The sequence below is a fragment of the Natator depressus genome, chromosome 3 (assembly GCF_965152275.1).
Source record: "Natator depressus isolate rNatDep1 chromosome 3, rNatDep2.hap1, whole genome shotgun sequence".
NCBI classification, from domain to species: domain Eukaryota; kingdom Metazoa; phylum Chordata; order Testudines; family Cheloniidae; genus Natator; species Natator depressus.
In genome coordinates, this window is record NC_134236.1 from 130,703,968 (window position 1) to 130,825,863 (window position 121,896).

General features: G+C 40.2%; 2 protein-coding genes across 3 annotated transcripts; both read left to right on the forward strand.

Annotated features, from left to right (window-relative positions):
- The first annotated feature begins 2,468 nt into the window (after positions 1-2,468).
- ABCB10 (ATP binding cassette subfamily B member 10) lies at positions 2,469-44,051 on the forward strand. Of its 2 annotated transcripts, none has more exons than XM_074948826.1 (13): positions 2,469-2,494; positions 13,539-13,739; positions 14,127-14,329; positions 17,174-17,308; positions 22,647-22,793; positions 23,906-24,041; positions 25,027-25,122; positions 30,901-31,110; positions 31,880-31,959; positions 34,122-34,302; positions 34,585-34,628; positions 37,449-37,483; positions 38,340-44,051. In XM_074948826.1, exons 2-13 carry the CDS (start codon positions 13,577-13,579, stop codon positions 38,593-38,595), a joined length of 1,686 nt encoding a protein of 561 aa, XP_074804927.1. In that variant the 5' UTR covers positions 2,469-2,494; positions 13,539-13,576; the 3' UTR covers positions 38,596-44,051. The 2 variants fall into 2 exon arrangements, with proteins under 2 accessions (XP_074804927.1, XP_074804926.1); XM_074948825.1 differs by lacking the exon at positions 2,469-2,494 and adding an exon at positions 2,839-3,346.
- Positions 44,052-54,094: 10,043 nt separating this feature from the next.
- NUP133 (nucleoporin 133) lies at positions 54,095-121,626 on the forward strand. Its single transcript, XM_074948827.1, has 26 exons — positions 54,095-54,405; positions 56,990-57,108; positions 58,744-58,847; positions 61,881-61,988; positions 66,586-66,717; positions 68,558-68,728; positions 70,853-71,008; positions 71,094-71,164; positions 71,780-71,927; positions 74,745-74,889; positions 78,462-78,619; positions 79,396-79,487; positions 82,814-82,977; positions 84,558-84,652; positions 84,747-84,971; positions 86,101-86,223; positions 91,950-92,049; positions 97,795-98,046; positions 99,374-99,507; positions 100,747-100,905; positions 105,675-105,810; positions 107,413-107,531; positions 109,086-109,166; positions 113,082-113,146; positions 117,254-117,342; positions 118,355-121,626. The coding sequence occupies exons 1-26, from the start codon at positions 54,233-54,235 to the stop codon at positions 118,489-118,491; spliced, it is 3,456 nt and encodes a 1,151-aa protein (XP_074804928.1). The 5' UTR covers positions 54,095-54,232; the 3' UTR covers positions 118,492-121,626.
- The last annotated feature ends 270 nt before the right edge of the window (positions 121,627-121,896 follow it).

The window sequence follows — 121,896 nt, forward strand, 5'->3', positions numbered from 1 at the left end:
AAAGTTTTAATCACATCCTAAATGTGGGTGACTTAAAAAACTGATGAGTAAGAATTGGAGATGATAAAAAAAAAATTTCATAGAAATATTTGAAATTTTTGAAGCTGCTTACATTTTGCAGGATTTGACAGTGTCCACTTTTCTAGTGTTTTCAAATTTCTCCATATTTTTTTACAAAAATGTGTATTGTATTTTTTCCAATTTTTAAAAATAATTTAACATTTTCCCAAGAACTGTATTTTCTTACTGAAAATTGGGTTTTTGATAAATGAAAAACTTCAAAAATTGTTTTGGTAAAAATTGCAGTAAAACAAAAGTCAGTATTCCTGGACAATGTTGATAATATTGGCAATTTTTAAATTAAAAAATATATTTTTAAAAAGCCATGTGGGGGGGAGAGGAACTTTTCAAGCACAAAATTTTGACCCCACTCTAGTGAGAATACAAATGCCCCATGGAAACATGCATACACAAATATCCTCCTTCCTCTGCAGGAGAGAGTAACACACAGAGCACAATTTATCTATCTCCATCCCCATAAAAGGAGAGACTGTAAAATATTGTTGCCGAATTAATTCCCAGTGAGGGAATCTGCTTCGACCCCTCAGGAAGCAATAAGAATTAGGCAGGTCTGGATAATGCCTTACCGTTTACATTATTCCAGTTAAAGATTTTTCATTACCTTCTCCCTGCTGCTAGCTAATGATTTTGGAAGCACACTTGGAAAACAGCTGCCAGAAACAGGGGAAGGGGGCTGGTTACGAGGCATTATTCAAGGAGAGGTACAAACCAGACTCTTGGTTCTGTTCATTTCAACACAACTGGGTCAGAAGCACCAACTTCTGTTCAGCTCCTGACCGGGGATAGTTTGCTCCTCATCTGATCAATTGGTTGCGTCTCTGTGGCAACCCTGGCCAGGGGGAGCATGAGAAATATCCCAGTGACACTTAACCAGAGAGTGATGTGAAATTAATCTCATATGTCTCTACTGCACATGTGCACAACTGAGTCTTCCTCTCTCAGGTAGGTTCTCCCATGTTCTGCCCTGGCATGAAAAGAAAACTGTCAGGTAGTTTAGACCCCAGACCTAGCTTGTGTGTTTCAAACAAACAAACAAAAGAGAACTTAGTACTAAAAGTATCTGTGTATTTGGTTTTAGATCTCATCAATAAAAAACAAGGAGTTGCCTACAAGAAGTGGGCTGAATCTTTCTTCCTCTCTCACACACTCACTCTACATAAGAACAACCTGTGGTAGTAGTAAAAATTTATACTATGGCAGCACCCAATGGCATCATTTGTGATTGAGGACCCATTGTGCTTGAAGCTGCACAAACACAGCGGGGAGACAATCCCTGGATAGTTTACTAAGAGAACCATAAAGATGTGCATATCTAAATTTAGGAACTGTCCCATGTAATTACCCCCCTCATATTTGTTACCCTCACTATGTGCCGTTCTAAAATTAGATTTTAAGCTCCTTGGGGCAGGGAATTTGTTTTCTACTTGTTCTATAAAGTGTCTAGAACACTTTTGGGTGCTGTGAAAATAATTACAATCCCAGGATTTTGTTTGGATGTAATGTTTTCCAGGTTGTTTTTGCAACCTAAAGATTTCAGCTGGGGGAACCTGAACCTGGCCTGACAAACACTCAGAACTATGTACTTAAACTCTCAGAAGTCATTTAGAGTTTTGAGTGTGTAAGGAATACAAGATCAGGAATGCAGATAGTAGTAAGCATTTGTGGTTGTCTGTTTCATTCTTTGGACCAGTGTAGAATAGTGATCTCCACACAGACCTCCCAATGTGCCAGAAAAGTTTGGTTCTCAAAACATTTTGTGGGCCACCAGAGGATGCAGTGGATCAGAGGTGGTTCTCAGGCCACTGTTTGAGAACTGCTGTTACACACTGCCATATGTTTTAAAGCAAATCTCATCACTGATTTTAGGGAATTTATTGGACTTAAACACTCACGCCAGTTGATGGCCTTTTAGTCTGATCCTGGAGCCTTTACTGGTACGAGTATGCAGGGCTGCTGGATGGAGGAACTAAAATATCTATGTTTGATTGCCCGCTCTGCCGCTGATTTGCTATGCAACCCTGGGAAAGATGATTCTTCTCACTGTGCCTCAGTTTTCCATCTTGAAAATGAGGATAATAATCCATAGCTACTTTTGGAATGTGATTTGAGGATGGCAAGTGCCATGTAAGTGTTAAGTGCTGTTTATTATTATTATTGAGTATGCATGTAGTCTGAGTGAGGTGCCAGGCAGATGGTGGCCCTTAAGTTGTCAGCTCTTCAGGCCACGGACCTCTCCTCATCGAGGATGAGATTACAAACTCTGCCCATGTGAACTGCCACAATGAGACGCGGCTCAAGTAGACTGGGCAGATAATCAAAACATGAGGGTGGGTTCCCCCGCCGCTGGGCTTCCCCTGGGGGGCCCGAATGTGCCCGTGGGCTCTGCTGGCTCCTCCCCGACCGGAGAAAAGAAGTAAGTGGCGGTCACCTGTATCTCCACCTTTGCCACGCCAAAATGAGTCGTGCCCCGCGGTGCATGCTGCTGATCTGTGACCCTCCCTCTCCTTTCTCGCCCAGGAAGGAAGCTGACTGGAAGGAGCCCGTGAAAGTGAGGCGGGGCTGAGAGGAGAACACGGGCCAGGACGGGGGGAAGGGGAGCAGAAACCCAAGCCCAGGACGGGGAGGGGTTTCCGCCGGGGGTGTATTTGTACCATACGACACGTTCCCGCCTCCCCCGCGCGGGGGGAGCGGCGGCCGCCGGGGTGAGCCGGCCAGGGGCAGCAGGGGGCGCTGGCCGGGGGCTGGGTTTGCTCCTAGCCTGGCGCTGCGGCGATGAGCAGGAAGCCGCAGCCCGACCCTTATCAGCGGGCGGCAGGCGGGGCTGGGCCCCGGGCCCTGCTCTCCGGCTCCATGGGTAGTGCGGGGCAGCGGCTGTAGGCGCCTCCTTCTCCTGCGCCGCGCGGCAGGGCCGGGAAACAGCAGCGGCAGCGGCGTGGCCTCCCCTGCCCCATGGCGGGCTACGCTCCCCGCCTGCCCCTGCTGCTGCGGAGGCTGCCGCCGCCCTGGGCTCGGGCCGCCCGGCTCCCCTCGAGCGGCGCTCGGCTCCTGCTGCTCTCGGCCGGCAGGTGCGGGGCCCCAGCCGAGCCCGGCCCCTTGCGCCTCCTCCGCGGCGGCGGCGGCGGCCCCCGCTTCGCGTCCTCCCGGGTGGCCGGGGCGGCGGCAGCTGGGGAACCCGAGAGGAGGAGCGGCCCCCCGGGAAGCGGGGGAGACTCCGAGTTGAAGAGGCTGCTGGCCCTGGCGCGGCCCGAGCGCTGGAGACTGACAGGTACCTGCCCCTGCCCCCGCCCCCCAGCCCAGTGAGTGTTACCTGCCCCACCAGCCTCAGCGCCCTGCCCTTACTGTCACCCAGCCCAAGCTCACTGTGACACCAGCACCCCTTGGCAAAGGGCCCCCCGATCTTCACAAACTGCTGTCACCGCAGACCTGACAAACTCACTGCACCCCACAGGTGTCTTACAGGGCACTTACCCACAAAGAGAAATGTGGAAGGGATCTATGCAAGGCTAGTAACTTGTCAAGAGTGAGAATCTTTGTGAGATGTGAGCACGGGTAATATTGAAGGAATGATGTATTTACCTTAAAAGTCTGTTTCATAGACTTAGAGTAGAAATTAGTCACTAGGGGATAATATGTCTCGGTGATGGCCCTTTTGGGCAAGGGGGATTTGTCACCCTGCCTAACCTGGCTGGTGATGCAATGGAAGGCTGAACTGAAGACTTTGAATGGGACACCATCAGAGGCAATGGCAAACAATCAAAATGCCTTAAAGGTAAAAAAGAAACATTACAACAGGGCTGGGGTTCACCCTGTTTGCAAGTAGAAACAAAAGGCTGTCCATTTACTGAGGAAACCCCTGGTGAAATAGGGCTGCTTTCATGAATGTTTGGATCCTGGTGTTTCGGAAACCAGCCAGCTACAAACAGACTGAATTTTGGCGGGGGGTGGGGGAGAACATACTTTATGAGATAAGAAAGATAACTCTTGATAAGTGTAGGTCCAGGTTCACGTTTTATGATTTTGTTTTATATTGTAATCATTTGTTTCCATCACTCTTGTTTCTAGTTAAATTCTCATTCTTAAATAAACTGTCTTCTGATTTATTATAAGTGCTTACAAAATGTTGTGTGGTTTAAAGGAGCAGTGGTTTAAGGTAAAACTAGTAAGCTGGGGTACACTGCACTTTTGGGTGCAGAGGATCTGTGATTTCTATGAGAAGGCAATGTCCGGCTGGATATCACAGGGGAACAATGCAAAGGGACTCTGGGATTGGAGTTCACCTATTAACCTGCAAGGCGAAGTTAGGGTTGACAAAGCCCAAAAGAGAGTGCTTGTGTGACTGAAAGGCTAGCTGTGTAATGAGCTGGCACCCAGACAAGGAAGACTCCCTCTCATTGCAGGTAGGGAATAACAAGATGACTCGGAGTCTTGGGTACCCCAAAACCCATCACACTCAGCATCATGCCCCAGGCTGTCTAATGCCCCAATTGCTATCATAGCTGTCTTTACTTGAGGACTCACTATTAATCTACAAACCACAAGCATGATATACGATAACAATTTATAATAATTTAATGTGCAATTATAGTATTGTATTTATTAATGGACATAAGAAAATTAATCCACCAATGCTTGCATCTGAACTAATTCTGCGTTGTAAAAAATGTTGCTGAAAAGTAGTTAGTGTATATGCTCCTTTTTTGTTATGAGAGCACACTAAAAGAGCATGTCGTGTTTAGCAAAACAGAGACTGAGAGGATATAACTTTCCTCTGTAAGTACATTGGGGTAAAACACCAGGAAAGGAGAGGAACTGTTTGAGGAACCCTTTAAGGTAAAGGACAAAGTTGGCAAAGGAACAAAAATAAATTGGGTATAAACAGGCAATGAATAAACTTTATGCTGGAAATTAGACGGTTTCTGACTAGTAGAAGAGTGAGGTTCTGGAACAGCCTTCTAATAGAAGTACTGGGAACTAACAACCTAATTACTGTTGACATGACAGATGACAAATTTATGAGCAGGATTATATGACCGCGTAGCCTGTGATAGCAGGGGGATTGGATTTGATAATCCATTTCTATAGCCTATGTTCTTTTTTGAGATACCAAAAGGATTAATCTAAATTAAAATTGAAAGCTGACATTTCAGTTAATTAAAATACTCATTTAAAATCACTAGAATGGCAAATGCAAAACTAGAACATCGCTTTTTAAAATTTTGCTGTTTGGAGGCCTTGAGGGAAGTGGATTTGCTTAACATTTAGGTTTTTTTGTTTTGGTTTGGTTTTTTACTTCTTCCCAACTGACACCTTTAATGCCAGATTTTGGCCTGAAGCAAATTTTTTTTACTGCCAAGTTATATGTAGTTGGCATCCTTTCGTCTGTGAGAGACAGTGGGAATTGCAGCCTGTGATGTAGATGGTTTGCAATGTCTCCTGTGCCTGAATAATCCAGTCCAAGATTTGCATGATCTTTGGCAGTTAATGCAAATGTATGTGTCTTAGTTGGGAGCTGCTTGCTTCCTACAGGCTCTTTACTTTTCAAGCTGTAGGAGCTAGCTTCTGTCATGGACTTTGATGCCCTGATGGAGACGATGGCGCCACTTGTTATAATCACTTGCAAAGGTTTCCCATTGATTAGGATCCATTCCAAATTCCTTCATATCTTGCTTGCAAGTGTCTTTAAAGCGAAGCTTGGGACGTCCTATTGATCTTGTTCCCTCTGATAGCTCCCCATATAATATGTCCTTAGGTATGCATCCATCTTCCAACCTACTCAGGGTGGCCCAGCCAGTGTAGTCGTCTTTGCTTGAGCAGGGCTGAAACACTTGGTAAATTTGCCCTTTAAAGAACCTCTGCATTGGTGACTTTATCTTGCCATTTGGTGTTGAATATGCGGCGTAAACAGCATAGGTGGAAACTGTTCAACCTTTTCTCCTGATGAGTATAAGTTGTCCATGTTTCCCCATACGTGAGAATACTGAGGACACAAGCTTGATATACGAGCATTTTGGTCTTAATGGTAAGTTTTGGGTTGTTCCATGCTCTTTTAGTTAGTCTGCTAAAGGTGGTGGCAGCCTTTCCAATGCAAACATTTAGTTCTTCATCCAGTGAGAGGTTGGTCGTCACTGTAGGAAAATCCAGAATATATAATGGTGTTTTAGTTAAATAAAACAATTTAAATGTCTGTCTGGTGATGTTCTCCTCCTACTACAGCATGGCAAGAAAATCCTCCAAATATTAATGATTAAGCTGTTGAATTGGAGATAGTTCACCTCCCAATGACTTCATAAATATCTGCTTCAATTATCTTTGGTAAATGAAATAACCAAACAATCATTCATTTTATGATATAACTGTAAAATAATTTGAAAAGTTTTCAAAATAAATCACTTAAAAATGTATAGTATTTACCTTCTAAAAATGAAACCTACATCTATCTCGGAGTTGTGAATAATATGTATTAAGGTTATAATAACCAACAAGAATGCACTTCTGTGTAGAAATCCATGATTAAATTGAGCCTTCCTGACTAGTGATTTAAATCATGGTTTAAAATCAAATCCACCCTGGTTGTTTTGTACAATGAAGTTACAGGGTTCTTAATTCTGTAATGTCTCCAGATATTAAGGAGGGTGGCTACTATAAAGAAGATAGCTTCAGGACTCCTGTGTTAAACTGATTGTATGAGACCAGCCAGTGGTGCCTCCGGCTGTCTAGGGTGGCACCTTGATCACAGAAGTTAAAAATAGAAAATATGAGATCAAGATCACAAGAATTAAAAATAGAAAAGATAAGAGATCAAGTCCAGCTCCTGGAGAGAGAGGATGTATTCATTATTAAACTGATATTATGCTTGATCTTACATTGCATTCTAGGCCACTAGCATTTGTCTTTTACTTTAGTTTCTTCTGCTTTTCCTCCTGGCCTTTTCCCATCTCATTTGTCTGCTCTGCTTTGTCCAGCCTTACAGTCTAATTACTTATAGTTCCATTCCTGACCTGCATGCAAAACTAGAGGTACCTTGTGCTTACTGTCCATTGGTAGAGTGTATCTCTTTCCAACAAATACTCAGTGCTTATTTGCTCAGAGTAAAAGACGAGTGTTTCCCCACCAGGCTCTTCTGCAAGTGAGTAATGTTTTGGAGTTGTGTGCTCATTCACCATAATCACTTCTTCATAAGTAGAGCCCTACCAAATTCATGGTCATGAAAAATGTATCACAGACCGTGAAATCTGGTCCGTCCCCGTCCCGCCCCCCCGGTGAAATCTGGTCTTTTGTGTGTTTTTATCCTATACTATACAGATTTCATGGGGGAAACCAGCATTTCTCAAATTGCGGGTCCTGACCCAAAAGTGAGTTGCAGGGGGGTCACAAGGTTATTTTAGGGGGATTGTGGTATTGCCACCCTTACTTCTGCGCTGCCTTCAGAGCTGGGCAGCCGGAGAGTGGTGGCTGTTAGCCTGGCGCCCAGCTCTGAAGACAGCACCCTGCTATCAGCAGTGCAGAAATAAGGGTGGCAATACCATACCATGTCACCCTTACTTCTGCACTGCTGCCTTCAGAGCTGGGTGGCCGGAGAGTGGTGGCTGCTGACTGAGAGCCCAACTCTGCAGGCAGCAGTACAGAAGTAAGGGTGGCAATACCATACAATGCCACCGTTACTTCTGCGCGGCTGCTGGTGTCTCTGCCTTCAGAGCTGGGCTCCTGGCCAGCAGCCACCGCTCTCCAGTTGTCCAGCTCTGAAGACAGTGCCGCTGCCAGCAGCAGTGCAGAAGTAAGGGTAGCAGTATGACAACCCCCCCACCCCCCACAATAACCTTGTGAATCCCCTCCCCCCCAACTCCTTTATGGGTCAGGACCCCTACAATTACAACACCGTGAAATTTCAGATTTAAATCTGAAATAATGAAATTTATGATTTTTAAAATCCTATGACTCTGAAATTGACCAAAATGGACTGTGAATTTGGTAGGACCCTATTCATAAGTGACCATAAAAATACTGCTATTATCACCTCCTGGTTCATGCTAATAATTATCTTATTTACTTTTCAGTTGTGGCAAATGACACTTTTTCATTCTTCTAAAAAGCTGCATAGAATTGGTGGTTGTTTTTATACCTTTGCATAGGAAATTTCAAACCCCATAAAAACATAATTCTTTGGGAAAAAAACACCTTAAAGTTAAGGAACAGTATTATTACAACTTTATTCATGTTAATTTTTCAGAGTTACACTCTGTATCATTGATCTTGTTCAGAAATTAATCTAATATACAGTTGTTCAGTAGTTTGTGATTTCTGGATAGGGTCACTTCCCTTCCCCTTTTGCACTGTATCTCCTGTGGTCAGGACCCGCCTCATTCCAGATCTCCCTGAAATTAATTTGAAAATGTTTGTCAGTGTGACTGCACCTTAACCTAAATTCACTGGTGGCATGATTTGTTATTTGAAAATCATGTTCTCTTTTAAAAAGAAAGGGAGTACTTGTGGTACCTTAGAGACGAACCAATTTATTTGAGCATGAGCTTGTGCACGTCTGCGGAAGCACTCTATGTAGAAGTCCAGTCAGCTGTGCACGGGCTGAAATTGTGGAAAAGCAGCATCACTTGCCCCATAACCTCAGCCGTGCAGAACACAATGCCATCCACAGCCTCAGAAACAACTCTGACATCATAATCAAAAAGGCTGACAAAGGAGGTACTGTTGTCATCATGAATAGGTCGGAATATGAACAAGAGGCTGCTCGGCAGCTCTCCAACACCACTTTCTACAAGCCATTACCCTATGATCCCACTGAGAGTTACCAAAAGCAACTACAGCATTTGCTCAAGAAACTTCCTGAAAAAGCAGAAGATCAAATCCGCACAGACACACCCCTGGAACCCCGACCTGGGATATTCTATCTACTACCCAAGATCCATAAACCTGGAAATCCTGGGCGCCCCATCATCTCAGGCATTGGCACCCTGACAGCAGGATTGTCTGGCTATGTAGACTCCCTCCTCAGGCCCTACGCTACCAGCACTCCCAGCTACCTTCGAGATACCACTGACTTCCTGAGGAAACTACAATCCATCGGTGATCTTCCTGATAACACCATCCTGGCCACAATGGATGTAGAAGCCCTCTACACCAACATTCCACACAAAGATGGACTACAAGCCGTCAAGAACACTATCCCCGATAATGTCACGGCTAACCTGGTGGCTGAACTTTGTGACTTTGTCCTTACCCATAACTATTTTACATTTGGGGACAATGTATACCTTCAGATCAGCGGCACTGCTATGGGTACCCGCATGGCCCCACAGTATGCCAACATTTTTATGGCTGATTTAGAACAATGCTTCCTCAGCTCTCGTCCCCTAACGCCCCTACTCTAGTTGCGCTATATTGATGACATCTTCATCATCTGGACCCATGGAAAAGAAGCCCTTGAGGAATTCCACCATGATTTCAACAATTTCCATCCCACCATCAACCTCAGCCTGGTCCAGTCCACACAAGAGATCCACTTCCTGGACACTACAGTGCTAATAAACAATGGTCACATAAACACCACCCTATACCGGAAACCTACTGACCGCTATTCCTACCTACATGCCTCCAGCTTTCACCCTGACCACACCACACGATCCATCGTCTACAGCCAAGCTCTGCGATACAACCGCATTTGCTCCAACCCCTCAGACAGAGACAAACACCTATAAGATCTCTATCAAGCATTCTTACAACTACAATACCCACCTGCGGAAGTGAAGAAACAGATTGATAGAGCCAGAAGAGTTCCCAGAAGTCACCTACTACAGGACAGGCCTTACAAAGAAAATAACAGAACGCCACTAGCCGTCACCTTCAGCCCCCAACTAAAACCCCTCCAACGCATTATTAAGGATCTACAACCTATCCTGAAGGATGACCCAACACTCTCACAAATCTTGGGAGACAGGCCAGTCCTTGCCTACAGACAACCCCCCAACCTGAAGCGAATACTCGCCAACAACCACATACCACACAACAGAACCACTAACCCAGGAACCTATCCTTGCAACAAAGCCCGTTGCCAACTGTGCCCACATATCTATTCAGGGGACACCATCACAGGGCCTAATAACATCAGCCACACTATCAGAGGCTCGTTCACCTGCACATCCACCAATGTGATATATGCCATCATGTGCCAGCAATGCCCCTCTGCCATGTACATTGGTCAAAGTGGACAGTCTCTACGTAAAAGAATAAATGGACACAAATCAGATGTCAAGAATTATAACATTCATAAACCAGTCGGAGAACACTTCAATCTCTCTGGTCACGCAATCAGAGACATGAAGGTCGCTATCTTACAACAAAAAAGCTTCAAATCCAGAGCCCAGCGAGAAACTGCTGAATTGGAATTCATTTGCAAATTGGATACTGTTAATTTAGGCTTAAATAGAGACTGGGAGTGGCTAAGTCATTATGCAAGGTAGCCTATTTCCCCTTGTTTTTTCCTACCCCCCCGCCCCCCAGACGTTCTGGTTAAACTTGGATTTATGCTGGAAGTGGCCCACCTTGATTGTCATGCACATTGTGGGGAGAGTGGTCAGTTTGGATGAGCTATTGCCAGCAGGAGAGTGAGTTTGTGTGTGTATGGGGGTGGGGGAGTGAGAAAACCTGTATTTGTGCTGGAAATGGCCCACCTTGATTTTCATGCAGGTTGTAAGGAGAATGGTCACTTTGGATAGGCTATTACCAGCAGGAGAGTGAGTTTGTGTCTGTGGTTTTTGGAGGGGGGTGAGGGGGTGAGAGAACCTGGATTTCTGCAGGAAATGGCCCACCTTGATTATCATACACATTGTGAAGAGAGTGGTCACTTTGGATGGGCTATTACCAGCAAGAGAGTGAGTTTGTCTGTGGGGGGGCGGAGGGTGAGAAAACCTGGATTTGTGCTGGAAATGGCCCAACTTGATGATCACTTTAGATAAGCTATTACCAGCAGGAGAGTGGGGTGGGAGGAGGTATTGTTTCATGGTGTCTGTGTATATAATGTCTTCTGCAATTTCCACAGTATGCATCCGATGAAGTGAGCTGTAGCTCACGAAAGCTTATGCTCAAATAAATTGGTTAGTCTCTAAGGTACCACAAGTACTCCTTTTCTTTTTGCAAATACAGACTAACACGGCTGCTACTCTGAAATCTGTTCTCTTTTAAAATACCTTTCTCCCCTATTGCTGTGTGTACAATCCAGCCAATCAGTTCCCGCTGTTTATATAATTACAGAGGTGAAACAGTGCACCTATATGGAAAGTGCTATCAAATAAGCCAAATTAGCTTAAAAACAACTCTTTTTTTAGTGTAATTTTTTTGCTACGGTGTTTTGTTGGTATTACTAACAAACATATAAAATTTTAAAAAGTAATTCAGTCAGCAGTGTGATTTAAGGTGGCAGTGATCCTTTAAAAAGAAAATTGTGGTAATGGAAAAGTGCATTCCCTAAGTCATTAATCTTGCTTGCAATTGGCTGCTTGTTTAAAAATTAATATACTCAGTTTCTCTAGGCAGATGCTTTTTTCACACCAATAGGTTTGAGTAAGTTGGGAAGATAGTGGATAACAATCAGATTTATGTGAATTGTGTGTTTTATTCAAGTACATATTTGCATTATACCCATTTGAAACATTTAATTGTTAAAATAAAATAGGGGTAAAGTAGTACTTCACGTGATACTGTACACTTGAAGGTTTCTTACTTCAGTTCCAACGTTGGTATTTGGAAACTCACTGCATTTTTATGTTCGAGATAGACTAGCCTATATCTTAATTAAGGGAACATAATTGAAATTTTTAAAAAACTATGTGTTTGAAATAAATTCTATACCTCTTACTACTAAAATGACTTACCATAAATGCCTAATTTACTCGTAACCCTTCATATATTTTGTTTGTATCATGCCATGTTCTGATCTCTCTGCCAGACTTTGGGGCAGGTGAATGTCTGGTAGTATAGACTGAACAACAGAATGGAGTCATCTGCATATTGTTGGCAGCTGAGCCCATAAAATTTCACTACTTCTAGCAGATGCTATTGTGTAGAACCCTGTAGTACGCCACGGGTAAAGGAACCAATGGCAGAATTGCTATCCTCTGGATATGTCCTATGAGGAAGAACTCAGTCCATTTCATAGTGTGTTTTTTGGACCCCTGCCACTTCTCTGAGACAGAATAACAGTATCTGTGATTGACTGTACTGACTGTTGTGGGGGAAGTCCAAGAGTAGGAGTATAAATCTTTTCCCTTTTTCCATGGAAAGAAAGAGAGCAGTCATCAATGCCAGTAATTCTGTTTCAGATTCTGGCCTCAAACCTGACTCTGTAGGATCGAGGCTATTGATGTTGGACAAATGTCTGAAGATGGCTCTTTGCTAGCTTCTCAACATATTTATGAAGGCAAAAGGGGATTAGTAATAACATGGATTACTTGGCCTTTCACCTTCAAGACAATGTTTAGATGTATTGTTTAACACATTGTATCTAGTATTTAAATAAATGGAATAGTTCAGTAATCAGTAGTATACTACACTGGTAATATTTACTTTGTTAGTTTAATTGGATTAAGTCTAAGCTGCATTATGCCGAAAAAGGTGTCAGCAGCCATTGGGCTTGCTAAAATAGGGTTGGCGTTAGTGAGAAATTTGTCCAGAACTGCCCTAGTGTAGAGAGGGCCTGAGGCAGAGAAGACCTCACCTCAAAGTGAGAAACATTCTCCTTCTCATAAACATTCCAGTTGTTCTTCCGTGTTGGGCAGACCTTTCAAGATCCAAAAAAGGAACCGTTGTGGTTTTTATGCTTCCCTGTACCCCACCATGGTTTCCCTTGCAAAATAAGATGCCATCCAATTGGAGGGGAAAGTTTGAACCCAGACGAATTCTCTCAGGTGCTCATGAGAAAGAAGGCAGGACGCAATCACCAGAGTATTATAAAAGGCAGCTGATGTAGTAATAGGGTGGCTGCAGATGCTGCTCTGACAAGATCATTTCTCCGCTCACTGAGTGTTCGAACAAGAATGCGTACACCTTTTTGTTCTACTACGTTCTGGGTTATGGATTCTGTTTGACTAAACAGCCAAGACTCAAAAGCTTTGTCTGCAAGAGGGAGCCTTATGTTATGCTGCCTGTTGAAAATACATCAGGAGTCTTCTGTATAAGACAAGATGCTTTTTTCCTGCCTTCCAAAGCATCTGTTTGTGAGAGACTTTTTTGAAATGGGCTCTGCCACACCTTCCTGTATACAATTTTGTTGAGGCTGGTTCATTTAATAAGCAGTGTACAACTGATTTTACAGCATTCCATTCAAGATTAAGAGCCAAAATAGAGCCCTGATAGTACAGTTCTGGAGAACTCAAGTATGAATAGAAAGTAAAGGACAGTTTATACGTTCTATTAAAGTTTACACAAACTGAGTGACTTTTTGTTTCCAGCTGCTGTTGGCTTTCTGACAGTTTCCAGTGTCATCACCATGTCTGCCCCTTTCTTCTTGGGGAAAGTTATCGATGTAATTTATACAAATCCCACTGGAGATGTCACCGACAGCCTGACCAGCCTCTGTGCCTTGCTGAGTGGAATTTTTGTGTGTGGTGCTGCTGCTAATGCTGTTCGTGTCTACCTCATGCAGACTGCAGGTAAAAACAAAATGGGGTCAGGAGACTATCTCCCTTTTTGCCATAGAAACAAAGTATTGTATAATGCTCTGAAGCAAGTCCCTGAAGCTAGCTGAGATCTTCTCTGACATAACTGTCAGTATACTTTATCACATGGAAGGGATAAAACATCTGCATCCTAAGAGAGTTGTTAATTCATTTTTATTTGATGTTAAGAGAGATCTTAAAACTCATTTTGTATAGATTCCAGTATTTTATAACATTGTTGCATGATTTCTGTGTTGCAGAACCTTGTATGAAGTCAGTAACTGGTGTGTGTGTGTGTGTGTGTGTGTGGGGTATTTCTGTATGTAAAGTTTTGGTATGTACTGCTTTGCTGGAAATAGTCATTCTTTTTGCTCCTTATAGGGCAAAGAATTGTGAAACGACTGAGAGCAACTATGTTCTCTTCTATTTTGAAGCAAGAAGTTGGTTTTTTTGACAAAACCAGCACAGGAGAACTGATTAACCGCTTGTCTTCAGACACAGCACTGTTGGGCCGTTCTGTGACTGAAAACCTTTCTGATGGACTAAGAGCAGGAGCTCAAGCATCAGTTGGGGTTGGAATGATGGTATGTCTGTCATATTCTGCCTCCCTCCCTGCTCACAGCAGGTTCAAGGCTGTACAACTTGCTATCCAGTAACTGCATGTGTGAAGGTTCTGTAGTCTGCTATAAAAGCTGTTATGCTTTGTAAAGGCAGATCTATTCCCCTGTTTTCTTAAAATCTACAATCCCCTTTACGCTTATAAAGTTCGTGGACGATACCAAGCTGGGAGGGGTTGCAAGTGCTTTGTGGGACAGGATTAAAATTCAAAATGATCTGGACAAACTGGAGAAATGGTCTGAAGTAAATAGGATGAAATTCAATAAGGACAAATGCAAAGTACTCCACTTAAGAAGGAACAATCATGGCTACATGCATGCATGCATACAAAATGGGAAATGACTGCCTAGGAAGGAGTAATGCGGAAAGGGATCTGGGAGTCATAGTGGACCACAAGCTAAATATGAGTGAGTCAACAGTGTAACGCTGTTGCAAAAAAAGCAAACATCATTCTGGGGTATATTAGCAGGAGTGCTGTAAGCAAGACATGAGACATAATTCTTTTGCTCTACTCCGCTCTGATTAGGCCTCAACTGGAGTATTGTGTCCAGTTCTGGGCGCCACATTTCAGGAAGGATGTGGACAAATTGGAGAAAGTCCAGAGAAGAGCAACAAAAACGATTAAAGGTCTAGAAAACATGACCTATGAGGGAAGATTGAAAAAATTGGGTTTGTTTAGTCTGGAGAAGAGAAGTCTGAGGGAGGACATGATAATGGTTTTCAAGTATGTAAAAGGTTGTTACAAGGGGGAGGAAGAAAAATTGGTCGTCTTAACCTCTGAGGCTAGGACAAGAAGCAATGGGCTTAAATTGCAGCAAGGATGGTTTAGGTTGGACATTACGAAAAACTTCCTGTCAGGGTGGTTAAGCACTGGAATAAATTGCTGAGGGAGGTTGTGGAATCTTCATCATTGGAGATTTTTAAGAGCAGTTTAGACAAACACCTGTCAGGAATAGTCTAGATAATTAGTCCTGTCACGAGTGCAGGGGACTGGACTAGATGACCTCTCGAGGTCCCTTCCAGTTCTATGATTCCGTATACTGCATTGTAATAAATGGTGCCTGCAGCCAGTTACGAGTGTGCTACAAAGTGGATAATCACTTCTGTATGACGAGCCATGATAAGAGAGATGGGGAAGAAACTCTCGTGTGTTCTGTCCTTTTCTTTTCTGAAGGATCGAAAGTGAATTGTGTGCCACATTTCTTATATGAATGGGGAAACCTGTCACCCAGAATATGGCTGTCAAGTGGTGTGCGCCTGCGCCCATTGAAATTGTAAATGGAAGTTTTGTCATTGACTTTAATAGGAGCAGGAGAGGGCACTAGGGGCCTGATCTAAAACTGGGTGAAGTCATGTGTATTGGGCCAAAGCCTCGATGAGCAATGGATAACAGACTGAGGAAATGGCTTGTGTAGGCAGAATATCAATCAAGGGTTTCAGTGTTACTGATGCACAGCAAGTAAAACACTTTCAAGTGTTGGGTCAGTTTCCTAATTTTTAGTACATAAAAAACTGACAGTTCTCTCTTCTCCCACTGTTGTTTATCTAGACTGAACTTTGTTACGCTACCTTATCTCAGAGAACTGGCAACTTGGTGGCAATCCTTTTAAATGACAAGCATGGTGGTTTTCTGGTGTCTGTTCAGGAAACAGACAGGAAAAAGTCACTTAATAAAAAGAAAGGCTTTCTAGTTTGGCAGTGCCAGCAAAAGTTGGCAAGAGTTTCTACTCTAAAGATTTAAAGCATTATTTAAGTCTTAAAATTTTATCTCTGATAAGATCTATGGCTTTCGGTCCTGTGTTAAAGTAAATGTTATGGGCCTGCCCTTATCCCACAATATAGATTGTCTAAGAATAATTTCTCATTGATTTCAATGAGGAGTTCTGCTTAAAAATTGCTGGCATGGTATAGTCCTATTAGGTTAACAGGGAAAAAAAAAATTACCTGGGGTGGAAAGGCTATTTTAAAAGTGCTTTACAGTCTATCATATTAGTAATACATCTGTAGGCTCATTTTTTAAATTTATCTGGAAAATTTCTGTCCAGAACACCAGAAGGAAAACAACCAAATGAAATAATATGCAATAATAAAATTAACACTTCTTTTAAAAAGCCTTTTTACAGTATTCGGCTACTTTTGCATAGATGCTTTGATGCTCCTTATTAATTGTTGGTGATGACCTTATAGGACAATTAACTAAATCCATTCTTCTGACACACAAGAAAAGTAAATAGGAATTACCTTTGCTGGTTCTGCTAGTTGGCCAGATGGTAAAGAATATTGGTGATTTCTTCCATTCCTCAACCCCACTAAAATACCATGCAATATATCTGTTCTCTACGTGCCCTTAAGCCAAACTTTCTCTTCAATGTTTCATTGTTGATGGTGATACTTTGCATTTCTATAACACCTTCTGTTAAAAGATATGAAACCTTTTACAAATATTAAAAAGTTAGGCCTTTTAACACACTGGAAAGGGAGCTAAATAACATTGTCATTTTACGGACAGGTTAAGTGGCTTGTCCAAGTCCATACAGCAAAGAAGTGGCAGAGTCAGAAATTGAATTCAGACCTCTTGACTTGCAGTCCCTTGTTCTAAGCAGTAGCTAACATTTCCCAAATGCAACAGAGGAATGAGCATTTTGTCTGTAAGAAATAGAAGACAAAGGAAAGAAATTGTGACTACACTAATTTTACAAAAGTCTGTTGAAAGCAACCACACTGCATTAAGTCTACGTACTAGTGTATTTTAGCAAGACTTCTTTATTTGTATGCCAAAATATTAACCCCTAGACACTTATTTCTTCTAGTTTTTTGTCTCTCCAAAACTTGCTGCATTTGTTCTGAGTGTTGTGCCCCCTCTGGCTATCATAGCTGTGATTTATGGAAGATATCTGCGAAAACTTACTAGAATGACCCAGGATTCCCTTGCAGAAGCAACACAGGTAATCTTGTTAAGAAACTTGGGAGATCATGTTAGATAAAATTTAAGCTAAATAAATATTGTAGAGTTGCTGAGGTACTGAGGATAAGAATATCTTTCATTGCCCTGATCCAGGCCTGTATCTCAGTACTAACATTCATTTTTTTAAAAAAAAGTTTTATTTACAATGTAGCATGGTATATCTAAGATCATACAAGATTTAGGAATTCTGCTGAGGAAAGGTTAAGGGAATTGGGTGCTTTCTCAGTATGAGGGGGAGAAATGTTGACCTATGAAATCTTATATGGTTTGGGATCGAGTTGTGTGAAGGACTGCCTCTCTCCCTGGGCCATAGTATTGCATTTGAAATTACTAGAGCTGCTCCAGCTGAGTTTCTTAGTATAAGAGGTAGCAGCCAGCAAGTCATTCTTTGAGAGTGGTCCTTGATGTTGGAATTGACCCCACGCTCCCCCTTGGATCCACCTCAGCCCAGATTTGTTAACCTTAAGGGCATGCTGCAAGGTTCATCTTTTCTCGTAAACAATCAGTGAGGGATTAAGACAGAAGTTGGAGGGACCTCATTATTAAATGGACATTTTGTGAAAGGGGTTTTATTATGTGTGCTGGGGCATATTTATATGTTGCAAAATAAAACTACTGAGAAGATGGTAGTGATCTCCTTTAATAGCAATGCTGGGGACAAGATCTAGCTGAAATATTCACAGCCTTCATCTGTGTAAGACCTGGAATGTCATGGTTATAGACTCCTTGGCAAATTGACCTGTGCAGAAGAAAGATTAGCCTTTTGTTCATCTCCCCCATCTAAAAGAAGCTGATTTCTTAGATATCAAGGTCAGAAGGGACCATTATGATCATCTAGTCTGACCTCCTGCACAGCGCAGGCCACAGAACCTCACCTACTCCTGCGATAAACCTCTCACCTATGCCTGAGCTATTGAAGTCCTCAAATCATGGTTTAAAGACTTCAAGGTGCAGAGAATCCTCCAGCAAGAGACCCGTGCCCCATGCTACAGAGGAAGGTGAAAAAACCCCAGGGCCTCTTCCAATCTGCCCTGGAGGAATATTCCCTCCTGACCCCAAATATGGCGATCAGCTGAACCCTGAGCATATAGGCAAGATTCACCAGCCAGGTACCCAGGAAAGAATTCTCTGTAGTAACTCAGATCCCACCCCATCTAACATCCCATCACAGGCCATTGGGCCTATTTACCATGAATATTTAAAGATCAATTAATTGCCAAAATCATGTTATCCCATCATGCCATCTCCTCCATAAACTTATTGAGTTTAATCTTGAAGCCAGATAGGTCTTTTGCCCCCACTGCTTCCCTTGGAAGGCTATTCCAGAACGTCACTCCTCTGATGGTTAGAAACCTTCGTCTAATTTCAAGTTTAAACTTCCCCATGGCCAGTTTATATCCATTTGTTCTTGTGTCCACATTGGTACTGAGCTTAAATAATTCATCTTCCTCTCTGGTATTTATCCCTCTGATTGATATATTTCAATGTAATACACACACACACACAAAGAGAGCAATCATATCTCCCCTCAACCTTCTTTTGGTTAGACTAAACAAGCCAAGCTCCTTGAGTCTCCTTTCATAAGACAGGTTTTCCATTCCTCGGATCATCCTAGTAGCCCTTCTCTGTACCTGTTCCAGTTTGAATTCATCCTTCCTAAACATGGGAGACCAGAACTGCACACAGTATTCCAGGTGAGGTCTCACCAGTGCCTTGTATAATGGTACTAACACCTCCTTATCTCTACTGGAAATACCTCGCCTGATGCATCCCAAGACCGCAGTAGCTTTTTTCACGGCCATATCACATTGGCGGCTCATAGTCATCCAGTGATCAACCAATACTCCAAGGTACGTCTCTTCCTCCATTACTTCTAATTAATGCGTCTCCAGCTTATAACAAAAATTCTTGTTATTAATCCCTAAATGCGTGACCTTACACTTCTCACTATTAAATTTCATCCTGTTACTATTACTCCAGTTTACAAGGTCATCCAGATCCTCCTGTAGGATATCCCTGTCCTTCTCTAAATTGGCAATACCTCCCAGCTTTGTATCATCCGCAGACTTTATTAGCGCACTCCCACTTTTCGTGCCGAGGTCAGTAATAAAAAGATTAAATAAGATTTGTCCCAAAATTGATCCCTGAGGAGCTCCACTGGTAACCTCCCTCCAGCCTGACAGTTCACCTTTCAGTATGACCCGCTGTAGTCTCCCTTTTAACCAATTCCTTATCCACCTTTCAATTTTCATATTGATCCCCATCTTTTCCAGTTTAACTAATAATTCCCCATGTGGCACCGTATCAAACACCTTACTGAAATCTAGGTAAATTAAATCCACTACATTTCCTTTGTCTAAAAAATCTGTTACTTTCTCTTTGAAAACAGGTTAGAAATTTCCTACTAATGAGTACTTTGCCTCCTATGCTTTGCAGAGGTTGAAGAGGAGGTAAAATTGTACAGTTTTCCAGTGCTTTTGTTCTTTTAGATATGCTGCTCCCAAATCCTGTCTTGCCTCTCATGCCGGAGCATTGTTCTGGCATAAGATCATATTGGTGCCCATTAATAAGCAGTCTGATTGCATTGGGTACTTCTAGAACTAACATTTTTGTTCATTTGGAAGTGAAATTTACCCACTTAATTGGAATTAAAACTAGTTGGGCTAAATTCATACGTAAAGCAACTCCATTGAAATGAATGGAGTTATGCAAGCAATGAATTCAGCCTTTTCTATTTAGTATCGTTTATATTCGAGTATTTGTTTTGTTTTTTCTTCAAGTCATAAGAACTGCCATACTGGGTCAGTCCATGGTCCATCTTGCCTAGTTTCCTGTCTCCAACAGTGACCCATATCACAGTTGCAGGGGGAGTGTACAGAACAGGATGATTATGGAGTGATCCATCCATGTTTTTTGCTTCCGGTAGTCAGAGGTTTAGGGTTACCCCAAGCATGGGGTTGCATTCCTGACCATCTTGGTTAATAGCCATTAATGGACCTATCTTCCACGAACTTAGCCATTTCTTTTTTGAATCCAGTTATACTTTTGGTCATCACAAAATTCCACGGCAATGAGTTCCACAGGTTGGTTGTGCATTGTATGGAAAAAGTGCTTTCTCTTGTTTGTATTAAATCTGCTGCCTGTTAATTTCATTGGGTGAGCCCTATTTTTTGTATTATGTGAAAGGGTAAATGTCACTTCTCTATTAATTTTTCTTTCCACACCATTCATGATTTATAGCCCTCTGTCATAACCCCCTTTGTCTTCTTTTCTAAGCTAAACAGTCCTAATCTTTTTAGTCTTTCCTTGTATGGAAGCTGTTCCATACCTGTGATCATCTTTGTTGCCCTTCTCTGAACCTTTTCCAGTTCCACTATATCCTTTTTCAGATGGGGCAACCAGAACTGGACATTGAGTGGAAGTTTTCAGAGAAATATCCATGGTGACTCAAGATCTTTCTTGGGTGGTAATAGCTAATTTAGACGCCATCATTTTGTGTGTACAGGTGGAATTATTTTTTCCTGTCCTCATTGCTTTGCACTTATCAATGTTGAATTTCATCTGCCATTTTTGATGCTCAGTCCCCCAGTTTTGTGAGATTCCTTTATAACTCCTTGCAGTCTACTTTGGACTTAATTATCTTGAGTAATTTTGTGTTGTCTGCAAACTTTTCCACTTAACTATTCACCCCTTCTTCATATCATTAATGAATATATTGAACAGCACAGATCCCAGTATGGCTCATTGGGGGACCCCATTGTTCACCTCTTCCCATTGTGAAAACTGACCATTTATTCCTATCCTGTGTTTCTTATCCTTTAATCAGTTACTGATCTATAAGAGAGGTTTCAGAGTAGCAGCCGTGTTAGTCTGTATTCGCAAAAAGAAAAAGGAGTACTTGTGGCACCTTAGAGACTAACCAATTTGTTTGAGCATAAGCTTTCGTGAGCTACAGCATCCGATGAAGTGAGCTGTAGCTCACGAAAGCTTATGCTCAAACAAATTGGTTAGTCTCTAAGGTGCCACAAGTACTCCTTTTTCTTTTTGATCTCTGAGAGGACGTTCTCTCTTATCCTATGGCTACTTAGTTTCCTTATGAGCCTATGGAGAGGGACTTTGTCAAAGGCTTTCTGAAAATCCACATTCATTATATCTACTGGATCACCCTTATCCACGTGCTTGTTGACAACCTCAAAGAATTCTTAATAGATTGGTGAGACATGACTTCCCTCTAGAAGAGCCATGTTGACTCTTCCCCAACAAACCGTGTTTATCCGTGTGTCTGGTTCTGTTCGTTAGTACAGTTTCTACCAATTTGCCTGGTACTGAAGGCTCATTGGCCTATAATTGCCAGGATCTCCTCTGGAGCCTTTTTGAAAAATTGACATTACAGTTGACACACCATTCTGGGACAGTACTTCAGATTTGTTGTCCAAAAAGAATAGTGCTGATGTGGGGTATTGCCCCCCATCCTCTACAGCAAAGACAAATGTAAAGAATTCATTTAGCTTTTCTGCCATGGTTGTCGTCCTGGAGTGCTCATTTAACATCTTTGTCACATAGTGGCTCCACTGCCTTTTTAGCAGGCTTTCTGCTTCTGATAAACTTCCAAAAACTAATAGTAAATTTTTGTTTTACCTTTAGAAAGTTGCTTCTCAAATTCTTTTTTGGTTTGCCTTATACTTTTACTTGCCAGAGTTTGTGCTCCTTATTTTCCTCATTAGGATTTGACTTCCAAATTTTAAAGGATGCCTTTTTACCCCTGATGGCCTCCCTTACGCTGTGGTTTAACCATGGTGGCATTCTTTTGGTCCTCCTGCTGTCTTTTTTTTTTTTTTTTTTTTTTTTAATTTGGGGGTATACATTTAGTCTGAGCCTCTATTAAATGGTGTTTTTAAGTAGTATCCATGCTGCTTGTAGACATTTTACCCTTGTGACAGGTCCTTTTAATTTCTGTCTGACATCCTCATTCATGTCACAATTACAAATAATGATAAATAATCCTTTTTAATGTTCACTCCTTTCTTGGGTGGTTTGTTTTCTCTAAATTAAGATGTTTAAACTCCTTTTTCTAACCACTTGGCACAATCCTCTCATACTAATACTCAAGCTAAGCCAGTTTTGACACTTTTTTTTCAAACTACCTTGATATAGTTACTGTTTCCAGCTTAATAGAATTAAAAAACAGAAGTGAGGGGAGGGCAACATTTTCAGTGGTATTGAGAGACTAGGATAGTTGTACTGCTTTTACTTTCAGGCATTCCAGAATGTGAGCCTACCATGAGTATCTGTTTTTGTTTTGTTTTGCTTTAATATAGTTAGCTGAAGAACGTATTGGAAACATAAGAACTGTTCGAGCTTTTGGGCAGGAGATGACCGAAATAGAGAAGTATACAAGCAAAGTTGATTACGTGCTGCAATTAGCTAAAAGAGAGGCATTAGCTCGGGCAGGCTTCTTTGGTGCAGTAAGTATATTATGGTAGTGAAGAATCCACAGAATATGATCAAGTCCTGGAAATCTGTGATTCTTTTAATACACACAAGGGTGCTTTCAAAGTCTTAGATATGCACACATACAAATCAATTTACTATAAAATGGATTCCCATAAAGATATGAGAAGAATTAGTTTTTCCAGTTTTCCTCTTCACATCATTTGTTGAAGCAGGGAACTGAATACCAAATTCTACTGCATTTGCAAAGTCATGAGGCTTACTTCACATTCTTGGTTTACACCTCCCTGCACCAGCAGAGACCACTGTCTCACAGGAGATTCACCTTTGGGTAGGTCAGGTGATGCATATGTTCCTACCCTCCTTCAGAGTTTTCCTTAGGGTACCAGAGTTCTAAATTGTGGTTATCTCCATAGGTGTCCTGCCAGAGAGAATTGTGCAGTGATGCCCTGAATTAACTCATTGCAGGGTTGTCCTAGCCATGGGCCAACTCCTAGGCTAGCACTGGTCATTGTGCCCCCCAGCAGAGATATAGGTGCTTGTGTCCTAACAAACTCCCTCTGGATAGACTTTCTCCTGCCATGGGCCCTGTGCCATGAGTTTTATCTGCAAAAGGTGGTGTTCCCCAGGATTGAATTGGCCCGTTGTTTTTATTATTTTCTTTACTGGAGGAGAGAGAGGAGGGAGCCTTATTTTGGGGTTCCCCAGGGTTAGGCCATTTTATATCTAATAATTGTTGAAGGTGGGGCACGATTTCTTCTAGAGCCCATCATAGCTGTTCCTAGGTGGGGGAAGAGATCCGTTGGGAATGATGCAGAGCTGTCCTTTCCAGTCTGGAGAGTGAAAGATTGATCTTCAAGTGTCTGCATTCTAAACCCCTGCACAGTTGCATTTTACGTAGCTAGGGGATCACAAGACTGATTATTCTCATTCTAAGAAACAAAGTTAGGAAACTAAACATGAGCAAAATTTAGTCCTGTAGAATCTTAAGATTACACTAAGGTCCACTTACTATGAGGAATTTTTTTTTTTTTAAAGCCTTAACTTAGAGCATTTGCAAAGATGAAATTGAATTTATAAGGGAAGATCCAGTTTTTCTTCACTGTTGTTTTTTTTTCTTTCCCAGACTGGGCTTTCTGGGAACATGATTGTCCTTTCTGTTCTGTACAAAGGAGGATTACTGATGGGTAGTGCCCACATGACTGTTGGTGAACTGTCTTCCTTCTTGATGTATGCATTCTGGGTTGGAGTTAGCATTGGAGGTATGGAATGTGAAGTACACAATGTAAAACGTAGGATAAAAGAATTTTTTTGAAGTAAGGGAAAACATTGGTTTTAAAAACAAAACAAAAACCTCAAGTGTTTTGTAATTTTTGATTGTTTTCAGTTGACCAATAGCTTACCAGTACAGAATGGTCTTTCTGAGAAGATTCATAAATATTTTTCCAGTATGAGTCAATCAGTATTAATGGCTTTTGACTTAAGACCAAATAGTTAATTTAAAACTTTCCAACGAGAATGCAATGGTTAAATTTTTCAAGGTGCATTTCTTCAGTGTCTGGTTTATAATGCTAACTTTTCTTGATGTTGTTCTTTGTGTAGCCTATGATGGTGTTTTGTAATTTAAACGAATATTAAGGTTTAATATGGAATAAAATGTCTTGATCTCTGTTCAGAGAAATTATTTTACAAAGGAAGGCATGTAGGAATTAGCTGTAATTCCACACGGATAATTGTCTAAAGCTGCACTGGATCTTTAAGTGCCAGCAGAAGACTATTGTAGGGGATTGCCTTCTAGTGCAAAGGCAGAAAAGGACATCTCTTCTCTTTCCTGCTTTGCTCCTCTTCCCCTGTCAGTGAAGATCAGAATCTGTAATCTGCTGACCCAGAGACTAACTGCTCCTTTTTAGGGAACAATCATCACTACTGCACACAGGCAAAAATGAAGATAAGGTATTTCAAATAGCTTGTCAACTACTTGGAAGCGTTGTTTTTAAAGTGAATCTGTTGCTTCTGATACACTATTGTACCTTGTTAGTTTGAAAACAGACATTGGCTCAGTGTTTCTGGAAGGGCAGTGAGGTCTACTTATACACTTTATTTTTCACTGGGCCCTTTTACTCAGTCTGTCTCCATGTTTTCCATGATACTCAGAATTTTGCTCATGGATGATAAAAACTGGGTTATTTTTTTCTAATATGTCTTCCATGTTCTTGGGTGATGCATAACCTTGTTGTTTGTTTTTAGGTTTGAGCTCTTTCTATTCTGAGCTTATGAAAGGATTAGGAGCTGGAGGACGTCTGTGGGAACTTATAGAAAGAAAGCCAGAGCTTCCATTTAATGGTGGGTTCCTGTTTCTTTACCATTTTGCATTAGTGTTGTCTCTGACTGGTTATCAGGCATTTGACAACAGGTTGGTATTACTTAAAACTAACACCAGCTTTAAAATTCTCATAAAGAAGCTAGATTCAATGGAAATCTTCCTTGGCTACTGTCAAGTTATCTGGAGCGGCTCAGCAAAAGTATCAACCTAATGGCAGACTTAAGAAGCAGGGCAGACACCTTGATTGGGTTGAGTTCTGTATTTACATTTCACCAACCAAGTATCTAATGTGAGCTCTGCACTATAACAGCCTTAACATGGAGTGTCTCAGTCTCCTTGGGTACTCCAAACTGTCTTGCCACCCAGGTAACCTTGCCGTTGTGATAGATCGTCCCTTACACCAAAAATCACAATAATAATCAGGTAACTCCCAGTCCTAAAGGACCTGTCACTTACCTCAGATCAGTTGCACTTTAGATCCTACACCAAAGACAATGCTTGTAGCCAACCCTATAATAAATTAACTAAAGATTTATTAACTATGAAAAAGAGTTGTTCACAAGGTTAAAGCAAGTAAACATACACACACAAATTAGTTATAGTCTTAGGCTCCAAAAGATAATAGAAGCTGCTGTAATATGCAAACTCTATAAATCCTCTAGGGTTAACCTAGGCCAAGCACTGGGGATCCCTTGCTTATGCTTAGAAATCTTGTCCTCTCCAAGTCCAAGAAGCACAGAGATGCAGTTTCTTCTTGTCAGGGATTTCTGTTCCCTTACCCCGGAGTTCCCATGCACGTCTCCTCTTCATGGGTATGGGGGGGAGCAATCAACAAAGTTTTATTTTGTCCTCTGATGTTCCAGAACATTTGTCTGGTACCTATGGGCCTTCTTTGGTTGGGCAGGAGATAACACCTCCTGTGGTAAACTAGTATTTCACACTTGGAAATGTTTTCCTCCTGACTGTGGAGGTTTACAGTTTCAGAGCATACACTTAAATATTACCTTGTAACATAGGATACAGATATAAATGAGATGACTGCATGCAGCAACTTACAAGCATTTCATAAAGTCTAAATACAGTTTCATAAACCTAATACCTATTTAAGAATACTAACGTGACAGGTGAGCCAAACTGGTTCCAGCTTATGGATTTGCCAGTGTTCAGTTGAGGCCTAGGGTCCTTAGCGTGAGCTGACATCTGGTCTACCAGCATCACAGCTACGTTCTTTGCAACAATATTTTATTGATTAAAGAGATTTTTTCATAGAAATTATAAACACAGAATTTGAATTCAACAGTTCTTCATTCAGGGTGCACTAATGAGTTGATTACCTGGCCTGGTTCTAATTCTTTAGACACAAAACGTGTTATTCATCAGCATATTACTCTAATGATGATATCTTTCATATTGGGCCATCTTTAGAGTATGAGGATGGAGGAAGAGAAGGGGGTTTTGCTCAGGATTGCACTACTTAATGTTCAGTATTTGTGCTAAAGAAGATAACACATTTCTGTCTTTAATTGCTGAATAGATAAGGGACTAGAAGGGTGAAGAAAGGTCTCAAAATGGAACAAATGCTTCTCTCTCAATGAAGCAAATCTCTAATTTATTACAGACAAATGTTCACGTTGATCAGATTAAGAATAGCTCATTAATCTATGATGTTATAAATATTACACAAATTTAATAACCAAGTGATGTGGATATACAGAAGTGTATAGATGAATATAGTTTTCACGTGTTTAGTTTACTATCTATGTTTTTCTTCTATAGGTGCTATATTTTTCTCTTTATAAATCTGAGTTGATACAGTTATTTAAAAAAAAACTCTCAGAAAAGGTAGATGTGCAAAATCCATCTATAAATCTGAGTGACATTTGTTCCTTGATGTTTTAATAAGGGTTTGTTGCCAGCAGCACCTGAAATGTATTGCTGCTTTCTTTAGTCATTATCACCAGTGTGAAGCCAGCAAGGGCCATTCAGTGGTTAAACCCATTGAAGAATTTTTGGATAAACACCACTGATCAATGTGTACTTAATTCTAATCTGCATTTAATTAGTTCAGTGAGGTTATCATAAAGACAGAAACTGTTGTTTGGACTTGATCAGTTAGATCCCACTGAACAAAAATCATGGATTCCTGTTGGCACCAGGTATGTAGATAACAAACATCATAAAGCAGTATTTTTATCTTGGAGTTCGAGTGACACGTAAGAAAAACACTCCAGTTTTGTTCTCGATATTTATATTGTCATCAGAAATTCTTGATTACAAATGCAGCTATCAGAGTGGGAGGGGAGAATATAGCAGCAGACCAAGTAGAAGTGTTTTGGAGTGAGCTCTGGCTACAAGGGTTAGGTTTTTCATCTTATTGTATGTTTTTAGTTTTGTATCAATTGTTCTGTTTCTGCTTCTTTGGCTAGAAGAGCTGAGAGTTCTAATCCTGGCTCTGATGCTAATTCACCATGTCGCCTTTTTAAAATATTTAACACTATTATAAATGCTGGAGGTGAAGCGGGGCTTGGGGTGGAAGCTGACAGCTCACGACCCCCAGGTCATAACCTCACAACCCCCTGAGGGGTCCTGACCCCAATTTGAGAACCCCTGATTTAACCTCTTTGCATCTGTTTCCAAATCTGTAAAATGGGGATGACTCTTATGTATTTGAAAGGAGTGTTATGAAAATTGGTCCGAATGATGTTTTTGAAGATGTAAACGCTCTTTTATAGAAGTGGAAATGAGTATTAAATCTGATGAGCTGGGGTTAAGATTTGGAGACGAAAATGTTTGTCTCACAAACAGTTTGTCCCAACAGTTAGCTAATGTAACCTCCTCCAGCAGTCTCAGACTTCAGCACATTACAAATGGGAGGTAACTTTTCCAAATTAAGATAGCTAGAGGTTTTTAATTTCCTTTCAGCATGAAACAAATTTGTAGAGAAGAATATGGGTCTCTGCCTCAGGGAGTAAATATGGAGGTGATTTCAGAACTAAGCATACAGTAAAAGCAAAACAGGTTTGTTGCCCAAACTCAAACAAAACGTCTGCTCACTCTTTTGCGTGGTTCTGACCTTCACTTACTCCAGTTTTTCTCCTGACAATATCTCAATATCCTAGTTACTGTTTTTCTATGTGTCTCCAGAATCCAAAGAGGAAAAATAAAATTCTGTGTAGAGCTTTGATATTTTTACAATAATATATGGGGAATTATCAAGTAAGGACTTGCTGCATCAGACTTCCTGTACTGTTGAAGCATTACAGTGCAGTTTATGGTAGGTATTCCAGAATAACTGGAATCAAAGAGAGAGTTTACTGATATAGTAACAATTGTACTAAATAACTTAGTGTTGTTAAATTGCTATTGAGCAAATGCATCTTTAAATGAACACTTAATGAATTTACACATTTATCACGCAACATATTAGTACCTCCATGGTTTAATGTCGGAAAAGCAGTTTGAATCCATATGCAGCAGCTACAGACAGAGCAACTACAGTTGAACTAAATGAAGATAAGAGACTGGGAAAGAGGAGGAAATTTGAGGGGAATGAAAAGTGAAACAAAGAAGCATTATAAATATAGTTAAACTTGCTACAGATGATCACTTATTGCTATACTCACCCATGGCTATTGTCTATCTACCTGCTTACCAGTTAAATAAAGTGAATACATTAATACCCTGATTGCACTAAATTATCCTTTGCATAGTATGATTATCTGTTATACCTAGGGCTCTACCAAACTCATGGTCCATTTAAGTCAATTTCACGGTCATAGGGCTCTACCAAATTCATGTCCATGAAAAATGTGTCACGGATCATGAAATTTGGTCTCCCTCCATGAAATCTGGTCTTTTATGTGCTTTTACCCTATGCTATACAGATTTCATGGGGAAGACCGGTGTTTCTCAAACTGGGAGTCCTGACCCAAAAGTGAGTTGCAAGGTTATTTTAGGGGGGTCGTGATATTGCCATCCTTACTTCAAATGCTGCCTTCAGAGCTGGCTGGCCAGAGAGTGGCGGCTGCTGACCGACGGCCCAGTTCTGAAGGCAGCAGCGCAGAAGTAGGGGTAGCAGTTGTATACCATGCCATCCTTACTTCTGCACTGCTGCTGGCGGTGGCTGTGCTGTCAGAGCTGGGCTCCCGGCCAGCAGCCGCCACCCTCCATCTGCCCAGCTTTGAAGGCAGCGTCACAACCAGCAGCAGCGCAGAAGTAAGGGTAGCAGTACCACAACCCCCTCTACAATAGCCTTGCGACCTCCACACAATTCCTTTTTGGGTCAGGACCCCTACAATTGCAACACCATGAAATTTAAATATCTGAAATAATGAAATTTATGATTTTTTAAATCCTATGACTGTGCAATCCTATGACTAGGGCCCTACCAAATTCACAATCCATATTGATCAATTTCATGGTCATAGGATTTTTAAAACGGCAAATTTCATTTTTTTAGATATTTAAATATGAAATTTCATGGTGTTGTAATTGTAGGGGGGGACCCAAAGAGGAGTTGTGGGGAGGTTGCAAGATTATTGTAGGGGGGTAGTGGTACTGCTACCCTTACTTCTGCGCTGCTGCTGGTTGCGACACTGCCTTCAAAGCTGGATGGCCAGAGAGCAGTGGCTGCTGGCCGGGAGCCCAGCTCTGAAAGCAGAGTGGCCGCCAGCAGCAGCGCATAAGTAACGATGTCATGGTCTACTACTGCCACCCCTACTTCTGCGTTGCTGCCTTCAGAGCTGGGTCAGCAGCTGCCGTTCTCTGGCTGCCCAGCTCTGAAGGCAGTGCAGAAGTAAAGGTGGAAATACCACGAACTCCCCCCCTCCCCCCTCCCCCCCCCCCCAAAAATAACCTTGCAACCCCCCTGCAACTCACTTCTGGGTCAGGACCCCCAGCTTGAAAAACACTGGTCTTCCCCAAGAAATTTGTATAATATAGGCACATAAAAAAACAGGTTTCACAGAGGGAGACTAGATTTCATGGTCTGTGATGCATTTTTCATGGACGTGAATTTGGTAGGGCCTAAATGTACTAAATTACTTTCACTGTACCTATTGCAGGCTCCCTCTTGATTTCCTATCCTCAGACAGTGAACTCACATAACATACAGGTTTTTGGGTTGTTTTTTTTTAAAGCTGGTATACTCTATACGTACTTTGTAGGATTTACTGGGGCCTGAACTGCTTGTGATCCTCTAAGTCCTAGATATTTACAAGTTTTATGCTGTTTCAAAAAAAGAAAAAAGTGATATTTTTTCTTTGACCATTCACTCACAATAACTTGTTCTGGTATTTCACAAACTGAAGAATTTCAGCTTTTGCCGAGCTGTTGCCAAAGGACACGATATTGATTGGTCTGTGTTGAATACTGTTCTGCCTTGGACTTCAATTAATTCCATCAGCCATTCTTTTTTATTTTAAAAATGGTCATTAGTGACTTGTTTGAATTCAATCTGGAAGCAGATTTGTTCCAGAGACAGACTGGCTGAGAAGCTGAGCCTTGAATAGCCAATGGAGATTAAACTACTCTTGTTGGTAAAGGTGCAATATTGTACGCTGGGAGGTTTAGTCTCCATGAGTTACATTTTAAAAATAGTGGGGGACCCGCTAAAGTTTTGCATAACAGATGCAGCTCTCAAGCACCTGGTAAATTGGTAATGTGATCTGTGGTTTGGCAAATTTTGGGTGCCTCTGTAGCAGCCAGCAGGTTTTATGGAAGGCTGAACTGCCATTGTGGAGGTTTTGATATATTTTTGTCATTCAGCTTCTTCTGTATTTTAATTCTTCATCATTCAGATGGAATTGTATTAAACAAAGACATGTTCAAAGGTGCTTTGGAATTCAAAGAGATCCACTTTGCATATCCAACACGTCCAGAAATTTCAGTTTTCCAAGACTTCAGCCTTTCCATTCCAGCTGGCTCTGTTATGGCACTGGTTGGCCCAAGTGGCTCAGGCAAATCAACCATTGTATCTCTTCTGTTGAGGCTGTATGATCCCATCTCAGGTATGTTTATATGTTACTGTAACTGCCATTAGAAATAATTAATATTCTGCATCTAACAAAGCACTTTTATGAACAACCAGTGGGGATGTAATGGAAGGGTTCTGAGTTGAGGTCCCAGCCTGAAAGCTATGCAGAAGCAACACTTTCCTCTTTAGGGGAGAGCATGCCTCACGTTGCTGGGTGCTTGATGCAGCAGTTCTGTAGAGCCCTGTCCTGTTCTGTGTAGGCACGGTCATTGCGACATGGGGCAGAAGTGATGTGATGATATTAAAAAGCAATCTGTGGAGTAACCTGAGCCAGTCATTGCCTCAGAGAGGGGGACGAATGGGCCCCAGCATTTTAAACAAGGAAAGCTCTGTGTGTGTGGCATGGCCCTGCTTCCTCCCCACCCACTGGGGAGAGGCTAGCACTGCCAACGGTATTAGCCTGCATCAGCCCGTGCACTTGGAAGTGCAAGGACAGCCACTGTACTTGGCCCCTGCACCACGGGAGACTTTGTGAACACTTTTCTCCTTCACCCCCTCCACATCTCTACTTTCTCGCACCTGGCAGACCGAGGCACGATTTTGCCTTGCATGTTTAAATGAGCACTGTAGAGTGCCTGAGAAAGGATAGGATAAATAATTGCTCCATAAAGTACACCACCTTTGTAGGACTGAGAGAGAGCACATCTCTTATGAACACCTGAAAACTGAGTCTTTTCCTCCAGTGCTTTCTGCCTTTTGTCAGTATCTTATATCCTGTATAACTTAATGTTTCTTAAATTAAGGTTCTATCACCGTTGATGGCATTGATGTCCGTCAACTGAATCCACTCTGGTACAGGACTAAAATTGGAACAGTGAGTCAGGTAAGGAAGAGGGGAATTTCTGTGTGAAGGAAGAAATGAGTAATCAGTTACTACTGTCTCTTTCTAATTTTGTACAGTTAAGGACTTGTTTACACGGACACTTAGTGTGCGGCAAACTGGGGTGAGACTCTACAGCACACTAACTTGTCATGCACTAACTAGTCATGTGGACCCTGCTACCTCATACTAAAATTTTGTACTGCATTGTAGATTCACACCCCGACTTGCCGTACACTACGGGCAACTCTACGCTTAAAACGCTGCAACGGCACAGCTCTAGCATTTTAATGAAGACACTCTATGCGAGTGGTGGGCAACCTGCGGCCCGCATGCGGCCCATCAGGGTAATCTGATTGCGGGCCGCGAAACGTTTTGCTGACGTTGACTGTCCACAGGCACGGCCCCCTGCAGCTCCCAGAACTGGTCAACATCAGCAAAACGTCTCGCAGCCTGCCATCAGATTACCCTGGTGGGCCACAGGTTGCCCACCACTGCTCTATGCTGACAGGAGAGAACTCTCCCGTCGGCATAGTTAATCCACCTCCCTGGGAGGCAGTAGCTATGTAGATGGAGAAACTCTCCCGCCGACATAGCACTGTCTACTCAAGAGGTTAGGATGGAATAACTGTGTCGTTCAGGTAGCCATACTGATAGGTCTGTAGTGTACACCAGTTCTTTAAGTCTCCCTGTGGACAAGCCCTTTGTTTTGTTTTTTCACGAAAAGGGAGAAACTCCCTCTTGCCCTTATAAGCATTAATTGGTCACTGTCATGTTATACTATATTCTAAAATGGTAAATTCCCAATTAGTCCCAAACTGCTTGTTCTGTGGTCTGCAAGTGTCTGATTGTGTAGGTTAGGTAAGTAGCTCCTGAAAGATAGTGATTGCTGGTAAAATACCTCTTGTGTAAAGCAGTGTTTCTCAACCTTTTTGATACCAAGGACCGACTTGCTGTCTTCCTAAACTGCGTTAGGGAGATCTCAGGGACCAACGCCGATCCATGGACTGGCCATTGAGAAACGCTGGTGTAGAGGACTGGAAAGTACATGGTTCACAACTTAACATAAGTTGCTTGATTTTTCTTGGGACTCTTATGAATAAATAGAGTCAAGAAAGGACCTCCAGAGGCTAACGTTGCAGATATGCATGACTGCTTAGCTCCATGAGTCCCATTAATATTAATCAAAGTTACACAATCCTGTGCTTACATGCTGCTTTGAAAACTTACTTTCTATTATCTAATCCTTTTGCTTCCTTGCTTACACAATTATTTCCATTATGCAGGCATGCTAATATGACACTGTTGGCGCTCACTTTTCTCTTGTCCCCCATGCTAAAGGTGCAGAAGTACACATTCAGTTGTCCCTTAAAGAGAAGCCACCAAACCAGTCTGAAAGTAGTACAGTCTTTTTACAGAAAGTCTTCATAACATGACTGGCTGGCTAGCTAACTGGGGTATTGCAGCCCAGTTATTTTTCTAATCCAAATGTACTTCACATTCCAAATCATCATCTGTATTGCAAGACAGTAGCACCGAATATCCTTCGTGTAGGAAGAATCTCTTTTCCTTGTAGGCATGTCAACATTTAGTTTTTCTTGATTTTAAAAATCTCACTTTGTCCAGTTTTGAGTTACCAATAATAAAAGTTACAATATGAAACCTTTCTGTTTCATACAGAGAGCAGTCTTATCTTGTCCTGAACACCTTCTCACTGTACATCATTTCTTACCTGCTATTTCCTCTGCCTGTGTTTACACTTTCTTGCTGTTTCTGTACACAGAACACACAACGTAGATAGCCTTAAGAAGAAGAGATGATTGTAGATGCAGCGAAGAATGATATACCTGGTATCCTAGAAACTTGGGTTTTCTGAATGAACAGATAGCCTTGAGCACCTTCTGGAATATTAGGAGTCAATGATCATGTAAAGTGTCATTTGAAAAGTTTTCAAATTTTATAATATGGACTTACCTTTGACCTCTGACCTCAATGTTAAAATAATTGTGGCATTATTCATTAACCCAAAAATATTAGAGTGTACGATAAATCTTAAAACTCTGTCATCTACTTGATCCTATAAAAGGGACTTATTTTACTTGAGATTTATTAAGAAAACTTGTACTATAGATATACCATATGAGCTATGTTTTTGCATTTATCAGGAACCAATTCTATTCTCCTGTTCTATTGCTGAAAATATTGCCTATGGAGCTGAGGACCCTTCTATGGTAACTGTTGAAGAAATCCAGAAAGTTGCTGAAATAGCTAATGCTGCCAATTTTATCAGAGACTTTCCAGAAGGATTCCACACTTCAGTTGGAGAAAAAGGCACTCTCCTTTCAGGTATACCTGACATATTTAAAAAAAAAAAAAGAGAGAGAGAGAGATTGACACAGTAGAACAAAAAAAAAAATGGCTTTATCCAGCTTGCTTTATCGATCAGTAGCTTTTGTTGGAGTACTGTTGTCCTAAGCACTTAATCCCTTCTTCCCCCAACATAAAATCCATTTCAGTAACTAGCAGAGATCAGTTCATGTCTAGTTACAGTCTGTTTAGATCTTTAGTTACAATCAGAACCTCTTCTATTTTACCTTTCAGTTTAATTTAGTAAAACTTTTTTCCTAGGTGGGCAGAAACAACGAATTGCAATTGCTCGAGCGCTGCTCAAGGTAAGCTTAAAAAACAGGTAGCTATTCTTTAATTATTTCAAGAAGGAAAAGGAGGGGATGAGTCTTTCATTGGGGGAGTGAATATCTTTTGAAATATTCAAAATTCTGTATATTGATGAGGAAGTTGGAAGAGGAAGAGAGAGATGGTTAAGGCAACTTATTTATTTCAAGTTTTACCGCCCTTTAATTGCTCTTATGCCTGATGCATTCTTTTTCCTGTGGTTAGACTCTGACTAGAGCCACTCTGTAAGGAAGACTGTAGGCCAAGATAGAATGGTTCACTTAATAAGCCTTGCTCAAGAGCCAGGGATGATTTCCACTTTGAATATGGTGTCAATGTCCTTGCACAACTTGGTTTCCAGCCAGATTCATGGTGCTGCTAATTATAGCTTGCAGGTTACTTTGGATAAAAAACTTGGTTTGTTGACTTTTCTGTAGAATACAAACCAATAGCTCTCCCATGTCTTTTGGGGGAACCCATTGATGTCATTAAGAATAGAAACTCCATGCCTTTTATGAAGGAGAGTGAGGTTTGGGGTGAGTTGACTGTCTTCAGAAGATAATTCTTTTTCGGTCAGCCTGTAAGTTCTGGTGATTGTCGACCAGAGGACGGGAGCCTTTATTTTAATGCCTAGAATCTATAAAGTACTTTTCATAGATTTCAACACCAGTGGACCCTCATTACCCCTAGTAATGCACACTAATAGATTCCATCTTAACATAGTCTGTTTGGTGTTCGCTTTGTTTTTAGCATTTTAGATGATCACAAATTGTGTTTTTTAGGGTAAGTCTGCACTGCAGTTAGACACCCATGGTTGGACTGTGCCAGCTGACTTGGGCTCCCGGGGCTCGGGGCTGCGCAGCAGTCTAGTTGTGATGTAGATGTTCCTATTTGGGCTGAAGCCTGAGCTCTGGGATCCTTACAAGGTTCTAGAGCCCAGACTCCAGCCAAGCCAGAACATCTACACTGCAGTTACACAGTCCCGCAGATCAAGTGCTGCACACATGCACAGGCCAGCTGTGGGTTTTTAATTGCAGTGTAGACATACTCTTAAAGACTTGTCGTTGCTTTAGGAAGTTGAGCTGCATCCAATCCTCTACAAGACGGAGGGTCAACCGCTGGCAGAGCAGGAGAGAGATGAAGGAAGAATGTGGTGTTAAAATGCAAATTGCATTGTTCCTTTTGTGTTTTTAACTAAATCTCTTCTGCTTCTTCAGTCTGGTTTTGGAATAATTCTTGGAAATATATGCCGAGGCAATTCCACAGTATAGTATGGTTCTTTACATTTCCAGTGTGTGTTCTTGGCCTCTAGTGGTATGTCTACACAGCAAAGAAAAAACATCATCTGGCTCAGGCTGTGGGAATGTTTCATTGCTGTGTAGACTTCTGGCCTCAGGCTGGAGCCTGGGCTCTAGGACCCTGTGAGGTGGCAGGGTCCCAGACCTCCAGCTCCAACCCAAGCATGGTAGCCTATGCAGCAATGAAAAAGTCCCGCAACCCAAGTGGGCCAGCCACTCTTTCCCCCCCCCCCCCCGCGCCCCCCAAATCACCTGTGTAGACATTCCCTCAGTGGCCTGGTGCATTCCAGCCACCTAGGAAGTTGCTGTCTCCCAGGTGCAAGATGAATATTATGCTCATGTGTAACAGGAGGGAGACTGCTTGTAAACAAATGATAGGTGAACCAGCATGAAAGACTCTCACAGTCGGGGAAACAGTGAAATTGACCCTTAACTGCTGCCAAATGCACAAAATAAACAAACTGAAAAGATGAGTTTTTTTTTCTATAATCTTTGTAATCATGATCTTAGGTGTTTAAAGTAACAGTAATAGGTGAAAAAAATAAGATGTGATTTTTATTTATATTCTGTCCTTTTACTGTTGTGACAAAGTTCCTCCTCTACCTTCATGGGCCCTGTGCTTATTGGCAGATTTTGCTCGCCTCAGAGATTCACAGTAGCCCTCAGTTTGGCCACTTTCGTGGCTCAAATCTGCCATTCACTCAGATAACCTCATCACTGGCCAGCATGGGGAAAAGGAAGGAGAACAATCCCCACGGTCTCTGCTGGTCCATCTAGTGGGTCGGGGGACAGGCCAGGGACCTTTCCCTCTGGTGGGACCCACAGTCTAAGTCAACTCCTCCTGTATCCAATAGGGAATTGGGGGGAACCCGGGCCCGCCCTCTACTCCGGGTTCCAGCCCAGGGCCCTGTGGATCACAGCTGTCTATAGTGTTTTGTGTAACACCTGTGTGACAGCTACAACTCCCTGGGCTACTTCCCCATGGTCTCCTCCCAACACCACCTGTATCCTCACCACAGGACCATCCTCCTGATGCCAGATAGCATTCGTACTCCTCAGTCCTCCAGCAGCATACCCTCTCACTCTCAGCTCCTTGCACACACCTCACTAACTGGAGTGAGAACCTTTTTAAACCAGGTGTCCTGATTAGCCTTAATTAATTCTAGCAGCTTCCGGGTTCACTACAGATGTCCTAATTAGCCTGCCTTAATTAGTTCTAGAAAGTTCCTCAGTGTTCTGGAATAGTCCCTGTTATTTTACCCAGGGAAAAGGGACCTGCTTAACCTGGAACTAAAGTATCTACCTTCGACCACTCTGTTGTAGCCATCTGGCCTGACCCTCTCACACTGTCTAGACTTATTACCTACTGAGTCTCATGTTATATTCAAGTCTTCTGATGAGGCAAATAATCTTGCTTGTAGTTTTAGTCCTGTCTGTGAATTTTTTATACATAAATAGAATGTGTATCCTTCAGGTCTTGTATAAATTTGATTTTAATTATAATTTTACTTTGTCCTTCAGAATCCTAAAATTCTTCTTTTAGATGAAGCAACAAGGTAAGGAATAAATTAAAGTGAAGCTAGCAAATATCCTATAATTAGAGCAGGAGACTTGGAGTCAGGAGATGTAGGTTCTGTTCCTGTCTGTGTGTGACCTTGGGCAAGTCGTTTAACTTTTTTTCCCCATCAATTAAATGGAAAAATACTTAACGATGCCCTGATGAAAGCCACTAGATTAAGTGCAACAGATGATACCTTATTCCTTATTAAATAAAATTTAACTCCTATGAAATATTTGTGATTTACATGAATACTAAAACAGTACACAATCTCAAAGGTTTTTGTATCTCTACTTTATGAAAATATTAATGTTTGCAAGTCCTGAGTGGATAGGTATAAGTACACTACATCCACTTGTTTCTGTAAGTTATTCAGTGTTAAATGTCAGGGGTGTATGTGTGTGTGATATGCAGTATGCATACTCAGGATGGATGCATACTGTCTGCACTAGACCTTTCCACTAAAAATTTCTCACCATTGCTACCACTGGCTCAGCTTCATTAATGGTAACAGATGTAGGAGCTCTAGTGTGAAATCCTTGCCCCACTGAAGTCAGTGGGAGCTTTACTGACTTCACTGGAGTCAGAATTTCACCCCTAGTGCAGAGAGGTCTCCAGGCAGCTGCCAGTATTGTAAGCACCAAGTCAACTCATTCTGCTCACAATGAGTCTACATGACTCGGTGCTTAAAATGCTGGCAGCTGCCAGCACTTTGTCTCCACTAGCAACTCCACCATTGTTACCCTGTTGGAAAGGCAATGATGGGAGAGCTTAGAGAAAGAAGCCTAGTGGAGACCAGGCTATTTTGATTTTAGAGAACAGTGACACTTATTTTTTCTTTTCTTCTGAATTAGTGCTTTGGATGCTGAAAATGAGTATCTAGTGCAAGAAGCTCTAGATCGGCTTATGGAAGGGAGGACGGTCCTAATTATTGCTCATCGTCTGTCTACTATTCAGAATGCTGATTCTGTTGCAGTTCTTGACCAAGGCAGAATTACTGAATGTGGAAAACACGAGGAACTTCTTGCAAATCCAAATGGACTTTTCAGGAAGCTAATGAAGAAACAAGCTTTTCTTCAGAATAGTAAAACTTTTGCATTAAATGTGTAAAATCCAGACAAAAGGAATTTTTAAAAGAAAATATATGAAAGGAAGTATAAGGAATAGAAACTTACAGAGGACAAAGAATATAACTTTGTTTCTCATTATGTAAAGTAAATGTTATATTTTTTTCCAAAGTGTACAAAGTATCATTTTGAAACTTAGATGTGTTAAACTTTTTATTCAGAGATTTTTAATAATTATTGTAACTTTTTAAATGTCCACAGCACTGAAATTGTTTTCAAAGTGTATAGATTCTTCTGCTTTGTTGTAACTTAATTGATTCAGTACGACATTTTCTCTACTTCATTGCTATACAGTGCATTAAACTCTATTCTCAAGCAAGTTCCTAATTTTAGGGAAATTAGAAATCCAGAACCTGGTAACTTCACCACCACCATCTCTTGCATATCAGGGACCTTTTGCTTTCTGGGCTTGTCACTGTACTTTGGCTTTAAAAGACTGAAGTTCAGAATTGTGTGACAGTAGTGGCATAGGAAAAACTCTTCTGTCTCCTTTTTCACATGCTGCTTTTTTCTCTTCCTTTTCAAAATAAAACTGGAAGTTGAGGGGTGTAATCACCATCTGCAGTAACTGTAGATAATTATTTATAAACAGAAGTTATTTTAAATTATTTGGAAGCTTGGATGGGGAGTAGTACTCTTGAGAGCTTCAGGTTTTACAGCTAGGGCAAAGGGAGCAGAATTGCTGCTAAACATTAGTTTGTACTAGAAAATTCTGAAATTTGCATGCATCTCCACATCTCTGTATTCTTCTGGTCTTTACTTTCATTACACTCTAAAGATGACCTTTAAAGGAACAAACAGTGGGCTTGTGCACTTTTTTGCCCCCACGTAAAGGGTATATAAATAATGCTCAAAGCTTTATTTACAACTTTTTTCTATTGTCTGTTAGAAATTCAAGTCTTATTTAGCTATGAAGACTCTGGGGAAACCAGAGTCACAATAAAAGACTGACATTTGAGCAACTGAGAGGGGAGGGAATGTTTAGTCAGTGTTTAACACTCCCCTAACTCCCATGACTACCTGAATGCTTGGGTGAAAAGATGCCCTGTTAAATATGCAAAACGCTTGCCCCTTCAATTAAGGAGAAATACACAAAAGTGTGAGAGCACCAGCAAAATCAAGCAGGACCAAATCTGATGTTCTTGATACTTAAGTTTAAAAAACAAAACAAAAAAACAAACAAACCCCCCCCCCCCCACTTCTAGTGCAGACCTTTTTTATTCATTGTGAAGAAATAAACAAAAGTCCAAAGCCAATTTTAAAAAAACATTCTTTTGCAACTCACCTTCAGAGCAGTCTATGCTGGCGTAAGCCTATGCATTGTTAAAACAATTGTAAGCAGCGGGTGAATTTCCTAGTACAGGGTAAGGCTTCAGTAAAATGTGTGTTTGAGAATGGTGTACTGCAGCTGCCTGCAGTTATACATTTCAGGAACAGCTTGGGGTAAATGAGGGAGAGAGCAGGTGGCGGGGGGAGGAGGGGAATGTACCAGACAATGAGCTTTTCAGCATCGACTGTTAAACATCCCTGTTTTAGGAGGAAAAGCTCTAAGTATTTTACTTTCTACCTTAGTTATGCCAATAATTAAGGTTGCCAGGTGTCCGGTTTTTGACCGGAACGCCCAGTCGAAAAGGGACCCTGGCAGCTCCAGTCAGCACTGCTGACCAGGCCGTTACAAGTCCAGTCAGCAGTGCTGCGAGGCTAAGGTAGGCTAGTCCCTACCTGTCCTGGCACCGCGCTGTGCCCCGGAAGCAGCCAGCAGGTCTGGCTCCTAGGCCTGGGGGACATGGGGCTCTGTGCGCTGCCCCCACCCTGAGCACCAGCTCCGCACTCCCATTGGCCGGGAACTGCAGCCAGTGGGAGCAGGAGCAGGGGCAGCGGGGATGGTGCCTGCAGGTGAGAGCAGCACGCGGAGCCTCCTGGTCCCCCTGCCTAGGAGCTGGACCTGCTGCTGGCCGCTTCCGGGGCGCAGCGCAGTGCCAGGACAGGCACGGCGCCTGCCTTAGCCCTGCTGAACCGCTGACTGGGAGCTGCCCGCGGTAAGCCCAGGCCCCAGCCCTGAGCCCCCCCGCCAAACCTGGAGCCCCCTCCTGCACCCCAAACCCCTCATTCCCCATCCCAGAGCCTACACCCCTAGCTGAAGCCCTCACCACCCCCGTCCCAGCCCAGAGCCCCCTCCCACATCCTGAACCCTTCATCCCAGAGCCTGTGCCCCCTTCTGCACCCGAACCCCCTGCCCCAACCCACAGGCCCCTCCCGCACTCCAAATCCCTCAGCCTCAGCCTGGAGCCCCCTCCTGCACCCCAAATCCCTCATCCGCAGTCCCACCCTGGTGTCTGCACCCCCAGCCAGAGCCCTCATCCCCTCCTGCACCTCAACTCCCTGCCCCAGCCTGGAGCCCCCTCCCAAACCCCTCATTTCTGGCCCCATCCTGGAGCCTGCACCCCCAGTTAGAGCCTTCACTCTCTCCCAAGCCCCTGCCCCAGTGAGCCACTAAGGGAGGGAGAATGTAGTGAGCAGGGGGTGGGGCCTCGGGGAAGGGGCAGAGCGAGGGTGTTTGGTTTTGTGCGATTTAGAAATTTGGCAACCCTATATGCCATTGTGTGAAACATTAAAAGCAGTTCTAAAAACTACTGCAGGCTAAAAATGCTGACAGAGAATGCTTTAACTTCAATACTTCCTACCCATTATTTCTCTCTATGTACCCTTTCAAACGATGGGCTTGTTCCTAAAAACCATTACTAGTAATCATTCCCAGGTAAGGTGCAGAATGAGCTCATAAACTGTGCATTAGGTGTCTGTGTGGACCCTGCTGCCACACTGTAAAAGTTCCATAGTGTGCTTTAATCTACTCTCATTTCAAAACAGCATAGATTAAAGTGCACCATGGAACTCTTACAATCTATACTGTTTTGAAATGGGCATAGATTCAAGTGCATTGCAGAACTTTTAGTGTGTGGCAGCAGGGTCCAGATGTAAGTGGCAGGCTAGCATGAGTAGATTTACACCCCAGTTTGCCACGAACTAAGTGTTCCTATAAACAAGCCCCGAGAGTCATTGGGATTTGGGCTCCTAAGTCACTTAGGCTTTTTTGAAAAGTTTAGCCAGTTTGAAAAGAGAAGGTATATACCATAGCCACCATGCAACTGCTGCAGGGAGCTGTGATTTGCCTTGTGGGTAGGTGCCCAATCCACAGATCCTGCAGCGCGTGTTGGGAGTACTGTATGTGGCCAATACAGCATAGCTTGTGAAGTTCTGCACAGTTTTGTCGTATATCACTGCAATCCTACTAGTTCAAGCTTCAACAATACAATTCTTCAGCTTTGAGGCTTTGTAGGGAGATTTAATCTTTCTGCTAAGAAAACCAGTGTGTTTTTAAAAATGCTCACAGTATTGCATTCTGGTTCACTAAGGGAACCTTCAGTGGTTGCTGGTATAGGCTAAACCCAGCAAACTGTTAGTGTGCATCCGAGACACTATTGACAGACTTGCTTTGCCAAGGACAATTTTATTTCATCCAGTCTGCTAATTCATTGTGGTCTTATGAAGAAAAATGGGCCACGCTTAGAGTATCTGAATAGTGCACTGTAGCACCCTATATAAATTGAACTTGTTTGTTATACTCACTGATCGCATTTTCCAGCATTGCCCTCTTCAGTTGTTTTTTGTAATTTTTTTGTATCCTGAATTAAAATTTATAAAGAAAAAATGTATTGCATCTGTCATCTCCTGGTAAGACATACTGCTTCATAATGATGTAACAAGAACTTTGATCATTTCAAAGACTGATTAAACAGTTCTTCCGAAGACTTGAAATTTAGAACACTAATGGTGATGTACTGAATGGGAGTGCATAGAACTCCCATGTAATTTAATGGAAATCTTGTTCAAAACTCTGAAAGTGGAATATGGCTCTGTTTCCTGTGGTATAACACTTAAAAAAAATTCCCATTTACTTACTCCCTCAATGTAGTTATTCTGTACTTGACACATTTCTTGGATTGCTGTACACATTAAATAAGATGACCAGCCTGTCCAACTTCAAAAGCCAAATTCTCAGAAAGAATGAGTAACTACTTTCTTCATTTGGAGTTGTAGGCACTCAACAGGTGTTCAGCATCTCTCAGGATTTGACCCAAAGAAAATAAAAACCTTTTCTGTAATGTATAATATAATCTTATTTAGTGTTGAGTGCTTGCTGCCCCAGTGACAGGCTAGCACTGACCGCTCCGTTCACTGTGTTTCTAATTTCTGGTAGTATGAATGCTTTCCTGAGGGAGCTAGGACACTGAAAATAAAATCACTGTCTTGCAGGAATTATTTTGATTAGCTTTTTTTAAATATTAAATAAAGTATTATCACTGTTAATTATTGGCATATTTGAAATAGAGACAATTCTTTAATTCAAGTAGCTGACTGCTGCTGTGAAACTGTATTTTTATCCTCTGATGCATAGAACCTCCCTCATTCTCTTCAAAGACTGCATATTGGCAGTCTACTTCTTGTGCAATACAAAAGATTATAATTCCTGAGAGAGCGCTTAAACGATACTGCCTTCACACCACTTCCACACTGCTGGGGTTAGGATAACAGTTGTTCTACTGTCTTGCGAAAGTTTAGTAGCTGTTAAAACAGTCAACAGAAAACTGTCAGCATCTTAAAATGGAGGCTGCAATTTGTTGGAAAAAGGAGTCAGGTCAACAGTTGATTGTCCTTGACTTTTAGAGTAAATCTTTTGTATTCTGTGTGATGCAAGAAGCTGCATTTCTTATTTTTTGAAGAAAAACATTACTGTTCTGTCAGTTAGGCACATTAGTTTGAGCCTCTGTATTGTCCCCCAAGACACCTTTGTATTCAAATAAATTAGTTTCATATGAACCAGCTGCCATAATATCAATTCTTGAAGTTGTTATACTAACTCTGCAGATCACAAGTCTGCCTGCTTCTATCGCCTAAAACAAATTGTCTTCCCAGACAGGTAGGCAATTCCCTAATTTTCTGCAGTAACCTTTTTTAAAAAAAAAAATAAAAAAAAATTGTCTATTACTTTCCCAGAATTTCAAGACAAGCTTGATCTTTTTGAAGAGGTGTACCTGAGCATTAAGATCTCTGCACATTTCAAGGAATTGGTGATGGGTGAGGGCAGCTCTGGGTACTGTCTTCCTGATCTGTAAAGCACCTAGCACAATAGGGTCCTGGTCTATGACAGACTCCTAGGGGCTATGATAATACAAATAATAAAGAATACTGTAATTTAATTTCAAAGTTGCTAGTTCAAATCCAGATCAGGTCAGCAGCGTCTTTTATTCAATGCCATATGTGAAATGGGATGATTGTCTAAGTTCATTTCCTAGGTGAAAAATGGCTAATAGGTACAATTAGCACTAGTTGGCATTCTTTCTCCTGTGCCAAAGTTTGAATGACCTCCTCTCCCTCGGAGGCAGTGCACGAGTCCAGTTAAGATGGGTTGACAAGGCAATGAGGGGAAGATTCATTGCTACAGTAGCTGCTTTGTTAATTAGTAAACACAATTTAATTAAGCAAACCTGTTGTAAGTACTATATTCTTTTAAAGTGTGACATAAGTTATGTGATAGGGAGCTAAACGACATTATAAAGAGTTTTAAAATCTGTTTTGATGGATGTTGGGAGGAGTGGATTGCACTCCAGTTCCTTTTTTTGGTTCCCCTGCCCTCACTTCCGAGTATTGTTTGCATTCATTTTTGTGGTTTTGTTTTGTTTTTATGAAACAGCCATAACATGTGAGTTCCATGCCATTACATAGGGGTGAACTACCATAACAGGGAAGGACTGCAGGATAATAATTAGTATAAAATGATACAGTGAAGTCCTGTTGGACATTCTGATTTATTCCCTCCTGTAAAGCAAGAACCAGAGGACACCAGCTGAAATGAAAAGGCAACTTCTTTAAAACATCTGGAAGGAATTTTATGCAGCAATGTATAACTAACAAATCTAATACTGCAGGTATGATTGAGGCTAATAGCTTAGTCATATTTTTAAAAAATGGGCATATGACTATGAATAGTAACTGCTGTTGCTCTAAGTAGGAAAAGTAAAGGTTTGGATCCTCAACTGATATAAATCAGCTGACCTCTATTGGCTTCAAATTATGCTAAGGAGGATTTGTCTGTCTTGAAGCAAGCCCATGGGCCACATCCACAACTGGTGTAAATTGACATATGTCCCTAACTGGGGATTTGGCCCGAGAACTATTAAACTTAACCCTTAAAACAAGAAGCTAATCCCCATGTGAGGGTCAGGAAGAAATTCCTAATGCCCTGTATTTTTATACTGTACAATTGGCCAGGTGCCATACCTCTCAATGTACCAAGGCCCAAATATGAGATGCAATGTGTGACCCACCCAAAGCAAGGGACATAAGAATTATTTATGCAACTTGGTTTTGGAAGCTTAATGATGTAGCAGTCATTACTGTAATTCAGAGAGTGTATGAAGGTTTTGGAAGAACATGGAATGGGGTGAGAGGGATGGGGATGCTCCCTGACTTCCTTTGTGGCATGTGGGGTATGAAGAAGTGCTTATGTTTGCAATGAGAGAGGGGTGCTACTTGTGTATGGGGTGTGAGGTTAGCGGGGTCCATTTTTACCCTCCCTACTTCAGCATAATGTGTGTTTTCCTGATGCTAGGGAGCCTGTCAACTACATCTCCTAAAACGTAGGGGCCTCTGGCTTCCCCTTTGTGCTACTCCCTGGTGGCTGCTCACCAGCATCACCCAAGCAACATAGTTCCAAGCTTGTGGCCATGGTTGGCAGGGGAGACTATGCTTTGACTATATCCATGTGGTTCTTCCCAGCTGCTTGGTGTCTGTTGTTACAAGTATCTAACCATGTAGTTGCAGCCTGAAGCCTCTCCTGCTCTAAAAATCAGTTTCAGTCCCATTGGGTAGCTTCAATCCTATTAGAAATTTAAAAAAAATTATAATAGCAGCCATTTCTTATATGGGAGAATTATGACTATAATGGAAAAGATAGGGAAGAACAGTAATAGCCTTGCTGATTTGGAACCTAATTTCTTTGAAGGTATGTTTGAAGAATGCTAGCAATGATTTTGTGAAAAGAATGACTGACGCAAACCAGCCGTTAGCAAAAAGTAAAAGAAAAATGTCTTTAAAATCCTGTTTAATTTTCTCTCATAAATTGAGTAACAGATTTAGTTAAAAATCCCCAGACAATTCAATTTCAATCTCCCTAGAGTAGATGTTGTAAATATACTTTCCTCAAATCTGTATTCTTCATAAAAAGCAGTGCAGTTAAATGTCTGCTTAAATGGAAAAACTGAACCTTTACCTAATATGGAGGTGCTACTGCACATCGAAATGTTTTTTCTATAACCTCACTTCCATGATTCCTTATTTGTAATGTCATCTTCAACATTAAGGTTGAGTAACAACAAATCTGTGTGAAGCACAGTTAACTTGGGGACAAAAATAAGTTACACTGCTCACAACAAAGGAAATTTTAGAGATATGGCACATGCATCACTGGGTTGAGTATTAGTTTGCCTTCCTCTGAAACAGTGGTTTGTAACTTCAAAGGCTTTCCTAGCAAGTTGTATTGGGTGTCTAATTTTCACTACAAAGCGTTTATTTAGTTACTTGCAACCTGTTATCTACTGCTGCTATGTATGCCCCATAAATCATTACACTAATTTCCAAAGCAACTATTTTGAAGTAACCTGGGACTTACCCTAAAGGACTTGGGTGTATCTGAGGAGGATTAGTTTGGGAAAAATCACATATGGAGCCCAGGTAAGAAAAAGGTGGATAATTCCTGTGGCAGATCTGATAAAGGCCTCTGTTGGAGATGCAATACTAGACTAGATGAGGGACTATTTATGACATTGTTACCCCATTTGCCTAACCACTCAGGTCAAATTTGGGGTGTTGCAGGTTGCCCCAGCAAAGTGAGATGGAGGGATAGATACTTTTATTTGATTTGTTTTTTTCCCCTTGTTTATTTACAAGGAACATACAAAGACCTATTTCCCCAAGGACGAAATAAAACACAGGAGGCAGTTTCTTTGCTTACAGCCCCAAGCCTCTTTAGCCAGCCTCCTCCCGAGGCTTTTCTCAGAGTCACAGGCTGGCCAGGCTATCTCCTACTTTTCTCCTGCACACCTGCCCCCTCAGTCATAGGATACTCAGTGATCCCTCAGTCTTGCTTCTTCCAATTGCTGGCAGCCTTGGTTGCATTAGTCTATGTTGGGTAGAGCCATGTGCTTGTGCTTTGGGTTTGGATACTTATGTCCGTCCCTTCTTTCAGTGTTTTCCCCAGAAGTTGAAATTAGGGGAGGTGTTTGAATTTACAGGGGAGTGAGGGTGAGACGGTGAGGGTGAAGACGTGCTGTTTTAAAATCATCACACAAATTAAAGTTGACTACTCAAGCCTATTGGGGGGAGGGATAGCTTAGTGGTTTGAGCATTGGCCTGCTAAATCCAGGGTTCTGAGTTTAATCCTTGAGGGGGGCCATTTAGGGATCTGGGGCAAAAAATTGGGGATTGGTCCTGCTTTAAGCAGGGAGTTGGACTAGATGACCTCCTGAGGTCCCTTCTGTTAGGATATAGATATTCAGGCCTGTCTGTAAAGGCCTGTACTTTAAGAATTTAGGGGTATTCTTATCACTTGGCTAGTTCTAGAAGTATAAAAGAAAGAATCAAAATCACTGTCTGCTGGTGTAAGGGCCTTCTCTTACTGTGACAGTCTGAGGCCCTGTGCTTAGGCTAAGGCCTTTGGCTAAGCAGCAGAGGCAGCCATAAGCTAGGAAGCGACAGGTCACATCCTCACATTCCAAACTAGTCACATTGAAAGAAGGTGCTATTGGGCTGTTAGGAATACAATCCTGTCCTGATAATGCCTATCACCTCCAGAGAAAGGGAAGTGCCTAGAAAATGTAAAAAGGAAACAGCATCCTGTCTGGCAAGAACTCACTTATCAATACTGGGATGTGAAATCCTCACTTCTGTATTGTTTTGTCATTATAGTTCCTACTTTGCTATTGTTTGTCTGTATAATCTCTGTCTGGTTCTGTGATTGTTCCTGTCTGCTGTATAATTAATTTTGCTGGGTGTAAACTAATTAAGGTGGTGGGATATAATTGGTTATATAATCATGTTACAATATGTTAGGATTGGTTAGTTAAATTTCAGGAAAATGATTGGTTAAGGTATAGCTAAGCAGAACTGAAGTTTTACTATATAATCTGTAGTCAATGAGGAAGTGAGGGGGCCTTGGTGGGAGGGGGTGGGTGTGTGTAAAGGGGGAAATGGGAACAGGGAATGAGGGTAAGGAAATTGGAACCATGTTTTGCTAAAGGGGGAAATGGGAACAGGGAATGGGAGTAAGGAAACTGGAATCCTGTTTGGTTAAAGGGAGAAATGGGAACAGGGACACATGTGTAAGGCTCTGTGGTGTCAGAGCTGGGAAGGAGGATACTAAGGAAGGAAACTGGAATCATGCTTGCTGGAAGTTCACCCCAATAAACATTGAATTGTTTGCACCTTTGGACTTCGGGTATTGTTGCTCTCTGTTCATGCGAGAAGAACCAGGGAAGTAAGTGGGTGAAGGAATAAGCCCCCTAACACCTTCCAACCCTGATATTCTATGATTCTACTATGAAGCACTAAATCCTTATTGGTTTCTTACTGTAATTTTGCACAACTCCATTAATGAACTTCTACAATGCAGTGCATTCATCTTTGGTAGTTTCTTGTGTGTCCAGTACTTCCAGTCCTTCATGATATGTTCATGATCAGGCAGAAGGCGACTTATTTCAGACCACAAAATTGTATCCAGTGAGGAAAAAGAATGCTCAATTTAAACTGTAGCTGTTATGACTGAGAGGAGCAAGAGATGAATTCCTACTTCTTTCATCCCAGGAAACACAACAAAGATTGGGTCAAACCACTGGTGATGATAAAGAAGAAGTTGAAGTCAAACTTTCATTCATTCATTGTATGATATTTCATTGTGTGTTCAAATTCTTTATTCTGTCCTGAAAACATAGCAGCCCCATTGCTGGTACTGCCTCACTCCACGCAACTGTCAGTGTTTTATAAGACAGGCATCTGTAAAAGCTCTGTAGAGGTTGAGTAGAATCCAGAAGTTGCTGTTGTAGATTTGTAAGAACCAAATCTGTGTACTTTTTCAGCTGGCTTAACAAACGCTTCTTGGCCTCTTCACTTAAGGAGTCAATATAAATGCCTTAATCAATCAACTTCTGAACTGAAGTCTTTGCTTCTTCCAGTATGTTTTCAACTGATAACTATCTGATCCAAAAAGAAAAGGAGTACTTGTGGCACCTTAGAGACTAACAAATTTATCTGAGCATAAACTTTCGTGAGCTACAGCTCACTTCATCACTCTGATCCAAGTACAGCTTTTATCACTGGACAAAGATCTACTATTGTTGTAGCAGGCACTTGGATGGCATTGTTTAATGACCCAAGTGGTTTCAACAGTAGACTTACAAGAGAGACAATGGCAATAGTTTTCTCTGAACTTAGTAGCAAAAGTAGCCCACCAGCCTCACTACTTAGATCTGTCCCATCTCAGTAGATACTTTCCGAAGCCAATAATAATGGTTGCAGTAATTTTAAGACAACTGCCAAGGACCACTCATGAGAAAGTCAACAGATTTTCCCAGGTTGCACTAATCTGAACTTCAGTCCCAGTGTATCTTCTATTTTTCCCTAGACGTTCAGTCTTTTTGGACTTTTGCTGAAAAAAATAATATAACTAAAACATTAAATTTATGACTTTTTAATGTCTTTTGAAGATTCTGCAGCTTGTACTAGTGCTAGTTGGAGTAGATGGCCTCGGCAGTGTGTATAGGAGATATTAGGAATACACTTTTCTCTGGTCAAAGCTTGTACCACATCTTCTAAAGAACTTTGCAGATCCATCAACTGCACAAGAAGCCATATCTTTAGGGTTTAATTTACAAGCATTTAACTTCTAAGATATGGGTTGTCACAGATGCAGCCAATCTATCTTCTATAACCTGAACATCTAGAAATGCCTCAACTGGCCTACCATTGCCATCAAGATAACACATACAATGACTAGGGCCCTACCAAATTCGCCGCTGTGAAAAATGCGTCACGGACCATGACATCTGGTCTTCTGTGTACTTTTACCCTATACTATACAGATTTCATGGGGGAGACCAACGTTTCTCAAAGTGGGGGTCCTGACCCAAAAGAGGGTTGTGGGGAGTTTCACAAGGTTATTGTAGTAGGGTTATTTCACAAGGTCACAGTATTGCCATGCTTCTGTGCTGCTTTCAGAGGTGGGAGGCTGGAGAGCAGCAGCTGCTGGCCAGGCACCCAGCTCTGAAAGCAGCACTCTGCCAGCATCAGCGCAGAAGTAAGAGTGGCAATATCATACCATGCCATCCATAATTCTGAGTTGCTGCCTTCAGAGTTGGATTAGGACCCCTACAGTTACAACACTGTGAAATTTCAAATTTAAATATCTGATATCATAAAATTTACAATTTTTAAAAAACCTAGGACCATGAAATTGACCAAAATAGACTATGAATTTGGTAGGGGCCTAGCAATGACTTAATTCTTGATGCCCATTTGCATCGGTGCATTCATCAGTCATGTATGCACATCTTCTGAATGTGATGAGAGTTCTTCACTTTTTCAACTGCTCAGTCTTTCACTGTTGCACCGCATGCTTCTAACCAGTCAGTTGAGTTTCTTGCAGAAAGAGAGTGAGCATTTGCTGGTCTTGTTTAGAATCAGTGTCCAACTTCAGGATTAACAAGTGACAATGCACCTAACATTGGCCTCCAGTTTGTAGTATTGCTTGCTTAAATAGAAAGTATGATGTGAAAGCCATATTTGTTTGCACAAACTGTGTGAGTCTCCAGCATTTTTAACAGCCTCATTAAGTACTTCTAAAATTGACTTTGACAGTTACTGGCTTATAAGGCTTTCTGCATGTCGATGCAGTCCAGAGGCTTGGTGTTTTGCAGCCTTTTCACAGAGGATGTCCGCATTGGCTTTGCTGATCACTCTGGCAAACCAAGCTCCTCCACGTTTATATAAAAACACGGTATGCCCACATCTTGAATACTGTATGCAGTTCTTGTCGCCCCATCTCAAAAAAGATATATTGGAATTGAAAAAGATACAGAGAAGGGCAACTAAAATGATTAGGGGTATGGAGCAGATTCCATATGAGGAGAAATTTAAAAAGACTGGGACTTTTCAGCTTGGAAAAGAGAAGACTAAGAGGGGATATGATAAAGGGCTATAAAATCTTGACAGGTGTGCAGAAAGCGCATAAGGAAATATTGTTTGCTCCTTCACATAACACAAGTACTAGGGGTCACCCAATGAAATTAATAGGCAGCAGGTTTAAAACAAACAACAGGAAGTATTTCTTCACACAACACACGGTCAACCTGTGGAACTTTTTGCCAGGGGCTGTTATGAAGTTCAAAATTATAACAGGGTTAAAAAAAGAACTAGGTAAGTTCATGGAGAATAGGTCCATCAAGGGCTATTAGCCAGGATGGGCAGGGATGCAAGAAAGAGTGGCCCTAGCCTCTGTTCGCCAGAAGCTGGGAGTGGACGACAGGGGATGGATCACTCCATGATTGCCTGTTCGGTTCATTCTTTTTGAACAGAACAGCCAACAGGCCACAGTCGGAAGACAGGATACTGGGCATAGATAGACCCAGTATGGCTATTCTTATGTAAAAATTAATTATAATATTGTAATAAATATTTAGTACAGAAACTCTCCAAGATAATGACCTCTTGAAATAGTGATGATGTGAGAAAATGACCTTGGCAAATAATGCATTTAAAAATGTTGTCCTACTAGGATATGTATATTTATATAAGTTTCCCAGTCACAAATCAAGCATTCTGGTGCGAAATCACTAAAACATAAACCAACACACAAGCGTTACTTTAACGTGCCCCTCCCTTCTCCCTCCACTGCACCCCACTCAGAGTTGTTGTCCTTGGTCAGTGGAGACCCAGAGTTCAGAGGTGCTTTCACGCGAGTTCACCTCTCACCCTGGGGTCTGGAGGAGAACGCACCTAGCTTGTGCCTCCAGCTGCTCACCACTCACTCCAGCTGCTCACTCTGGCCACTATTGTTTGTTGTGCAACCGTTCACTCCACTGCTCTCTTGCTGATGATCCTGTGCTGTCATCTTCTGATGCCACCTGCCAGTGTGACATCTGCAAGTCAGTCTCTTGAAATTCCACCCAGATCTCAGTGGGGGAACCTCACTGCTAGTGCAGGCTGGGCTGTTTCTTCCACAGAAACACTATCCCACAGCAGGTCTAAGCACTTAGACCTGATTATCGGTGATTTCAGCTCTAGGGTTACTTAAAAAATCAAAGACACTCTATGGAGCCTAATCAGTTCATCTCTAAACAGGGGAGAGGGCAGGTCAAACAGTGCCTGTGACTCTCTAGGCAGAGCCCATCCTCTCTCTCCACCGGGATCTGGCATACAAGCCCCCTGATTAGCTAGTGCAGTTCAGTTGAGAGTGACCAATGCTTAATTTGTAATGAAAGAGGTGCCAGGGCTCAAGCAAGTTTTTTTACTTTCATAGCTGATGTGGAAAGCCCAGATGTCCCAGGGCTATAAACTGCCAAGCCTAAATGTGCTGGGGCCCAGCCCTGGCATACACTGGCACAAATTAAGCACTGAGTATGACCCCCCGCTCAATCAGGACAAGCTTAGTACAGTTCTGCTGCCCTTTACTCATACAATAAGGATAATTACTCTTGCATTCAATATGACAGTGATTTGTAACTCAACACTGGCCAAAATGGATCACTTGGGCAACACAGCTCTGTCTGCTGGATACCTAGGCAGAGTAGGTGTGCATGTAAATACAGTCTGGTCCTGAAGCCTTTCCCCGCCACTTCCCGGCTCATTACTGGCTGTCAGGGGAAGGCTCATTCGGACCTTGCTTACAAATCATAACTTGAAATTATTAGGTTGGCCAACATCACCAAAATGAATGTGTCAACATTGTCATAAAAAACACAGCTGGGTGAGAAGCTAATCTTTGTTCATACTTTTCAAACCTACTATGCTTTTTCAGTATATATGCTTTTAAAGTCTGTATTAATGTTTCAATTTTAAGTCAAATTTCCAACAGACTAAACAGGCAACACTGCATGTAACCAGTTGATCACTGGGTGGATGATGGGGAAATTCAGAAGGGGTGTAGGGAAATCTCTGCCTTCTTTCTATTCACTTGGAATGAAAGAGGGTTGGGCAAACCTCAGGCCTGACACCAGGGCTGGCCCTAGACCAAATGGTGCCCCAGGAAAGGAACATCTTTGGCTCTCCCCACCTCCACCATTTGTTAAACTTTTGAATACCTTTTTTTTAATTGCATTTGTAGCCCATTTCATGAGTTTGATAAATCATGCATGCAAATAATGTATCCCTGTCATATAAGACAATAAGTTTGCACACTAAGCTCTGTAAATGCAGTTCTCAGAAAGTCTGGAAGGTTCCATTAGATTCTACGAAGGTCCAAAACATTCTAGGAGGTTAATGAAAAATGAATCCACATATTGAATACCTGAAACATGTTACTTCAAACATGCTATTTTCCCTTTTGCCGCTAACAAAAACAGCACCCCGAGCCCGGCAACCCCCAGGCGGTCACCTGCCACTAAATCTGACGCTGCCTGACCCCAAGGTTTAATCCAAGCCCAGACGAGGATGCTGATGGGCTGAGCGAGTCTGAGGGGAAAACCGCCAAGGCATGGAGCTCAGTTATACTCCCCCAGCCCAGTCAGCACATCTGCTGGCCCGTGGACACAGAACGCTCCTTCCCGCTCAGACTGTCCAACAGTTGGAGCTGGCTGCACCTCAGGTACAGTTGCCAACTTTGGTTGGACGTATTCCCGGAGGTTTCATCAGATGACATAATCTCTAATTCCTGGAGACTCCAGGACAATCCTGGAGGGTTGGCAGCCCCAGGACAGGGCGCGTGGGGGCTTCCCCCGCGAGAATTCAGTTCCTTTAGCTCGTTGGAGGATCACCCGGCTCTGGAGGCACCGCCACTGCCCCCGCCTGGTGCGGGAGGCTCTGCAATCCGCCCCCCCTGCAGCGCTCGGCCCGGACGCTGACAGAGGCGGCTGAGTGGCGAGCACTGGGGACCCCTGTCCAGCCCCCTGTGTGTGCCAACGGCGCTTCACCGGCTAGCGACAGCCCGGCCAAGCGTGGGTCCCGGCTCTGGGGGCAGCGCTTCATGCACGGGCTCAGCGTGGTGCTCGGGGTCGGTGCTGCCCCGCGCCCGCCGCCCGCTCCCCAGCCCGGCCTCCCAGCAGCGCGAGGTATTACCTCAGCGCGGCCGCCTTTCTACTTCCCCCCGGCCTGCTGCCGGAGGCGCGCGCGCCCGGGCCCCAGCTGACTCCTCCCTCTCTCGGGCAGCGGGGCCGGGAGCGTGACGTCGGCAGTTGCGACGCTCGGAGCTGAGCTTGTGGCTCGCGTTCGTTGGCGGCGCGCGCGAGGCCCGGCGCCGGCAGTTGGTACCCAGGAGGTGCCGAGCTCGCGCCAACTCTCTCCCTGCGCCTTCTATCATGTTCCCTGCTGCCCCCGGCTCCCCGCGCACCCCGGGCGGACCGGCCCGCAGGACACTCGGGGCCGCCGCAGTCTCCGTTCCCCGGCCGGGCGGCAGGAAGACCCTGGCGGCGGCCGGCTCCCCGGGGCTGTTCTCCCCGGTGGGGAGGCGGAGCGGCTCCCTGTCGGCGCGGTGAGTTCCCGGCGGGGGCGGTGGGTTCTGGGCTGGGCCTTAGTGCTCCAGAGCGGGGCTTAGGGGTACTGGGGGGCCGCGGCTTGTGCCCCCGGAGCAGCCGTCCCTGTCCCCCTGCGCTGCCCAGCTCAACGGGGAGTGAGAGTGACCCGGCTCGTGGCAGGTCCGCGTTGTCCGGTGTAACTGCGCGGGGCTGCTGTCTAGGAGAGCCAGGGCCAGAGGCGCTGAGCTGCCTGCCGGCTCGGGAAGCCGTCCCTGCGTCAAATCATCCCTCCATTGCGAAGGGCTAGAAACTTAATTGGTGCTGTTTAAATTAACAGTCTGCAGTGGGGGGTCCCCGTTCACAACTGAAATGCCCCAGTGGGTAGGTGGGCGAGATGGGATTTATAAATCCAGTGTAATTTTGATGTGGTCATCTACATTTCGGTTCTCTTTCTCATTCTGTAAGTGTGCTTTAATATTGCAGTGCTCTTTTATGAGTTTATTTTATGAGTGTAGGGACCTAAACTGTGGTTCAAGTAATCTGTTGATCACCCAGGGGTTTGTGCATTACCCAATTTCTTTGTGGTATTGTGCAGAGGACAGTCCATTCCTAAAGTCGGCGATGTAAGCAGGATGTCTGCCCACTTCGATTGTAAGCACTTTGGGGCAAGGATTTTTTTTTCTTTTGTGTTCATACAGCAGCTAGCACAGTGAGCTCCTGTCCACGACTAAGGCTCCTAATGCTGCCATAATTCAGATAAACAAACAGTATTTCCTTTATACTCATTATAGTGTTCATTTTCTTTTTGACATTTCTAAGATTATGGAGCACAGGTCTTTGTTAGGTCTTGAGTAATTTTGTGGCTGCTGGTAGTAACCCTGAAAATCACATGAACTGAAGCTCAGCATATGATTATTTCCATTCATTTTATGTCTAGAATGATTGTCAGTTGTACCTTTTTAGTTTTTGGGCCTCTGGTTGTCAAAGTTTCCATGGATTTAAAAAAAAATCACTGTCCAAAAAAAATTATTGTTCCCTATCCCACATAGGTCAGAAGTGTTATAAATCCAGAACAGTTATATGACCCTTCAGAATTCAGTCTCAAAAGTAGTTATTTGCTCTTGAGACTGACAGGTGTTGCTCAGCCCTGGGGAATTGCTAGACTGAACTTTCAGCCTGTTTAGCATGGCAGCCCGTTCTCGCTTTCTGACCTTGGTTTCAGGTTTGGGTTACAGAGATAGTCAGTCTTTCTGATTGAAAGATGCTATTGCAGTGTTTTCCTGCTTGTTGGCAAGGAAAGTGCACCCTGCTGAGAAGCAGGGAAAATTTGTAAAGAACTGAATTACAGTAGAAAGGAATCTAATAGCAAACCAACAACTTCCTGGAAGGAGCTGTGATAATTAGGCCTACAGATTTACCATCATTTTGAGTTTTACGGTAAAAAGTGCAACTTCATAAGATGTCACAATAACCTATAATAACAAATGTTGCTGGGAATAGATGCAAGAAAACCAGACAGAGAAACTAGATTTGTCTAAACCAAAACGTCTTCATTGACATAATCTGTTGAAAACAGATGATGTGGAGCTGGAAATTAATGTACCAAAATTGGTGTGTCAGATATTAAGCCTAATTGGTGGACAAAATAATGAGGGTATGGGCTATTCCACCCTCGCTCCCTTTTTGGGTCCTTAAACAAGAGAGACTTTGGGGGTGGGGGGGAATGCAGAGCAAAGATTAGACTGAGGCTACTGGAGTGAGCTTCACCATCACTGTCTCCTGGGAGCCCAGGCCTTCTTTGTCCTCATCCTGAGGGATGTCCTGACCAGATGGGGTCAGAGGGAGCGATCCAGGTGATATTGCTACCCCCTACCAGCTCCAGCTATATCCCTGACACCATTGCAGATAAAAATGGGATCTGACAGCAGCAGGAATAACATCAGTTCCAGCCCATCTCAACTAACTTATTTTCATTTTCCCAAAAGGAGTTTTAAATTTTTTACAGCAGCAACAGCTGCAGCTCATACCAACCAACTTCTTCTCTTTTACCCAACAGGACATATATTACCATCTTTAATACCATCTAAGAGACTCACAAACAAAGTTTTTTTTCCTCCTAAAACTCTTTCCAGCTGAAAGTTCTGCTGTGACAAGCGCCAGCGTGAACAGCACGTTGTCAACAGGAGAGCCGACAAACAGCGGCTACACTGCATGACTTTTAGCGGCACGGCTGTAGCGACACAGCCATGTCGCTAAAAGCTGTGTAGTATAGTAGTAAAAGTAGTGTAGACATAGCCTTTGTTTAACACTGTTTAATGTTGGATTGTGACTGGGTTATGTTAATACCTTTGGTCCATTTATTCTAACTAAATTAATACAAGGGAAACCTAATATACGGACTTGTCTTGAGTGTTCCCAAAGATATGCATTTGTGCCTCTTTTTCACAAACCTGGCCATTTAATCAAATCTGTCTTTTAAACAATTAAAAATGAAATAAATATTATATATTAAAATTGCAGGAGACATAGTAGAAAATTAATCACAGCTGGTGTGTTGGTTTTTTTTTTTTTTTTTTTTTTTTTTTTTTTTTTTTTTTTTAGAGCAACACCCACAAGGGTCATACAACATCCTTCAGCCAGTGAGACTATCAACTATGATGTTAAGAGTTTTGGATCCTCTCTCCCTGTTAAGGTTATGGAGGCCCTAAGAATGGCTGATGGTAAGGGTTGCATTTTTCTTTTCTCCACATGGGAATTGGATCAGATAAAGGAAAAATGGTAATCTCTTTATACTTTTAAATAGTTGATTTTTGAGCAAGGAGGAGGTGAAGATAGCACCTCTTTTTAATTGCATGCAGTAAGTCACTTGTCTGAGCATTTGTAAGCTTCAAAACATGTAAAACTGTAATTGTTTATGACCAGAACAACACAACTACTTTCTTTCAAATGTCAGTCATCTGGATATCAATTCAGTAACAGACTTCTTGTGAAAAGCAGAACTATTTCATTATATTTTTGTTTTATTTGTAATATTGGAGAGTATCATTCAGGCCAAGCAAAACAAGTACCTTCAAAGTTAAGGTTGCTGCTCCATACATTCAACTGTATTTAAATGTTATCATTCACAGTCTTAGGTAAGGTCAAGAGGTGTTTAGGCCACTTGTAATAGTCATGTACAAAGTCCTAAGTTAAAAAAGGACAACCATCCTTAATTGTTTCTTGTTTTGCACTTGTTAGTTGATGCCATCAGTCGTGCTGTATAGGTGCATAGCATGTGTGCACAGTACTGTATTTTTATACATAATTGGACTGTATCCATTGATCCAGATTCTTTACCTTCAAAACAATAACAAATGCGAGTGGCTTCTAAAATTCAAGACTTGGGAACCACACTACTGGAAATGATTAGAATGAGCTAAAACTTGTCTGTTTTGAGAGCGCAATGCAAAACTTTATGAAAAAGTCTTCCCTCAATAATAAAGGCTGAACTAATATAAAAAAACCCTTTCCAAATATAAATAGCTGAATCTAGGAATGATAAAGGAGCTGGATCCTTTATCAACAAAGTTAATGAGTCCCAATTTTGAATTTGGCACCTAGATAATACAGTTAGAGGCATGTTAAAAACGCCTAAAATAGTGTCTAAAAGGGGATTGTCTTTGTCAAATCCAAAGGATTGAGTAAAGAAATCAAGTTGTGTATATGTCTATCTTTTTTTATCTCTTTCATTTATTTTGTACCTATCTCAAACTTTAGGTGCTTTAATAGTTCTTTAAGAACACATAATGCAAACTGTTAAAACACAGATACATCAGCTTGATATAATCCAACCTCACATAATGGCATAAAACCAGCAGATAAATAGAAAAAGGTACTCATTATTATCTTCTTATCATTCTCCAAAAACCCAGGAAAATGGGCTTTGCCTTGAAATCAAGAATCTCTCTTCAGAGATTTTTCTGTACATTGTTGTTTCTTTTTTATAATGGTTCACTGGTTTAGGTTTATATTATATCTGCAATAACTTTAAGTAATTTTCTCAGTGATTCTGCTGCTCTCAATTCTTATCTAATAAGATGTAAATAAAATGTAAATGGGTCATTTTCTTGGAGTGACTTTCAACTTTTGTGAGAGAAATGTGTTACATTGAAATGTATTTTAAACAATATTTGGAAATGAGTCTCTTGCATTTAATTAGCTAAAGGACATAGAATTTTTCATGTGACATTGGCTCTATTAGAAAAAGGTTTCCTCCTTTCCTACCAAAATGAAGATTTGATAGTTTAAAGACTGTTCTACAGAGTTTTAGAAGTCGTGTTACTTCATGAAATTTTATATGGTCTTTCTGGATGTAGCTGATGACCTGTTAAGCGTGCAGGTGGATGAAAGTGGATGGGCCTGGCTAGTCTACAAAGAGAGGCTGATTATTTGGAAGATTGGTCAATCACCAGTTGCTAAGGTAAATGGGCTGTCAAACTGACGATGAAAAAGTGGGTGTGTATGTGTTATGCTAATTGAGCAAGTCTTTCAATTGTGTAGTTTGACCCAAGGGATAGTCGAGGACCTGAGACCCTAACTCACAAGAAAAAGATGAATGGGTTTGTACGAATCCGTGGTAGCAACTGCATAAGAAAGGTGAAAGCTTAGAACTTAACTCTTGTATTTTCTCTCTGTGCAACCTTAATATTTCCCTATTTCCCCTTGTTTTTTCCTCCCCCGCCCCCCGTTCCTCAGACGTTCTTGTTAAACCCTGGATTTGTGCTGGAAATGGCCCATCTTGATTATCATACACATTGTAAGGAGAGTGATCACTTTAGATAAGCTATTACCAGCAGGAGAGTGGGGTGGGGGGAGGGAGAACCTTTTGAAGTGAAAAACACCCATTTTTTCATGGTCTGTGTATATAAAAAATCCTCACTGCATTTTCCACTTTATGCATCCGATGAAGTGAGCTATAGCTCATGAAAGCTTATGCTCAAATAAATTGGTTAGTCTCTAAGGTGCCACAAGTCCTCCTTTTCTTTTTGCAAATACAGACTAACACGACTGCTACTCTGAAACCTTAATATTGTATTGTGTTTTTTTATTTAATAGGTATCTCTCAAAGCAGATGCACTCTAGTGATTTAAATAACGTTTTTAGAAATTAGCTAATATATTAAGATTGGTTTTGATAATCCTGTGCCTGCTCTTCAATATGTGCCATGAAAAATGAATCTTTATAAGCCTCTTGTATTGTGAGTGGATGTTTTGATTAATTTCCTTTTGTCAAGAACATATTTTTACCTATGCACCAAGAAACACTTAAGCGAAAAAACACTTTGGTGCATAGCAATTAACATCTGTAGGAGCCTGTAGTTGTTTCCAGTCTCTCTTGCTGATAGGGAATATGTCTCTCCTCCTCAGTCAAATGCAGTGTGTATTCCTTGTACAACTCCCACAGTACAATGTCCACAGTACCAGAGTGACAGGTGCAGCTGTGCTGATTGTACCGATACAGTTGCCTTCCCTATTCAATAGTCATGATTTTCTCCAGCACATTTCTTTGGATGGTTTTACCATCTTGTTTCTGAAAATGTATAACCAGTGTTCCGGCTAAAAGGCTTCAAAGAAACCTGCTTTGTCCGTTGTAGTGTTGAGAAGCACTCTTACCCTGTGTAATTTGTGAATTGTATTTGAAAATAATGTGTAAATACATATTTGAGCTATCAGCTGGCTGTGGCAATCTTGCTAAAAATGACATCTGTGATACTTCATATGGGAGCCTGATGTTAGAACTTAAGATAGTTTGAAAGCAGAAAATTGGTTCAAAATTTAGAGCTTACATTTTTTAAAAGAAAGTGCTTCATACATTAACAGTATTGTTCTGATTGGTGCACCCATATTAGTGCAAAATAAGTAGTAGTTCTATTATTTACAATTTTTATTCCAGTAGCACCCAACCAAGTGCCAATCAGGATTAGGGCTCCACTATGCTGGGTGCTGTAGAAGCAGATAGTGATATAGTCTGTGCTTTAGAGCTTTCAATCTAAAAGATTCCAGAGAAAATGGAGGGTTGGGGACATTGTAATGACATACATGCAGATGAACCCGATGCTTGGCACAGGTTGTTAGTTGTATGTTTTTCTTTAATTGGGGGTGTCATAAATATAAAGGGAAGGGTAACCACCTTTCTGTATACAGTGCTGTAAAATCCCTCCTGGCCAGAGGCAAAACCCTTTCACCTGTAAAGGGTTAAGAAGCTAATGTAACCTTGCTGGCACCTGACCCAAAATGAACAATGAGGGGACAAGATACTTTCAGATCTGGAGGGGGGGACAAAGGGTTTGGTCTGTGATGCTTTTGCCGGGCACAGATCAGGAATGCAGCCTTCCAACTCCTGTTAAGTTAGTAAGTAATCTAGCTAGAAAATGCGTTAGATTTTCTTTTGTTTAATGGCTGGTAAAATAAGCTGTGCTGGAGGGAATGTATATTCCTGTTTTTGTGTCTTTTTGTAACTTAAGGTTTTGCCTAGAGGGATTCTCTGTGTTTTGAATCTGATTACCCTGTAAGATATTTACCATCCTGATTTTACAGAGGTGATTCTTTTACCTTTTCTTTAATTAAAATTCTTCTTCTAAGAACCTGATTGATTTTTCATTGTTCTTAAGATCCAAGGGTTTGGGTCTGTGTTCAGCTGTACCAATTGGTGAGGATTATTATCAAGCCTTCCCCAGGAAAGGGGGTGTAGTGCTTGGAGGGGATATTTGGGGGGAAGATGTCTCCAAATGGGCTCTTTCCCTGTTCTTTGTTTAAAATGCTTGGTGGTGGCAGCATGCTGTTCAAGGACAAGACAAAGTTTGTACCTTGGGGAATTTTTAACCTAAGCTGGTAAGAATAATCTTAGGAGGTCTTTCATGCAGGTCCCCACATCTGTACCCTAGAGTTCATCTGTACCCTAGAGTTCAGAGTGGGGAAGGAACCTTGACAAGGGGTAAAGGTGGGGTGAATTTATGTTCTTTAACAATGGGTTTTCTGAGAAGCCTAACCTAATACCACTGCCAAGCTGGGGCTGTTGTATCTTCTCCAGCCTTCACCTCCTGAAGAATTTCTCTAAGTGGTGAGGGAGCATCATCTGAAAAATGATTGGCATTGTAAATCACATTTAAGACATTTAAATAAAGAAATAAGTTCAGTGAAATAATTGCCTGCTTGTTGGCAGACACAAGTTGCTGTCTGGTTGACAGAAGACTGGAATCTAGAGTTCCTATATTTGTCATTAAGATGGGAGTGAAGCATGCCTGGGTATTTATTTAACACAAATGTGACTATCCTCTGATAATCCTCTCTAAAACCCTTTGCTGTAGTTTCATGTAATTCGAGCAATTTAATTGTTTGCTTTTACCTTAGTATCTACTGTCAGAACAATAATTTAGTAGAATTTGTAAAATGGATATACAAATGACTTTGTCTGAGGCATGTTTATAATAGTGTCTCATTATTCCTTGTTATAGTTATCTGTATGCAAGGAACTACAGTTGCCATCCAGTGATTTCCAATGGAGTTCTAGCTTAGCAGCTATATCCTGCCTCAGTACTTCAAGTGAAGTACCTTCTCTACAGGTAAGCAACTTAACAAATTAAAAAAAAAAATCTATCATCTTCTTTGTCACTCATTCTTTTGGAAACTGCATTCCCTGTGTTATAATTAGGTTTGGCGGGATTCAGTTTTAATCGATAACTGTTAATAAACATCGATTTCTGTTGACACACTCAAATTGATGAAGAAACCATTGGTCGGTAACTGTCATCGTGCCTACAGGGATTTGGTGTCACCAGCCCTGTGGCCCTGGAGGGAGTCCTCTGCAGCCCTGCTGTCATGGGAGTGAGTGGGTCAGTCTGTGGCAGTGGAGCTGCAGAGAGTTCTCTGGGCTGGTGACACCTGATCCCTGCACACAAGGTGCAGGGGGAGGCTGCAGTCTTGGAAGGGCAGAACGGAGATCTCTGTCCAGGACTGTAAGGAAGAGGAGTCGTCGCTGGCTGCGGGCGTGGCCACCTCACTGCTGAATGACTTATGTAGCAGTGCAGGGAGCCCTCTGTAGCACTGCTGTCATGGACTCTCACTCACCAGCTGGGAGTGCTGGGTGGTCTCTGCTTTGCTCCACCAGGATGACAGCCTTCCCTGCTCCTTGTGTCTGTAGAGATCTGGTGTCAATGGCCATGTAGGGATCTCTCTGCAGCTCTGCTGTCAAGTCCCACTCACTCACTTTTTTTTGTAATTAAATGTAGTAATTAGAAACTTCTTACATTGCAGTTCTTAAAGGATTAATTCATTTAAAAAAAAAAAATCAGACTAGGGAAAATAGCATCATTCAGCAGTGGGACACCTGAAAGTTTAGTCCAGATAAGTGAAATTTGAACATAGTGCTTCCTGAAAAAGTTATGCATCATCTGTGTTTTAATTCTGGGTGTGTGGACTGACTGCAAATGAAAATGGTTTTTTTGCCTAAGTTTCATTATGAATGCCATCCAACACTGGAAGAAATAGGTGATCTGCCTGTCTGGGCCTGCTACTTTGCTAAATACCTCTTGTACTGTGCGGGGATGAGAACCCAGGATCAACTAGGTATACACAATATTGCACTATTGTGTACGATATTGTGTGTAACTACCGTTCACAAAGAACATGAGATAGTGACCAGTTTTCAGTTTCAGGTTGTACACAGCATTCATTCAGTGCACCCAGAACTTTTCAGTGAGGGTCAGATCAGCAGCTAGTCCTTGAAGGGAAGAAGCCATCCATCCTGGCATCATCTTGAATTTCTAGGTGGTGAAAAGAGGTAGTAGCATTTTGCTGTCACATCCCTCCCCCCAAACTTGACCCCTTTAATCTTGCCACAGTTTAATCATGCTAGAAGTAATATAAGAGGTGAGAACATGCAAAAGCCTAAATTATTAAATTAATCTTTCCTTAGCTGGGTATGTTTTGTAAAGACATCACTGCTTTGTGGACCACAATAGTAAGCATGTAAGGGGAATATTAGTGGTGGGAAAACTGCAAGAGGTTGGGTAAAAGGAGTAGCTCAATGACATCTTCAACAGCAACATTATAACATAAATTATTGTTAAATTTTTAAATATAATTGAACTGATCAGTAATAGTGACCATAATGTAATTAAATTTAACATCCTTGTAGGGGGGAAAATACTAAAGAAACCCACCACAGTAGCATTTAACTTTTAAAAGGGGAACTACACAAAAATGAGGAGGCTATTTAAATGGAAATTAAAAGGAATAATCACAAGAGTAAAATGTCTTCAAGCTGCATGAAAACTATTTAAAAACACCACAGTAGAGGCTCAAACAAAATGTATACTCCAAATTAAAACAAAACAGTAAGAGGACCAGAAAAATGCCACCATGGCTAAACAACAGAGTAAAAGAGGCATTTAAAGGCAAAAAGGTATCCTTTAAAAACTTTGGAAGTCAAATCCTAATGAGTAAAATAGAAAAGAGCATAAACTCTGGCAAGTCAAGTGCAAAAGTATAATTAGGCATGCCAAAAAGGAATTTGAAGAGCAACTAGCAAAAGACCCAAAAACTAACAGCAAAAATGTTTGTAAGTACATAAGAAGCAGGAAGCCTGCCAAACAATCAGTGGGGCCACTGGATGATCAAGGTGGTAAATGAGCACTCAAGAAAGACAAGGCTGTTGTAGAAATGAATTCTTTGCATTGGTCTTTACTGCAGAAGATGTGCAGGAGATTCCCACACCTGAGCCATTCTTTTAGATGACAGATCTGAGGAAATGTCCAAGATTGAGGTGTCAGTAGAGATTTTGGAACAAATATTCACCCAAGAGTTCTGAAGGAACTCAAATATGAAATTTCAGAACTACTGACTGTGGTATGTAGCCTGTTGCTTAAATCAGCATCTGTACTAGATGACTGGAAGATAGCTAATGTAACAGCCATTTTTAAAAAAAGGCTCCAGAGACAATCCTGGCAATTACAGGCCAGTAAGCCTAACTTCAGTACTAAGCAAATAGGTTGACATTATAGTAAAGAACAGAATTATCAGGCGCAGAGATAAACACTGTTGGGGAAGAATCAACATGGCTTTTGTATAGGCAAATCATGTTTCATAAATCTATTAGAATTTTTTGAAGTTGTCAACAAAATCTGGACAAGGATGATAGAGTTAGATATAGTGTACTTGGATTTTCAGAAAGCCTTTGACAAGGTCCCTCACAAAAGGCTCTTAAGCAAAGTAAGCAGTCATGGGAGAAGACGGAAGGACCTCTCATGTATCAGTAACTGGTTAAGAGATAGGAAGCAAAGGGTAGGAATAAATGGTTAGGTTTCACAGTGGAGAGAGGTAAATAGCAGGGTCCCCCAAGGATCTGTACTGGGACAAGTGCTGTACAACATATTTATAAATGATTTGGAAAAGTGGGGAAACTGTGAGGTGGCAGAGTTTGCAGATGATAGAAAATTATTCGATGGTTAAGTCCAAAGATGATTGCAAAGAGTTTAAAAGGGATCTCACAAAACTGAATGACTAGGCAACAAAATGGCAAATGAAATTTAATGTTGATAAGTGCAAAGTAATGCACATTGGAAAACATAACTCCAACTATACACACAAAATTATGGGGTCTAAATCAGCTGTTGCCACTTAAGAAAGAGATCTTGGAGTCATCTTAGATAGTTCTCTGAAAACATCTGCTCAATGTGCAGTGACAGTCAAAAAAGCTTAACAGTGTTAGGAGCCATTAGGAAGGGAATAGATAATAAGAAAATATCTTAATGCCACTATGTAAATCCATGGTATGCCCAGTCCTTGAGTACTGCATGCAGTTCTGGTTGCCCCATCTCAAAAAAGATATATTAAAATTGGAACAAGTAAAGAGAAGGGCTACAAAAATCTTTGGGATATGGAACAACTTCCATATGATGGGGAGATTAAAAAGACTAACTATTCAGCTCAGAAAAGAGACAACCCAGGGGTGGGATGTGATAAAGGTCTCTAAAATCATTAATGGTGTGGAGGAAGTGTTATTTATCCCTTCATGTAACACAAGAACCAGGGGTGATCCAAATAAATTAATATACAGCAGGTTTAAAACAAACATAAGTACTTCACACAACGTGCAGTCAGCCTGTGGAACTCCTTCCCAGGGGATATTGTGAAGGCCAAAAGTGTAAATGAGTTACAAAAGAATTAGATAAATTCATGGAGAATATGTTCATTGATGGCTATTAGCCAAGATGGTCAGAGATGTAACCCCATGGCCCTTAATCTCCAACTGCTATAAACTCGGATTGGACAACAGGGAATGAATCACTTGATAAATGCCCTATTCCGTTAATTCTCTCTGAAGTATCTGGCACTGGCTATTTATAGAAGATAGGTTAGTGGGCTAGGTGGACCATTGGTCTGACCCATTACAGCCATTATTATGTTGTTATTTTGTGATTTTTTGGACAATCAGTTGATTAGACGTAGTGCTTCCTGTTCAGATCTTTACTTGGATAAAGGCACTTGCACCATTCTTTGGCCTTGGGTGGATCTCCAGGGAGAGTAAGTCCTAAAGTGAAGAACTCTTCACCCAAAACATGTTGATAGAAACATCTGAGAGTTTGTGTGATTATTCTTTGAAGAATACATTTGTAAAAAAAGGCATTGTAGAGTTTAACGTTTCTCTTAATGGCTCCAGAACCATTTTATTTGGTTTACAGGTAAAGAGATTTTTTTCTCTTAGCCGTCAGCTTCGCCGGCTGACATTGGATATTAGTCAACCTGAGTTTTTGGGGTCACATGTCATGACCAGTAATAAAGATTTTGCATCTGGAACTTAAGTCCTTCGCTGGTTCTTAACAGCAACAAATCTCACTTGCTCTCAGTAGCTATGTTGGCCTTGCTACATGATCAGCAGTAAAAAGTAGTAAAAATTATTTTTGTCAGTAAGACAAGCAGATGTGACTCAATATGTACATCTGTTGAGTTAGAAGTTTCCATTTTTACATAATCCTCCTCCTCTACCCTAAATGTGCTTTAGTTCTGTTTGTGTGTGTATGTATATATTTACCATTTTTTGTTTTTACCCTCTTAACCTCTGGGACACTCAAAAGAGATTTAATATTATTCAAATAAAAAGTTTCATCCTTATTATAGTCCACCTATATCATGTGTTGACTATTTTTCTGTAATTCCAAGTCTCTGTCAGCGATGGTTGCCACCAGTGAAGGGTTTGTACGTTATTGGCCCAGCCTTCTGCATGAAGGTTCCTATACGGAGACTTTTACAGACTTTGGCGGCTCTCTGTGCAGTTTTCTAACAGCTGTTAAGGTATAGTACAAATTTTGTATACATCAAAAGTATTAATTTGATTGCTAACTTAGAAACAGGAAAGAGTATTTGGAGCATCAAGTCTTAAACCCCTAGGAACTTTAATAAACTAAACAGTTGCAGAGTGAACTATGTGACCTCATTATGGATAACTTCACAGAACTGTCAGAGAGGCGATACCACCGTGAGTGAAAGCAAGATCCCTTTCCTCACAAAAGTTCCAGAATATGACAAACATGAAAGAGAATTATTTTGTGCATGAGCTTGTTAAACGGGATATATTTTTTTTATAAATCCTAGTTCAGAAATTAGATGTAAGAGGAGTAAACTGCAAAGATAAAATGGTGGTAGGACTACTTGTATTCTCTTTTTTAACCTGTTACGTTTACTAAGGAATTGTGAATTTTTTTCACTTAACTAAATGAACAGTTACACGTAAGTGTTTCAGATGTCAGCAGATTGACCCTGTTGGAGAATTTTTACCTATATTTTGCAACTTCTAAAACCTGGCACATCTGAAGTCTAATTTAAATAAAATGATTTTCCTTTTAGGGCAGAATTATTATATTTATATGTAACATTTTTGATTAGCAGTGAGTATTAAAAAATCCCAAAACAACACATGTTTCTTGTTTAACTTAAAAAGTCTAATAAAAGAATTAAGCATCTGTCAGAAAATGAAAGCAATTGAAAGTGTGTGTGCAGGCACCTCAGACTTTGAAGCACTAGACTTGCTAAACTGAGACTCAGGAAAAGTTCAAATGGAACTATACCACAGCATTTTGAGAAGTGTAAACATTTGTTTGAAAACATTACATGGAATTTTAGCTTTGCAATTTTTGTTGACTGAAATGCAATTCCATAGGTGAAATCTTGTGCAGTGTTTAGAAGAATAATCATTGTTGAACTCCAGTTTAATATTTGTTTGATACAGACTTCTTTCAATACTTCTAAGTAATGTGTCTTTCACAGTATGGGCTATATTCATCTCCCATTTAATACCATTGAAGTTAATGACTTTGCACAAGAGGTGAGCCTGTCCCTGTCCTCTCCACTACTGTTGCCAAATAGTGCTGCATTTCGTTTTACAACAATGTGGCATCTTTTACAAACACTACATTCGCTATTACCAAAATCATTTTTAAAAGATACTGAAATAAGTCTCACAACATAGTCTGATGGATATTTTCTTATGCAGTTAGTTGTGATGTGTCCTACTTAGTTAGGTCAGGGCACTTCAGTGAAAATAGCAAGCTACCCATGGAAATAAATTTTTGTTATGGAGCAGAGCAGTTCCTAGTAAGAAGATTATGAAAATGAGCATTAAGTTCACAAATAATAGTTGGTAAAAATGTTCATTAAAGGTGGACTATTTTTGTGATCAATAAAACAGTTTTTCAGAAAATGTGGTAAAATATTAATTTAAACATGCGTAACCTAACAAATATTTTGTGTGCTATATGCCATAATTTAAGCCTTGGAAGAACTATAAATAGTTGTTAAAAAGCACTACATCTGATACATTTCAGTTTTTATGTAATGCATTATAATTTCCAGGTAAAGAGCACGACCTATTGAAAAGCTGACATTTTTAACCAAGTGAAGTTTTTCCCAGGCTTTTACAGCCAGCTGAGCTTTAAATTAATTTGCTGGAAAAAATGTTTCATACTATATCTCTGCTAGCCCTCGTTTTCTTTGTAGAGTAGCAAGGATGGCTATGTTCCCAGTCCTGTTTTTCTCCTGACCTGGTACAAATAATCCTTATTTGACAGTAATTGTTGCTGAAAGTTGGTGGTGTGTCTTTTATGTGTCTAATGTAGACATTTTTACTTTTTGTTAGGGAGGAAGTTTTGTTTTATCATCTTCAAGGGGCCAGCTAGTTCGATTGATACCAGACAGTTCTGGTAAGATCCATCAGCATGTCCTGCCACAGGGACAGGGCATGTTTTCTGGAATTGGCCGAAGAGTCTCCTCTCTCTTGGGGATTTTGTCTCCCAGTAATGATGCTGCGGTAAGTTCAAGAAATAGATTATTATAAATAGATTTTTTTAAAAAAAAATTATAATGACGTGTTCCAACTTGTCTCACACCTTCCTTCCCCTTTCACTCGCTGCTACTTAAGGACATACTGTACCAGGATACAGAACATCTGAAACCCACTCCACACCAATTATATTCACTAAGGTTTAAAAAAGAAATACTTTACAGCAGTGGTTTTCAATCTATTTTCATTTGTGGACCCCTAAAAAAATTTCAAATGGAGGTGGAAATCCCTTTGGAAATCTTAGACATAGTCTGTGGACCCTAGGTTGAAAACCACTGTTCTTTAGTAACGACAACCTTTCGCAGACCTCTTCGACATAGTCTGTGGACCCCTAAAGAAAACCACTGCTTGACAGCACTGATGTAAACAGAAAGGAATAATTATCTTGCAACTGTTTTTAAATTTCCTCAAAAATCATAGCATCAGTGTACTCATTAAATGATCTGCATCCAGTATGATCACTTGGACTTGAGTCCTCAACCTGATTTATGTTCCAGAATTGGTATTTCTTATGCTTCCCAGAAGATTCCCTGTACTGCGTTTGTCAAACACCAAGTGGCTTAAAGCCTAGAAAACTGGAGTCTACTACTGTCCCTCCTATTCGTTTGTTATAGATTATCCCTGTGGTAATTGAATGTCAAAAGCAAACTATACTTGGTGTCCTATCTAGATTTGGTATTTCTCAACAGCCTGTGGCCCTTTGTTTATTTCGTGGAGTGGCATTAGTCTTACACAGCATATTGTCTTCCTTTCTGGTCCATACCAGACTTGAACTAGCAGTTTAATTGCTGAGTGCTTGTGTATTTTTTAAGATTTTCATCATAGGAAGACTAATTTAAGTTAATCAAAAGAAACTTTAGTGTGTGCTTTACTGTGCAGTATTATCATTCAAGTCAGGAAATGCCAAAGTTAAGGTTGTATGCAGTGTAGTGGTACTTGTATATTCCAAGAATCTTTAATTATATGTTCACTTACCATATATCAAATATAACATACAGTTTTCTATAAAACTAGATGTGTGGCATTTTGTAGTTTTGTATATATACTCTGCTTATGCTGACAGTCTCTGAAAGTCACTTACATACAAGATGAGCCCCATACAAGGTGAGCGATGAATGAAGCAGGCCCTGTGTCATTTGCTGCATGTTATATATTATTCACTTTTCAAGGTTATATGGACATCTATTTGTATTATTTGTGACTGATTTTGTGATCATATTGTCGTGCATATCCATAAGGAAGGACATAGTTTAACTTGCATGTGAATATTAACTTTGGCATTTTCTGATTTGAGTTCTTAACCGTACAACTCATATTAAAAAACCCCAAAAAACCTGTTAAGTTACACATCACCAAAACATCCTATCCCATGTACCTTACTAGAGTCATAGGAAAAAGTACCCTTTTGTCTATCTGAAGAGCTGCAGTTTTAACATTCAAATGCACAAAGACTCAGGCAGTCGCTTCCGTGGAGACCTTACCTCATTTCTTGTGCATCTACAACACGTTTACTTCATTAGGCAAATGTTCTTTCAGGTCCTTGCATCCCCAAAGCACAATTTTTAAAGTGTACATTGACCTATAGCCTGGTATACACTTGAGATGTGCAGAGAATGGTGCAGGCAAATTGAATGACAATGGAGAAACTATTAGTAACTCACAGGTTCTCCCTAGATAAAGGGATGCCAGTGGTTGTGGGTCAACTCAAGTTTTGTATGTGAATTTTACAAAAGCTGGAGAGGAGCATGAGATATATTTTTTTCTATTTTTTTTTAATCCCATAAAATGACTTCCATCTGGAATTATTTTGATACTTAAATTTTGTATCATAGTTAAAGCAGAGATTGTAAACTCTTTCGGGCAGGGACCATTTTTTTTATCCTGTGGTTATATAGCCCCTTGCACAATGGGGTTCTGGTCCATGAGCAGGGCTCGTAGGCACTACAGTAATACAAATAATAATTGTCAATTTGAGCATCCATATGTCTTATCAGATTGAGTGGAGTGGCACAATATATCAGAATAGTAAGAACATACTTTAACCGACAGAGCTTGCTTTTTTTTTTTTTTTTTTTTTTTTATTAAATGCAGCTTTCTAGTGTTCTTTGGGACAAAGAGAGATCAAGCTTTTATGCACTGACCAGTTCAAATCTAAACAAATGGGAGATAGACGATTCTACTGAACGTCAAGTTCTCAGCTGGGATATCAACAGAATCCTTAAAGAACACATCACAGATGCAATTTGGGTAAGAAGCAGTACACTTGAAAAATAAAATGACATTGGTAGTTAGCTGATTTATTTCTGTCACTATAAATTAGTGTCTTTTACAGGGCTCTGAAAGTAACTATGAAGATATTAAAGGAGGAGTCAATGTTCAGTATTTGGATTTGCAACGAAACCGGTAGGCATGAGCATTCTGCCTAGCAAGAGATGAACCATATGCTGATTTGATAAGTGCTTTCTATTTTCCTACATTGTTTTATATACAAATTATTGGGATTTTAATTACTCTGAATGCTGTTGGTGACAAAACAGGCACCTCAGTGCAAATAACTAATTGTACTAGATGTGATGGCATTAGTAACTAGTAATTAGGTTTTAAAAATTCTTCACCCAGAATAACTCTATTAAGGTTCTGTCATGTCATGATAATTTTCTTTGCAATGTTTTTTTCCAGGAGGCTGGGTAAGCCAAATATAACTTCTATATAACTTCAAAATAACTGGTCTGTGGCTTCTATTGGTATTACTTAAACAACATGATGGGAATTTAGTTTTCCACATATTTTCAGTTTCTAGAAACCATTGTTGCATTAAGAGCATTAAAACAACAAAATACTCCATATACACCCCCTTACAGTTTTAAGTTAGAGACTAAAGTTCCTGTTTAATAAAAAAGACACTTTTCTAATACTGTTGGATACCTAAAAATATTATTTATGTAGCGTTCTACCTATGTTCCTGTTTTCTGAACCATGGTGCATGTACTAATGGTATGTTGCTTTTTCAATAAATAGTGATGGACTGGTAATTTTGGCTGCAGCATGGCATCTTGGAGACAGTCCATGTCTCACCTATTACACTCTCATAACAGTGGAGGATAAAGGTTACCACATGTCTGATGATGTTGTTGTGGAGGTCACCCAATATAATCCACCTTTTCAGGTATGGAGTCATTGGACCTTTGCTCTAACGTGAATTTGGAATTAGTCTTGAAAATAATGTATACAGGCAACATTTTTGTGTGTGTGTTTTATTTTCCTCAGAATTAATATAAACAGCTTTTGATGGGAGCAATACCTAAAGTTCAATGTAAAATATTTAAATTTCATGTAAAATATATAAAGTAAAAACCCACAGAAACTCTCTCCTTTTTCAAAGTGTTATTGCTGAGATATTCCATACTGTTTAGGTTTACTATCTTGCCCTCTACATACTGCCATCTGTCTCTGTTGTAAGCAGTTTTATTATAAAATCAATTTTGCATGAATTATGAAGTAATTCATCCTCAGGGTCTTGAATCTGAAGGAAGAGGCTGAAGGAATTTTGCTGAAAATGGACAGCTAATACAGAAAAATTAAGAGTAAAACTTAGAGCAGCGGTTCTTAACTGGGGGTCTTTGGCCCCTTGGGGGTTTGCGAGCCATTTCAGGGGGGTTGCAGGGCCTGTGGCCAAAGCCCCAAGCCCCGGCACCCCCCATGGGACCAAAGTCCTGGTGCCCTGGCACTCCCCCTGGGGCTAATGCCCCGAGTCCATGGGCAGATTTGAGTGGTTATGGGGGGGGCATTGCCCCCCCAAACTGCAGTGCCTTACCCAGAGTAGGGAAGTCATGGGGGCAGCTCCATGCCTGCCCCACTTCCTTCTCTCCTCCAGCCCCCGAGGCCCTGCCCCCTGGCCGGGTTGGAGGCTGTAAGCTGGAGCTGGGCAGTGTGGGGCAGCTGCTACTCTGGCTGGTGCCATGTAGCTGGCAGCCATGGTGTTCCCCTGTCTCCTCCTCCTCCTGCTGCTGGTGCCTGGGGTTGCCCCCTTTGACTGCTTACACAGCTGGTAAAGGAGAGCAGCGACCGCAGGGTGGGAAGGCTCTCCAGGCACATAGCCCCTAGCTACCCCTCTCCCTGCATTCTGAGCTACTCCCCCTGCCTACACACAACACCTAGCTACCCCCTGCCCTCTGAACAGTTTTCAAACTTTTTGAGCTGAGCCACCCCCTTTGAGTTATAATCCCCCCCCCCCCCCCGCGACAACCCAGACAGGCTGGGTGGCCTGCTGAGGTGAGTGGCACTCCCTCCGTGCCCCATCCCCCGCCAATAGAAGTCAAACTACACCTATGCTTGAGGGCCCGGCGGACGGAGCCCCAAGTCCCCCCACACTGGGCCCTGTGTTTTTATAGCTTGTTGGGGGGGGTCTCAGAAAGAAAAAGGTTGAGAACCCCTGACTTAGAGGTTAAAAACTATTGTTGAGGTAGCTTTTAATTTTAAAGCTTGATCTTTGTCTTTTTAGAGCTTTTAAAGCAGTTAAATAATATTGAGTAAGAAGAAAAAAGGATACTTGAAGAGCATTTCAGCCAAATATGAATCTTCTTGTCTTTATTTTAAAATGAATCTTTTGTGAGATTTGGGCAGTACCTGATTACATGGATTTATATGCCATAGATCAGTGATATTTAGACCTTAGTAGTTCAGGAGCCGAATTAGCAATCAGCATTACCCTAAAGAGCCTCAGTAGTGTGAATTCATTGTTTCATTTACTATAGTACTATATTTTTATTTTTAAACAGTATGACAGGGTAAATATAATATTCTCACAGCAAAATGATTGACCAAGTATTATTTTATCAGCTACAATTGGCTAATAAGATAGTAGAAGCATCCTGTTTGGTTAATAACTTAGATTGGTTAATAATTAAATCAGTGTTTTAATATCATGTGCTGCAAAGAGCTGCAGTAGTCTCATTAAAGAGCCACTTGTGTCTCGTGAGCCTCAGTCTGAGTATCACTGCCAGAGATTGTTTTATAGGGTATCTTGTGCTGTATATATTGAACTAATTTTCTAATCTGCAGTTGCTGCTTTATTTTTTGTACCTTGTACTGATGCTCAGTGAAGCCAGCTGAAGGTTCTGAATTCCATCTAATATCACCAATATACATACCTTCTTTCCCCCTCAGATGCAATCATATGCTCAAAAAAGAGGCTTTGCCTCTACTGCTGTCTGGCTTGTTGATATTTTGGAACCTCATGCTTTTGGTTAGAACTGAAAAACCAGACCAGATTTGAATTTAAATTTCCTGGCTTCTGATGGGGTGTTTTTTTTTTTTTTTTTTGGGTCAGAATCTTAGGTTTTAAATAATGTCTATAGTCTGTTATCTGATACATCAATCGGCTTTACTAGCCTCTCTAATACCAATAATCTTGAATATCTCTGATTAATTAAACCCATCTATAACTAGTTTTCAGCAATCAAATCTTTAATTACAGATGTTCTGAAGATTTCTAACAGAAATCTGCGAAGTGTGCTTAAAGTATATTTGCTTACACAACTGACACTTCACAAAAAATGTTTCATGAAGTGTCAATGTCTCTTTAATTAAGCTTTTATGTTCGTGAATATTAGCTTTGACCTAACTTTATAAGGCTGGTATTTTTTCCATGGTGTCAATTTTCAAATTGGTTCTTACATTAGGAGGAGTGTCTAATGGCTGCTGAATTACTGATTTGTTCATCTCTTTTCTATCCTGGTGAAAATATATCTCTATCTCTTTTGGAGTTAGCAGGTAGATAAAACAGATCTTAAGTATTCAAAGCAAATTAGAAATAGAAACTGGGATCCTTTTAAAATAAATTCGTGATAGATGTCTGTCATGTTAAAATTAGGAAAAGGAAGATATTCATGTTTGTACAACTTTTTGAACATTTTTAAAGTGCTGTATTAAGTGTTAAATATTGTTTATATGTATATTCTGTCATTCTTCTGGACACTTGTAGTCTGAAGAACTGATGTGCTGTTTCGTGGTCCCAGACTTCTTTAACCATGCTGCCTACCTGTACACTGAAGATGAGGTCTTTGCTTGTTCAACTGGAACTGGAAGAATTTCTTTACCACAGGAGAAAATTATATTTGGTGCACAAGGTAATAGCAATAGGAAACTTAGTTTGTATTAACTCACTTAGTTAACCATATTGACAAAAAAATTCTTCTTTGATTTTAATTATTTCCAGACTGCATTTAGATTGAGCTATCCGTTTTGGCATTCTGTTCCTTCATTCAAGGATCCCCAGTTACCTCAAAACTAAAATTGAGGCAGCATGGGCTGATGGAATGAACAAAGGTTTGGCAGTCAAAGGTCTGAACTCTAATGCCAGTTGTTGCCGCTAGTTCTTTCTCTGACCTGCAACCAGTCACTTTGCTTCAGCTTCCCTGTCTGTGAAATGTATAAGGATAAGTTGTTTGTGCAAACAATTTTGAATATATTAGTGCTGAGTACATTTTTATTCATATACTGCTTGAAAAAAGTCTGGGATTTTACTCTAAAAATGGGATTGAAACTCGCTTGAGAGGAGACAGACGGAAAATGAAAATAAGATGATATTGTGTAACTGTACATAGGAGCCCTATTTTTAAATACCACCAAATCTTGCTTATTCAGATAAACTTTAAGGTCAGAACGAACCATCATGATCATGACCTCTGGCACATTGCAGGCCAAAGAAGCTCTCCCACCGACTCGTATAATAGATCCCTAACCTCTGGCTGAGTTATTGAAGTCCTCAAATCATGATTTAAAGACTTCAAGTTACAGAGAATCCACCAAAAAGAAAAGGAGGACTTGTGGCACCTTAGAGACTAACAAATTTATTTGAGCATAAGCTTTTGTGAGCTACAGCTCACTTCATCGGATGCATTCAGTGGAAAATACAGTGGGGAGATTTATATACACAGAGAACATGAAACAATGTGTGTTACCGTAAGGAGAGTGATCAGGTAAGGTGAGATATTACCAGCAAGAGGGTGGGGTGGGGTGGAGGGGACTTTTTGTAGTGATGATCAAGGTGGGCCATTTCCAGCAGTTGACAAGAACATCTGAGGAACAGCGGAGGGAGGGGAATAAACATGGGGAAATAGTTTTACTTTGTGTAATGACCCATCCACTCCCAGTCTTTATTCAAGCCTAAGTTAATTGTATCCAGTTTGCAAATTAATTCCGATTCAGCAGTCTCTTGTTGGAGTCTGTTTTTGAAGTTTTTTTGTTGAAGAATTGCCACTTTTAGGTCTGTAATCGAGTGACCAGAGAGATTGAAGTGTTCTCTGACTGGTTTTGGAATGTTATAATTCTTGACATCTGATTTGTGTCCATTTATTCTTTTACGTAGAGACTGTCCAGTTTGCCCAATGTACATGGCAAAGGGGCATTGCTGGTACATGATGGCATATATCACATTGGTAGATGTGCAGGTGAACAAGCCTCTGATAGTGTGGCTGATGTGATTAGGCCCTATGATGGTGTCCCCTGAATAGATATGTGGACACAGTTGGCAACGGGCTTTGTTGCAAGGATAGGTTCCTGGGTTAGTGGTTCTGTGGTGTGTGGTTGCTGGTGAGTATTTGCTTCAGGTTGGGGGGCTGTCTGTAAGCAAGGATTGGCGTGTCTCCCAAGATCTGTGAGAGTGATGGGTCGTCCTTCAGGATAGGTTGTAGATCCTTGATGATGCATTGGAGAGGTTTTAGTTGGGGGCTGACGGTGATGCTAGTGGCGTTCTGTTATTTTCTTTGTTGGGCCTGTCCTGTAGTAGGTAACTTCTGGGTACTCTTCTGGCTCTGTCAATCTGTTTCTTCACTTCAGCAGGTGGGTATTGTCGTTGTAAGAACGCTTGATAGAGCTCTTGTAGGTGTTTGTCTCTGTCTGAGGGGTTGGAGCAAATGCGGTTGTATCGTAGAGCTTGGCTGTAGACAATGGATTGTGTGGTGTGGTGTGGATGAAAGCTGGAGGCATGTAGGTAGGCATAGCGGTCAGTAGGTTTCTGGTATAGGATGGTGTTTATGTGACCATCGCTTATTAGCACCGTAGTGTCCAGGAAGTGGATCTCTTGTGTTGACTGGACCAGGCTGAGGTTGATGGTGGGATGGAAATTGTTGAAATCATGGTGGAATTCCTCAAGGGCTTCTTTTCCATGGGTCCAGATGATGAAGATGTCATCAATGTACTGCAAGTAGAGTAGGGCATTAGGGGACGAGAGCTGAGGAAACGTTGTTCTAAGGCATAAAAATGTTGGCATACTGTGGGGCCAAGCAGGTTCCCATAGCAGTGCCGCTGATTTGAAGGTATACATTGTTCCCAAATGTGAAATAGTTGTGGGTAAGGACAAAGTCCAGCCACCAGGTTAGCCGTGACATTATCGGGGATAGTGTTCCTGACAGCTTGTAGTCCATCTTTGTGTGGAATGTTGGTGTAGAGGGCTTCTACAGCCATAGTGGCTAGGATGGTGTTATCAGGAAGATCACCGATGGATTGTAGTTTCCTCAGGAAGTCAGTGGTGTCTCGAGGATAGCTGGGAGTGCTGGTAGCATAGGGCCTGAGGAGGGAGTCTACATAGCCAGACAATCCTGCTGTCAGGGTGCCAGTGCCTGAGATGATGGGGCGTCCAGGATATCCAGGTTTATGGATCTTGGGTAACAGATAGAATACCCCTGGTCGGGGTTCCGGGGTTGTGTCTGTGCAGATTTGTTCTTGTGCTTTTTCAGGGAGTTTCTTGAGCAAATGGTGTAGTTTCTTTTGGTAACCCTCAGTGGGATCAGAGGGTAATGGCTTGTAGAAAGTGGTGTTGGAGAGCTCCCTAGCAGCCTCTTGTTCATATTCCGACCTATTCATGATGACGACAGCACCTCCTTTGTCAGCCTTTTTGATTATGATGTCAGAGTTGTTGCTGAGGCAGTGGATGGCATTGTGTTTTGCACGGTTGAGGTTATGGGGCTTTTCCACAATTTCAGCCCGTGTATGTCGGTGGAAGCACTCTGTGTAGAAGTCCAGTCTGTGGTTTCAACCTTCAGGAGGAGTCCACCCAAAATTCTTCTTTTTGTAGTCTCAGTAGGAAGGTCTCTGTGGGTTAGTATGTTGTTCCAAGGTGTGTTGGAAATATTCCTTGAGTCGGAGATGTCGAAAATAGGATTCTAGGTCACCACAGAACTGTATCATGTTCGTGGGGGTGGAGGAGCAGAAGGCAGAAATTCACCATTTATACTTGTTTAAACCTGCAAGTGACCCCTGTTGCAGAGGAAGGCTTCTCTGCAAACCAAATAAGTCTCTCTCTCCACCTGGAAATTTCATTCCACTTCTCACCAAAGATTTGAGTGGAGCACTGTAGTGAGGTCTGCTATTAGTATTTTATAGTACAGTTCTTTTACTAGGATAGTATGGTGTATAACATAAAATAAAGGTGGACTGACTTTAATATGTGAGACTATTTTATAAATCTGTGCTTTAGATTTTTTCTAAAATTAGGTTTGTTTGCTTAGTTATTACCTCATATCATTTGGTAATCTGCAGTGGGTCTTATGATTTGTTTGAATGATCAAGTCTGTTGTGAAGTACTGCTGTTAGCTGGTTCATGGGAAAACTTAGTAAATGTCTACGTGAAGATAAAGCTATGAATGCAGCATTATATGATCATTTTATTTATTAAATGTCTGTTTTTCCTTCCCGTTAGGAGATAGCATTTTAGGAGCAGGTTGCTACACCGGAGTTCCCATTTTTTTCACCAGAAGAAGTGGGCTTGTGGCCATCTTTTCTAGGGAAAATGTGTCTGTGCTTCCTGAAGACCTTGAGGATTCCCTGTCATCTTCTGTAGCTGGACCAAACAATGAGGTAATATTTAGTATGAAAATTCAGAATCTCATAACACAAAAAGAAAGTGTGCCTAGGGTTTACTCACATTTTCATTCACAGAAAATTTTAATTTTTTTATAGATCTAGCTGAAAACAAATTTTCAAAACCCAGAACAATTTTTAGAATATTTTGAAATTCCCAGTCAAATTGATATTTGTCAGCCAGCTCTACTCATTTGAATAATGTGCTATTTTAATTCTCCTTTTTTATCAAGTAACCAACTCTTTAGAATGGAAAAAAGTTTTTTTCACATGTCCATATTTAACTTTTATACAATATGCGTTTACTTAAAATCTCAGATTAGTTACCTTGTCAAGAATATTTTTCTAAAGTAGAATCTTTTGCTCAAAATTTTTTTAGAGAGGGATGGAAGCTGGGTTTTTAGAACTGGGCTGACCAGTTCGTTAGTTGGCTAATAACGAAGAATGAATTGGTCATTATCCCATGTATCTTACCCTCTTGGGTCAGTTGCTGTAGTAGTACCTCATAATGGAGGGATCTTATGACCATTACTTTGGCTAGATCAATATGTACAGCTTCTGAACTGTGATCCTGTTACGTTTGCCCCCAGTCTCTTTTTTGTTGTTGTTGTTGTGATCAGCAAGGACATCCCACAGGAACAAAAACTTTAGATGTTGGCATGTCTATTTTAATCTTAAACCATTGTTATTTTTAGAAGGATTACTGTCCTTCCATAATGAGGTTTATATTTGCCTATCTGTCCTTCGGTCAAAATTTTTATTTTACATTTCAGGGTTCTGCATTTGATGCTACCAGTAGAATGGAGATTATAGCACAAGAGGATAAAACTAAATTACTGAAAGCTGCTTTTCTGCAGTACTGCAGGTATGAGGAGTCACTATGTCGATATAGTAGAGAGGGCAAGTTTGTTTTTAATTAAGGGATTCTCTTGATAAAAATAAAATTCATGCTGATTAATTAAAAATCACCATGTACCCATGTTTAATATATTCCTTTTCTAGAGAAGTGTGTATACATCTTGGACACTGTTGAGTAAATTGTTGTTGACAATTTTTTTTTTGACTAGCTGTTTTATTTTCCCTGAAATGCTTTTCATATTGGTTGAATTTTTCTGGATTTTCAACACACACATCCTACGTCCCCCAAAAAACCAAATCAACCGAACAAACAAAAAACCCACAAGAAATTGGTTAAAATGTTGAGTTTGGTTTTCAAAAACATTTCAGTTTTTAGTTTTTTGTGGTTAAAAAAAAATCACAAGAGATTTTGTAAAAAGAACCAATTTTAAAAAAAAAATTATTGCATGAAATAATTGGCATTCTTGGACCAGCTAGACAGTGATCCATGTTAGAAAGGAGCAGACTTGTATAGTCATTTTTACAGTTATAACCTGCCAGAGCTGGTATTAATGATCTGACTGACACAAAGTAAAGCTATTTCAAGCTTAAAATTTTGTTTCTGTTCTGTCTGTAACTGGCATTGGTGAAGAAAGTTAGGGAAGAATGTAAATAAAATAGTCAGGATTTTTCCATTTAAATGGACAATTTTCAGTATTTAGAAGATATTTTTTATACAGTGCTTCTCAAAACATAGTCATTGCCCTGATGAATGTATGATCTAAATTGACAAAAACGAGAGGAGGAGATAAACACAGGAAAGGGTGGCGTGACCTAAGGGTGAAAACAGTAAGTAATCTATAAAACTAAGCCTCCTAGAATAATTGAGGTTGGAGAAAGGACTTGGAAGAGAGGAGGATGGAGGCATGGAAGAGAGAGTCAGAAAGAGGGTTCCAGGCATAAGAAAGACCTGCATATGAGAGACAGATATTTGTGTGGGAGAAGTGCATGAACGGGTCTGTCAGGCGGAGCAAAGAGATAAGAAATTGAGTTGTGGAGATCCTTAAAATGCAAGGAGGAGGACCTGAATGAATCTGGGAAGAGAGAAATCTTTGAGTTCCATTCTTAGTGTAGAAAGTTGCAACCATAGAGGTGAATGGGGGAATTGATTTGTGACAGCAGGTTGAGCAAGGGTATTAGTAAGAGAACAAGAGACAGAATGGAAGCTGTGATGAGGGAAACCGAGTGAAAGTGAGACATTATTTGGAGAAAGATGATATTGGATCAAATGGTACCAGATATGAGAAGGAATGGATAACCTGAGCCATGGTAGGTGACACCTAAACGAATACGTTGCCTCAGTTTTTAATAAGGATAATGAGGAATTTGGGAGTAGAGGCAAGGTGGATAATGGAAACAAGGATATGAAAGTAGAAATGACTACATCCGACATGAGAGTCAAACTCAAACAGCTTAATGGGACCAAATCAGGGACCCCAAATAATCTCCGTCCAAGAATATTAAAGGAACTGGCACATGAAATTGCAAACCCAGTGGCAAGGCTTTTTAGTGAATCCTTAAACTTGGTGGTTGTACCCTATGACTGGAGAATTGCTAATATAGTACCTATTTTTAAGAAAGTGGGGGAAAGGTGATCTGGGAAACTGCAGGTCTGTTAGTCTTACCTCAGTTGTATACAAGGTCTTGGAACAAATGTTGAAAGAGAAAGTAGTTAATTATATAGAGATAAATGGTATTTGTGATAAAATACAACATGGTTTTACGAAAGTAGAATTTTGCCAGACCAACCTGATCTCTTTCTTTGAGAAAATAACTGATTTTTTAGACAAAGGAAATGCAGTAGATCTAATCTACCTGGATATCAGTAAGACATTTGATACAGTTCCAAATGGTAAATTATTAAATTGGAGAAGATGGGATAAATATGAGAACTGAAAGGTGGATGAGTAACTGGTTCAAGGGGAGACTACAATGGGTCATATTGAAAGGTGAACTGTTAGCCTGGAGGGAGGTTACTAGTGGAATTCCTCAGGGATCGATCTTGGGACCAGTCTTATTTAACATTTTTTATTAATGACCTTGGCACAAAAAGTGGGAGTGGGTTAATAAAATTTGCCGATGACACAAAGATGGGAGGTATTGCCAACATGGAGGAGGACTGGAATATCATACAAGAAGATCTGGAGGACCTTGAAAACAAGAGTAATAGAAATGGGATGAAATTTAATAGTGCAAAGTAATGCACTTAGGAGCTAACAAGAATTTTTGCTATAAGCTGGGGGCATATCAGTTGGAAGCAACAGAGGAGGAGAAAGACTTGGGTGTATTGTTTGATCATAGGATGACTATGAGCTGCCAAATGGGATGCAGCCATGAAAAAGGCGAATGCAATCCTAGTATGCATCAGGGGAGGTATTTCCAGTAGAGAGAGGAAAATGTTATTGCCATTATACGAGGCACTAGTGAGACCCCATCTGGAATACTGTGTGAAATTCTGGTCTCCCATGTTTAAGAAAGACGAATTCGAACTGGAACAGGTGCAGAGAAGGGCTTCTAGGATAAGAGGAATGGAAACCCTACTTATGAGAGGAGACTCAAGGAGCTTGACTTGTTTAGCCTAACCAAATGAAGGCTGAGGGGAGATGTGATTGCTGTCTCTAAGTATATCAGAGGGGTAAATGCCAGGGAGGGAGAGGAGTTATTAAAGTTAAGTGTTGCTGTTGACACAAGAACAAATGGATATAAACTGGCCATTAACAAGTTTAGACCAAGATTGAAATTAGACCAAGATTTCTAACCATCATAAGAGTGAAATTCCGGAATAGCCTTCTAAGGGGAGCAGTGAGGGCAAAAAACCTAACTGGCTTCAGGATTGAGCTTGATAAATGTCTGGAGGAGATGGTATGATGAGATTGCCTACAATGTCATGTGGACCATCTGCAAATGATAGTAGCCCCCAATAGCAAGCCAAGAGGAGCATTTGGCACATACATTTTTTTTAATTAAAAAATTGTGTGGACTGCTCCTGTTAGCTTGGCTACTGGAAAGACATTCAGCATGCATAGCTAAACATCAGGGTTTTTTTGGTCAAAAGTGACTGTAAATTACTTACCCATCAGTAAAATAGATAATACCCCTTTGAAATAGGTAATTATACTGAGATGCTTTTTAAAAACTCAGGTTAAAGGTGGTCAGTACAAACAGTGTTAGCAATTATAACCTACAAATTTCATAAAAAGGTTAGTAGAAAACACTGCTAGTTGTGAGAATTTTTAACATTCTGGCCACTTCTGATTACACTTTGTTTTATGCAGCCTTTCTCGTTTATTTCAGAAAAGATGTAATCAGTGCACAGAGCATGGTGGTTGAGCTCTTTCCACCAAATGCAGACCTGGATTCTGATACTGAACTGGATAGAGCTGTAATTCAGATCAGTGTAGACTTAGTGGATGACTACCCTGCATCTGACCCACGATGGGCTGAATCTGTACCAGAAGGTAAGGCTTAATATTATTTGGGGTTTTATATGTGGGAAGTTGTGCACAGTTTTCTGTTAAAAAGTAAATCATAAGGTAAGCCCTATGCTCCATGAAGTGGAGGCAGTTTTTGGGACTTATGGATTGCTTAGTATTCAACAACTTGCATCGATTGCACCACTTGGACATTTCTTTCCCTACCCTCACTCCTTCTTCCCAAACTAATCACCAACAACCTCCCCACAATTTTTGCTATGCGCTCTCAAGTGTACTTTCATGGAGGTAAAGAGGCTTTTGCCTTTGACCACTGTGTTTCCGCCTAGCAACCGCTACTCTAAATAGCTCCTTTTCACTCCTTTTAGTGCTGATGTTTCTCTAGTAATGCTAAGAAGAGAGGATGGTAGCAGTTGCTGCAGGGGGGAGCTACATGCAAAGGCTAAGTGCTACTTTCTTACCTCCCCAACCCCTGCTGGAGGAATCTGGTGTAGGTGAAGCACTAAAGCAGGCCACCTTGTGATCAGACACTCCTTCCTGAGCAACTACCCATGAGAAGAGACCTTCCTTTATATCTCCAGGCAGCAGTTGCCCAGAGCTGAGCATGGACTTTGCTGGAAGTTTTATATGTAGCATGTATGGACAAATGATGCTTTTTTTGCTGTCATTGCTACCTGGCAATCTATAAGAAATTATGAAATATCAAATACTAAATCTTTAAGGATTCATAACATATTGAAAAATAGGCATTGTCTGTATTAATTTCCTGCTAATGCAAAAACTGGAGTTGATTAATCTATAAATACTTGAAAATAAAAATAAAATCCTGATAAGCCTACTCATGATGGAGACTGCAGACGCAACTGTTCTTGTGAGTTTCACATCTTAGCAGTCTTCTGATAATAGAGTATGTAGAAGTTATGAGAATTCTAAAGCAATAAAAAGGTACAGTGGAGCTCTACTGGGATGTCAAACACACAGATATACCCAAAGAAGCTTCCACTCCACTCACTTGTTCCTTAAAGTCTTTGCTACTTTGTGTCCCAAATATTACTAGGATCCTGGGATTCAAACCCTGAGGGAAAGGAGTGAGTTTGGGCCAACCATATTTAAAACAGCATTACATGGCTACATCTGGGGGTGAAGGAAAGGGAGCAATTTCCTTTTGCTTTGCTAAGCCCATATGTGCATGGAATGTACAATCTGTGCAGTGGTGGAGGTGCTTTAGGTCTTTTATAAACCCTTTAATCAGGATTCAGATAGTTATCTTCATTTTAATGTTGTCTATCTTCTGTATTTATATATTTGTTTTATTTATATTACAGAAACTTAGTTTTAGGTTGTGTTTTCAGTCTTTTAAGACCAAAACAAGGTGATCTGATTTAAAAAAAAAAAAAAAAAAAAAAGTCCAGTCTTTGTGTATTGGTTTTTGTTAGTATCAGATAAGTTCTTTTCAAGAGTTTGCTCTTGTTTGGTTTTTTTTGGTAATAATTAAAGACAGAAAAGCTGCAAAACGTAAGAGATCTTAAATTCCATCTTGCAATACCATGGACTTTATAAAAAGTGCTCTTAGCTAAAAATCTTGTCTTCTCACACACGCTTTTCAGAAGCAGCTGGTTTCAGCAATACATCCCTTATTCTCCTTCATCAGTTGGAGGATAAGACGAAAGCCCATTCCTTCTTCATTGACTTTCTTCATCAGGTACGGTCCTAAAATTCTGCTGGCATGAACACTTACATTTTTTATATTATATTAATCATTTTTTGCATATTGCTTAACATTTTTTTAATAAAAGGTTGGCTTATTTGAACGTCTGGGCAGTTTTCCAGTAAGAGGGATGCCAATGACAACTCGATTGTTGCTCTGTGAACATGCAGAAAAGTTATCAGCAGCCATTGTTCTCAAGAACCACCACTCCAGACTGCCAGACTTGGTGAACACTGCTATATTGATTGCTTTAAACAAAAGGGAATGTGATATTCCACAAAGTCTTACCCCTGCAGATGTTTTCTTTAGAGAGGTAAGATGAGGAAGTCTCCTTGATTAATTGGAACCATTTTCATGATGAATTGTTGTGTTGTAAAAACTGAAATACATTCATGTGTAATATAAGACTTTATTCTTCTAAAACAAATTTAACTTTCCGGAATTCTTCTGTTAAGACTTTATCGGTAGCATTTTCTCTCATTTTAAAACATGACTTTTTGCATGCATCTGCGACTAAAATATGAATCCTGACTGACATCCTATGGCTAGAGTAAAACTAATCTGATCTCCAACAAGTTCAGCTATAGGAAGGATGAAAAGACTGCCATGTTTTCCCTTCTCATCAGAGAATTGTATCCTAGGATTGCCATGTTACAGGAGAGCACTGAAGGACACTAATGCCTTCTAGCTAGGCCTCTTTCTCATAAAGATTTCTCATGTCCTCATCTCTTCATTCCCTTCTTGGAATGAGTTGTAACCACTCGGTGCCTTTCACTATAATATATTGCTCTCTCTGATGCAGTATGTCTAATCCAATTAATCAATTACATTTTTAAGGCAAACATTCCAGTTGTACTACATTCTATTTGTGTCCAGTTTACATTGATTTCCTCTTTCATCTTAACAATGTGCAATAAAATGTTTAGATTTAGTTTTAGATGAATTATGTACAGAGTATTAATAACTAGTGACTGACTGATTTCTCCCTAGGAGAAGTGAGAAGTGGTGTCAGCAGTGGAGAAAATAAATAAGTAATAGGAATTGTGATACCTGATTGAAACAATTTGTCTGTGTAGTCTATTATCCTTTTCCTGATAGTAGTCAGTACCACATGTTTCAGAGGAAGGCACAAGGAGCCCCATAATGGACAATCATGGGAAAAACCTGCACATATGGGGAGTTTCTTCCTAACCCAATTGTTTTGTGTCCAGAAGCGAGAGGGCCTATAACCGTTAAAAAAACCAAACCAAAACTCAGCTAAAATAACTGGATGTTTTCAATATCCATATAAATGTTAAATAATTTTTTGTATTACAGTAGGCTGTTTAATCAAGATCCTGTTAATATTTCTGTTTTCAAAGATAGGAATCATTTGGCTCTCACACATCACCTGATAATGGGTAGGCTTGTGTTCAGTACAAATATTTTTGTATGTTTTACAGGTGTCCCAGATAGATACGATCTTTGAATGCTTATTAGATCACGAGGAGCAAATCTTGAAGGATACACCAGTTGAATCCATTGAATGGGCCCAGATAGTTGTCGATGTGAATAACATCATAAAGGTATCAAATTACATTGATTAAGGGAAACACTCAAGAAAAAAACCCAAGACCAGAATTTAGCAAGTTGAGTCCAACCCTACTTTCTGAGTATTAGTAAGCAAGGGAAAGTTGTCGAGAATGCAGTATTGTTTTATAAAAACAGGAAAGAGAAATAAAACATAAGAATTATTTCTAAATATAAAATTATAGAAATGTAGGACTGTAAGGGACCTTGAGAAGTCATCGAGTCCAACCCACTGCTCTGAGGCAGGATCAAGTAAACGTAGACCACTGCTGATAAGTGTTTGTGCAACTTGTTTTTAAAACTTCCAATGATGGGGATTCCACAGACTCCCTTGGAAGCCTATTCCAGACCTTAACTACCCTTATAGTTGGAAAGTTTTTGCTAACATCTAACCTAAATCTCCCTTGCTGCAGATTAAGCCCATTACTTCTTGGCCTACCTTAAATGGACCTGGAGAACAATTGATCAGTCATTTATAACAGCCCTTAACATATTTGAAGACTATTATCAGGTGTCGTTCCCCCCCCCCCCCCATCTTTTCTCAAGATTAAACTTGCCCATTTTTAAAAATATTTCTTCATAGGTCAGGTTTTCTAAACCTTTTGTCATTTTTTGTTGATCTCCTCTGGCGTCTCTTAAATTTGTCCACATCTTCCCTGAAGAGGGGCGCCCAGAACTGGCCACAGTACTCCAGCTGAGGCCAGTGCTGAGCACCACGAAGGCTGGATAGAGCCGGACAGTTACCTTCCGTGTCACGTAGACAACATTCTGTTAATATACCTCAAATGAATCATAGAATATCAGGGTTGGAAGGGACCTCAGGAGGTCATCTAGTCCAACCCCCTGCTCAAAGCAGGACCAATCCCCAATCAAATCATCCCAGCCAAGGCTTTGTCAAGCCTGACCTTAAAAACTTTCAAGGAAGGAGATTCTACCACCTCCCTAGGTAACACATTCCAGTGTTTCACCACCCTCCTAGTGAAAAATTTTTTCCTAATATCCAACCTAAACCTCCCCCACTGCAACTTGAGACCATTACTCCTTGTCCTGTCCTCTTCTACCACTGAGAATAGTCTAGAACCATCCTCTCTGGAACCACCTCTCAGGTAGTTGAAAGCAGCTATCAAATCCCCCCTCATTCTTCTCTTCTGCAGACTAAACAATCCCAGTTCCCTCAGCCTCTCCTCATAAGTCATGTGTTCCAGACCCCTAATCGTTTTTGTTGCCCTTCACTGGACTCTCTCCACATCCTTCTTGTAGTGCGGGGCCCAAAACTGGACACAGTATTCCAGATGAGGCCTCACCAATGTCAAATAGAGGGGAACGATCACGTCCCTCGATCTGTTCGCTATGCCCCTACTTATACATCCCAAAATGCCATTGGCCTTCTTGGCAACAAGGGCACACTGCTGACTCATATCCAGCTTCTTGTCCACTGTCACCCCTAGGTCCTTTTCCGCAGAACTGCTGCCTAGCCGTTCGGTCCCTAGTCTGTAGCTGTGCATTGGGTTCTTCCGTCCTAAGTGCAGGACTCTGCACTTGTCCTTGTTGAACCTCATCAGATTTCTTTTGGCCCAATCCTCTAATTTGTCTAGGTCCCTCTGTATCCTCTCTCTGCCCTCCAACGTATCTACCACTCCTCCCAGTTTAGTATCATCCGCAAATTTGCTGAGAGCGCAATCCACACCATCCTCCAGATCATTTATGAAGATATTGAACATAACCGGCCCCAGGACCGACCCCTGGGGCACTCCACTTGACACCGGCTGCCAACTAGACATGGAGCCATTGATCACTACCCGTTGAGCCCGACAATCTAGCCAACTTTCTACCCACCTTATAGTACATTCATCCAGCCCATACTTCTTTAACTTGCTGACAAGAATACTGTGGGAGACCGTGTCAAAAGCTTTGCTAAAGTCAAGAAACAATACATCCACTGCTTTCCCTTCATCCACAGAATCAGTAATCTCATCATAGAAGGCCATTAGATTAGTCAGGCATGACCTTCCCTTGGTGAATCCATGCTGACTGTTCCTGATCACTTTCCTCTCGTGTAAGTGCTTCAGGATTGATTCCTTGAGGACCTGCTCCATGATTTTTCCAGGGACTGAGGTGAGGCTGACTGGCCTGTAGTTCCCAGGATCCTCCTTCTTCCCTTTTTTAAAGATGGGCACTACATTAGCCTTTTTCCAGTCATCTGGGACTTCCCCCGTTCGCCACGAGTTTTCAAAGATAATGGCCAATGGCTCTGCAATCACATCCGCCAATTCCTTTAGCACTCTCGGATGCAACTCGTCCGGCCGCATGGACTTGTGCACGTCCAGCTTTTCTAAATAGTCCCTAACCACCTCTTTCTCCACAGAGGGCTGGCCATCTACTCCCCATGTTGCGCTTCCCAGCGCAGCAGTCTGGGAGCTGTCCTTGTTAGTGAAGACAGAGGCAAAAAAAGCATTGAGCACATTAGCTTTTTCCACATCCTCTGTCACTAGGTTGCCTCCCTCATTCAGTAAGGGGCCCACACTTTCCTTGGCTTTCTTCTTGTTGCCAACATACCTGAAGAAACCCTTCTTGTTACTCTTGACATCTCTTGCTAGCTGCAGCTTCAGGTGCGATTTGGCCCTCCTGATTTCATTCCTACATGCCCGAGCAATATTTTTATACTCTTCCCTGGTCATATGTCCAACCTTCCACTTCTTGTAAGCTTCTTTTTTATGTTTAAGATCTGCTAGGATTTCACCATTAAGCCAAGCTGGTCGCCTGCCATATTTACTATTCTTTCGACTCATCGGGATGGTTTGTCCCTGTAACCTCAACAGGGATTCCTTGAAATACAGCCAGCTCTCCTGGACTCCCTTCCCCTTCATGTTAGTCCCCCAGGGGATCCTGGCCATCTGTTCCCTGAGGGAGTCGAAGTCTGCTTTCCTGAAGTCCAGGGTCCGTATCCTGCTGCTTACCTTTCTTCCCTGCGTCAGGATCCTGAACTCAACCAACTCATGGTCACTGCCTCCCAGATTCCCATCCACTTTTGCTTCCCCCACTAATTCTTCCCTGAGCCTTTTTTGCAACTGCATTACATTGTTGTCTTATACTGAATTTGTGATCCGCTGTTAACCCCCAGATCCTTTTCAGCAGTGCTATCCTCCTTACCAGTTATTATCCATTTTGTAATTGTGCATTTGATTTTTCTTTCCTAAGTGAAGTAATTGTATGTCAGTTTTCCCACGTGATTAATAAGAAAAAGGACTTGCAATGTTGAAAACAAAATCAATAAAGAAGGCATATCTGGACAGGAAACTTCAAGAAATACTATGACTTTGCAAATCTAATTTTACGTTTGTCCTTTATGTAGGCTACATAAATATCAAATGCCATGTGCAAGACTATCAAGGTAATAATAAACAATGTATAATGTAGGATTTTATTATATGGATATTACTAATAGAATCATGTAAACTTCTGGACCTGCTCAGTCTATAGTAGAAATTAATAAGCTGCAAGAGTTAAGAAAACAAAACAAACCCCAGTGTCATATATGGAACCCTTTTTAACAAGGCTTTTACTTCAGCCAGCCCAAATATTGGAAGGGCAGAGTGGAAGGATAGGGTAAAAAATACAGAAAACTGTAATTTGCATTTCTTGGCTGAACAAAAACCATGGAATATGTATTAGTTGTTTAATAACAAATGAGTACTACTGATATTAAAATAAGTGAAATTGGTAGAGTTAGATGGTTTCATGTATAGTACAGGAATCATTTGTGGTTGTGGATTCAGTCACAGGAAATCCTTGACTACTGCTCAATAAAGTAACATGGGTAGTTCTCATAGACAAGTTGGCCAAATAAAAGAACTAGCCATTAATTAATATGAAAGTGCACAAAACAAGTTTTAAGAAGGATCCGTTAGGTGCCTCATCTTCCTTTCAGTATCCAAGTACAGTGTTAAAAGGAAATACATAGGGAAATTCACAAACGGGGAAAAATAAAACTCACCAGTTGCCTGTCTCACTCCTTATGCATTCTGTAGTAGTTTATACAAATACAATAGTATCTCTCTCAACAAGAGGGACAAAACACTTACTGAATATGACCTTGTTAGTGGCAGTATCACAAAAAAGGGAAAATATCCAAAACAGCTTAATCCACATTTAATCCATCCCGCAATGCCAACACAAGGCATACTCAGTCTGACTACTTTACATAAAGTTAATGTCCATCATCTGTTTGACAATATGACTTTTCGTCTCCGCTTCTAGAAGTGTCATACTAGATAAAAGCGTTCTGAACTTTCTAGGCTGGCATGGATATATTCCAGAAATATAGGATCACATTCCAAGATATTGTCAGAACAGAGTAACACAACTGTAGCGAACCATATGTGATTTTGGCCTGTAGTGTTATCTTGAGATCCAATTTCTCTCAGAATTCTGGCAGAAACCAAGTGCTTAGGTAGCTCAAGCCCCAGAAAATCAGAGTCACTGACCTCAATAATGTGTCAAATCACCCACTTTGGCCTTCTTTCTCCCTCCTAAGTCTCAGGAGTCTAATCTTGGATTTGTTCTCTTTGTTATGATGGGCCTGATGACCTGATTCAGTCTCAGTTCCCTTTTGTTCCACTACATCTATCCTGCCCAATTACTAGAGCTCAAACATTTTTCCTGATTTATTTCACCCCAGTTTGTCCATTTGACAGAGCTTTGTGTAAAGGTGTACTTCTGTATTGGTCAGTTTCACTTCTTCCTGGTCTCATGAACAAGCACATGATATCACGCACTCAAGCACTGTTGCGGAAGAGCTTATAATGCACATACTTCTCCAGGCATTTTAAGAGTCTGCTTAACAGTAAGAGCAACTCATGAATTGTTGCTGTTTCAGTACATGGGGCTTGGAAAGTCTCTCCTTTCCCAAACTGCTGCAGGGAGGCAGAAAGGAAAGTAATGAAAAGCATGGTCATGTTGGTTTAACCACCTCTTTACCTTACAATGGATCCAGAAGAAAGGTGGAAGGAGATGCACTTAGGCTCACGATCACCACCAGATCTTTTAATGGAGCTGAAGGAGGTTGGATGCCTCCACAGACATAGAGGTGGCGAGATGAACCCCTTCACAGAGCTGGGAAGCACCGAAATTAGTGTAAAATAGTAATGGGGGGGGGGGGCCTCCATTTGCTGGTGGAACCCTTAATAGTCTCTGGAAGCTAGCATGGAGGTGGGAGTCTTGTGGGGGATTGCCACCTTTACTTTGCATCCTTTTAGCAGGAAGGAGATGATGAAGTGATGGCCATGAACTGCAGCGGTGCACAGGAGCAGGAAGAAAGACCAGTAGAGCCCAGGGGTATATAGTTGGCCACATCCTCTGAGCTCAGGAGGCAGCTGAAGTACAGGGGTGGGATTGAGGGTACATGGTGACTGTCCCTCTTGAACTACTCGTCATGGGAACCTTAAAAGTAGCAGGATGGCTAGCAGCCTGGGGGAGACTATTGATAGCAGATGTGCATGATAGAGAACTTGCAGCTCCTGCGCATGTACATTAATGCTCCTTGCTAGGCCTCTGCATATTCTTCTGCTGTTTGTGAGTTGTATGCAGCAGTAGAGGGTGAAAAAAAATTAACATGGGAAAAACGTGATTGAAAGAGAAAATGTGGCAGGAGTGCTTAAGCAAGTATACTTCTCAAGTTTGTAAAATTGACCGGATTTTAAGGTGTCCATTTAATGTTGTACAGGATATGCTACAAGCTGCCAGCCAGTATCGCCAGTCTAGAGCCTCTTTATATAAAACAGGAGAGCTCCCGGAAAGAGAACCTGAATATGTTCCATGGACAGGTGAGAATAGTGAAAATGTTAGGCAAATTAATATCGGTTTTAAAACATTAGCAAATACTGTTCATGTGTTTCAGAACATTTGACCGTATCCTCTGAAGTCTTTGCTTTAGCTCGAACTGTGAATATTAAACTGGACAGTGCTGTTATGCGCTATTCTAAGCTTGTATGTAGATATGCATATGGATAGTAGAACCTAATGGTTTAGTTTGTGGATGGGTGGTTGGTTTCTCCATTACTGATGATATTCCTTTAAGCTTGTTGCATTGGATACTGAGAATCTGGCTACAAAACAAAGGTGCCAAAAGTTGGGAGGCAGAACTAATCTTTGTTTTCAGGGTATCCTGATTCCAGCTGACAAGATCATGATTTTTTTGTGTAACTTTTAAAATGAAGCATAAAATACTACTCTTACTCTGTTTAAAACAGATGGATAGAGTTCAAGGCCCCGTCAAGAGTAAAAAACTGACAGTTGCTCACTTTGCTTCTTTGTTGAGTATTTGTGCTTTGCTACTCGAGGATGCAATGCTGTGAAAACTTGTCAGAACAAGTTTTGTAACGTAAACATTTTAACGTTTTTCTTCCAGCCTTTGTCCAAGTGGACCCCTCTTACGGTATACATGTGCCTCATGTACCCAAAATCAAAATCTTCTGAACAGCAACGTTCATTGGTGTTATGTCTATGGCCTGCATGTCATGGTGACCCCCATGTCTAAGGGCACATGTAGATCAGATTGGCTTTGATCACCTCTGTTCCCACTTGCCATCTGTGGCAGCAAGACCAGGGTAGATTTGATTTAAATCACTAGTCAGGACGACTCGATTTAATCATGGATTTCTACATAAAAGTGCTTTCTTGTTAGTTGTTACAACCTTAATACATATTCTTCACAACTCGGAGATAGATGTAGGTTTCGTGTTTAGAAGGTACACGGTATACATTTTTAAAGTGATATATTTTGAAAAGTTTTCAAAATAGTTTTACAGCTATATCAGAAAATGAATGATTGTTTGGTTATTTCATTTACCAAAGGTAATTGAAGCAGATATTTATGAAGTTCACCTCCCAATGACTATCTCCAATTCAACAGGTTAATCATTAATATTTGGAGGATTTTCTTGCCATGCTGTATTAGGAGGAGAACATCACCAGACAGACATTTAAATTGTTTTATTTAACTAAAACAACAACGTTACGCATTCTGGGTTTTTTTCTTCAACAGCAAACATAATATTTTAACAAAACATATGAATTTTTGAATTTAAACATTCAAGTATTTTTAAAATCAGGTTTGTTTTTGTTAATTGTTTTTAACTAAAATAGTTAAATAGTTTTTTTAAAAAAACACAAACTTTTAAAAAACAACTACTACCATTTTTTGCTGTAAACAAGCATGTTATCTCTGGAGACACAAATCCACAGTTTGAGAACTGCAAAACTAAGTATCTCTGATGTTATCTTCTAGACTGAGTATTGAGTCCCATTGGGTGGGTAGATTATTTAGGTTAATCTTTCTATAGAGAAGCCCCTGGAACCCCATAAGGTTGGGTCCCTAATCCATGAACTATTGGAACTCATTTACAAAACATTACATGAATATATTGTCTCATACTATAGAATTAGAATTTATAATCCCTATTCCATGATGAGATATCTTTGAGCTATAATGTATCTTAATTAAAACTATTTTTAGATAGGTTTTTTTCCCTCAAAAAGCATTTTATCAAAAAAATCAATTTAAATTAAAAAAAATTCAATTTTTTTTTAATCATTGATTTTTATCCACCCTGAGCAAGACTTATCTCTGTGGTGTCTGCTGCACTCTGCATCATAGTGCCTTTTCTTCTAAACTGATAATTAAGGTAGTTAGTCTAGTTAGTTTTTAAAGTGATATTGCTCTGTATGCAGGTCCTTCTCCATCAGAACCACTTCTCTGCAGATACTTAGTTAAAATTCTACGTGTTGGAGCAGTCCACAAGATTCTGAAAATGCTTCTCAAACTCCAAAAAGGGATGCTCTTCCCAGGGATACCCATCGTTCAGCATTCCTTGGGGTATGGATACTCCCATTACCTGTATCAAGAAAAGGGCATCAACCCTTTCAGCTCCTCTCAACACTCCAAACCTATTTCAGCACTGGCTGCATGCTTGGTGCCAAAGCTCTGTCTCACTTACGTTATACCAATAAAATAAAAACCAGCAGGATCTTATTAAAGGGGAAAAGGTAAAATGCCACATTTATTGTGAATACAGAAAGAATCATAGTAAGCAGTTAGTTATAGCTATAACATTCCATTCAATTTCATATTTATTCACACATTCATTCATACACACACACACAGGTTCTGCAAGGTTGTTATCATAGATACCAGCCTTAGAGTTGCTCATGCCAAGCCACTGGCCAGGTAGCCTGGACACGAGGAGGGAGCAGGGCCTTGTCAGATGCACATCTGACACTCCTGGAAGTTGGTTTGCAGAATCAGACCCCAAAGTTCTCACTTTCTAGAGTCCATTTTTATAGGAATTTCTTCCTATGCCAGTCTATGGGAATTGCTTCGTCATGCTGTTGCTGAATCAATCAGCAGATGGCACATTCCTGACGGCTCTGTGCTGCAAGATGTTATCTTATTCTTCGGTTCTCCCATCCTCGAGGCTTGGGTGGATTCCAGTCTGCCCTCTGGGGGTTGTCTGGTTGTTTCCACTTGATGCCTTCTTCAGCCGATTGACACTGGATTCTTAGGCTGGCACCTCCCTGATCATTCATTTGTTATCCACACCAAGCATCCATCACATACATCCTTTATCTCTGTTTTAATCACAATTGTTAAGAAAGCGAGATGAATACAACAAAAGGGCGAGGAGTCTCTGTGTGCAGTTTCTGTTGTTACAAAGTATTGCTTTGAGTCTCTCTCTGTGTGAGTAGTTGTTGTTACAAAGTATTGCTTTGAGAACAGACTCTGTCTTAGGATGTACTGACACAATTAGCAGCTTGCAAGTTTCACACAGAGAGGGCGAGAAACAGTAAAAATAAGAGACCAAAAACCAAGAGACCTCTTAATTAGTAATACCCTGGAATTTAAACTATAGGGAATCAAATTCATTTGTGATTTTAATACAAAACTTCTTTAATGTGATCCAATATAACACTTACACCACATCAAGGCAGGGCACATCTGAGCTGCTTTCTAAGGATGGCTCTACTAGCAGTCCTGTTTCCCAGAGAGAACAAAAAAACGAAAGAAAGTCATGGGTTTCTGACTCTTGTTAAGTGACCCGAAAAGTCTAATCTCTTCAGACTGCCTAGTGTGGGCAGACTCTTTGCTCCACCCAGCTCCAAGCAAAATCAGGTCCACTCCCAACACCAAAACTCATTACTGACAATGACTCCCTGTTGTCATCAAGACCCTTGGTACCAGACCCAACACTGATACAAAAATCTTCAGCAGTACCAGCAGATAGTTCAGCTACAGACCTTGAGACACCAGCACCAGCTTGGTTACCATGCTACCAGCACTGACCTTCCCAGTAACAAAAAGAATCAAGCCTTCAACACCAGTATTCTCTATCTCATTAGAGAGAGGTCATAACCACCTGTAGGAAAAATATACTCTTCTTCCTCTTCTCCCACCCCTTCTTTCCTGATAGCATCAAGCAAAGATCTTTCTCCAGATGTTCAGATCTCCCTCCTCAACCTGTTCCTTGGCAAACTTCACCTTTGAGCCTCAACACCTACCCAGCTCTATCCATTTGGCTTACCGCCCTGGCTTTATTGGGCATTCTGGCACTGCTCTAGGAGCTACTCACACCCTTCCTGCAAATGGCCTAGATCACCTTCTCCAGTTTTCCTTACTAGGTCAGTCAGCAAAGCAGGTCTCCAGAGGGAATGAGGGTTGGAGCAATGTGAGGAGGAAGGAGAGGAGTAAGAGGAAGATAAGATGAAAATACTCGTTTTAATGTGATGAACGTTGTTACTGTTAAAGTCCTATGCTATGGGAGAGGACATAACATTTATTCTCCTCCTCGTTCTTGCAACCTCTACTGATCTGATCTCGAAGTCACTTGTTAGTTTGATTCTGTTCTCATGTATATTTGCTGCTTCTCCAGTAGAAGTGTTTACTTGGCACAGGTTAAAATCTCTGGAAGCCACTGAAGATTTGTTTGTCAGGGCACCCATTGATGTAGCTGAATTAGCATTGGCATGGATAGTAACTCTGGGAAATAATTTGCTGGTTAAGGCCTCTGTGTGTTGAAGTATGCTACACTGATGCATGCAGAACCTTGTGACAAAGAGTTTGGTGGACTAAAACTTGACAACCACTGTCCTGTAGTAGTTAGAGCTGTTTGCAGTGCCTCATAACAGTCTCAGAATATTTTCTGATCTTTATACTTTTTAAAATTAAATTATTAAAATAAAACAGGTCCAAAAAAATCCCAATATACACTTGTTTTCATTTTTTTTTCTGATTGAATTTTTTCCTATTCCTCACCAAATCTCTTGTAATCAGTTATAAATTTAGTATGTGTCAATGCCAGCATGTCAGTCTATATTTATGGTATGTAAATTGGTTGATTACTTAAAAGCAAAATTGCTTAGTTGTATTTGGTTTATATTGTATGAATGGCATAACAAGTTAGGGGCTCAGAGTTAACCTGTGGATAAAATGGGAAGGTTAGAATTAATGCTTCGTATTAATAATGTAAAAGAAAAATGAGAATATTTTAATATATTTTTTCTCCATATTTTCTGTTTCCCCGCTGGTATTTGAGTCACACCAGCAGCGGTGTACATAGCCATCACAGCTCTAAATAAGACATTTCCAGCCTCCAGGCCCTCTTCCGCTCAAACAGGTTCCTAGCTACGTCTCACAGAAGCTTATGCACCTCCTATTCCATCTGCTCTGGCCTTCCAGTACATTCCTGCTTTGCTGACAAGAACTGGAGCAAAAGATTCCCCATTCACTTTCCTTCTGGATCTGTGGAAGGACGCCCCCTGCTATTTGTTGACCTTTGGATAGTTCTCAAGAAGCGTTAGCCAGATCCGGTTGTATTCCCCCAGCTCTATGGAAATGTCCCAAGAAAAAGTTCCTTCCCTAGCTCATAAGTGCACACTACTTCCCTACTGCTTAGTTCTGTCTCAGGATCACAGGGAGGGGAGGAACACCACCTCTGCCACTGCTCTCTTACTTTCTTTTGCTCCTTTGGGATCTTGACATTGTGCATAATTTAAAAAAAAATTAATATAGAAATTCAGAAATTATATGATTTATACCAGTGAAAAATAGTGAAAAAGGAGCAGCCAGCTGAACTAAGACATCAGCAGCTCCGTTTTTGTTATGTTCCCTTTAAACACCCTCTGGGGAATTGTGTACATGTGGGTTCCCAGAGTACTGTACCAGTGTGATAACGTCTCATGCTTGTCTGGTTCATGTGCAGGCACTGACAGAAGCACAAAGAAAACACTGAAAATGTGAAAGACACTACAATCTTTTAGATAATGTAATATGAGGTGCTATTTGTAACACTAGTATGTGTTTTTAAAAAATGAGATAAAAAGGTAGTTTGTAAGTAGAGTGTCCCTTTAGTCTTGAAATTAAAAGAAAATTCCTAAGTCTGTATTTTGCATGTGGTGGTATATCTGTCTCTTTAATGCCTATAGTTGTGCTCCCTTCATGTTATCATACATAAAGTCACAAGCTAATTATAGAATCTAATTTTTTTTTAATGTTTACTGTTTTTTGTCTTTCCAAGCATCTAATGGTCCAGCTGGCATACGAACAGCAATAGTACGTCAGCATGGAATTATTCTGAAGGTTGTTTATCCTCAAGTGGACAGTAACCTCCGTAGCATTGTGGCTGAACAGTTGGTGGCTCTGCTAGATTGCTTTCTAGATGGCTTTGTTTCTCAGCTTAAATCTGTGGACCGGCCTGCTGATCAAGATAGATACAATAATCTGGAAATGGAATATGTTCAGAAAAGATCGGAACTTTTGTCTCCTCTTCGTAAGTGCTGATCTCTTTTCTTTAGTCTAAGGATTAACCATTCATCTAGGAAACAATGCATGGAATGTTTGGATCCAAGCAAATACAGAAAGTTTAAAAAAAAAAAAAAAGTTCCATATCAAGAGTAAAATGACATTTCTGTGCAGCATATTAGTTGTTGGTTTGTTTGTACTATTTAATGAGGAATTAGCTGTAGAAATAGATTGAAGAAAATTGAATTCTTATTGTAATGATCCTAAATCAAACCTATGTAGCAGACAGAAGTCTCCTTGCTGAATTGTAAATTCAGTGCATTCTTTCCAATTATTTATTGCATAGCCTGATGCCAGGAACTTGATATGACTTGACAGTGTCGGATGAAAATAGCTTTAAAATATATTTCTAAGTATGCCACTTAGCCATAAGTCTGTTTGAATATTTATCAAACATTTATCTAGCAGCATAAATATTATAATTGTATAATGGTAATTGTGTATGATTTTAATAATCATAGCTTAACTTATCATTGATGTAGCCAAAATATTTTGGGTTGAATGTCATCTTGGAAACAGTGCTCCCTTATAATAGGTAGCACAGTATTTGGTAAGTTTATGAACCTGATGTTTTTTAGGGCTTAAAATGAATTAAATTAATAGAACAGTTGAATATTAAATCAATCAGCTTTTAAAATTATCATCAGGGAAGTCTTTGAAAATTCTGTTCTAAGTAAAGAAATTGCATGTGTTAGTCTTTTTATACTAACATACATATATTCTGGTAGCGTGTAAATATATACAAGCTCTGTAGCATTGTATTCAGTTTAAAGCTTTAATTTCCTTAGCAGCACAGTGATGGCCCTCATTTCTCTTGACTTTCATTGGATCAAAATAGAAGTGACCAATAACGTATTGTGTATATTAATCTAGTAGTCCTTATAATTGTTCTGTACATCGACAAAATGTCTTGTCTTGTTACTTTCTCACTTGTGGTGATGCCTGATTATGAACTGTAAATATTTATGACAGCAAAGAATTTCAGATGTGAAAATGGGAGTGGTGTGCTTACTTTCAGAGGTAGCTGGGTGCCTAACAGGCCTGTGTGGCTCTGAAAATCTCCCCGGATTTATTGTGCTACTTACTGTATATATGATAAATTTATGCATGTTTACATAAGCACGCATATCAGTTGTGGTTTGAAAGCTCAAATGAATGCATACTTGATATACAGCTATTTTTCTATTGCAGAGATTTTGAATTATTTTTATTATTGTGATCCAAGACAACATGTATCCTCTTACAGACAAAGACGAGTGTGTTTGATTGACTTGTTTCTTTTTTGGCTTCCCTAGTTTCCCTAGGACAGTACCAGCTGGCAGCTGCTTTAGCAGAGAAGTATTGTGACTTCGATATCTTGGTACAAATATGTGAGCAGACTGATAATCAGGCCAGACTACAACGTTATATGACACAGTTTGCAGATCAGGTAACTTTTTTTTCTCACTCATTTAGACATTTGTTCTGCATTAAAACGGGATATAAATCATTGCCAACAAAATACTGATGGTAATTTTAGGCTTTCAAAATCCAGTTAATAGACCTTTGATATCTTAGGTTTTTATATTTAAAAAATTCTTTTCCTGTTCTTTTGATTCTCCATTCTGAGTGGTACAAAAGTAAAAGTAATCTTGCTGAACAAAAAGATTGTATCTAGAAATGGGATTTTAACTTGTTTAGTGTGTGGTGTCCCTCTTCTGATATTCTGTTAGCTTCAGGATATGAATTTAAATAGGAGATTCAGTAGTCAGTTTAGTTACTAACAATTTTTATCTCTTTTTTTCTATTTTTAGTCATTTTCTTTTGAGTCACTTTGGCAATAAAGTAAAATGTTTTAAATTGTTTGACTCACCTGTACTACATAACATATGTTCAATCCTAATCTATTTCTAAGTCTTGCAAGTATATGCACAAGGTAAAGTTACTTGTTGTGTTCTGGAAGTCTTCTGTCTTTGCAAGTGTGTGAGAGACTTCCACAATCATGCATCTAATTTAAAGTCTTACAGAAAGGTGATTCTTTACAGTGGTCTTATATATCACACCAAAAAGATACAAACAAAAGAATCCTTTTGTTTTTATTATAACTGTTGAGTTAGAAATAATTTGGTCAAAATATAGTAAAACGCTGTGTGTGGTAATCATAAGCGATGTGTACACAGTTTGTTGAAATTTGAGAATTAATAGATCACAGTCTTGAATGCATTTTATGGACAATGATTCTGCATGTGAGAATAATTCATAACAAGGGGCAAGTTCTCCACTCAGATCCCTATGGCAGACTTCCAAAGTAAAATTCTACTTTCCCTGCCTACTCAGTTTGCATATTGATTGCAATGAACTTTCCAGAAGTAAAGAACAAAGATGTAATCTGTAACAACTAAGGTTCATACTAAGGATGTTCCTACTGAGACAAAAATATTGAGTTGCTTATAGCTTAAAATATGTAGAGAGAATGGTGTAGATCCTCTTCCATAGACACTTATATTTTTGATCAAAACACTAGCTTTTTCACTGGGATTTTGTTAAACACTTTTCCCTCTGGTTTTGTTGAGCAGGTAAATCCATGTTCTAACCACCTGTGGTCTGTATAGCATTTGTGTTGAAACTAAATTGGACACAAAAACTGACATCAGTTTTTAACATGTGTTCGTGCTCCTGTAATCTTTAGAATTTTTCAGATTTCCTGTTTCGTTGGTACTTAGAAAAAGGAAAGCGAGGAAAGCTGTTATCTCAGCCTATTGCTCAGCATGGACAGCTGGCCAGTTTCTTGCAAGCTCATGAGCATCTCAGCTGGTTACATGAAATCAATAGTCAAGATTTGGAAAAGGTAGGATTTCTTCATATAAAATTAACTGAAGTGTTTGTTTTAAAACTAACAATTTGTTGAATACACATACAAGTGTAAGGGTGTACTAGTCACAACTCTTTGATGTCAGTAACTAATATTTTGGATCAAGGAAGCTTTTATTAGAATAACACCCTTCACACCTTCAATTAAGGTAAAAGCGTTCACAATTAATATTTCCTAATGCTGTCAATAAGTCTTCCAGCAAAACCAGGGAAACCCTAAGTTGACATTCTTGATATTTTAAAAGGTGGTAAATCTTTTTTTAAATCATCCTTTCCAACTTTTTGTATACATTGTAAAGAAACAAAAAAAAAGTCACTAGTCCAATTTTTAAAATTATTTACAAGTTACCTTTAAATGATGAGCATGAGTAATGTGCATATAGGTTTTGAAACTGGCTTCTTCTATATTCGGGTTGATTTCTGTGATCTTCGAAATTTTGATCTTTGTTGCCCAGTTCGTTGACAAATTTTCCTCCCCCTACTTCTCACTGTTCTCTTCCTTGTCTCCTCCCACCCATTTTTCTTGATTCATGGGCCCACTTCCCTTCATCCACCCCCTGAGTAGAACTCCGTGGTGCTAGTTTGTTTTCCCAGCCATTAACCAGAAACTATTAATTTCAACCCATGTGTACATTTCTTGTATAAAATATGGAATAACATATCCCCCACCCATGCATTATAGAGCTGTAATATGAGTTTCAATGACTCTGTAAACCAAAGGAGCTAAAAATCATCAATATATACTGAGTTAATAGAGATTTGTAGCAGTGGGAGTTAAATTACTTTGTTTTCCTCTGGGTAGAACATTAACATAACATGTTAATATTTTTTGGAAAATACAACTGACATCCTATTCACATGGACTGAAACTTTTCTTTTCAAAGGAATAGATGAGCAGGGAACCCAGAAAAGAACTGAAAGTGTCAGACTAATTTCTGAATTAATATATTTTCGTACCAGAATTTTTCCACTCCCATGTCTGACATACCAGATGTATAGGCAAGGATTCACTTTTTACCTCAGGATTGTACATAAATTTCAGTTTCTAGCTAAGTAAACATTCCTGAAGTAACAAGTGAATCAGTCTGCATGTCAGACTGCTCCTTTAAGCTCATTCTGATACGGTATTTGCGCCTATTTGAATAAAGTCAGTGCTTTAGTGTGTAAAGTAGCAATTCATCTGCTTACTTGATCCTTTAATCATGTGACAATTTTTCTTGACTAGCAATGAAACACACATTTTAAATTGTTGAACATAGTATAGGAATAAAGATCTGTCTTATCTCTGTGGGCTGAAATGGGGTAGCTATAATTGTTGGATGCCAGGTAATTTTATTTTAGAAATTACTAAAAAATATTTAGAGAAACAAGAAAAAGGGTAGGCCAGCTCTAACTAATTATTTATCTTTCTGCCAACTTAGCCCGCTGTTTAGTCAGAGGGTTTTATTTACATACCTTAGGGGAACACTGTGATCAAGACCAAGCAAAATAATCATAACTATTAACCATGGCTATTTTATTATTAAAGAAAGCATTAAACTAAACAACACAAATGATTCATTGACCACAAATAATAAACTGGTTACTTCTGTTTGTACTCTCTTCTGTATGTCTCTCTGTGGAGAGCTTTTAACAGCGATTACATCATCTCTGGCGGGATGCTTTTCTCTTGATAAGTTGAGACGAAATTTGTGAATTCAGTTTTAGTATCTTATTAGATACTTAAAACTGCTTATGTATGTGACAGGGTTCCCGAGTGCAACCTGGACTATGGGGCTGCTGAGTCCTCTGTCCCACCAATGTGGGCTGCCTCTTATACTGTGATGCTGTTGGCAAGCTCCAAACCTCTGGCAGGTACTGTACTTGCACAGACATTCACAGGCAGGGACACACCCAACTGAGTTACATGCATGCTTCTCCCAGCCACTCATGAACCAACAATAGAGAGGCTCCAGCCAATTCCCCCCAGCTCCCTAGCCTTGCATCTCAGAACTGTACTGTCTTGCCCTGGTCAGAAGCCTGACCAGTGTAAGTTCATTACTCAGTCTGCCCCTCCTTCTATGTGGAGAGGACACACACTAGTCTTCATAAGCTGAGCTGAGTTTTCCCAGGCTCTTCAACCAAAACACACTGTTTTAGGTAAAATATAAAACAGATTTATTAACTACAGAAAGATAGATTTTAAGTGATTATAAGTAGTACATATAGAGATCAAAGTTGGTTACCTAAGAAATAAAAGTAAATTCGCAATCTGAGTTCTAAAGACTAGACAGAACTTGAATCAAGCAGTGTCTCACCCTGATAGATGGTACAAACAGGTCACAGATCTTCAGTACACAGGCTGAAACTCTCTTTCAGCCTGGGACCACTCTCTCCAGTTCAAAATCTTTATCCTCCAGACATGTTTCCAGGTGTTGAGTTGTGGGGGAAGTGAGGCCAAGTCATGATGTCACTTCCCCTCTTTATAGTTTCTTCCAGTTTGCTGGAAAGATCTTTTGCTATGACGTGGGTCAAGCAGTCTCCACTATATACGTGCACTCGCTGAGATGGTCGTTGGGAGAGTGGATTCCCTTCAGTGGGCCATCAGCACGTCTGGTGACTCCATTGTTGTACCTGAAAGGCTGGTTGTGTGTGTTCCCAATATAACAACATTTTTCAGTAACATTCACATAGCAAAACTTCATAACCTCACTTACAAGTATAGCACATACAATCCAACAGGATATTAATGTTCAACAGATCAAGACTTTTAAAATGATACCTCACAAGGCATTGTTTGTACAAAATGTATCATAACTGTATGACAGTGGTGCTGCTTTGAAGTACAGAGTGCCACAATGTATGGGAAAAATAACTTAGGGTCAAATGAAGCCTGTGTAATTATTATAGATAACCAAACCGTTTATTGTTGGGCAAAATAAGCAATCTTAACTAAATTCTATGAAATTGAAGAAAATACTTAAATTAGTTACTTAGAAGAAGCCATTTAAGGAGCTGTCTTAAAACAGGCCAATTACAAATATTAAGAATCTTAAATCCAGTTACATCCCACTATTTATCGGTTTACCAATATTTAGTCCCTGTTTCCTTTCCAGGAATACGTGGTCTAAGCACTTAGTGATTAACAGAAGAAACTGTTAGCCGTTCAGCATTTTGATATTCCAACAAAATCATTGCAAGAGTTTTAAATCTAATCTCGTGGCAGGTTCTTAGTTAAATTCCTCTCATCAATCCATGTTGAAGTCTTGGGGAGGTTTTCCATAGTTTGGTTTCTTCTTGAGTCTTCTCTGTTTTTTTCTTATCTGTCTGTGGCAGCTTGTTTATAGAGTGCTGTGTAACAGGGTCTGTTGAGCAGGGTAACGCAGGGTGTGTGTGGGGTGTGTGCTCACCTCTGAGTTTATATACCCTTTTCCTTCTTATTGTCATGAAATTATAGGAAAACACATAACTTTCAGACTTGTTTAGATTCAAGTCAGTTGCTATCTTTTCATTAGCTTTATGCCTTTGGGGTTGAGCTAGGTGACCCTTTCAGCTCCTGAAATATGCAGTCTGCTTAATGAATATGCAACATTTCTTTAATTGCCTTTGTTCTTGTAACAGGAAACCATCAGATAACTAGCGTTGAAAGTTTTAATTCTCTTTTTAATCAGTCCATTCTAGATCTGTAATGTCTGTTCTGAGATATTCTTTCAATTTTATTAGTTTGATAGGAAATGAAATTGTTTTCAAAAAGTCGAAACACTTCTATAAGAGATCTTTTTAGTTCCCAAAACAATATTTTAAAATTAAATAACTTTCAGAAAGTCTTCAGCTTAAGTTGTTGATTCCACATGACAGTTTTTGGAACTGTGACTTTTTTTTTTGTCTTCCTCCATTGGGTGAGGGTTTGCTTGTGCACTGCTGCTAATTAATTCATTCATCATTAATATAAATATTCTATACTTAAATGTCATCTTACACTAATTTAGCAAGGTCATTAAATTTCATGTTGGTACGTAAAGCATTTTACAGCAATGACATCAGAAGCTATATTAGGACTATTGCATTAGCTAACATATTTGCAAGTCTGCATTTCACAAAGGTGTTTGTCATTTCAGTATTAAGAAATAAACAAAAGTTTAAAATATCTCAACATCATATGTTTTATGTTAAAGTTTTTAAAAACATAAACAGGTTTTCTTGCAAGAGGGTGGGGTTATTAGAGCCCACTTTACTAAGATTTATTGATCTGATAACACACACCCTGCATTTCTTTCACAAGCAGGATTTTCCTAAAATGTGAATGTTTACATTGTTTGTCAGCATGGAATTTGCTTGTTGTTGGAAGATAGAAGCAGAAACCTTTGGAGTTTCTCTGATTAGCTTTAACATTTTGTAATATAACTAGCTAAACATATGTATTGTTATATTTCCAACCATCCTTGAAATAACATTCTTGTAGCTATATGTATTAAAAGACACAGACAAGTTTGTAACAACTTAAAAAAATTATTACAATAATTTTACTAATATCACTTTTGCATCAATATTGAAGTCTTATTGCCACATGTCCTGAACAGTGAAATGCAGAACTTCAGTTTCCAAGTTGTGCAACTTTTTTTTTTTTTTTTTTTGGAGTGTTATAGCCTATAAAATCTTGGGGGGAGGGGTTTAAAGAAAAAATAGCCATAAGGGTTTAGTTCTAAAGGATTCCATCTATTCTCTTTCTCCATGTGCCTTTATTTCTAATACCCTTCTTAACTTTAGGCTCACAGAACGCTACAGGCTTTGGCAAATGTGGAGACCAGATACTTTGCAAAGAAGAAAAGTCTTCTTGGCTTGAGTAAACTAGCTGCATTGGCATCTGACTTTTCAGAGGATTTACTGCAAGAAAAAATAGAAGGTAAGAAATAAGACCAGAGCAAAGAAAACAGCAAGATAATGGATTTCTTTAATCAGAATCTTGTTAAAGTGTTACACATGGTAAAGTTAAATCCTTAGTGCTGGCGCTTTGGAAGTTTTCACCATCAGTGTTGTCTAGTGTCACTGGAAAATTTGGACCCTAGTTCACGGGTGTATAGTTATTTTTTAAAAGGCACTATCAGCTACTCTGGTAAATAGGTTAATAAAACTACTGCAATTTAAAAAAACCCAAAACCACCTCTGATCATTTCTTGGAGCCTTATGTTGACTGCCTTTGGAGGTGAGGCTACATGGTGCTATATGCCCTCATGTAGTTGCAGGAGAAAGCCTTAGCAACTTTAAAAGCCTGTCAGTTTTCCTTTATTAGTATATTTGCAATGTGAAAGTCTAAGCATGTGTACTGTTAATTTGGATTGTCAGTTTTTATTTTAAATGTCACTTAAATTTTTTTGGTAGGGACATGGTTTCGTAATACTTTAATTCAAAACCCATTGAGGTTGAGAGCACCTGTCCCTTCTCCAAGTGGCTATACAAGTTCTGCAACCTTGCCCCAGTTTTTAAAATGTAATCTACCTTTCTGGTGATAGTAACTATTGCTGCGTCTTTACTACCAGATTGTAGAAAGGCTCATGAAAGATTCTTCAGGAATAGCTGCTGTAATATTGCCAATCAGGGGGAGCATTGCAACATATTTCACACAATCGCTAATACAATAGTATTTTGTTTATTTGTTTTAGTACCTATTTATGGCTGTTCTTGAATCATCCCTTTCCTGTTATCTGTGTTTTTAAACTTAATGACAGTTCACTGCATATCAACACTATTGTCATCTTAACTTGCGTTCTTAATTAAAATACTCAGACTGGGGATGTATAAAGCTCCTCTTTCAGTTTTTGAGGGAGGTGAACAGTAATCTGTACAACCCCAAGTGAAATAATATTAAAATTACAAAGGATATTAATGGTAACTAAGCAGACTTTTTGAAACTGTGTGCTTCAGCTTTTAATATGTTTAATATCCTACATAAACTTTTTAAATAAAATAAATTGGCAGCATCAAATTTTGAAGTTAAAAAGTCGTTTTGCACATTGGAGAAGCAGCCACTCTGGAAACATATAGACATGCTGATGTGAAGAAACGCTTTTGAAACGTAATGATGAGAGCCCCAAATGAGAGAGAGAATGGTCTGTCTTGTGGTTTAAGAGTTAGGAACTCGGGAGATCTGGCTTGAGTTCCCGGTTTTGCCAGAGACTACCTATGTGACTGTGGGCTAGTCACCTAATCTCTCTATGTTAATACATCCTTTCTCCCACCTTTTCTCTTGGCTATTTAAACTGTACTCCCTTCAGAACAAGAACTGTCTCTGTACAGTGCCTGGCAAATGAGGGTCCCAGTCTCAGCTGGGGAGTCTGTGTGCTTCTGTAATACAAATAATTAAAAAAACCCTAAATAAATGCACTCTTTAAGACAAATAACTTTGTAAACCTGAATAGTTCTGTGACTTGTCAGAATTTATTTGTATGTTCAATGCTCATAATATAAATAATAATGTGAAATATTCTTCTCCCTAACTAAATGCAAGAAATATCAGAACAGGAGCGTTTTCTGTTGCATCAGGAGACCTTACCTGAACAACTGCTGGCTGATAAACAGTTGAACCTCAGCGTCATGCCTGTATTGACTGCACCTCAGCTTATCGATGTATGTATCTCAAATTTTCTTAGCTAAAGTTTACCTATGTGCCTGTATTTTCAACAGAATTGGTGAGAAGATCAGAATTGAATTGTCTTTTTGTTGTTTAAAGGATGGTTTCCATCCCACCCTCAGTTGTAAAATATGAATTGGTTATTTATACTTAAGCCTCCGTTATGGCTTATGATTAAACTCTAAGGTATTGCTTCCAGTTCCTGCTTTAGCTTCCTGGTTGAACATGTGCACTGTCATGATGCATGGAGCAAATCAGAACAGCATCAAGAGCTGAGCTATTGGATTGGGGCACTGTGTGGATAAATGATAACTTGGAGTCTGGTTTAAGAGGCAGAAGGGACCCAGAACTTTTCACCTTTGGAAGACAGGGATGCTGCAAAGTGGAAGAGGGGGGAGGGCTGCAACCAGGAAGGGGGGATTTTGATGACCAACTGCACTGAGAGCCAAGAGAAAGTCTTTGATCCCCTACAGAAAATCCAGCCAACAATCACTGGCAGCGCTGACTTTCTCTCCTTTGTCCCTCACTTCTTTTTGCAGTAGTAGCTACAATCACAAATTGCCTTACCAGTTCCTATGCCTTTTTGGTAGCATGATCTTTTCACCTGCTTCTCTCTTATCACCCACTGACGTGTGCAGAAAGTAGCAGAGGAATGTATGGTGGCAGCATGTTGCTACAGTCACCTTCAAAAGAAACCAGAACCTATCAGTGGTGTCGTTTCTTATATTCATTGCTCTCTATACAGCCTCTACAAAAGAAGCAGCAAGTTGCACATTCTGTTATTACTGTCCTTCTGTCTTCTTGGACCTGCCCTAATAGTCAGCAGGTTCTGAGCCCTCTACCCACACCTTAAACTAGGCTAGTTAGGGGGAAGAGGTAGAGGAGGAGATATCACATAATCCCTTTTCAAGCAGTTGGGACACTGTCAGCTGTCCAGTTTTCCTCTAATAAGTTCCTGCTACCATCAGATCAGTATCTTTAGTCACTGTTTACAACCAGGAAGTGAAAATCAGAGGCTGGGAACAAAATATATTAGTCTTAATCTTAAATTTCAATTTAAAATCCTGATTGAGGGTTTCCTGTATGGAGACTCTGTATTAAAGAGTGAGTTGCAAAGTAAGTGTCTGCAGTTTTAAATGTAAAAGGCTGATTTTGATAGCAAGCATGTCTGTTTTCAGGAGATGAACAATGGTGCATGCATTTTTATATTGCTGTGAGCTCATTTTATTTGTGGAGCTAAGCTCTGGCTACAATAGGCTAGGAATGCTGCAGCCTTAAACAGCATTTAAATTTGAAACCTGTACTATAGCAGCCTTATATCCAATATAGTCTTTCCACAGACCATTGTCATGTGGGTGGAATGCTCGTCTAAAACCTTGACTATATTCCTTACCATAAAAATACTTGCAGCCGAATCAATACATATTTCAATGAAAAGGTCACATAAGTGGAAAATACATGGTGGTCTTCCCACAGAGTTCTTCACAATATCAGCTTACATCAGTTTGCAAGCTAAAAATAATTCTGTACTTAATCTTTTCATACCTTAGCTGTACATATGTGATGAGAACAGAAGAGCTAATGAGTATGACTTCAAGAAAGCACTGGACCTGCTGGAATATATTGATGAGGTAGGAAAACTGTTGGATGATCTCAGAATCAGAGGAAGTATATTTTAAGTTCTCTGAGCTGGTGTTATTACTGTAACTTGAGGATTACATACTGGCCCTTGGTGCCCCCAATGGAAGTGACTTTTTCTAGTTTTTCAGTCTTTGGAGATATGTCAAATGTGGTGTAGGTAAAAGTAACTGTGGTTTAGATCATAAGTGAAATAACACTTATCCTTGTAAACCGCAACAGGGTAGGCCATCTGTTATATTGAGAACCTTGCCAGTCTAGAATTTATCACCAAACAAGAAGGGGGGGTCCATCAGTTTTAGGAAAACAGTACTCGTCCACTATTATCAGTTTATCTGTGTGCCAATAAATAATCTAAAATGAATCTGCCATGCCTCCTCAAATTGACAAGACTTCTTTGGCCTACATCTGTGCTTTTTATCATTATGATGGTACTCTTTAGGGCATAAGGCTTGCTGTCTTAAGCTTGCATCTTGAGAGGTCACCATTTCTCCTTGCACACTCTTATTCCCTGTTTGCTGACAATTTATTCTGGCAACGCCAAAAATCACCTCTCCAGGACCATCATTCCTGAGCAGCATTCTTCAGCCAAAAATAAAAGCCATGTCATTTCAGAGCAGTGTTATTTCTAAATTATCTAGGAAAGGTTGCTATAGAAAAGGTTCCAGCTTGAATCCACTGTATGATAGTGATTTGTGCTACAACGAGGCCATTGTGTTACCCAACAATAACTTTATTGGTCATGTAGTTATTTAATTTAGATTATTTAGACCTTAAATTATGGTCTTTTCCTTGTTAAAGTTCCTTTTTGTAATACCTGTTAAGTAATTCTTATTTGTTCTTTATGTATGAAAAGTTTCACGTCGAAAATATTTGCCTGTATTTTGTGCTTTTATTACACATTATTGTATGTAATGGAGGAGGAGAAAAATTTTAATGTTTGGGACACTGTATTGTATCGATAGACCCAGAATTAGTTTTCTTCCACTTTAAACAGAAAAATGTTGCTTAACACACATACCCTGATTTGACTGCTATATAAGAACTAAGTGTAAATAATAACATTACTTTGGGAGAGAATAGCAGTAAATGGGGTTACTGGACTTAGTTACTTCTCTTCTTTCATTTGTCATTGCCTTTTTCCAAGTTCCCACCATCCTTTGTGAAAATAGTCATATCGTGTCATTTTAAGAAAATAAGATTTAAAAGTTTCTCATTTAAATTAGAGAAACTTAGATGTCTGAGTAAGAATATACACTACAAAAGGGAAAGCATAAATTAAACTAAAATTTCTGAGTGGACAAGGTCACCCTAATTTAGGATTTCATCTTTATCACCCATGGAAAAGCATGATTGACCAGAGAAACTGCAGAATTTTGAGGCTAGACATGGGTTGCCTAATTGCTCTTCTTAGCTATCCCAGTCACACTCTAACTGGCAAAAAGCTGATAGCACAAGGACTTTGCTCACACTCTTGCTTCCAGAAGAGTCGGGGGGTTAAATAGCTGAGATTGGGGAAGAGGGGGTTAAATAGCTAAGATGCCCAAGAAGGCTAATGGAAAGACAAATGGCCTTTTGTGATGACAGCATCATTATATGAGCAGAAAGGTCTCATGCCAAGCCTTTTAATATTTGTGCTAGAGGTCTGTCTGCACTAGGGTAAAGGCGTATTTTAAAGACATGTTAGTTAACACATTAAAAAACCCTAATGTAGATAGGGTAAACTGTATTTTAACATGTGATAGATATCTGGTCATGCTGAACACCTAGCTAGCGTGTAAGACAACTTGCCCTGGGCACACTGGGGTTTTAAAACAGAGTAGCTAACGTGGATTTTAAAATATAGATAGAGATAGATATGGGGTTAGAGAAATTCATAGCCTCAGCTGCAGATGGAGAGAAACAGCCTTTAATGGTTGAAGTCTGAGCCAGGTCAGCCCATGTTGCCTTAAAATAGGAGTTGCACTCAGACAAGTGATTCTCCCCTCCTTCACAGACTTACTTTTCTCTAATAGCCAAAGCCTTTATGGCTGCCAGAGTGCCAATGGGTAACCCCTTTGTGAGAGACATTTTCTTAAACTTTTTGGCTTTGCAAGTCAAAGCTAAAGTCATTTCCAGCTCTGTCTTCTCAGATGTCTTTAAACATCAAGGGGCATTTTTGCAAGGCATTACTTTAGAGCAGTGTTTTTCAAACTTTTTAGGCTGCATACCCCTTTCCAAATAATGTAGTCTAACATGTACCCCCATCTGAGACAGGTAGAGGCGATGCATGGGGGGGGGGAGCGTGGGCCCCCCCCCCAATTTCTGCCTTCCATTTAGCAACAGCTTCTAGAGGTTTTCAAACTGTGGGATGTGGAGTAACATTTGGGGGTAGGGGTGGTGACGCCAGGCAGCTTGGGCCAGCCCCGTGCAGCAGGGCTCAGGGGAGGGATTGCTACCTCCATCCCTGACTCACCTCAGTAGGCCACCCAGCCTAGGTTGGGGGGAGGCATAACCAAAAATTATAACTTGCAGGGTGAGGGGGTTCAGCTCAAAAAGTTTGAAAACAGCAGGTAATGCTCCCTTTTCAGTAGCTCAAACATGGGGCTGATATTTTCAGAAGGTTTTTTTTTTATTTTTATTTCTAATTTCTATCAGATGCTTTAAGGTCTTATTAGCTATTACTACTTTCTCAGTTAGGTTTAAATAGGTGAAACCATCCTTAACTGTCTGACATAATGAACACCGAGGTCCTTCATCTTTTTCATCTAGTAACTGTATCTCAACCAAAATGCAGTAATTTGTGGTTTCCTGAAACAGGTCTTTCCCACAAATGGGTAGCAGTTGAAAAACATGGCAGCCTTACCATAATGCTGTAATTGATTTTTCTATTTTTATTAAGACCTACCTCTGCTAGTCACTGTTGGTTTATCTCTTAGGCCCTAGAGGACCTGTTTGTATTTGCTTTTATTTTACACCATTTTTGCTGACTTTCCCACAAAATTTGTTCTTTGTAATGTGTGCCAAGCATACAAAAAAAAATAGAACAAGTAATTGTGCCCTAAATGTTGCATTGAATGTAGAGTAAGTTTCAATCTTTTCTCTCCTGTTGATTCTTTTCTGTTCTAGAACACAAGATTATTTACCCTTTGCAAGCCTCTCAGATTTGGTACTAACAATTGTCCTGTTAGTAGGGCAGTAGTGCAAAATTACTCAGGGTCAAACGATCATATATTGGCCAGTTAGATGGTTTGACAATGCAAGAGTATAACACAGCTGCGTAGAAACATACATACATATTACAATGCTTACTTTCTCTTATACTTCGTTGCACTTATGCAGTACTGTTTTATCTGAAGATTTGAAAGAACTAAGTCTCAAAACTCCTGTGAAATAGATCAATAAAGTGGGGCACAGGGAGGTTATTGCTAATCTACAGTAAGCAGAGCTGAATAGAATTCAGAGGCTATGTGAAGCTTGCAGCCCCTGCAGTTGTGAATCAAAAGAACCAAATGACTGAATGAAATTTGGACAAATAGCAAGTTTTAGTAAGTTTTTGTGTCAAAACCATGTGAAAATACTACATTTTTCACTGTTTCCACCCCAAGTCATAAATGGGCTTCATTTCAGGTACCTGTCTCAAGTGTTGAAGTGGTAACAAAACTAGGCAGTTTTGCTTTGTTTGAGGGTTTTGAGAGATGGTCTGTTGCTTTGACTACTAGACTGCACTGCCTCTCTACAATGAAGTGGACAAACAGGTTCCTATGTACTAGTTACCAGTATCAATTATTCTTTTGTAAACAAGAGTAATGAAAGCATCCAAGTCAACTCTCAGATCTGGATGTGATGTGGTGGTTAGGAAAAACCCTTTATTTGTCTTTTAAAAAAACCCAGCAGTTAATATTAATTTTTTTTTTTTTCAATTGAAGGAGGAAGAAGTGGATGTAAATGATCTTAAGCTTAAAATTCTCTGTAAAGCTCTCCAAAGAGACAGGTAGGTCATAACTGAACATACATGAAGGGTACAATTTTCTCTATTCATAGCATTGATTTTTCTAATTGTAAATTTTTGTACTATTCTCCAGCTTCTAATATCAGATTGAATGTTCAAATGGTATATATGTATGTTTAATATAGATTCTGAAAAGTCTGTCCAGGACAATGTGTCTTTTTAGAGGGAGAGGAGAGGTATCACTTACAAAGCTACTTCTGTAATAGTTTATCCATTAAATCCTCTAGCTATTCTACAAATACTTTAAACATTTAGGGAATTAAAATGAAACTATGTGGTTTCTTGAATTTTCTTTTGCCCTTTAATGGAGGGGAGAGATGACTGGCTATGAAACTGGATTTTCTTCTTTGAGGCTAACAGCATATTTCCAATTGTGGAATAAGCAGATCCCAAGCTTGGGATCTTCTAGAGCAGTGTTTCTCAACAACTGGTCACGGTTTAGGAAGGCAGCAAGCTGGTCCTCGGTATAAAAAAGGTAGAGAAACACTGTTCTAGAGCATTGTCCATTAACGCTACTGCTGGAGACTTTCACGTCACTTATGCTGGGCACAGAACTACTTTGACAAATTATTCTCCAGAGCCAGCAGTCCAGGATGTCCAGCACTGGACTTAGTTGACTTGGACAGCTCCAGGGACCTTGGTTCTGCTTATGTTGGACACAAACACTTTGGTAAGCTGTTCCTCACTTTGTAGTCAACAAAACAGGATCATTGGTACTGGAAGAGACCAGGGACCTAGATATTGTTTTAGCTAGCTATAGAGCCACTTTGACTGGCAGATCTCCAAAGTCAGTGCTGGACACACCTTACTAGACTTAATCAACTGGATCTGAAGAGTTTCCCTCATCACCAGTGTTTGAGGCAACCCTCCTGCTCTTCATAGATCTTAGATCAGTGGTTCTCAACCAGGGGTACACAGAGGTCTTCTCGTGGGTACATCAACTCATCTACACATTTGCCTAGTTTTACAACCATCTACATAAAAAGCACTAGTGAGGTCAGTACAGATTGAATTTTCATACAATGACTTGTTTAGACTGCTCTATATACTATACACTGAAATGTAAGTACAAGATTTATATTCTGATTTATTTTATAATTATATGGTAAAACTGGGAAAGTAAGCAATTTTTCAGTAACAGTATGCTGTGACACTTTTGTATTTTGCTGTCTGGTTTTTGTAAGCGAGGTGAAACTTGGGATAGACAAGACAAATCAGCCTCCTGAAAGGGGCACAGTAATCTGGAAAAGTTGAGAGCCACTGCTCTAGATAATGCCCATGACAAGTAGGGGACCCTTTCCTCCAAAAATAAAAAGGGATAGAGAATAAGATGGAGAATATCTTATTGCCCTTATATAAATCCATGGTACGCCCATATCTTGAATACTGCATACAGATGTGGTCCCCTCTTCTTAAAAAAGATATACTGGCATTAGAAAAGGTTCCGAAAAGGGCAACTAAAATGATTAGGGGTTTGGAACGGGTCCCATATTAGGAGAGATTAAAGAGGCTAGGACTTTTCAGCTTGGAAAAGAGGGGATTAAGGGGGGATATGATAGAGGTATATAAAATCATGAGTGGTATGGAGAAAGTGAATAAGGAAAAGTTATTTACTTGTTCCTATAATATAAGAACTAGGGGCCACCAAATGAAATTAATGGGCAGCAGATTTAAAACAAACAGAAGGAAGTTCTTCTTCACTCAGCTCACAGTCAACCTGTGGAACTCCTTGCCTTGCCTGAAGGTTAGGACTATAACAGGGTTTAAAAGAGAACTGGATAAATTCATGAAGGCTATGTCCATTAATGGCTATTAGCCAGGATGGGGAAGGAATGGTGTCCCTAGCCTCTGTTTGTCAGAGGGTGGAGATGGATGGCAGGAGAGAGATCACTTGATCATTACCTGTTAGGTTCACTCCCTCTTTGGGTCACCTGGCATTGGTCACTGTCGGTAAACAGGATACAGGGCTGGCTGGACCTTTGGTCTGACCCAGTATGGCCATTCTTATGTTCTAGTTTTCAAATGCTAGTCCAGTCAGATTTTTTAACTATAGTCATACCCCACCCCCCCACTCCAAAGGGACAGAAGGGGAAAAAAAATAACCAATGAGGGAAGAGTATATTCCATGCCCTCTGCAACTTTGGCAGTCAAAAGGAGCTGAAGAGCAGTTGGAGCCACTCCCGCTTAAAGGGGAGGTTCCAAAGGATAGGGATTTCCAGAAAACTCCAAGCTTACATGGCCAAGGAGCATTTATCCTACAAGTGGGAATATGCAGGCAACATAGTTACTGATTAGTAACCTTCCCCACGCCTTATTAAATTGGGGGTAGATCCTGTTTTAAAAGCCTTCACAATTACAGCCCAACAAGTTTTTAGGCCTTGTCCATTCTGGGCCAAGAACAGAGTTTAGAAATGGTATTTAAACTCTGCTAGAACAAATTTTAAACATGACTCTGGCTAGCCAAACCTAATCAATGTGGATGGGGCCAATCTGTATTCAAACCAGTTTGGGTGGAATAGTGTTTAGATAGTTTACATATGATTTCCAGATTTGGTTCCCAGTTCACTGAGGTTCTGTAGCCAAGGAGGCTAATCCCTGTTCCAAAAGAGGTAGTGGCCATTCTCTAGCATCTGGAAAATGCTACATTAGGCATTCCACAACACCTGCTTTTAGGGGTGGAGCTTGTTACATTCCCTAACTTGATTACTATACATGGTGACTGGATTCTTTGGATACAACACCAAGACTCACTAAGCATGCTTAGCAACATCCTAATATAGTGCTGGACTTCAGTTTCTGTCATTCTCTTCACCACTCCAATGCCTGTAGAAGGATTGGAGGTAGGGAAAAAGGGGGGTAACAGGAAACTGTCTTTCTTTCTCCTCAATAAAACTGTGGGTGAAATCCTGACTCTGTTGAAGTCAATGAGAGTTTTGCCACTGACCTCATTGGAACAACGGTTTCTCCCAAGATGCTACCTTTTGTTGTTGTTAGTGTACCTATTTGGAGACCAAACCATCCATTTCCCAGTGACCACACAAGGTAATTATGTCCGTTTTAGGACTGAAATAATGGGTATATCTACACTGCAATTAAAAAAACCCACAGCTGGTCCATGCCAGGTGTCTCAGGCTCACAGGCCAAGGTGCTGTTTAATTGCAGTGTAGATGTTCAGGCTCTAGGACCCTGTGAGGTGGCAGAGTCCCATAGCTTAGCCTGCAGCCTGAGCCTAGCATCTACATCACAATTAAACAGCCCCTTATCTGGAGCCAGCTGGCACCGGCCTGCTGTGGGTATCTAATTACAGTGTAGTCATACCCAGCGTAATTCCAGGCTGCATGGCATTTGACACTGGGGACAAGAAACCTCAGCAACTGAAAAATCCAGTGCCAACAGCAAGGGAAGTTATTTTAAATCCGTTTTTTTCCCCTTTCTGCCAGGCATTTTAGAATGGTTTGAATTAGGGCTTCAACAGCAGCCTGACCTTTCCCTTGAATGACTCAGCATATCTGATCACATATTGAGGCTTGCAAACCTCAGAAACTAAGGATATTTTGTGCTGAGTTAGGGCCTTGCAATTTTAAACCTTTCACTCGACATTTTGTTCTTCCTTTGCTTCTCCTGTTTAAAAAAGTATGTTGGCAAGTTTCCTTTGCTTCTGTGTTCTGAAGAATGTCTTTTTACAGAAAACTTGTCAGAATGGTGATTGTGGAATAATTAAAATAATTGTTTAAACTAGCTTACTTAAACCCATGTGTGTAATTGATTCTGAGTTCTCTAACAGAAGCAGATAACTTTTTTCTGCTGTTACGGTTTAGTCAGTGGGGAAGCATTCCTATTATCTGCCTTATTAGATTGTCTTGTAATGCCACAATTTTAATAAAATTTTTCTCTAAAATATTAAAAAGATAATCAGTTCAGGATGCAAAGAACACTAACTTTCAACTGTAGAAATGCACACAGAATACAGGTATACTTCAAGAACATTTATTTCTATTTTAGTATCAGGTTTTTAATTATCCTGTTCTCATATTTGATCAGGTTTTTAATCAACTTTACAACTTATAATTTATACTTTCTGAGTTGCAGTTGGTCCAGTTCAGAAGGTAAAGATGATCCAATTGAAGCATCTAAAGACAGTATATTTGTGAAAATATTACAAAAGCTATTGAAAGAAGGTAAGTTTTGTTATATGTAAAGAATACTTTTTCAGATTACTGTATGTCAACCTTGTTTTAAAACATACTTAACAAAATAAACAGCTTTTATCTATTAAAAAGAACAAGTAAGGTGTAAAAGAAGCAAAAAAAAATTGCATCAGTAATTCATCAGATAAAAATGTGACCATGTGGCACCCTATTCTATCTTTTTGTAGGGAGGCGACAAAACATGTAAATTCTCTCTCTCGGAGCCTCCAGATTACATCTGTTTTGCAGGAAGATAGTGTTTATTTTTTTTAGTAACTCATTATTATACAATGGAACTCAGCCTCCAGTGTGAAGATTCCCTATGAGACAGGAGGAATTTTAAGACACCAGGACCGTATTTCAGAATGGCTTAATTGCTTTAACTCAAACTTTTAAAAAACTAACAAAAAGCCTTGAGTTCAGACCATTTAAGCAACATCACAACTCAACACGAATTGTTGGGGGGAAATTTTATAAGCAACTAAAAGAGATTAGAATAGTAACTCAACCTTAACTATAATGTTCACAATTTTAAAAAGCTATATTGTCAAATAAGAGAAGGTTGAAGGTTATAAATCTGAAGAAATGCACTTCCATAAGATTTAAGAATGCAACATAAAACTATCTGATTCTTGACCCTTTTTTAAGGGCTGCAGTATCCAGTCATTTGGACTAAGTCCATTTTAATTTATCAAAAGTATGATTTGTTAAACAGGGACTTTGTGGAGTTTACATAACTGTTAAAATATAGAATGTGCAAATGGTCAAATTGAGGAGGGGAATATAATAATCTTTAAACAATAAACTCAGTTTATAGAGTTTAGAGTCAGAACACTTTATAGAGTTGTTTCACTGCATGACACAGTAGATGAAATAGAATTAGAACAGTCTTTACAACTGCAAACAAATGAATCAGGAATTGAAATACAGGTACAGATGTTTCCATTGGCATCCTTTCTAAGTATCTTACAATTGCTATAATGCAAGTTTATTTGTGTTGAAGGAGTTCAGCTCAGTGAATATTTACCAGAGGTGAAGGACTTGCTGCAAGCAGATGAACTTGGCAACTTGAAATCGAATCCTTATTTTGAATTTGTGCTAAAGGCAAACTATGAACACTATGTTCAAGGACAACCATGATGACTCAACATTTTTGAAAGTAGAAATTTCTAAAGAACTGAGTTAAAGCAGTGTATACTTCTTTACATTCTGTACGTACTTCATTAAAGTACCTTTGTAATAAAGTTTATACAGTAATGTGTTTGGCTTTTGAAATGAACAGTCTTTACAATATAACTAAGTCTCTTAATTTTTCTCTGGGATACTTACTTTCTCTCCCAATGGCTGAAAATGTATGGTTGATTTTCATTTTCTGTGCCTCTTTTGGTTTCACGTTTGTTCTATACTTTTGTCTAGTGTGCAGGAAGTCTCAACACTGGCAGCACATACACCAGGGGTGAAATCCTGGCCCCACTGAAAACCATGAGAGTTTTGCCATTGACTTCACTGGGGGCAGGATTTCACCCCGGGGGTATATATTGGGGAAACATACAGTAAATGTTAAATGATGGCTGAATATATAGCTTTTTGGAGTAAGAAATTAAAGCCACACTTGTGTAAAGCACTCTGCTTAGAAATTAGGCTTTTGGTATAAAACTTTGCATTGATACAGCACCTTCCATCTGAAGAGATCCATGCAAAAATGGATAGGTAAGTAGTCCCCCTTTACAGAAAAGGAAACTGGCACAGAAAGGATAAGTGACTTGCACAAGGTCACTCCCCGTCAGTGGCAGACGGGAATAGAACCCAGATCTCCTGACTCAACAATGCCCTGGCCTAGCAAATACATCAGTCTTTCAACTTGTACATAAATGCAGTTTTTCACATAAATTTTCAACAAATCCAGAGCAATTTTTTAGATTAAGATTACAAATACAAAAGTTATCTATAGATTTTTACATTTTTAAAACTGAGATTGACGTTTTCACCCTACAGTAATTGACAATAAATGCCTAGAACCTAAGCTCACAAGAAACCTAGAAAGCAGTTCCCAAAGAGAGAGTCCAGGAAGACCTTCCTTACTCGAAGACTCGTTCTTTACTCGTAGATGCCAACTTACCCCAGTTCACTTATCTCTGACACGATGATAAAAAAAAAAAAAAAAAGTCCATGTAACTCTTAAAACATTGTAATGGTTCTCATACTGAAATAACAGGCTTAATTTAAAATCATATAAAAATTGCTTTAATCTGACAAATCGCAGGAGGAGCTTTTCTTTTACAAATAGTTTAATGTCCAGAGATTGAATGCAGAGCAACTTGCATACCCTTATGCTCTACTTGCCCTGGCTAGGTGCCTGCTAAAACAACTTGATCCAACAGCTGAGAAGGTCATAAGTTAAATCAGTTGAAGAGAATCCAATTTCTAGTTTAAAAAGCACAGCTATCGCACCATTGCTTCTCCCCCTCCCTGTACTAATACAGTGCTCGGCTGAAAGGCTGAACATGTTTGGAAGAATAGACTTAGCTAGAGATGTTCTAACTAATATGGAAGAGATACCCATTAGCAACCTTGTAAAAAGTCAACACAATTAAACGTCACCTGTTTCTACAATATTACATGGCTGTGAGAGCAGCAGGTAGAATTTACAGCTTTGACTTTACAAAAGGGAATAATTCAAAGTATTGGAAATTTACTTACTCATGTAAAACACAATTTTAAATGGAAACGGGATCTCAAATTATTTAAAAACTAAACTAAACATTTAGGAGATGGGAAATGGTATATCAAAGGACTGGCACTCTTTGTAGGGGTATCTTATTCCTGGGCTTTAGCTTCGTTAAAATTAGCTTGAAGTGTCTAGTAATGTGGACATTTCTGGTCAAGCCTTGAACGTACTGATGGGATTTCTCAGCCCCCGCCCTTCCGACTCATCTCCATACAATCTAACCACCTGTACCCAGTCATAATCCACAGCGTATGCCAAGAGAGACATCTCAATAGCTGTTAGACTGGCTAAAGTTTATGTAGAACTATAGATTGCTGTTAGCCCTTGATCTACTCCAAAGAAAGGGTTATTTAAACATTCTGTTTTGCAGAAAGTCAATATTTATAGGTTGTAAGCTCCTGCGGGCAGATTGTTTGTCCTGCGCAGCATGGAGTATACGTCCTCAACAAATGAACTGTGTAATGTTCACATCTAAGGCTCTTTGGTCTAGTGCTGGTGTAAAAGGTACTTTGCATTGATATAGTACCTTTCATCTGAGGATCTCTAAAGCACTAGGCTGTAGGCAGTAGATTTAAAACAAAACTTATTTTAATAACTTCCATACTCAAACTGAAGTTCAATATCTGGATATTAGGAATGTTCAGCATGTTCACCATGTCAGTATAAAATTTGAAAGGTCAAGATTATTGGGTTATTGTCCCTTTGCAGCTGCTTGTTCATTCTATGCAGTCAGAACTCTGTGATTCCTGTTGGAGATCTGCTTCCATTAGGGCAAATGGGGTCCTAAGTGTAAATTACAAGAGTTACAGAGTTAAGATTTGGTATTTGCTCCTATTTTCAAGCTTTTCTGATAATCTGTTCACTAAAACAAAACTTTATGGTGAACACTTCTCTTATAGAATAGACTTCTCTCAAATAGGGGCACAGAGAAGATGTCTTCATTTAGCACTGCATATGAATGTCACAGGTGTCCTATTTTGCTTCATAATAGATCTAAAAAAATTGCAATGAAGGGAAACCATTACAATAAGTATAGACTACTACCTGTTCCTGCAAGAAAGTTTTCAGTTAGCCATGTGGTTAAATTAAATAGGGGAGAAAATGTTCTCAAATGTTTGGGGGGGGGGGGTGTTACATAAGTTTTATAATTAAAGAATGTATTAAGCATTTCTTTCCTTGTAGAGGATACAAATCATTTTAATGTCCAACCCTCACTTGTAAAAATCACAAGTTTAAGAATAATGGGAAAGGGTGTGAAGTTGAGATTTGTATCAAGATAAGCGGAAGAAATTGGACATTCCACTACGCAGATCAGTTTTATTCTTGCCCTGGTCTTATTGCTGAAATTTGAACTGACTTGTCGCTGTGGTGGCTGAGCACTGAAAAAATAAATATTGGTTTAGCCCCTTGTGCCTATCCTAGGTTTTAATCCCAGAGAATGTATACAGGGGAAGTGGCCTTTTATGTGGAAAAATAATATTGCCACCAGGCATTTGTCTATATTGAATTGCTATGTATCATACTTAGCGATAGTATCACTTTGAGATACCATGAGATTTGTTGTAGGAAAACCAAAATGGTATATGTCCAGTAATTTTTTTTCAAAACTTACAATAAAAGGTCACTGACAATGCTTCCATTGTTAATTTTTTAAGCAGGGTTTGTGCCACCACATATGGATGACTGGACTACAAATACATCTCTCATGAAATAACTAACCTGTACTTTAGTCTGCTTCTGAGCATCTTTTTTTAATATCTGATTGTGATTCCTTAAAATCCTCAGGAAAGGTAGTTTCTTTTTATGGTGAATTTATG

Coding starts and splice junctions, on each gene's coding strand:
- NUP133 (XM_074948827.1), top strand. CDS start 54,233: ATGTTCCCTGCTGCCCCCGGCTCCCCGCGCACCCCGGGCGGACCGGCC. Junction 54,406..56,989: donor AGCGGCTCCCTGTCGGCGCG/GTGAGTTCCCGG, acceptor TTTTTTTTTTAG/AGCAACACCCACAAGGGTCA. Junction 84,653..84,746: donor TCATTGACTTTCTTCATCAG/GTACGGTCCTAA, acceptor TTTTAATAAAAG/GTTGGCTTATTTGAACGTCT.
- ABCB10 (XM_074948825.1), top strand. CDS start 3,031: ATGGCGGGCTACGCTCCCCGCCTGCCCCTGCTGCTGCGGAGGCTGCCG. Junction 14,330..17,173: donor CAGTTGGGGTTGGAATGATG/GTATGTCTGTCA, acceptor TATTTCTTCTAG/TTTTTTGTCTCTCCAAAACT. Junction 31,960..34,121: donor AAATTGGAACAGTGAGTCAG/GTAAGGAAGAGG, acceptor TGCATTTATCAG/GAACCAATTCTATTCTCCTG.